The sequence below is a fragment of the Ascaphus truei genome, chromosome 2 (assembly GCF_040206685.1).
Source record: "Ascaphus truei isolate aAscTru1 chromosome 2, aAscTru1.hap1, whole genome shotgun sequence".
Classification (NCBI taxonomy): domain Eukaryota; kingdom Metazoa; phylum Chordata; class Amphibia; order Anura; family Ascaphidae; genus Ascaphus; species Ascaphus truei.
The window spans coordinates 183,877,615-184,021,793 of record NC_134484.1 but is presented as its reverse complement, the minus strand read 5'-3'; the positions used below and the strand labels follow the sequence as shown (position 1 = coordinate 184,021,793).

Genomic DNA, 144,179 nt, shown 5'->3' with positions numbered 1-144,179 from the left:
ATAGTAATTAAGGGGTTAACCCCCTCCCTGCTACCCACCTTGGTGGACTGACCACCCACCCCGGGGGCAACTACCCCCCGCTACCCATTAATTGGCACAGTGATAAACCATTTTTACCCATTTCTGTTGTTGGTAAAGGGGGTGGGTGAAGGTGGTAGTTACCCCAGGGTGGTGTTTAGGCCTTGCGGTAGGGTAGCGCGAGTGGTTAACCCCTTCATTATCTTAGCAGTTGTAACCGCTATGGTAATAAAGGGGTTAATTTCTACTGCCACCCTCCCACAAGGCCTAAACACCCACCCTGGGACAACTACAAGCTTCACCAACCGTCTGCACAAACAAAATCGGAGTGCCTGCTATTTAACCCTTTCATTACCTTAGTGGTTAGCTGCAAAGCTGCCAAGCAGTTTTAGTTGTATTGCATAGGATTGATACCGGAGGCCCATGGGGCCCCGCAGGGACCCCCAGAGATGAGGGAACCCCTGGGTCGCCAGTGTTCCCCGCGGTTCCCCACTGGCCTCCGGTATCAATCCTGTGTAGTAAAACTAAAACTGCTTGTAAGTTTCATTATCTTAGCAGCTAACCACTAAGGTAATGAAAAGGTTAAAAAAATTCTGGCAAAAGACGCGATTTCAGGCATTTTTTGGCTTATCGTACAGCTTTTTTTTTGCCAGAGTGAAATAATACTAGAAAAAGACGTTTCCGTGCGATATTGCACCGTTATTGGAGCTTTGTGAATAGCAACACAGGCTGACCACCCACCAGCATTTATAGTGCTATAAGCCACTTAGCGAGATTTAGTGAATAAACCCCATTGAGAGGTACAAATGTATATTTGTTATAGAAATCTTCATTCATGGATTTCCATGTTCAATATTCTCCATGTATCTGATACTATCTTTATTTAAATGGCAAAATTCAGACATTATTATGCCCATTGACTAAACATGGCAATGTATTGGTTGATAGACTTAGAAACACTTTATTCCGCATTCCCAACTCTCCTTGTAAGATGATTTATGTTCATGTTCTGTATGACGTATTCCTGCATGCAACACATTCCAGCCCGTTTCATACACATTTAGAATTGTGATTGATTCCATAGCATCGACTAATACATAGCATAATAATGTTTAATGTGGGCCCTCCCACACTCTTTGTACGTTCTCCCCACCAATTAGATTGTAAGCTCCTCGGAGCAGGGACTCCTCTTCCGAAATGTTACTTTAATGACTGAAGCACTTATTCCCATGATCTGTTATTTGTATTATTTGTTATTTATATGATTGTCACGTGTATTACTACTGTGAAGCACTATGTACACTAATGGCGCTATATAAATAAAGTGAACACAGGCGCAAACAAATAAAAAGTGGACACTGATAATAAGTGACTAATCTAAAACTGAAATAAGTGACAATGTGATAAAATTAAGTAAATACAGTTTCACCCCCTGCTCTGGAACCCACTGGAAGGGGTAGTCTTCACTCTTCCCCCACAGTAACAGCAAAACACACAAAATCCACGGGGAGCATGGGGAGGAAACAAAAATAAATTTAAGTGCAGCAAAAATGGCAACATGGAAAAAGCCTTCAATTGACTTGGCTCTAATGAATTGACTACTTACAAGATGTAAGAGTCAAATAGGCAGGGTTGACTCAAACGGTAAGAGGTAAGTGGATGATGCAGTTGTCATCAAAGTGGATCAGGTCCTCAGGATCACGTACCCCAATGTTGAGAGAAAAACTGGCATAGCACAGATCACTCGAGATAAAATAGCTTTATAACAATAAAATATTATACTCACATTCTAACAATAAAAAACGGGCATATCACACTGCATTAGTGTAGGAAGACTTTAGTCAGCTGGCTCACCGTCCCACGACGTTCCCCCACTCCTCCTCCAGTGGGAGTCTTATTCAGAGCGGAGCATACAGCAGAGGAGTTGCAGGAGGATCCAGCACTCACCGAGCGACGAAACCGGAAGTGACGTCAGACGCCAGTCGGAGCAGTGTAACAGCTGACCGGAGGCTGAGGCGGAGGAGTGGGGGAACGTTGCGAGACGGTGAGCCAGTTGGCTAAAGTCTTCCTACACTAATGCAGTGTGATATGCCCGTTTTTTAATGTTAGAATGTGAGTATAATATTTTATTGTTATAAAGCTATTTTATCTCGAGTGATCTGTGCTATGCCAGTTTTTCTCTCAACATTGGGGTACGTGATCCTGAGGACCTGATCCACTTTGATGACAACTGCATCATCCACTTACCTCTGACGTTTGAGTCAACCCTGCCTATTTGACTCTTACATCTTGTAAGTAGTCAATTCATTAGAGCCAAGTCAATTGAAGGCTTTTTCCATGTTGCCATTTTTGCTGCACTTAAATTTATTTTTGTTTCCTCCCCATGCTCCCCGTGGATTTTGTGTGTTTTGCTATATAAATAAAGACATACATACTGTTGCGGCACACTTTATTCTTACAAATCACCGGTTTGTCCCTGGCTGGTTCCTGGAATGCCACGCTGTTCACCCGGAGCATGTCGCGCTCCCAGCCAGGGTCATGCCGGCTGACGCGCGGTTGATGTGTTAATTGATAATGGTTCAGGATTTACTAGGCTGCAATGCTTCGCGTGTCCGCCAGATGGCATAAATTCATGAATTGTAATGCAGTATATATAAATATATATATATATATATATATATATATATATATATATATATATATATAATATATACAATGAAGGTCTGCGCTCGTGTATGAATAGCCAGAAATATAGGGTATCTATAATTAGACTATTAGTGGATTATAAATATATAAACACAATATTAATGAATTAATATAATGATAAAATAATACAATATATCCTTAAATAATGAGATTAATTAATATACCAATAGTGCATAATGAATGTCTAATCAAAGCAACTAAAAAATACAATTTAAACAAAAAAATATGTGGTGCTGTGAACTTTCCTTAATCTGCTCAATGAAGATAGTCCTCTAGAGTCCAACAAATAAGTCCAATAATTGGGGAGTAACAGTAGCACTATTAGGACCGACAGGCAGCTTCTTTACAAGGGCACAACGACTTCCCTCTCCACCTGCATAGAAAGGTATAAGAAAAAAAGCGCCAAATCCTAGTGCATTACTGTGCAAAAATCGATATATTTAATTCCCAAAAATCTCAATAAAAATGAACTCACAAACATAAAACATTTAAAAGCATTGTATGAGTAATACTCATGCTCCTAGGACCAGGAAACGCTGCTTTGCTGCTGTAGTCCCTCCGTGACTCCACTGGAACAGAATGCTGCCTCCGTTGTTCACTGCCTGCAGGAACTGACGTATCAGGCGCTCCACGATGGTCTCTCACCCGGTACACACCACCAGATGATCTTTAGTTCCCACCGGGGACGGTAGATGCCGCGGACCAGCGGATGACGTCACGGGAATCGTCCAAGATACCGGACCGGTACAGATTCTCAGCAGTTCAAATGGCAAGCGTTGGAAAGTCCACTGCACACCTTCCCTACGCGTTTCATCAGATTGACTGACTTCTTCAGGTCACATCAATGATACTATAGGCCGGCGGGGGCGAGATGTGTTTGCAGCAGAGAGAGAACCGCTGCTCTCTCTGCGCAAACATCGGCACATTAAAAATGATTTAAAATACATTTTTATTCAAAGAGTAGATGTGCAGGGGGTCTCCAGAGCTGAACCGCGTTGTTTCAGGTCGGGGGACCCCCTGCTTCCCGATACACAGGCCCCTTTATGAGGTGCCGGTATCCCTCTGCATTTAAAGGTCCCGATCACGTGACCGCGGCATGTAAGCCAAGCAGAGGGATACCGGCACCCCCTAAAGGGGCCTGTATATCGGGAAGCAGGGGGTCCCCGGACCTAAAACCAAAACGTTTCTGCTCCGGAGACCCTCTGCACATGTACAGTATAAATAAAACACATACAGTATATAAATAAACACTCGTTCCTTACTTTAGCCGCTATGTGCTATGGTAACGAAGCAGCATTTCTGTATTTTAATAATATTGTACAGTGAGCAGGGGGTTCCCTGAGCCAGAAATTAATGCTCAGGGGACCCCCTGCTCCTGCACAATATTATTAAAAATACAGAAATGCTGCTTCATTACCATAGCGGATAGCCGCTAAGGCAATGAAGGGGTTAACCCATCGTGCCCGCTTTATTGTGGGTAGCGGGGGTGGGTGAAGGGGGTATTTGGCCCTTGGTGTGAGTTTAGGACTTGCGGGGGGGTTGCGGGTGCACTTAACCCCTTCACGGCCGTAGCAATTAATACCGCTACGGTCATGAAGGGGTTAACCCCTCCCGGTACCCCCCCGCAAGCCCTAAACGACCATCATTGGGGCTAATACCCCCTTCATCCACCCCCGCTACCCACAATAAAAAAAACTCACACAAAGCAGCCGCCCAAAAAATAAATAAATAAATCTAAATAAATACATGAATAGAAATAAATACATTTAAAATACATTTTTATTCATAGTGTAGATGTGCAGGGGGTCTCCGGAGCTGAACCGCGTTGGTTTCAGGTCCGGGGAACCCCTGCTCCCCGAAATACAGCCCCCTTTATGAGGTGCCGGTATCCCTCTTCATTTAAAGGTCCCGATCACGTGACCGCGGCCTGTAAACCAAGCAGAGGGATACCGGCACCCCCTAAAGGGGCCTGTATCTCGGGGAGCAGGGGGTCCCCGGACCTAAAACCAAAACGTTTCTGCTCCGGAGACCCTCTGCACATCTACAGTATGAATAAAACACACACATCAATAAAGAACCGTTCTTTACCTTTGCGGCTATGTGCTATGGTAATGAAGCAGCATTTCTGTATTTTTAATAATATTGTACAGTGAGCAAGGGGTTCCCTGAGCCAGAAATTAATGCTCAGGGGACCCCCTGCTCCTGCACAATATCATTAAAAATACAGAAATGCTGCTTCATTACCATAGCTGATAGCCGCTAAGGCAATGAAGGGTTAAGGCAGAATAAACAATAAATACATTAAATACATATTTTTAATGTGTGTGTGTTAAACCACCCTGCCTTGACTGTAATCTGTGTAAGACCCCCTCCCCCTATTGTGTGTGTTAAACTTCCCTGCCTTGACTAATCTATGTAAAAAACCCTCCCCCTATTGTGTGTTAAACTTCCCTGCCTTGACTAATCTATGTAAAAAACCCTCCCCCTATTGTGTGTGTTAAACTTCCCTGCCTTGACTGTAATCTATGTAAAAAAAACCTCCCCCTATTGTGTCTGCTAAGCTTCCCTGCTTTGACTAATCTGTGTAAGCCCACCTCCCCCTATTGTGTCAGTTAAATCTCCCTGCCTGTGTTTCTGTGAGTGCAGTGTAATGTATGTAAATGTGGGGAGGGGGAGGGGGATCCTGTGTAAATAACCACACCCACACCCACTACCCACTACCCACTACCCACCTGCACATGGCCCCTCTGCTGCTGCAAAACAGAGACAAAAATTAAAACATACAAAGTAATGTCCCCTAACCCCTTAATCACCATAGCAGTTATTAACTGCTACAGTCATTAAGGGGTTAACCCACCCTCACCCACCACTCGGGATGCCTACATACCCTCCCACACTAACCCCCTCCACCCGTGAGGCCTAACCACCCTCACCCAGTACACACAAGGGAGGCCTACCCACATACCGTTGGGGAAACCCCCCCCCCACCCCCAGTACCCACAATAAAAACAACACAGTGACCCACAATAAACATCATTCTATTTATTAAATACATTACCCACCCCCTGTGCCCCCCATAAATACATGATTTATTCTTTTACATACAGGGTTCATAACGCAGCCCCACGTGAGTCCCCGGTGGGCTGGCGGGGCACCAGGACAGACCTACAGGGTACCAGCAGCCCTTTTTAAACAGGTTCTAGAGGCCTGCTGGTGGGTCCCGACAGCACCATGGCCCCCAGGTGGTCTCCTTGGGTCACCGTGTGCCACAATTGGGTCCCCACGGTAGGCCCAAGGATGTCTGGGAGCCCCGGGTCAGACCCACAGGTGTCTGCGGGGCCTCGGGTGGTTCCCACGGGGGTCTGGGGAACTCACGGGTGCTCACTACGGGTCCACGGTGCCCCCACAGAAGTGGGACCACACATCTTCGTCCCCGCATCTGCGGGTCGGTGGTGCCCCCACAGAAGTGGGACCACACAGCTTCATCCCCGCAGACTACGGGTCCGATGTGCCCCCACAGATGTGAGGCCACCGCTTCATCCCCGCATGTGTCACCCGTGGAACCACCAGCCTGGTACCCGTGAGATACCCGAGGAAACCACAGGTGGTCTCCAGAGGTCTCACGCGGAACCACGGAACAAACCCTGAATGTAAAAAAAATAAACCTGGCCTATACATTCAATACATTCACCCCCTCCCCACCCCCCAACACCTACAGTACAATAATGTGCAAAATAACTATTATCCAGATATGGATAATAGATTAATTGCCCATTATTAAAAACATTAAGTAGCATATTCAAATAAATAAAGTACTACTGACCTCATCAATACGAAGTGTCCGTCGCCAGCAACATCCTTGTCTTGCCCACAAAATACATAGCCAATACAAAGCCAATACATTGCAATTACATTCAGATATCAATTAACCCCTTAAACACCTTATCAGATAATAACCGCAAAGGTAATTAAGGAGTTAAGCCACACTGGCCTGATACCCAACCTTCACCCATGAATTTGTACAGTGGCTTCATCATGCAACTATATGTACAACTATATGTACAGTATACATACAGATATATATATATATATATATATATATATATATATATATATATATATATATATACAGTATATACACACACATGATGAACCAATATACAAATAAATGTAGAAGGGTTATCAAAACCATACTGTCCTACAAATAACACTTCTCCATACAGACACACTACATTATAATGAATTTCCTTTAATAATCCTAACTGATCTTACAATCTAAATCATCAAATGCCAAAAACACCTCACATTCCAATCAATACATTGCATTTACATTGTATAAATGATGCATAAAATCTATGCACCATATACATTCTGCAAATGAATGTTAACAATATCATTGTAAGCTAAATACAAATACTGTACTCCAAACAAGTCAACTATTTTAACCAATCAAGTAAACAAAAATCAATTAGCAATCATTATTTACATCCCTAAACAATTGACAGTCCATCCCGAACAATGGAACAATTAACTAATTCACGCCTGGAGCAGAACAATTTAGCATGTGAAAAAATATAAGTACCAACCAGAATACAAACTTTAAAACCAAGGCTAGCCCTGACCTCCCTCAAACACACAATACAATATCAACAATTACATCTATCTAATTTTAAAATACTTTAAACTCACAATAAAGCATAGCAGCATAGACAAATTAATTTAAAACACATCAAATCAAGCTTTTAAAACAACATCATTTCTTACCCTGTATGTATATATCTCTCTAGACATATATACATACATACATACAGTGGCAAGAAATGATATACCACAAAAAAAAAAAATACACATGTTAAAAAAGCTTTTAAAAAAATTAACAAGTTAAATAAAATACATTTCTTTAGTTCACTTACCATTACTTGGCCACACCGACTCCCGTTGCGCAGCTTACTCACGAACCAATCCACCAGGCACAGGAACCCATAAAATAATAATCCATACAAAAAAATAAACATTAAACTAAAAATCCAAATCAATCCACGGGTCTTCTATTTGTAATCCATCTTTATCTTCATCTGTATTCTTCTTTCTTCTATCTTCTTCCGGGCGGGGCGGCGTCTTCTTTCCATCTTCGGCCACGCCCTGGTCTTCTTTCTTCTCCGGAGGTCCTTCCTCCGCGGCGTCTGGCTTCAAAATGAGACGACATAGACTTTTAAAGGCCTATGACGTCACATTTTCGTCATATGGTTCCCACGGCCCTGATTGGGCCGTGAAAACCATGTGTTTTGGCCGATAAAAATAAAAATGATGACGTCACTCTGATTGGCTCTAGTATACCATGTGACAGAGGCTTGGGGTAAAAAGGATGTGACGTCATTGAAAGCTTGTCAAATGGTACTAGAGCCAATCAGAGCGTGGGAACTCCATCCCTACTCTGATTGGCTGTAGTACGTCACATCCTTTTCCCCCCCAAGCCTCTGTCACATGGTATACTAGAGCCAATCAGAGTAGGGATGGAGTTCCCACGCTCTGATTGGCTACCATACCATGTGAGGGCGGCCATGTGTCTTTTCATGACGTCATCTTAAAGGCAATTGATGCAAAGCCATTCTGATTGGCCTTAAGTGGCGGGGATGATGATGTGTGGTCCCACTTCTGTGGGGGCACCGCGGATCCGTAGTGAGCACCCGTGAGTTCCCCAGACCCCCGTGGGAACCACCCGAGGCCCCGCAGACACCTGTGGGTCTGACCAGGGGCTCCCAGACATCCTTGGGCCTACCATGGGGACCCAATTGTGGCCCACGGTGACCCAAGGAGACCACCTGGGGGCCATGGTGCTGACGGGACCCACCAGCAGGCCTCCAGAACCTGTTTAAAAAGGGCTGCTGGTACCCTGTAGGTCTGTCCAGGTGCCCCGCCAGCCCACCGGGGACTCGCGTGGGGCTGCGTTATGAACCCTGTATGTAAAAGAATAAATAATGTATTTATGGGGGGGCACAGGGGGTGGGTAATGTATTTAATAAATAGAATGATGTTTATTGTGGGTCACTGTGTTGTTTTAATTGTGGTTACTGGGGGTGGGGGGGGGTGTTTCCCCAATGGTATGTGGGTAGGCCTCCCTTGTGGGTACTGGGTGAGGGTGGTTAGGCCTCACGGGGGGGGGTTAGTGTGGGAGGGTATGTAGGCATCCCGAGTGGTGGGTGAGGGTGGGTTAACCCCTTAATGACTGTAGCGGTTAATAACCTCTATGGTGATTAAGGGGTTAGGGGACATTACTTTGTATGTTTTAATTTTTGTCTCTGTTTTGCAGCAGCGGAGGGGCCATGTGCAGGTGGGTAGTGGGTAGTGGGTGTGGGTGTGGTTATTTACACGGGATCCCCCTCCCCCTCCCCACATTTACATACAGTACACTGCACTCACAGAAACACAGGCAGGGAGATTTAACCGACACAATAGGGGGAGGTGCGCTTACACAGATTAGTCAAAGCAGGGAAGTTTAGCAGACACAATAGGGGGAGGGGTTTTTACATAGATTACAGTCAAGGCAGGGAAGTTTAACACACACAATAGGGGGAGGGGTTTTTACATAGATTAGTCAAGGCAGGGAAGTTTAACACACACAATAGGGGGAGGGGATCTTACACAGATTACAGTCAAGGCAGGGAGGTTTAACACACACATTAAAAATATGTATTTAATGTATTTATTGTTTATTCTGCCTTAACCCTTCATTGCTTTAGCGGCTATCAGCTATGGTAATGAAGCAGCATTTCTGTATTTTTAATAATATTGTGCAGGAGCAGGGGGTCCCCTTAGCATTAATTTCTGGCTCAGGGAACCCCCTGCTCACTGTACAATATTATTAAAAATACAGAAATGCTGCTTCATTACCATAGCACATAGCCGCAAAGGTAAAGAACGATTCTTTCTTGATGTGTGTGTTTTATTCATACTGTAGATGTGCAGGGGGTCTCCGGAGCAGAAACGTTTTGGTTTTAGGTCTGGGGACCCCCTGCTCCCCGAGATACAGGCCCCTTTAGGGGGTGCCAGTAGCCCTCTGCTTGGTTTACAGGCCGCGGTCAGGTGATCGGGACCTTTAAATGCAGAGGGATACCGGCACCTCATAAAGGGGGCTGTATCTCGGGGAGCAGGGGGTCCCCGGACCTGAAACCAATGCGGTTCAGCTCCGGAGACCCCCTGCACATCTACACTATGAATAAAAATGTATTTTAAATGTATTTATTTCTATTCATGTATTTATTTATTTATTTAGATTTATTTATTTATTTTTTGGGCGGCTGCTGTGTGTGAGTTTTTTTTATTGTGGGTAGCGGGGGTGGGTGAAGGGGGTATTAGCCCCAACGATGGTTGTTTAGGACTTGCGGAGGGTAGCGGTAGGGGTTAACCCCTTCATGACCATAGCGGATTTAACTGCTAAGGTCGTGAAGGGGTTAAGTGCACCCTCTGCATTTAAAGGTCCCGATCACGTGACCGCGGCATGTAAACCAAGCAGAGGGATACCGGCACCCCCTAAAGGGGCCTGTATCTCAGGAAGCAGGGGGTCCCCGGACCTGAAACCAACGCGGTTCAGCTCCGGAGAACCCCTGCACATCTACACTATGAATAAAAATGTATTTTAAATAATTTTTAATGTGCCGATGTTTGCGCAGAGAGAGCAGCGGTTCTCTCTCTGCTGCAAACACATCTCGCCAGGTGACAGCCTATAGTATCATTGATGTGCATATACAGTACTGTATGTGTATGTTAGGGGTTATAGTGGTTGTTGTTATACAGTATATACTGTATATATACAGTATATACTGCATTACAATTCATGAATTTCTCGGCTTCAAAGACAACAGCTCGCAAACGCCCCCATGCGTTTTTACACGGCATTGCAGTATTGCAGCCAGCGGGAATAAAATGCTTAAATCACGGGCGCAAAATAACGGAATACATCCCGGGCGAAAACGACACTAAACCGCACATCACCGGGATATTCCGAAATTCGCGGAGCTAGCCAAGTAAGAATAAAGTTGGTCGCCACTGTACATACATACCTACTGTACATAATCTGCCTGTGTTTTTATACACTTACTGTATATGTTTTTTTAATATTCTGAACATTCATGTCATGTTGACCTGCACCCAGGGGAGCCACTGTGGGTGTTCTTGCACGTCGTCACCCACTGAACCGGTTTCCGGTTCCGTCCCTGACGCGCCATCACACGCGCTGCATCACTTCCAGTGCGGATCTCTATTTAAACAGGCGAGACACAGAGGGGATACCCACTCCTTGATAAAGCGCTGAGAAGCGTGAAACAAGTCAGAGTTATTTTTCCTTACCTCATTCCATGAAGGCACGGGTCCAATAAATTAGTTTTTACCATATTTTGGTGCTTAGCCCCATGATTTTTCGTAGTGCACTGCTTATTCCATTTTCATGGATTTCTCTAAGATGCCAGAAAGGTGGGTATTGCTTACAGTATATGAAACATTAGAGTGTTTTCTAGCCTTCTACTTAGTACCATGCCATGACAATACGTCAACTTGGTAACTTTCCTCCTTTCTCCATAGGTGTTTTTGGTTTGGAAGGTCACCGTTCAAATGGGGTCGTTTGCAGGATACTTAACTACTTACCTATTAGTGGCAGAGTAGGTAGCACAGCTGTCCAATTTTAGCCACTGGAGGGCAAGAATGATATAAGTCTTGGGTTCTTTCTGATTAATAAAGTTACTTGAATAATGTGGAAATGTCATGAAAGTAAATAATTTATGTGACAAACCCAGATATGCTTTTAAAGTAAAATATATTTGTTTTGGAAGCAATTATTTGAGCCATTGGCACATCGAAATCAATTTTATATTGGACTCTAACCGCAATAGCTAAGATTAAGATAATGGATTCATGACCCATAATGGCAACATGTAACATTTGCTACTATAACTTCTTAAAGTCATTCAAATGAACTTTTTTGCTACTCATTGAATTCTTTCACTTTTTGGTGTGGTTGACGTTTAACATTTAACATTGAATTCTCTTCCTGCTCCACATTTTAGAGAAGGTGTGAGCAGTGTCAGACTTCCCATTAGGCCCGAGCTTAAGGTTGGCAAAATTTGGAGGCGGCAAAAATGTCCTCCCCATTTGCATTTCCCACGCTCTCGGCCTATCGGTCCGAATGGGAAGAGACTTACTTATCTGTGCCGACCACCTCCGTTCTGCCGTCCTGCTTCTCCTTCAAAATCGAGCATCAAATGACGCTGCGGACGTCACAAACGATGCCGCACGGCGTCTCGTGGCCGTGGCAACCGTGATGTCACAACATTGGTGGCGTCCACTGCGTCATTTGACGCTGGATTCTGAAGGGGAAGCAGGGCGGCAGACATTGGCAAGTTCCTTAGGGCGGCGGATTTGGAAATCCGCTACTGGGTGTGAACATAACAGTCTGAAACCTTTTCTCATCTCTGCTATATTTCCATTTCTGGCACCTGCTGAACATTTCTGGCACCTGCTGATTCATCCAGCTTTGACACCTACGGTAGCATACCTGCTAATTTATGCTAATCCTCTCTACACTCCACATCAACACTCCCTACAGAGTTTATCTGATTAAAGATGGGTGAATCTTTCTTAATCCGATACGAGTTTACACTGCCAAATCCAATCTGCGGAATAAAATCTGCCGTCAGATTGCTTCATTTTAAGGCCACCCGATTCTTCAAAATCCGTCGTTGGGTCTTGGTCACCAGGATGTAATAAAATAAATTGACGGATTCAATTTAATATTGACTTTGTCGTATGAAATGTGGTAAATGCAAATATTTTCTGATATCTGTTCAAATATTATTTGGAGCAGATTCAGTACTTCAAGCTCCCATTAAAACAAAGATTTTAGGTAAATACAATAAATATAAGATTGAATTATGTGGAAGACTGTACATGGCAATCATAATTGTTTGTGGATCAGTATATCACCCTTTCCATTTAAGATTAATAAGGCATGCGTGGATTGCATCACCTTGTATTTCTCACTTTGGTTGCATCACTCTTAGAAACTATTCCTCTGTGGAGACTAAATTGTAAGGTAACTGCTCTGTTGGGAAAAAGTGTACGTTATAGCAAATGCTTCGGGAAATAAACAACCCCATGCTACGAAGTCAGAAACTAAATAATGTACCTTTCAACAAAGACAACAATACAGTAATAGTTTTTTTTTGTTGTTTGTCAGTATATAAAACTGGGTGATTTTCCAGTTTCTCACATCTCTACATTGTTTGTGCTGCACTGAACAGAATAATAGACATATTAAAATAAGAACTTGCAAACGTAATGTTAGTAACTGTGGTTTGTGGTGATTGCCTGTAATTTCTGATGATCTGCCAGGACGTGGTTGCTGGGATCCTCAATCCCAGTGCTCCACTCTTCGTACTGTTAATCAAGTTGATTTTCCTTGAATATAATGTTTCCATTTGTAAACTATGTGGAGTATGTAATAGTGAATTCTGCTTGAAATGGATGAGCAATGTCTCTTATCATGCAAATCAATGCATTATTGAAGAAACTGTTGGTAATGCTTACCTAAAAAAAATCTAAAACCATATGTACATTCTGTAATTAAGTAATAATCCCAGAAGAACAGGGCATTACTGGCCGATAATGCCCTGGCTGGAAGAGTTGAAGGTCAGAGGCGATGCCTAGGTAACCCAGCCTGGGCATTAATGGTTAGTAATGCCCTGTTCTGAGGGGATTGTTACTATTAAAGGCTAAATGTAAGCTTTTTTTCTAACTTTTTCATTAAAAAAAGACACACTAGTACAGTCATATTGATACTTTACAAACATGATATTCTACATTTTTTGTGTGATTTTACTGTACTTATTTACTAAAATTAGATTGTAAATACACTAAAGTCCCATATATATATGGCAATACTGACTTGAAAAAAGAGAGTAGAACTCTTGAAAGCTTGTCCTATGACATAAATTGTTAGTCCAAATAAAAAATGTTTCACCAATACTGAAAACTGGACTAACACGGCTATTTTGGATATATATGTCAAATGGAAATATTACTCTGTGCTCATTTGCATCTTAGACAGGTCTGCAACCCCCCAAAAAAAGGGGGGGGGATCCTCCGGTGCGTGGTTCCACTTGTGATTCCAGGACACATGCAAAGTAAAATACAGAGAGGTACCACAATCAGGAGTGGTTAAGACACAATAATGAACATATGGAGTTCTATAAGGAACACACTTACATTTGGACAACAAATCTTCAAATGGGGATGGTGGGGGAACCTCTTGATGGTACCTCAAAATACGGTTGGCGCAATTATTATTTTTCCCCTATACTAGGTTTGCAACCCCGCCTTTCACCATTATTGCCCAGCATACAGTGCTTCCACTGAAGCAAGGGATTCTGGGAAATGACATTTAAATGAGCACACAGTGCCACATTCTGCTTCAAATCCATTTTGACAAGGACCCCTGTAAGCTTTTGCTTGCTTAAAGAGGGGTGATAGAAATCTCCCCAAGTACCCTATTCCCTGAACTCGGTGTGATAGCATATAATTGTGGGGCTCAATGGTCCCAATTATAACATCTCAGGTATTCATAGGCATCAATCACATATAGCAACTGTCCCATCATTGTGGAAGGACAGACACTACTAAAAGCCATATAATGGCTAGAAAATAATACATTGTTTAATGAGAAAATAATAGTGAGATGACAACGCAATATGTGTATTAATATACAGTGTACTGATAATAACAACAGCGTGTTAAAAACTATGATGGTAAGGTATCAATGAGTCATTAAACACTCAATATTGTAGGAAAACAGGTAATAAGACTCATAGTACTCAAACTCGCCCTATGCCCATCTCATATCTTGGATGTATATATGGTAGTAACTACCTCAAATTGGTCAAGCATACTGTATACAGTATATATAGTGTGTACATAAATACATCCAAACTCAATGATCTAAAAGCAAGGAATTAAAACCATAGCCCAAAATCCAAGCCAGTGCTTATGCACATACAGCTATATAAGTGATAGCATGTCTATGTGTTGGATCAGGAGAATCCTGCATACATAGTCAGAGAAGCTGCAGCAGAGTGATGCATACACAGTAATGTTAAGTACTCATAATGGCAGAATCATTATAATAACTATTAATGTCAGTACAATAACAAACAGCTACAGTGCACTGTAGCAGATATGAGTCAGGATATATAGCCCTCAGTGGTAAAATATCTGCTAACAATTGTATCATAATACGACGGTATACAACCAGATTCCACGAGGGTAGGGGCGGTTCTTCAAGTGCCTCCGCAGATGTCAACCCGACGACGTCATGACCAACGAACATTTCGCGCTAGTTATAGGCGCTTTGTCAAGGTAGGAGGTGCTGATGTGTGTCATCTAACGTCCTTTATACCACCAATGGGGGAGTGGCTAATAGATATCCACCAATGAACTAACCTAACAATTAATATTAAGTATAATGTGCACAGGAAATTCTACAGAAGAGCCTATGTTGTACTATATGATTGACTGGAAATTACTGAATTAATAAGGCCCAGAATTTAGACCACTCAGAGAGCAGGGATTTAAACAATGCCCGGAATTTAGACCAATCAGAGAGCAGGGATTTAAACAATGCCCGGAATTTAGACCAATCAGAGAGCAGGGATTTAAACAATGCCCGGAATTTGTAGCCATTTAGCCTAAAATACTGTCTATAAGTGAAAACAGAATAGGCAGCATAGGAACCAATGTAAAATATGTTAGAGATGTGGGACCAGTGGAAGGAATAATGAAGTTCTGATGATTTCAGTGGAGCATTGGAGATATAAAACATTACAAAATACTTGACATATTTCAGAAATATTTGGGATAATCTGTGCAGGACCCAAGGGAGGTAGTTCTATATAAGCCAAAGCGACGGATCAGGCTGTTTACGGCCAAAAACATCCTGAACAGCTGCTTTGGTGTATATAGAATACAGCTCTGAGTGATAGAAGAGAGAGCTTCATGTTCAGATCATGTGACACGATATTACAGTAAGTAGGAAGCATTACCAGGCTGTGTGAGACAAGTGATCCTTATCTGCTCATCTGCACCTACAGATGTAGCCAAGGTTATTACTCCCACTGGCACATTATGGGGAGATATTCTGTTATTACTGCCATTGAATCCCATTGAAACTTTGATATTCTATTTTATAATGCAAAATGTGGTGTTATTACGCGGGAGCAATGAAGTCTGCTACATCTGAACATATTTATATGTTACAATTGTTATACATCAACTAAACTGTTTAGCATTTACATCATTTTAACTCTGCTGTCAGTGTTATTTTAAGATCGGTAGAAAAACAGCCTATTATAAACTATTTGCTGTCAAGTACATTACATTTGTTTTATTTCAACACTCAAGGGCTTTTAAGTTAAAGGCAAATTAAAGCTAGTTCTCACAGTCTACCTTGCTAATACCTGCTGCAAACTGCAGAGTTTCTGAAGGATAAAACATTAGAATTAGGGCTATATTTGATTATATTTTTTATCTAGCATATGATTTTACAGTGTAAGCACACAATGTACAATTCAGTAGAAAACATTGATAGTACAAGTACACAAGACATACTAAATAAAGCCCCCTCTTAGTTGGCTACTATTTTTATATGTGTTAATTTCCTTAAAGGGTTAACTGGGTTGGATCACTCGGGGTTTGTCCCTCCCCTTTCTTTCCCCTTGACCAGTGATGTCACGATAGGAAGTACAGAGTATATATCGGCTCACGCTTTGTTCTAGAAACAGGTTCTTCAGAGTTCTGACTGGGGTCCTCAATGTAAGGCCAGTAAATAAGTTTGTGTGTTTATGAATCTGTGTTAAGATATGTTCTCTCATCCTTTATTGTTTTCCAGTTAGTAACATGCCCCTTGGTCCATGCGCCGTCCGGGGGTGTGTCGGGGGGGGGGGCTGTGACATCACGGAGCTGGTTCGCCCTCATTGGGCGAACCGCTCACGTGACCGGCCCTGCGCTCCCATGAGTGCCAAATCTAAAAAATTAATAAGACACATACAGCCACTCTCATTGCGGCTGCAGGGGCTCACTGCCGAGCAGCAACGCGCCTCAGCACGGGTCAGCGCCTAAGCGCTGACCATGCCCGAGGCCTAAGGCTGTGCGTATAGTGCCCGCGACGGGCGATGGCGACCAAAAACAATTACATTGCCATCGCTGCGTGCGTTTAGAGGTAAGCACGATGATAACAATACTACGGAGCATGGCTTAAGGATTGGCTTGTAAAAAAACACCAGCCTCTTTCCCGTTCTACTGTACCGAATCCCAGATTTTGAGGGAGGGTAGGATTGTTGTTGCTGACCTACTGTGGTTTTTTAGGGATCCACAGGCGGGCAGATGTTTCAAGGGGACTAGTCAGTGAATTGGTTTTCCATGCATCCAGTTGGGCAATTCAGTAGGCCCTATAATAGGGTTGTAGACAGGGAAATGCCAGGCCTCCACTCTTGGGTGGATCAGCATCCTGTGGTTAATTCTGGGGCACGTCACGTTCAATATAAAATGTAACATATTATTTTGGAGACCCACAAGATCAGTGGGGTTGACCGGGATGGGCAGTGCTCTAAATAGATACAGGATTTTTGGGAGAAGGGTCATTTTGAGGACGTAAATTCTTCACAGCCACAAGATAGTGTAGCACAGGGTTTCCCAAACTTTTTTTTTCCGTGACCCGGTTATTTTTGAACTTCTCCTTCGTGACCCACTAAAAATTTTATCGCCTATACTGGCCTATAGGGCCTGCACAGACACCCACACAGCCACTGATACACACACACACACACACACACACACACAGCCACTGATACACACACACACAGCCACTGACAGACACGCAGCCACTGACACACACTTTGATACATACACACAGCCTCTGATACACACACACGCAGCCACTGACACACACACGCAGCCACTGACACACACACGCAGCCACTGACACACACGCAGCCACTGACACACACGCAGCCACACAGATACACACACACACACTGATACAGATACACACACACACACACACACTCGCTCTCCCCTATACCCACACACACTCGCTCTCCCCTATACCCACACAGACACAAACAGTGAATTACAGGCAACGACGGATGTGAGTGACTGGAGAGGGGGCCAGGGGCACTTGGGTGGGTGGGAGGGAGGGGACCAGGGGCACTTGGGTGGGAGGGAGGGAAAGGGCCAGGGGCACTTTTAAGGGGCCAGGGGCACTTGGGTGGGAGGGAGGGAAGGGGCCAGGGGCACTTTAAGGGGCCAGGGGCACTTGGGTGGGTGGGAGGGAAGGGGCCAGGGGCACTTGGGTGGGAGGGAGGGAAGGGGCCAGGGGCACTTGGGTGGGAGGGAGCGAGGGGGCAGGGGCACTTGGGTGGGAGGGAGGGAGGGGGCCAGGGGCACTTGGGTGGGAGGGAGGGGGCCAGGGGCACTTGGGTGGGAGGGAAGGAGGGGGCCAGGGGCACTTGGGTGGGAGGGAGGGGGCCAGGGGCACTTGGGTGGGAGGGAGGGAGGGGGCCAGGGGCACTTGGGTGGGTGGGAGGGAGGGGGCCAGGGGCACTTGGGTGGGAGGGAGGGAGGGGGCCAGGGGCACTTGGGTGGGAGGGAGGGAGGGGGCCAGGGGCACTTGGGTGGGAGGGAGGGAGGGGGCCAGGGGCACTTGGGTGGGAGGGAGAGAGGGGGCCAGGGGCACTAGGGAGGGAGGGAAGGAAGGGGCCAGGGGCACTTGGGTGGGAGGGAGGGAAGGGGCCCAGGGCACTTGGGTGGGAGGGAGGGGGCCAGGGGCACTCAGGGGGCCAGGGGCACTTGGGTGGGAGGGAGGGGGCCAGGGGCACTAGGGTGAAAGGGAGGGAGGGGGCCAGGTGCACTTGGGTGAAAGGGAGGGAGGGAGGGGGCCAGGGGCACTTGGGTGGGAGGGAGGGGGCCAGGGGCACTTGGGTGGGAGGGAGGGGGCCAGGGGCACTTGGGTGGGAGGGAGGGGGCCAGGGGCACTTGGGTGGGAGGGAGGGGGCCAGGGGCACTTGGGTGGGAGGGAGGTGGCCAGGGGCACTTGGGTGGGAGGGAGGGAGGGGGCCAGGGGCACTTGGGTGGGAGGGAGGGGACCAGGGGCACTTGGGTGGGAGGGAGGGGACCAGGGGCACTTGGGTGGGAGGGAGGGGACCAGGGGCACTTGGGTGGGAGGGAGGGGACCAGGGGAACTTGGGTGGGAGGGAGGGGACCAGGGGCACTTGGGTGGGAGGGAGGGGACCAGGGGCACTTGGGTGGGAGGGAGGGGACCAGGGGCACTTGGGTGGGAGGGAGGGGACCAGGGGCACTTGGGTGGGAGGGAGGGGACCAGGGGCACTTGGGTGGGAGGGAGGGGACCAGGGGCACTTGGGTGGGAGGGAGGGGGCCAGGGGCACTTGGGTGGGAGGGAGGGGGCCAGGGGCACTTGGGTGGGAGGGAGGGAGGGAGGGGGCACTTGGGTGGGAGGGAGGGGGCACTTGGGTGGGAGGGAGGGAGGGGCACTTGGGTGGGAGGGGGCCAGGGGCACTTGGGTGGGAGGGGGCCAGGGGCACTTGGGTGGGAGGCAGTGACTGGGTGGGGTGACTTACCTTGCCGCCGGACGCTTTCCCCTGCTGCCCCCGATATCCCTGCTGCCCGGGACGGGAGGTGGGCTTGGGGGGACGGGAGGTGGGCTTGGGGGGACGGGAGGTGGGCTCGGGAGCGGGTGCAACGGGAGGTGAGCTCGGGAAGCTGGCTGCGGGGGGAAGCAGGCCGCAGTAGGAGCTTGAACTTCCCCCTCCGTCCTACGTAACGTGCGGGCCGCAGAGGAGCTGGTACTTCCTCCTCCGTCCCACGTTGGGAGCGGGGGGGAGGAAGGGAGCAGGCCCTGCTTGCCCTGCGCAAGCGCGCGGGACCGCAGGGGGAAATCGCCGCCATTTTTTTTAAATTGAGCAGGGGGGACGGGAGACACCGCGCGGCCAGCCTCGCTGCGACCCGGCAATTTTGGTGCCGTGGCCCGGTGCCGGGTCGCGACCCACCATTTGGGAAACGCTGGTGTAGCACAACCAGGTCTCAAGGATTTTTTTGAGACATTTGAAGATATATAGGTAGTTTGCCTTATTTAACGATGAGAATGAGTTGGTTACTTTAACACTAAGGTATGTTAGTGTGTCTTTTTGCCACTTAAAGTTGAAATTCAAGGAAGTTTGTTTTACAGTCATGGGAGGGAGATTTATATACAGGGCCCCTGATTTACTGGAGTTCACTTTAAAACCAATATTTTGAAATGTATGTAGGATGCTTTAGAGCTTGGGGAGAGCTGGTATAGTACTTTAATGTTGATGTAGTAGTCAGTTTTGCTTTAATTACATTGGTAAATTGTTTACAATGTTTTCTTTGAGTGCACTTTTTAGTTGTTTGGTCTCCTTGAGAACTCCATGTTTCTTTTTATTGTGGTCTCAAAAGTGACAATATCTTGACAATGTCACATCACACACAATAAATTAGCTATTGTGAATTAAACAAATCCCAACTTTCAAATTCATTTGGAGAATCTTACATTATTATTTAAAAAATATTACTGTTGCCAGGCTTAAATATAAATTCGTCATAAATATGAAACCCTTTAAAAATGTCACTGTCATTGGTTCACTTTGGTGATAGCAGGGAGTGTACTCCTTATCCATAATGCAGTTCAGCTGGTTACATAAACAGGCAAAATCTAGGTGGACTTGATGAATTGTAGCAATAAAAAGCTATAATTATGTAACAGTAACAACTAAGTGAAGCAAGACGCTCTTCTGTACTTGTTACTTTTTGCTTTGTCCCGTTCCCCCTTCACCCTCACCCAAAATGCTGTAAATTATGAGTCAGAACTTGGTTGTTTTCATTCTGGAGGTAACGACACACTCGTGGGCTGACAATTGGATACAGCATGTATTGCAGATGTGGCTACCAGTCCCCGTTCACTGTACTGGTCTGTCACAAGTGTCCTGTCTCAACTCGTATATCAGCGAAGAAAGACAATGAAACAGCCACAGTCACAGGTTATATTGCTTCTTTATTTTCCATTGCTTCACACTAACAATGCCATTGTAAGGAATGAGAGTACTTCCTAAATCTCTTGCAGATGGTTTACATTGAAAAGCCAAGATAGCAAAGCTCCCACTAGACATCATGCATGTTTTTTTTACATAATTTACTGCATTTCTCTTTTATTAGAGGAGATAATAGTGAAAACAAAATATATAAAATCAATATATGGATTTGCTTAGTTGATTTCTCAAATAGAATTTTGCCTTAAACTCAGGAAATAATTAGCAGATCAAATTTTGACACATTCAACCATCTCTAAATACAGTATATGTTGCATGAATGACTACACATGCAAGGTTCAGCCATCCTGCCTGAAGAAAGGTATTTTAGCCCTGAAACGTATTTGTGCTGCTGTTCTATTGAATTAAAATGAAGATATTTTTTTTTAATATGAGTACTGGGACATTGCTGTGATCCTTGTAAGGAGATGTACTGTAACTGGACCGGGAGTCTTTTGAGAGTGCTCTCTCTTCAAATGTTCTTATTACTGTATGTAAAGCCGAGTGGTCAGGCTGATTTAAGAGTCGAGAACCAAGTGATCTTTTTTTGTATACAGTTTTTACAATTGTTAAACCTACCTGTGACGGGAGCTTTGTGACAGGCTGTTAATAATACACCACCAAAGATATAACTGGGTTGAACTGGACGAGACTTAGATATGATAAAATATAATTTATTCCTTGAAAAAGGTGAACACACGAGATATACAAATAACAGACAAAATATGGACACTTACTTAAAGGTTAGGACAAGAAAGCCATCAGAATACAGGATGGGCCATTTCTTCCATAATTCAGTTGACATCACAGCAATACATGCAGATCATGAAGACACATGAAGGACACATGAAGACACATGAAGACAATGGAGTAAGGGTTGACTCTGACTTATATACCATTTCAACCCTTCTCTCACACTCAAGGCGCCGAGCTGTCTAGCAAAATCTCTTTGAAGCAGCTCTTGGCTTCCATTGTAAGTGTGAAGTATCACACTTTAAAAACACTCAGTTCCTTGGTTCCTGCCCCCAGTATAAACAATTAGGGCAATTACCTTTGATCACCGGGCTATGTTAATTCTTGCAGGATGCTCTTCCTGCCTATTAACATAGCAGATGGAGTCTGCAGTTTTCAGAGCAGACTCAAAACCCCATATACATTTTAATACCTACACATATTAAAATACCTGGTTCTGTTAGGTCCAGCGGATCCAAACTTTCCAGACCTTAATGCCGGAAGTGGTACACTATAGGGACCAAATTTCAGCCCACTAGGACCTTCGGAACCGGAGTTATACAAATATCACATAAACCGTTTCATATTTTATTATAAAAATCTCCGCTAAAAAGAAATCTCTGCGTTTCACTAAATCTCCATTGAAAAAAACGGGCTCTGCCGCCATGGGTTTCAATGGAGCAACTGCGCCGTTGTAGTCAATGGAGTTTCCCGCCATAGACTTTCAATGGAGGAACCGCCGCCATTGAAGTCTATGAGAAAATTCACAAATCTTTACCTGCGTCCACACTCCGTCTGGTTGGTCTGAGGGGGCTGGGAATGGGGATGCATTAAAGCCGGAACCTTGGCTATATGTCACCCAAATCCCATCCCTCTGGTCCTTCCAGAACCGAAGATATGGACTTACACATTTCAACATTTCAGTTAATCGTTTTTTCGCCATGCGGCTTTTCCCCATTGGAATCAATGGCCGGCGCCGCCATTGACAATGCATGGCGCCCGCCACCATTAGATTCAATGGTGCGACCCTCCTTCTCCGCTCGACCCCTTATGGGGGTCCCTCATTCCCAGACCCGGTGTGGATCGTGTGTGGGGGTTCCTAGGGGTTAGGGACAAAAATAACTTTATTCCCAGGGGCCCTAGAACCCAAGATTTCCACGCCAATTGTCGTTGAACTTGACCAAAGTGATTAAACTCTTTTAAAAGACATTGTATCCGCTTTTGCGGTCTGCGGTTTGGATGGCTGCCAACCTGTTCCTCGAGGCCGGCGTTGAGGAATCTTCATTGAAGTCAATGAGCCCATTGACTTACAATGGGACACCGCCGCTCCTCCTCTCGGACGCCACCTGCTGGTCGTCGTTGGAAAACAGGTCCAAAACCGCTACTTCTGCCATTAGAAAGCATGGAGGCTCAATGGCGACCTATGGACGGCTGCAAAATGGAGCCTGAAAAGGCGGGAAAATTACACAAAGGGCTATAATCACCATTTTAACATTAACCCCTTCCCTCCCGGATCAACCCTAGTGTATGTGTGAGTGCAAACACCAAGATAACACAATACATTTACACAGGGGAATAAACATTTGAATATTGAAGCAAGGCAAAACACATTACTGGACCTCAGTCCAGTTAACCCCTTGCTTCCCAGGTGAGAGTAGAGGGTGGCCAAATGGGGTGTAACCCCTTTAATCCCGGGCCAAATCCTCTCTATCATGACACTACCTTTAGAGAATTGTTCTATATTTTGTACAGTCCACCCTGCTCATTTATTTCCTCACAACACTACTGCACCGACACACTTTATCCGAGCAAATACCCGGTATGTACCTGGCAGATACCTGGAATGCGCCGCTCCTCACCTCTGACAAGCCCCGTTGCATTTGCCTTCCCAGCCTGGGTTCATGCCTGGCTGACGGGCGGCTGATCTGTTAAATGATAATGATTAGGATTTAATAGGCTGCAATGCTTCGCGTGTCTGCCAGATGGCATAAATTCATGAATTGTAATGCAGTGTATATATATATATACTGTGCAGTATTGCAGCCAGCGGGAATAAAATGCTTCAATCCCTGCCTGGAAAATAACTCAATGCACTCGGGCAGAAAACAGTCACAAACCTCAATACACCCGGGTATACCCGAATTCGTGGGACTAGCCGAGCTCGAATAAAGTGTGTCGCCAGTGTATGTATGATGTCGGCTTTTTCCCACTAAATAATTGTTTTACTTTGTGCTTCAGTAGCGTAACTTGGGTGGGGTGTAAGGGTGCATTTGCATCATGGTTACAGAAGCCCCACACTCTTCGCCACAGCAATGACACTGATTGCCACATCATCATGGCGACAAGTTGCCATGACAATATTCCGTCACATGATGCCGCAAGACAAGAATCAGCATTGCATCCCCCCCAATATGAATTTTTGGTTGCGCCCCTGGTGTGGTTTATTCCTAACAAAAATAGGCAAAGTCCATAATGTCCAATGCTACATCCAATATGGCAAAAATACACAGTGAAATAGGGTCATTTAGTAAAACCCTTTGGCCAAAGCGTTATAAGCCTGCAGTACAGGTCCACTGTGGCCATTCTCCCTCCAAATAGAGGTAAATGAGAATTTGCATAGGTAGTGCTAGGACCTGCTTTCTGGTCATGCCATGATGTGGCTGCAGACTTATAACGTTTTGGCCAAAGGGTTTAATTAAATGACCATTTTTCAAGAGACTATATAGGTATTTCACTGTGTATTTTTGTCATATTGGAAGTAGCTTTGGGCTTTTCTGTCTTTTGTTGTACACATTTGGCCACGCTCTGCAGCACTCCTTTAGACATTTATATACGTATACAGTATATATTATGTGGTGGGTTTTGTGATTTCTTGAGCTTGCTGGGATTTTGTGTGTTTAAGTCCATAATGTGCATGACTGCTAAACCCCTTCCAGTTTAATACACCACTGTACTTCCAAATGCTGTATCAGATCAGCCCAAGAAAATAAGGTTTCACTGATAAATGTCTTTGAGGTCTGCATGGTCAGCTCTGGGTTGCCTGACCGGGTTGAGCAAGTTTGAATAAACAATTGCATAGATGTATACTGTATGTGAATACTAGATGGGCACATTTATTTTAGCGACTTTGGATCCGCAGCGGATCGTCCGGTTTCTTTGGTGCGTGGATTTCAGCGGACCAATGTAAAAAAAAAAAGCGATTCACTTTTGCGTATTTTTTATTATTACCAATACAAGCCGCGAATTCCGCAACCTGTGGGTGGATTTGTAGAATTCTTAAGAATCCGCCAGCGGATTGCTGAATCCACGGATTGGATTCTACAAATCCGTCCACTTGTGGTATCCAATGGTGGATTTTGATGAATCCGCATAGATTGAAACCACCCAAATCAGTGTGCGGATTTTACACCGCGATACTGATTTTAGGGGGTAACATCAGTGAAAATTCGGGAACGGATTTGGCCACATTCACCCATCTTTAGTGAATACTCTACTTCCAAGTCGAGCCTTTTTTATTTAATTTTTTTGAAAGCTGGTGAAAAAAAAATAACTTTTGTAATCTGTTATCCGTTAAGCTCCCATTCATGATAAGTTATTTATGAGGGGACAACACCTTTCCATTGATGAATGCAGGTAGATCTGGCATCACTGACAGAGATCAGAACTCAGCAAGTATCAATCTTGAGCTGCCATCCTGGCCTCCTTACTTTCTTAACCTTCTATGTGCCTGCGGCAGTTCTATGTCACCTCTACCAATCGTTGTTGGGTTCTGCTTGTCTTCTGTTGTAGCAGCGTAAACAGTTTTCGGGAAAGCAGTTCAGCTTATTAACCCTTCCTGGTTTTTATTGATGCCTGCATTGCCAGTCACCATATATTGCCACTGATGTTTATATTCCCTAACAAAGTAATGTAAAACGAAGCCAAAATCAGCACTGACCTTACGTGGTCAAAATAGCAAGACAGAATTAGCTCACAGGATACCAGAGATATTTTGTCAGGTGGCAAGTTCACCAAAAGGGGTGTTTTATTTACATAACCTGTGATCTAAGTGCATGCCTTACTACTGTATATATTAATGCTCGGTTAATCATCTGAGCTAATTAGAGAACTATATACGTACATTAATTTTATTTATAAAAATGTTTTACCAGGAAGTAATACATTGAGAGTTACCTCTCAAATACTGTATGTCCCGGGCACAGAGTTATGATGACAAATATATGGTTAAAAAATAAACTGTTACATTAAGTGAACAGGGTTATACATTATATATAAAGACATTGCATGAACAGTTTAACATATTTTGTATGTACATACTGTAAATACATACATACATGCAGTAAACATTTTTGGAAAGGTCTCTCATTTTGTAAAACTCTGAAAATAGCCCTTTCTTTCTCTCAGGGTAAATGATCAGTGTGCAGTAGAATGAAAAGCAGCTGACAGAACTCCAAAAAGCTGGTACCGATGTTTGCAAAGAAACATAATTTACAATGCTGCAAAAACCTTTTATGGCGATTAGATTTTGTTATCAAAATGTCTATTATGAAAGCAAACAGACCATTACAGCCTGCTGTTTAAATGTTGGAAGTGTATTGAATAGTGACAAAGGATTGTTTGGAGAAAAGTAAAATAACACCTGATTTTTTTCCCCCTCAAACTAAACAGCCAAGAATATTGTTGTAGGATACATGGAACTGAATGATATAATTGGGTGTTCTTTTGTTTGTTTCAGAGATGAAGGTGAAAAACTCAAGAAGAGAACGTCAAACAAATTATTTTAGCAGGAGTTCAAGATAAGCACCACAGCATGATCCAAAAATTTGGACTCGATCATTTAATGTTGTAATTGAATGAATTCATGTTTATATGACATTAAGTTACCTTCATGATGAAGGTAGCTGCATCAGCTGGGTCATGAAATGGTTTTATTGAAAACCGTTTTCAGAAAACTTTGCAGCAAGGAAGAAATGAACTGAACAGATGTAAATATAACTCAAGCAACACCCAAGCCCCATGCTGAATTCAATATATCACGCACACTGACATAACTGATCCAATATCTTTTTTATTTATAGGTGTGAACTGTGGCCAAGCAACGTTTACCAAGAACATAGACAGGTTTGTTATCTCTGACAAGTTCTGTATCTCTGGTATGTTGATGCAGTAAAGTAGAGACGTGTGAATGTCATCAATATGCATTGCAAACTTTGCATATTGTTTTTCCTTAAATGCCATTTTTTTGCACCATTTGTATGCAAATTCACATTGCTCAGAATTTTGCTAATTTCTACAGAATGGCACCACTTTTTGCCACAATGTATCTCAAATTGCAGCATATAAAGAACAATGTGACCTTTCACATTGACTTTTAGTGCTTTCAATTCTTTTTTTTTTTTTTACACTTGGTGATAGTTGCAAAGCGTTCAAGAAAAATACAGTATAGGCAAATTTTGTGCTGTTCACGAACTGCAGAGAAAGATTTGCATATTTCTACTCGCAAGGTCTCAGCCTTCAGGATCCTATTACATGTACAGAAAAAGTAAAGATATGTGATGATTAGAAAAATATGTTTTATTGCATGCACTATATGGCCTCAGCTTAAGCTTATTTTATTTATGATCATAAAAAAATACAATAATATTTTTTTGTCTTCACTTGGTATACTTTGGGATCTCTCCAGAATTTTTTTCATGTTCCTTCAGTGCACTGCTCAGCTCTAGTTCTTCCTGGCTCCTTACAGATGCCCTACTGTTGAAGGTAATAAATACAATGTAGAGGAATTAATCTTGGTGCAGGTGGTATGGGACTTTGTAAGTATAATGTTTATTTATATCGCACCAACAATGTATGCAGCACTTTACAAAATGACAATACAAGGTAAATAAATGGCAAACAACGAGGATAAGTGCAACAGATTAATGACAACAAAGCAAAGCCTGCCCCAAAGAGCTTACAATCTATGTGGTATGTTGAGAGGCTTATAGACACGGGAGTAACAGTGCATTATTAAAAGTGGAGTTAGGGAAGGTGAAGAACATCTAGAGTTTGTAGTAGAGGTGTAGATAGTTTGATGAGATGCTTTTATTAAGAGGTTTATTTAAGTGGGTGTTAGAACCAGTAGGGAAGTGCTGTACTGTGCTGTGCTGTGTATACTAGCAGGGGTGGCTGAACTTTGGGTGTATACAGTGTGTTCATTTCTTTTTAATTGTGTGGGAATTTAAAGTCTGTAACTTAATTTTTTTTTCTCCTGCCTGATTGAGCCTGCAGTAGGTGTGGTTAGTTGGTTACTAACCTAACACACCTGGTTTGTGTGTCCTCCTCTTTAAATCTAGCTTGTAACGAATCCTGATCTGTGTGACTGAATTAGTTTGATTTCAAGTGCTGTTTGTATTAAATGTGGAGTTAGAGTAAGAAGGAGTTGGAACAAGGAAGGTGTGAAACAAGAAGTAGTATATTGACGTGCATTCAATTGTTAGCACTTATGACTTCATAGTTAGAACAATGAGCAGGATTGAGAATGCCACTAAATGCACATCTTGCCACATGTACAGATGCAGCATATTGTTCCTATCAGGCTCCTTGAATGCACTGTTAGTAGTTCGTTAGCACCCAAACGGAATTATTATTTGTGTGGATGCAGTTCAGTGCTTGTCGGGCAGATGACAAACTGAATGTCTTTGCCTATGGGGACTCTGAATGCTACTGTACTGAACAGTGCAGCTCAATGTCTGAAAGCAGGTGTCTAAAAGCCCAGATAAAATTAATGTATGTTTCTTTGTTAAATGACCTTGTACAGTCAATACTGTATCTAATGTCGGTGTTTCACATTTTATTTTTGAAAAGTATGTATTTAACATTAACTTCATTTTTGAGTGTGGTACTGGATAGCACATGATTGGCAACTCTGTGCGGCAAAAGACCAGCTTGCAGCTTTGCATATATGATATATTCCGCAATTGAAGTTGGGACAGATAAGAAGGCAACTGTATCTGAGATCTATGAGTATGTCATTGACAAGTAGGAATACTTCAAAAATTCACCAAACCAGCATGGGTGGAAGAATTCTGTAAGACACTACTTACGTTTGAATGATTGCTTTATTAGAACACATCCGCATCCCGGCAAGAAATGAGCTTGCTGGTCACTGCACCCATCTTGGACGGGTATGTTCGATCATGGCAACTTCTGAAGGAGAAAGATATCGATTTGGACCAAGAAACTGAATAATCGAACTTCCCGAGCTGGCGCCACCACCCGGTTATCAGCTCCAGTCTGAGTGTCTGCCTCAATACCAATATCATTTTCTGTACGGGCCAACCAACATTGAAACCCAGATTAACCTACTTCCCAGCTACTTGCTCTAACCTGAGTACCTGCCAAAACATGATTATATGTCCATTTGGCTACCTGTCCCAATATCAATATAATTATTTTTATCAGCACGGACCAAACAACTTTGCCAACAAGATAAACCTGCATCTCAACTACATGATTGACTTGAGTATCTATGCATATTAAAAAATTTAGTCTGGTGGCGACTGTGAGAGTTTCCGGTAGATTGTTCCAGTTCTGGGGTGCACGGTAAGAGAAGGAGGAGCGGCCGGATTCTTTGTTGAATATTGGGATCATGAGCAGTGTTTTGGAGTCAGATCTCAGATGATTAGTGCTGCATGTGGTAGGGGTGAGGAGCTTGTTCAGATAGATGGGTAGCTTGCCCAGAAAGTATTTGTAGGCAAGACGGGAAAGATTAACTTTGCGCCTTGACTCAAGTGATGACCAATCTAGTTGTTTGAGCATTTCACAGTGATGTGTGTAGTAGTTGCATTGGAGGACAAAAAAGCATATTGAATTGTAGAGTTTATCAAGTTTGCTAAGGTGGGTTTGGGGTGCTGTGCCATATACTATGTCCCCAAAGCCTATAATTGGCATTAGCATCTGCTGATGCCAATTATAGACTATGGGGACATAGTATGGGAAGCAGGGGGAAGAGGAAGAGGCAGGCCAATTCTAAGCTGATCTATCCCATTGAGTGAAGATATTGGAAGTGTCAGGGCAGGAATGACAAGACTAGGGGAGACTGATCCCTCTAGCAGCCAGGGGAATAGTACCTCCAACACAGAGGGGAATCAGGATACTCAAAGACCAAGAATGATTGTGGTGGTAGGAGACTCCATTATTAGGAAGGTAGATAGGGTAATTTGTTGCCATGACCACTTGAACTGAACAGTTTGGCTCCTGGAGGCTCAAGTTCAGCAAATTGTGCATCGAGTAGACATATTTTTGGAGGGGCTGGGACTGACCTTGCAGTCTTGGTACACGTTGGCACGAAAAACAAAGTTAGAGAAATATAGAGGGTCCTAAAAAAATGATTTCAGGGATCTAGTCCGCAAACTTAAGTAGGACCTCCAATGTACAGTAGTATTTTCTGAAATGCTACCAGTGCCATGTGCTATCCCAAGGAGACAGTCGGAGATTAGGCAGGTTAATGCATGGCTAAGAAAGTGGTGTTGGACTTTTTAGAGCACTGGGACTCCTTTTCTGAGAAGTAATATCTTTATGGTAGGCATAGATTGCACCTCAATGAAGAGGGATCTTCTGTGCTAGAGGGGAGAATGTTAAAAAGGTTGTAGGAGATTTTAAACTAGGACAGTGTGGGGAGGGGCAAGAAACAGATAGCGAACTAAATAGAATATATAGGGATTGTATTGTATTGTATTGTATGTCTTTATTTATATAGCGCCATTAATGTACATAGCGCTTCACAGCAGTAATACATGTGGTAATCCAATAAATAACAGATAATATAAATAACAGATCATGGGAATAAGTGCTTTAGACATTAAGGAAGAGCAGTCCCTGCTCCGAGGAGCTTACAGTCTAATTGGTAGGTAGGGAGAACGTACAGAGACAGTAGGAGGGAGTTCTGGTAAGTGCATCTGCAGGGGGCCAAGCTTTATGTGCCATGTGTTCAGAATATTCACAGTGCTATTCATATGCTTCTTTAAGCAAGTGTGTCTTAAGGTGGGTCTTAAAGGTGGATAGAGAGGGTGCTAGCCGGGTACTGAGGGGAAGGGCATTCCAGATGTGAGGGGCAGTCAATGAAAAAGGTTTAAGGCAGGAGAGGGCTTTAGATACAAAGGGGGTAGAAAGAAGACATCCTTGAGAAGAACGCAAGAGTCTGGATGGTGCATAATGAGAAATTAGGGCTGAGATGTAAGGAGGGGCAGAAGAGTGTAAAGCTTTAAAAGTGAGGAGAAGAATGGAGTGCGAGATGCGGGATTTGATCGGAAGCCAGGAGAGGGATTTCATGAGGGGAGATGCTGAGACAGATCTAGGAAAGAGTAGAGTGATTCTGGCGGCAGCGTTAAGGATAGATTGTAGGGGAGACAGGTGAGAGGCAGGAAGGCCGGACAGCAGGAGGTTACAGTAATCAAGACGGGAGAGAATGAGGGCCTGAGTCAGAGTTTTAGCAGTCGAGCAACAGAGGAAAGGGCGTATCTTTGTTATATTGCGGAGGAAAAAGCGACAGGTTTTAGAAATGTTTTGAATGTGAGGGGACAATGTGAGAGAGGAGTCGAGTGTGACCCCAAGGCTGCGTGCTTGGGCTACTGGGTGAATGATCGTAGTTCCAACAGTAATGTGGAAGGAGGTAGTAGGGCCAGGTTTGGGAGGAAGTATGAGGAGCTCTGTTTTAGCCATGTTGAGTTTAAGGCGGCGGAGGGCCATCCAGGATGATATAGCAGAGAGACATTCAGAAACTTTGGTTTGTACAGCAGGTGTAAGGTCGGGTGTTGAGAAATATATTTGTGTGTCGCATAGAGGTGATAATTAAACCCAAAAGATGTTATTAGGTCATGGGGTGGGGAAATAGCAAGGGGTCATGGAGGTAGAATGGGGGCAAGTGGGAGTTTGGCAAGCAGAGAGACACCCATGATAAAAACAATTGGAGTAGAAAGTTAGAAGCAGATAAAATAGCACAGACTGGAAAAACCTTAAATGCATGCTTGTTAATGCAAAAGCCTGACAGATAAAATGAGGGAGCTTGAATTAATAGGAGCAGTATGATGTCATGTTTATTACTGAACAAATGCATACTGTTATGAAGGGGTGTGCAAAGTAGGGGGCGTGAGATTTTTGGGGGGCGCGGCTGTTATAGAGGCCCGTGCTTCCCTGGGGATCGCGTGATGCATCTGTAACTGTACTTACCTGGCCTTCCAAAGATGCGTTTCCATGGCAACCCGGCATCAAACGATGCTGCGAGGTCACGTGATGTCACATGACCCCGCGACGTCATTTGACGCCGGAGCTGTGCAGGGAGGCGCGAGCCAGAGGGAAGAGTAGACAGGGGGCGCATGCAAGAAACTTTGCGCACCCCTGCTGTAATGCATTTATTTGTAGTCCAACCTGAAATCAGGACATTCCCCTTCGTAGGCAAAGTCTTTTCAGAAGCATGGATCCAGAATATAAAGTTTCTTTCCTACTTTAAAACAAATGTTTACAAGATTAGAGAAATAAGTATATATTTGCTTACAACCGAGTAAACAGGAGGTGAGAAGGAGAATTATGATCATCCTGTTTGGAATGAACAGACAAACAAAATAACGTGACGAACAATGATATACCCTCCCACCAGTCCTGTCGAAAATAGACAGTGTTGTGTGGTAAATCTATCAGCTAGAACAGAACAGTCATTTCAAGCCTTTATGCAGATAGCAAATTCTTAAAATAAGTCAATTATTTATATATCTTAACTTCCATTTGGACAGCTACCAAAAACATCTAGATTGGTTATTGCAGTAGCAGTCCATGCTAATTGCTGTTTTTTCATTACTTAACTCTCTTCTTGCCCTTTAGCATGCTGTTCTTATTTTTTAAATGTAATGCTTGATTCAGGAGATATATAGTACGTGTCCTTGAGGTCAACATGGAGCTCTTCCATGGACTCAGTGCAATCTAAAGGCGTGTGTGTGTCCACCATTAGGTTGATATGATGTCTATGGGGGATCCAAATGTTTGTTTTTAATATTGTTTTTCATGAATTATTATGTTTTATAATTAGTTTATTGACATTTGTAATTGTGTAACCCTCCTATCCCCTCCTAAGAGAGATCTGTAGGTCTAATGGTGTTATGGGTGCTGTGGTGCTTACCTGCTGGCTCTCAGGAGGACTGAGTCTCTGCGATGGTATGGGGAGGAGGACAACAGGACAGGTTTTCAGGATGGTGCAGTGCCTCCATCCCGCAGGGCTATGCCAGAGACAGGGATTATTCCCCGCAGGAACACTTACAGTAACTTTAGTCCAAGGCCAGGAACAGTATACAGCTCAACACCGTTATAGCACGATCCGCTCACCATGATGGACTGCACTGTGCAGTAGATGTTGTTTCTTTATAGTTAGATGGGTTCGATTCCTGCATTGGTATTATCTAAAATGTATTCACTGTTGGGCTGTCATTGATCAGAGAAGAGTCACGTGACCCTCCTCTGTGCTCGAAAGGTACGTAAGCGGCCGCACACGTGGACGCAGACTGATAAAGCAGGGAGAGAAAAGAGCTGCAGAGAGGAGAGAGCTGCAGATGCTGGGTAAGTTCTCATGCGGTGGCCATTTCGCAATCCTGGTTATAACGCGGTCTCATAATGTGGAACCCGAGCACCGCGTTACAGCGGGGTTCAGCTGTACCATCTTTATTGGCAGACCAGCAAATACTTCAGCCTTCTCATGCAAGAGAAGTGCAGTCTCATAGATCTTCAAAAAGCATACCACTCACAGCTTGCATCTCCTTCAATGGTCAGAGGTCTGGTCGCAAGACCATTTCCCTTGACTAGACCCTGGGCTCGTCTTTACCCCCCTACTCCCTTATGGGGTGAGATAGAACCATGCCTACTCCCTAAGGAGCAGGCTACACTGGGAACCAGAACAGAAATAAATTTTAAAGGGAGCCATCTTTTATTCCAGGGGAGGGTCCCACTCTTAATCTCGGTAACTGGGCAGCACTACTGAATTGAGCCCACCCCTCCTGGCACATGCTCCAATGGTTTCCAGACTTCCCAATGGGTAGAGGGGGAGAGTGGGTTAACCCTTAATTACTATAACGGTAACTAACCGCTAAGGTGATTAAGGGTTTAGGGGCCATTAGATTGTATTTTTTATTGTATTGTTGATGCCCATGGAGGAAAACGACGGTGATGAGGATGAGAACGACCTTCATTTCAGGGGTAAGTGCAAGTTTTATTTACTTTATGCTGCTGATTTATTTTCTATTTCAAATGGGCAAATGCACTATTATCCATATCGGGATAATTGTAATTTTGTCCATTACTGTACTCTTGTCAAGGATTAGACTTCGGCTGGAGTGGATCCCAGTGGCAAAAACAGCAGGGAGGGTGGTCAGGTAACAAGCAGAGGTCAGAGGCAGGCGGCAGGCGGCGTAGTCAGGTAACAAGCAGAGGTCAGCAACGAGGAGACTGGAACAGGACAATATATCAATAGCACAGCAGAAAACACAGGAACCAGCAAGAGCTGAAGAACCAGTATAAACAGGCAAGGGAGGAATAGGAAAGGGAGGTTTATTTAGACAGGCTGAGAGGTAGAGCACAGGTGCAGAGGTGTCACGGTCTGGAATGTTCCTTAGTTTAGCAGCAGCAATCCCGGTGGACAAGTATAGGCACTGCAGGCTAGAACAAGACATTGAGAAAGCAGCAGCAATCCCGGTGCCCAGCATGGGTACAGCAGGCTTAGAACATGACATTACTCCCCCCTCCCATGAGCGTTCTCCGGACGATCCTTACTAGGCTTATCTTGATATCTCCGGTGGAAAGCTCTGACTAGTCGTGGAGCATGTACAAAGTTTTTGGGTTCCCAGGACCTCTCCTCTGGGCCATAGCCCCCCCAGTGGACCAGGTACTGTAGTTTCCCTCGGTGTAACCTGGAGTCCAAAATTCTCTCCACAATGAATTCCTCTTCGTTATCCACGAGGACAGGGTCAGGAGGAGGAAGTCTCCGTCCAGGAAACGGATTCTCACGGAATGACTTCAGTAGAGAAGAATGAAAAACAGTGTGTATTTTGATGGTCTCTGGAAGCTCTAATCTAAAAGACACTGGATTTATTAGTCTTGAAATGCAAAATGGTCCGATGTATTTTTGTCCCAATTTAATGGTTGGAACCCTTAATCGTAGATTTCTTGTAGAAAGCCAGACTTATCCCCAGTGTGAAATTCTGGGGAGGGTCTGCGGTGTTGGTCTGCTGCTTTTTGATACCTTACTTGAGCCTCACGAAGTGTCTCTTTGAGGGTCTCCTGGATGTCTCGCAGAATCTCCAGTTTCTCTGTGACTGCCGGAATGGGGCCCGAAGATGGAAAACGAGGAATAAAGGTTGGATGAAATCCATAGTTTGAGAAGAAAGGACTCTTCTGAGTCGATGAGTGATGTGAGTTGTTGTATGAAAACTCAGCTAATGGTAAAAAAATCAATCCAGTCATCCTGGAGATGACAAACATAACATCGTAAGTATTGTTCCAAGGTCTGATTTGTCCTTTCAGTCTGACCATTGGATTGTGGATGATAGCCAGATGACAGATTTAAACAAATTCTAGAGCGGAACAGAAGGCCATCCAAAATTTCGAAGTGAATTGCACCCCTCTATCCGATATGATCTCATCTGGAGCCCCGTGAAGCCGAAACACCTCTTTTACAATCAACTTGGCTGTCTGGTCGGCTGAAGGAAGATTCTGTGCTGCAATGAAATGAGCCATTTTTGTAAGTCAATCCACTACTACCAGAATGGTTTTATGTCCACTTGATCGGGGCAGGTCAACAATAAAATCCATTGATATGGACCCCCAAGGACGAGTAGGAACCGGAAGAGGCGGCAGCAAACCCACAGGTGATGTTCGAGGAGTCTTGGTCCTAGCACAGATCTCACAAGAGAGGACATAGTTTTTAACATCTTGTGCTAATTTAGGCCACCAAAAAGAGCGGGACAATAGTTCCTGTGTCTTAAGGACACCTGGGTGACCAGCGGGCCGAGAGTCGTGCATTAATTGGAGCACCTCTAATCTTACTTCCTTAGGGACGAACAGACGGTCATTACAGTTCCACAGACCATCACATAGAAATAGTTCCGCTTCCAGAGGAGGGTTTTTAAGAAAAGAGTCATTTGAGAAGGCTCCCTTTATTCGTGTGAGGAGATCGGCGGAGAATGTGACACCCAAAAAAATTATTTTTGGAAGAATAGTTTCTTCTTGCTCTTTGTCTGAACTAGGATTAGGCAATGACTGTGACAAGGCATCAGCTTTCCCGTTCTTGGAGCCAGGGCGATATGAGATGTGGAACTGAAATCTTGCGAAGAAGAGAGCCCACCTGGCTTGTCGTGCAGACAGTCTCTTTGCGGATCGAATTAATTCTAAGTTCCTGTGTTCCATAAAAACCGTAACCGGGTGATTGCCCCCCTCAAGTAGATGTCTCCACTCAGAGAATGCAGTTTTTATAGCCTGGAGTTCTTTGTTTCCAATGTCATCATTTCTTTCAGCTGTTGACATTTGGTATGAATAAAAGGCACATGGATGAAGGAGCATCTTGGGTCCAATCTTTTGTGACAGAATGGCACCAACAGCGAAGTCGGATGCATCCACTTCCAAGATAAATGGTAGTTCTGGATTTAGATGGATCAGGATAGGGCAGATATGAAAAGTGACTTAAATTTTTCAAATGCCACATCCGCTTCAGGAGACCATTTGAAGGGGAATTCTTTCCGTGTGAGTCGGGTGATTGGGGCAATAATGCCAGAGAAATTTTTAATAAAACGTCTATAGAAATTGGCAAAGCCCACAAATCCCTGAATGTCCTTCTCACTTCGAGGGATTGGCCATTCCACCACGGCTTGAATCTTGCCTGGGTCCATACTCAAACCCTCTGGAGAGATGATGTAACCGAGAAATTGCATGCTGGTCCTTTCGAATTCACATTTTTCCAACTTGATGTATAATTTGTGCTTACGGAGACGCTCAAGGACAATTCGGACATGTATCTGGTGATCCATGGTGTTATCTGAGAAGACTAGGATGTCATCCAGGTATGCCACTATGAATTGGCCCAATAACTCTCAGAGGACATCATTGATTAAATGTTGGGAAGTAGCAGGGGCATTACAGAGTCCAAAAGGCATCACCAGATATTCATAGTGCCCATAACGGGTTCGGAAAGCTGTCTTCCATTCGTCACCAGATCGAATGCGGACCAAATTATATGCTCCTCTGAGATCTAATTTGGTAAAGATCTTGGCTGACCGAATTCTTTCCAATAATTCGGGAAACAGATGTAGCGGGTACCTGGTTTTTTTTATAGTAATCTTATTTAGTTCCCGATAGTCAATGCAGGGACGTAGAGAACTGTCTTTCTTTCCCACGAAGAAGAGCGCAGCGCCTGCTGGGGAAGTAGAGGGTCGGATAAAACCCTTCGACAGAAAGGGTTTAACTATGAAAGATAGTCATTGAGGACCTTCAATTCCGGCTCTGAGAGGGAATAGATTATTCCGAACCGAATGGCAGCACCCGGTAATAACTCAATGGGACAGTCATAAGAACGATGTGGGGGAAGCGTATCCGCGTTCTTCTTGTCACACACATCTAAAAACTCAGAGTATGGAGCCGGCAGTAGGTTTTCTTGGGACGAGGAAATCTTATGTATTCCAACACACTCTGGTATAGGAGTCTTAGGTAGGCAGGCTAGCTGGCAGTGCTCCGAGGGAAACGTGAGTGTCTTGGTCTTCCAGTCAATTAGTGGGTTATGGATCATGAGTCATGGAATTCCCGGAATCACTGGAAACAAAGGGGACGGAATGAGACTAAATGAAATCTTTTCTTGATGATTGGGCTCCATGATTAGTGTTCAGTTACTTGTTTCATGGGTAACAGGTGCAGAGCTCAAAGGAGAACCGTCAACGACTTCCATCCTTTCTGACGATTGCTTGGCTATATATGGTACCGAATTGTACTTGGCGAATTCTATGTCCATAAAATTCCCTGCCGCCCCTGAGTCGACCATTACTTTGGTTGAAAAATGATGTATTCCTTCCTCGATTTTAATAGGAACCAGGAGGTGTGAATGTAGAGAAGGAGGGTTGTCTTTACCTTGAGAAGCAGAGAAAACAGTCTTTGAATTAGCGTGCAGCTGATTTCTCCTAGGGCTCTGGAAAGAAGACCACCTGGACATGTTTGGGCAATCGGCAAAATAGTGCCCATCGTTTCCGCAATATAAACAGAGATCTTCTGTTCAGCGTCTATTCCTTTCCCCGGTTGAGATAGGTCCCCGCAATGTATTTACTTGCATCAGTTCCTCCTCAGTCTCCCTGGAACGTCTTGGGGTACTGACATCTCTAAACCCGGGGTTGCTTGGCATGAACCCTTTTCTCTCCAATCGTCTTTCCGTAAGCCTGCGATCGATTTGGATGCATAAACGGACAAATCTCTCGGGAGGCACCACCCGGGCTAGTTCGTCTTTAACTTGCTCTGAGAGACCATGCCGAAAATGATATCTCTGCGCGGCCTCATTCCACTCAATATTGTTAACCCATCTGCGGAATTCAGCGGCGTACTCAGATGTCGAGCGTTTTCCTTGAAGAAGGTTGTTCAGAGTTGCCTCAGCGGTTGCACCACGATTTGGGTCATCAAAAATCAGACTTATGGCTTCGATGAACTTCTCCAGATCCATTAGTAGTGGGCTATCCTGTTCTAACATAGGGGAGACCCAAGCAAGGGCCTCATCCTTGAGCACGGTTATGATCAGTCCAACCTTGGCTTCGTTGGTATTATAGATGGTAGGCTGAAACTTGAACACATGACTGCATTGATTAAGGAAATCCCGAAAAGATTGTTTTTTTCCTCCAAATTATTCTGGAAGGGTTACACAGGGCGCGGTTTGCACAGTCACAGTTTTTAGAACAGATTCGGTGATTAAGGCTGCACATAGTTCACGGTTTTCAGCTTCTGCAGCGTAGCTCGTTCCTCTGAGTGGAGGGCATATCCTTCCACGCGGACAACACATTCTTCCCAGCGGGCATCACATTCTTCCTGGCGGGCATCCCGTTCTTCCACGTGACCAAGACGTCTGATTAGGTGTCCTTGTTATTCTTGGAAACCAACCATGATACGTTGTAAGTCATGGAGTGCCTGAGCCTGGGCCAGGCCTGTTCCGGCGGAATCCAGGGTAGGGCCTGTTTATTCTGTCAAGGATTAGACTTTGGCTGGAGTGGATCCCAGTGGCAAGAACAGCAGGGAGCGTGGTCAGGAAACAAGCAGAGGTCAGAGGCAGGCGGCAGGCAGCTTAGTCAGGTAACAAGCAGAGGTCAGAGGCAGGCGGCAGGCAGCGTAGTCAGGTAACAAGCAGAGGTCAGCAACGAGGAGACTGGAACAGGACAATATATCAATAGCACAGCAGAAAGCACAGGAACCAGCAAGAGCTGAAGAACCAGTATAAACAGGCAAGGGAGGAATAGGAAAGGGAGGTTTATATAGACAGGCTGAGAGGTAGAGCACAGGTGCAGAGGTGTCAGGTTTCACGGTCTGGAATGTTCCTTAGTTTAGCAGCAGCAATCCCGGTGGACAAGTATAGGCACTGCATGCCAGAACAAGACATTGAGTGAGCAGGAGCAATCCCGGTGGCCAAGCATGGGTACAGCAGGCTTAGAACATGACAACTTTATGTATTGGGGGGGGGGGAGAAGGGGGGGGGGGAGGGGGGTGTATTTAGAGCAATGTATTGCACTTTTATTTTTTGGCACAGGATTGGTACCGCGGGCCACCTGGAGGCTCCCAGACACCCGTGTGGACAACCCGAGGACCCCCAGACTCACATGGGGCCCCAGACACCCATGGGGACCACCAAGAGCCCCCGCCAGCCTCAGGATTGATACCAATGCTGAAGAAAAAATACATGATTTTATGCATGTCTCAATATTTTTTGCGCCAGCCTTTAGCTGGTAAAATATATGGTGAGCTTTAATACTCTGATAAACTTATGTGTGAATAGCAGTTACTGGCAAAAAGAATTTTGTCTGACTATATAGGGGCATAAAAAAGCCATTACAGCATGATACTGCACTGTTATCACTGCTTTGTGAATAGCAGATCAGGTAGTATTGCGCTATAAGGGCATTTATCCCCCAATAAACCACTTATCACTGCTTTGTGAGTAGGCCCCACTGTGAGATCATTTGCTCATTTAATAATAATAGCATGTTCTTGTATAGCGCTGCTAGTTTTACGTAGTGCTTTACAGAGACATTTTGAAGGCACAGGTCCTTGGAGCTGACAATCTATGGGTTTTTTTGGTGCCTGAGGCTCAGGGAGATAAAATGACTTGCCCAAGGTCAAAAGGAGCTGACACTGGGAATTGAACCAGGCTCCCCTGCTTCAAACTCACAGTGCCAGTCAGTGCCTTTACTCACTGAGCCACTCCCTCTCCCATTTGCATGTAATTTCCCAGAAACCCTAGCTACAGTGGAAGCACTGTAAGATAAGAGATAACAGTGAAAAGCAGGGCTGCAGACCTGCCTGAGACACGTGAATGTGCTTACAAGTAATATTTAAAAATTCTATGTAACAGGGTATGTTATTTTTGCATGTCTTTCCCCTCCCTGTTATGTAAATACCTGCTAGCTGCAGGCAGTAACAGGTTAATTCTGTGGGCTAGTGACCCCCTTGTACTCTTCTCAGATGGACAGGAGTGGGGTGGGGACTCATGGCCTGTGTAAGCCTATGAGGGATATGTATAGACCATGAGCCCACCCCTTTTAATTCCTGATGAGAAGCAGAGCCAAAAACTAGGTAGTCCTGCTCTGAAGAAGAAAGAGCACAGTTGGGCTGTGAGTCTCTCCCATGGCAGGATGAGTGGGCCCACTCTCAGTCCTGGGACTGAGGGAACATCTGACCCAGGAAGATGACCCCATACTATCAGGGTCAAGCACCATCCAGAGGAGTGGAACCCTCTGAACTCTTGCATCACTGTATAAGATCATCATGCAGTGACCGCTCAAAAAAAGATCCCCTTGTTCTATTATACACCTGTCTGGACTGAGTGAGTGAGAAGGTGTGTGAAAGTGCTTCAGGAGGAGATTACCTCTGGTATTCCCAGAGCCCACTGAAGCTGGAGGCGCTGACAACGAACCAAGATGACATCAAAAGACTTTCCTGGTCTCCATATCACCGCAGACAGCTCAGATTTCCTGAACCTAACAGGTATGCCTCAGCACCACACGGTAGCAATAGAGTGGATCTCCCAGCGGGTTGGGGAAACACTGCTACATCTACAAAATAGGGGGGGGGGAGTTAAAGAGGTTGGGTAATTAGTAACTCCAATGCTGCACCAACAGCAGAAGCAGCACTGTTCAAATCATGTCAGAGGAAGAGGCCTTGGAGGAAGCAGCAGAAGCAACAAGGATTTGTAAATCCCCCTGGTAGACCTATTGTTTCAGGCATTGATTCAGTCACAGCAAACCTATCCGAATATGTATTTTTTTTTTCTACAACCATGTGTGAGTCAACTCAAATCGCATTTAAAAGACACTAAATATGTGTAAGGATTACCCCAGGATATTACATGGACAGGTGAGTTGATGTTTGTTACGTGTGATGTCGCCTCTGTATATACATGTATACAACATGAAAAAGATGTTGAAGCTACTTCTTTCTTTAAATGTGATCCACACATGGATTTTATTTTAAAGAGTATAAATTTAATTTAAAAACATAAGTATTTCTTACTCGAGGGAAATTTTTACTCACGGATTTGCAGGACTGTGATTGGTACGAACTCTACCCCCAGTTTCACAAACCTTTTTAGTACATTTTAGGAGCAACATCACATTTGTCAAAATAACCCTTTTCTATCCAAAATAATCAAGAAAATTATGCGGAAACATTGAGGTATTTTAATGAATGGTTCTTGACCTAATAAACCATGTGTAGTTTTCAAAAGGGCAAAATATGTAAAAAAAATATTCTTGCACCCAGGACACTATGTAAGGAGACTAGAGGAGAAGGAAAAAGTGACAAATGGTTACGCTACAAAATAAAAAAAACAGGGTGTCACGTATGGCAACACTAGCTGCATGATAGTCCCACATAGTCAATAAGAGCAAAGAATCTACCTCAAAAATAACGGGTGCAGTGTTTCCCATAAAATAATGTATTGCATGTAATACCTCATGTACCGTATGTGGTATATATACTGATCTATACATGTGGGTTCCAGTACATAGGCTGTACAAAAATACAACTACGAGCGATTTTTGAAACACACACATACACCTACACCCCCCCCCCCCCAAAAGCTTCACACACCCCTACACAGACACACACACCTACCTCTCTTCCGGGTGACTGTGGTCATGAGGGAAGCCACTCCATGAAACTCTCCAGAGTACTAGACACAGCTGACAATTTCTAGGGGGTCTGTAACAGGGAATTTATCCCTGTTCAGAATATGCAGTTAATCCAGCAGTGTGTTGGTTAATTGGATCCAGCAGTTAACCAGCTTCACCTGGCTGATTAGAGGTTTGTTAGAAAAACCTGCCTTTGAGACAGGAAGGGGGATTCTTCTTGAGCTCACACATGCGCTCAACCAGGAAACAGACAGAGCAGAGGTTCCTGAGTCTCATAAGTGAGACTGACCGAGGGAACACAGAGATGTCTGGAGCTTGCAAGATACAACCCAGCTGACAAATAAGACTTCTAAACCTGGATGCTGATATATCCGGAGAAAAGGCAGCAACCAAGCAAACAGATAAGACTTTCTTATTAGACTGTTAGCTATATCTGTATATATAAATATATCTATATGACTTGGGCTGATGAATAGCTTGGGTAGCCACCCAGTTAAAGAGGGCTGGAATAAAAGTATATATATATGCCAAAGTGGAGCAGGTTTTGTTTGGCTCACTATTTTTCATATGTTTTGCTGTGTTTAAAGCGGCAGGCACAATAAAGCCTTATTTTAATTTCACCTTAAAACGGTCTCCATTGCGTACCTCTGCACATGTCCACTTACAGGTCACATTCAGAGAGGTTTCAAGTTCCCTCAGAGGTAGAAGTTTCAGACTCCTCATGGACAGAATGCCCACAGTGATCAGAGTTCCAGGGGGAGATGAGAGAAAATGAGCAACCCTGTCTCAGTGAGAGTTTATTTTCTATATACCAGACAAATATATTTGTTTAAATTTCTGAGTACAATCTTTTATAATGTTTTTTAATTACAGTCTCTAAAGAATTTTATGCTATATTTTGCGCCCTTCTTTTTGTTCTTGGGATGGACAGGATAACGTCTGCCGCAAACAAGTGTTTGTAAGTTTCATTAGTACCGAATAAATCAGTACGTCAGTAATTGTTGGTACTTTTATACTTGGACTAACAATTAGTATTATAAAACCAGCTTTCAAGAGTTCTCGCTTTTCCTCAGGTCAGCAATATTGATTTACAAAAAATTCAATGAGTTAAACACATATATAAAATCCAAGAGAACAATCTAACGCAGGTGAGGTAGAGAGAGAATGGCAGAGGGAATAGTAAATGAACACACAGGGCAATAAATTTATGAAAGGGATAGTCAGAAATAGGACCAAGCATCCATCAGCAGTGTGAAGGGGCTGTGGCGCAGGGGATGGGGGAAGGAGGAGGGGAAATATTGTAAAATTAATAGACAGGGATAGACATTTAACATAATACTAATAGCAAGTATGAAACCTCACATCAGTATTAAGTCCTCTTTTCTTTTTAGTGTTTACAACGCCTGCCACGTCGTTTTAAGAACCATACAGTACCTGCTTTCTTTTCCTTGCACTTTTACTAACCTGCTTGCGACAAAGCTCTATTGCTTTTAGAATGGCATCTTTTTGTTTTCCCCACTGCTTCTGCACTCCGCCCTGCCAAACAATCCCTTAAACATTTCCCCATCTCTGGCAAATCAGTCCCCCTCAAATCTAAAACCTTAGTTTTTGTGTGGTATGACTCATCTAATAATAATAATAATAGCATGTTTTGTATAGCGCTGCCAGTTTTACATAGCGCTTTACAGAGACATTTTGCAGGCACTGGTCCCCGCCCCGTGGAGCTTACAATCTATGTTTTTGGTGCCTGAGGCACAGGGAGATAAAGTGACTTGCCCAAGGTCACAAGGAGCCAGCACTGGGAATTGAACCAATCTCCCTGCTTCAAACTCTCAATGCCAGTCAGTGTCTTTTTACTCACTGAGCCGCTCCCTCTCACCATCTTCTGTCTTTATAGTAAACTTCAATGATTGATCTCTTGAACGTTAGTTAAACCCTTAAAAATTTGAAAAAATATACTGGGCAAAAATTTACCACGCCAAACCAGGGACCTCAGAGATACCAGAAAACACACAAAAAGCCACAGAGCACGTGAGCTAACCATCAGCAAGGCAAAATAACCATTAGACAAATAAGTTTAATAGGGAAAAGGCATGGTACACAAGAAGGTTTAACATATAGATAAGCAACAGTAAAATAAAGATCCCAAAACCTACTGGCAGGTTGGCCTCCTGAAAGCTAATGCCTCCTAGGGTTCAAGGCCCAGAGTGCTTGCCGCAGAAGCGTAAAGTTCTAGTTTGGAGTAAGTAGTCCTTGTGCAGAATTGGTGAATATAGCACCTACAGTAGCTTGCTTTCCCTCCATGAAGTCTAATGTTCTATGGCTGCAAACCCTCTACTTATATCTCTGTTCTATTCATATTTTAACAAAGAGGATTCGAGTCTGACAACCAGTCATGGATGTGCAGGTAAACCTCAACAGTGACATACTTTAGTCCCAGACGAAGTGTCAGCAGCCTCTTCACAGCAGAGATGCTGAGACAGGAAATTAACTGTCACCAAGTGACAGCGATGAACTGTCAGAAAGGAAAGCAGTAGCAACCTGTCAAAAAAGACCCTTAGATGTTACAAATGGCATTTTAAAAGTGACAGTGATCCCGGACAATTAAGTCAGGGCAAAACTAAGATAGTACATCAGGGAACACAGTAATGAAGGGCCATACAGAAGAACACAGTACAGAATGCACAAAATGAGCTATACACTTCCACACAGGAAAATTCAAATGTCCAAAATGTGCTACACAATGGTATGTAGATAAAAATTCAAAAGGAGGCCTCTCAATACACAGGGCACATAGAATTCCATAAGCACCTCACAATATAATGAAATAAATGGAAAGCACGGCTCGAACCATTTTAAGCGCAAAAAAATTATGCAAATGAAAAGGGATAAAGGTCCTAGGCTGACAGATAAGGGGAGCATCAGATTGGATAGTTTGGCCTTTATTAAGAAGCCCTGCTGGCCTCTTCTTTGACAACCGTTTTAGTGATATACTCTATTAACACAGTACACTGTCCAATTACTCCTCTTGTCCTGGAGGTCTCTATATCACCCCAGTATATATGACAAACCTTGTCACCAATTTCTAGGATTACCCATTGCCTTAGTCTTTCTCCAATATCTTGTATTAAAGTCGCTTTTATATTGTTCTACACATACTGTAAAGTGAATTTTGCCTCCCTTCTTTCGCGAAGCTTTCTAATCTAAATACTGTATAGTGTAAGTAGAAAGGGTAGAAAAGAGCCCAGTGTAGCACTCAAGTTCACCCTCTGGTGATAAGTGTGTGATTTAAAACATAAACTTTATTTAATACAACACATATATAAAATTATGGGTGTTACAATGCCGTACTGGAGGTCATAGGATCATAATACTGACAGCCATGGGACTCGGGATCAATATAATAGATGTCTCCTGTCGTGTATCAAATATCACACAGGAAACTAAATAATAATCCTGATATAAACCTCTGTGAGGGTGAATAGGTAGGGTATACTCGATGGGGTACTGTATCAACAGGTCACACTAGGCAGTATATGCGACTACCATAATTGGTAGTGTTGTGACTTGTAGTGACTGGTGTACTCTGAAACAAATATAATGTGCACCAGTAGGTCTCACTGTGCAGTCAGGGAAAATTCTCCTCAATAGTAATGAATGTGCGCACAGTACTGTGTGAAGCTGACCACAGGTAACCTCCTGAGGTTCACAGTATAGGGATATAGTACCCTACAGTGACCTCAGCGACACTGTCACAGATGGTGATAGTAAACACTGTGCTTCAAGTGTGATGGTGGGCACCCTTGTCTGGTAAGCTTTGCACATAGATTAACACTGCATATGAGGAGGCGGAGGCTGTGTGTAATAGATAGTTAATTATGGTAGCTCAATAGCAATATACCACAGCGCATATCCAACAAGACAACACTTAGTACTGAGTAAGGAGCATTGACCCTAACAGTATTCAGTAGAGAGAGGCTCTAAATGTCTATCGTGGCACTAGTAGCCTGTGTAACAGCGCGGGCAGGACACCGCATCAACTCGCGGTCAGAAACATGAATGCGGAAGTGATTTCAGCCCTGCGCATGCACGTGTGGGAACAGAGCCACTGAAACAACAGCTGCTAGTTCTTGGGGATTTCAACTTCTATTGGCTTGACCCTAAAAACCACAAAATCCAGATACAACTCAAGTCACTTAACCTATCGCAACTCATTTCCCAACCCACACGGATAAACCTGAAATCGCATAACCATTCCTTGCTAGACTGGATTCTCTCCTCAAACCCCAGCAGAATCCAATCCTCTGGCATCCTTCCTGATATTTTCAGTGACCATGCAATAGTGTACTGTGTAAGGAAAATTAAACCGCCCCATTCAAGCCCTAAAGTTCTCCTCACTAGAACATTTAAAAACTTTAACCCATAACAGTTTCTGGATGACCTTACCAACTGCCCATGGCACAGAATCGATTTAATTCCCGACCCTGATTCTGCGCTCGACTATTTCCAATCCGAGTTCTTAAAACTCTGCGATACCCATGCTCCACTACGCAAAATAAGGTTACGGGGGGCCCACCTTCCATGGGTTACACCTGACCTTATAGCACTCTACCAGTTCAGAGATGCCTTGTGGAAAAGCTACAAAGTAACTGGCACTACCAAGGATCTCAATCACTACAGATGCATGCGGAACATGTGCACAAGGCAAACAAGGCATGCAAAAGCACAATATTACTCTGACAATCTCCACCAGAATACATCAAACCCAGCTAACTTCTGGAAGGTTATCAACCATATATTCCAGCCTCCTAACCATCAACAACCAAGTAATATCACTGAGGGGGATATTACTCTGACAAACCCCACTGACATCGCAAATGCATTCAATGATTATTTTGTGGGGTGTGCCACTAACTTATTAGTGAAATGCAGCACAAACCCCAAACATGAATCTCATCCTGGGAGTATCCCTACAGTCCCACCCCCTCCCAACACTGCCCACAATTTTCAATTTGGCCCAGTATCTGAAGAGGAGATTATACAAGCACTCCTGAAACTAAAACTAAGCAGCCAATGTGGACCCGACTTACTACAATCTAGGTTCCTACGATTTGGTGCCCCAGCCATTGCCAAACCAATTGCGTCCATAGTCAACTCTATCCTGTCTGCAGGCCATATCCCTAAGACCTGGAAAACTGCCAGAGTTGTCCCAATCTTCAAAAGTGGGGACAAAAACACTGTCTCAAACTACAGGCCAATCTCACTTCTCCCAATTCTATCCAAAGTCATGGAAAAATGTGTCCACTTCCAATTAAGCGATTTCTACACCAAGACAAATTTCCCTAGCCAATTCCAATCTGGATTTCGCCCCAAACACTCCACCGTAACTACCCTGCTAAAAGTTTGCAACGAAATCCAGTGTGGAATGGACCGGGGACAACTCACTGGTGCAGTATTCCTAGATTTTGCAAAGGCTTTTGACACAGTCGATCATGCTATCCTGCTTAACAAACTCCAGAGCTCTGGAATAGGGAAACATGCTTTAAACTGGTTTCAGTCCTACCTATCAGGAAGATCCCAACACGTGTCCATCTCAGGCTCTAACTCCAACCCCCTGGATATCACCTGTGGTGTCCCGCAAGGCTCTGTTCTGGGGCCCCTACTCTTCTCAGTGTTCATTAATGATCTTCCCACAGCTTGTAAGGAAGCCTCAATACACATGTATGCAGATGACACAATCCTGTATGCACACAGTCATAGCCTCTCTGACCTTCAACACATTCTTCAGTCTGACTTTTTGAGACTCGAAAACTGGATTTCCCAAAACAAACTGGTTTTAAACCCTGACAAGACTGTAACAATGGTATTCGGGACCAAGACTAAATTTGTAAAGCTTCCAGTGACTGAGCTCCTGATTAGAACCAATGCTAACACCACCCTAACACCTGTCACTAGTTTTAAATACCTGGGTTTATGGTTTGACTCCCACTTAACATTCGGGATGCACATTGATACCCTGACAACCAAGACCTATGCCAAACTAGGGGTACTTTACAGAAACAAATCCTCCCTAAATCTCCTGGTCAGAAAGCGTATCGCACAGCAGATGCTAATGCCAATTATTGACTATGGAGACATAGTATATGGCTCGGCTCCTCAAACCCACCTTAGCAAACTTGACACCCTCTACAATTCAATTTGTCGTTTTGTTCTCCAATGCAACTACAACACACATCACTGTGAAATGCTCAAAGAACTAGATTTGTCAACACTAGAGACTAGGCGCAAAGTTCACCTTTCCTGTCTCACCCTCAAATACTTTCTGGGCAAGCTACCCAGCTACCTGAACAAGCTCCTCACCCCTACCACATGCAGCACTTATCACCTGAGATCAGACTCCAAAAGACTATTCATGGTCCCAAGGCTCAACAAAGTATCCGGACGTTCCTCCTTCTCCTACCGTGCACCCCAAAACTGGAACAACCTACCAGAGACTCTCATATCCACCACCAGTTTAGGTTCTTTCAAATCTAAGGCTGTCTCACATTTTAACCTGGTCTGTAACTGTTTCATACGCTCATAATATATATTTTCTTTAACTGTGCATGCAATGTCTTGTATATAATGTATACCCTGTTCATTTATGTAACTGTATTTGTAACCAAGTATTATTTGTTTTACTCAGTGCCCAGGACATAACTGAAAACGAGAGGTAACTCTCAATGTATTATTTCCTGGTAAAGTATTTTTTAAATAAATAGAATAGAGCTGCCGGGTGGCCATGGGAAGTAGCTATAATATTGTAGAACCTTAGTAATGAATATACCAGCCCCTGTACTGAATCCTTAACCGAACACATTGTTGCCACTAAGTATAGATATATAACCATAGATTAGTTGCTATATTGTTACTGCTGCTGTAAGGATTAGGCTATGTTCTGCTATATACGGGTAGAGATATGCTGTATAGAGGGAAAGGTCTCAGCTGACTTTGGTGTAGATTTGTCAGCAATCATGCAGTTCTCTGCATGTCCTTGTGCACACTTTGTAGTTTGCATACCTTTGCACAATGCAGGACAAAATATATATAATATATATATATACTGTACTGTATAATATATAATGTATTTATAATGAGCCAAAATGTTCTGGGGCATAATACAAGGGGGGTAGAGACAATAACACGCATGTATTTTCTTATGCCTTAAAGTTTTGTTTGTTTTTAGGCATACAATTTGATTTAAATTTTTATTTGATTTTTATTCTAGTGTAAAGTCTTAAAGAAATTGTAAATATTATATGTATTATGTTTTTGTATTGAATGGGAATGGTATAATCCCAGGACTCAAATAATGACAGAGAGAAGTAATGTTTTGAATCAGTGACCCTATAATTTAGTCAGACAAAGAGACATATGTATAGGGAACATGATCCCAGGTACACAGCAAATTATATATAATACACCTTGAGACTTGTGTCACAATCATTAAAAAAAAATTGAAAAAAAACAGTTGTCAACAAAGGTATTAATCCCATAGGACTCTCACGGGTATATGTAACACCTGTCTAGACCAGTCACGTGTATATACTAAGAAATACTCCAGTCAGTGTAAGATAGCACTGAATATGTTTTCTTCGTGATGTGGGCAGCACAGATTCAAACCGGAAATGTAAAAGATATTAAAAAAGATATAAAAAAAATATGCAATATGTCTAAAATTCAGATTAGATGAAGGGCAGCAAAAATAATTCCCAAAGATGGAAGAAAGACATGAAATAGTACGGATGGTTTTCCAAATGTATGCATATAAGAAAAGGGTTTAAAAATGCACACACGTATTTAAAACCTTTGAAAGCATGTAAATGAGGTGGATAATGGACTCTGATAACATCCCACAGTGGATCAGATGATATTCTCACTGCTGCTGCATCCACATCTGGCGCCGGCTCTCACTCTGCGTCACTTCCGGTTTCGCAGTCTCGGTATCTCAAAGCTTCCTGGGTACTCGTCAGTTGTCCTCTCCTCCTCACAATGAACTGGCACCCCTACGCATTTCACAAATACTTCCCCAGAAACCGCCTACATACTAGCTAAAGTGGATGTTTATTAAACCTAATGTAGCCGAGCTCCCTTCTTACCTCTGGTACGGGGGGGAGGGAGGGAGCTGCCGGAGTACCGGGATGCCTGACGGAGCTCCGAGGTGTGCCAGGAGTGTGGGAGTGGCCATCTTGGTTGTCGCGCATGCGCTGTGTAGAGAGTTGCGCATGTGCAGTGCTTGCTGAGTGCGACAGTCATTTTGTATAGCTTTGCACATGCGGCCGTGGAATTACAAGTCCCAGGATCCTCTGGGCAGAGGGAATCATGTAGGGCCAGCCAGCCAATAGGGTTCGAGGAGCAGGGTGAAGCAGGATATCCTCCACTGCAGAGAGTGAGCAAAGGGAGTCAGACAGAGGGCAGCAAGAGGTTGGGTAGTATCCAGGAAGCACTGCTTCCCTGAACTAGGCCTAGTCTTGCCCCTTAGGCCCTGAGTCATAATAGTGAAGTGTTGTAGGGAAGGCCCCATATGATAGTGCTGTTGCACCAGTTACCGGATGGACACGCGGTGCTCTGTGATCTGGGACCAGGCCACAGGCCACATAGACATTACGGTGAGACACTCCAGCTGGAGCTCACCCAACTAGGAGGATCAGGACCCTTAAGGTGTGAGGGGATTGTTGTCGGAGGCCCCGCGACACAAGACCTGACTGATCTTAATCCGCCTGCTGCACCTGGGTACAGGAGTGCTCAGGAAGGTATAAGTGCACCAACGGTTCACAGGGGTAGTGCTACCTCACACTTGGGTGGGACAGACTGGGATGAACACCAGGGTTATTGGTACCACCACACCCTCAGAACTTTGGGGGAATCCCCACGTGTTGGGGTATTGAGTGTACCTTCAAAGGTACTGTTATTATTTTTATTGATGTGTGTTCAGTAAACGTTAGTTATATACCCTGTGTGTGTATTATTGGATACTGTATTGGTTTCTGTGAGGGGTTATCCCGCCCACGCTGGGATCCTTCATAGGTGTAGGCGCTGCACTACAAGGAGAAAGGGCTCACCCCAGGCTCCCAGTGGCGGAGGCTTAGGCCTCCTGTGAGCAACAGGTACAGCAGCACACATAGTCACCCGCGTAGTTCCCGTAGGTGTAGGGAAAGGGGGCTACATTTGGAGGTGCTGCTGAGATTCAGACCTGGGGTGTCTGATCTAAATTTAAGAACATCAGAGTAAGAGCGGAGCATGTTCCTACCATCCTGTGAGAGGGTCCGCAAGTGGGCCTTGGAATTTCAAGTACCTTCCCACCACGTGGCTGCCGTCGGCCAGCATCCTATGTCCCCCTCCTTAGACGACGTGTGTTAACAGTGGGGCAGGTTCTGGGGTTCGCGGAAGCCCACATCACTCCATGTCTGGGACCCACCTTCCAATGGAGCCTAGTCCTATTTAGCTGAGGCGGTGACGTGCAGGAGGAAGATTGTCCACAAGCTTTGCCGCTCCCTGGAGCAACGACCGGTGGATGTCCCCTCATATACCCAGACCTTCCGATAAAGATGGAGGTTGTTAGCCCCGGACCAGCACCCAAGGTGCCTTTGGGGCTAAACCCACCCATCTGTTAGTCACAGTGAGAATGCAACGGGCCCAGGGTCAGTTCTCAGCCGGTCTGACTGTACCTGTTGCGCTCGTCCAGAGAATCGAACTTTGGGGAGGCCATACAGCAACTGGATGACAAGCAGGCACCGGCATCCTAAGCCCACCACTATCGCAAGCTAAAGGCTTTCTCTGGAACACAGCCTACACCATTAGGAGAAGAGGAGATTGAGGAGTGGAGAGATGACGCGATACAAGTGCTTTCTGAATGCTCCTGCTCTGACGCAGTAAAGAGGCAACGGATCGTGGAGTACCTGCGGGCCCCCAGCCGTTAAGATGGTACGATTATACCGTGAGTGTCATGTGGAGGCCGACTCCCAAGCCATAATCAGGGCCTTATCCAAAGCTTATGGTGTTAAGGACAATGCCATCACCCTAATGCAACAGTTCCATGCCTTACACAAGATGAGGGGGAGGAACCGTCAGAGTTCCTCTGACGGCTTCAATTGGCCCTAGGGACCCTGGTCAACAAAAGATTATTCGAGTGTCAGAGCTAGATGACTTGCGAAGAAAACAACTCCTGCAGGGATCGTTGCCTATGCACCCGGTCGCCATACAGGTCAGCTGCACCCTTCCTACGGAGCATCCTCTTCATTTTGAAGATCTAATGGATCAAGTACAAGATCAAGAGGCCATCTTGCGAGTCCATACTTCCAAGACGTCTTGGGAGTCTTCCAAAGGAGAGAGTAAAGGAATCCCCACCAAGAAGTCATGTGAAGGTGAACCATGAGGAGGATATTCCCCCGGAACCCCCTCGCCAAACACCCCAGATGCCTCGAAGCTCAATCTCTAATACTGGCTCCAGTGCGACCAAAACCAACTGTTGCTTTAACTATCGCAAAGAAGGCCACTTCGCATGGGATTGTCCGGAGTCTGACACTTCCACCCCTGGAGCCATGGCCTTCATCGTGCAGTTGGCAGGACAGCCGTCCACATCCTCGGATAGTGCCCTTACACCTAGTTTCAAAGATGAGGCTCCATCGGATGCCAGAACTCGAGTAGGACCTGCGGCCATAATACGAGTCCTAGTGGAAGGAATCTATGCCTCCGCATTGCTGGACACTGGGCCTCAAGTGACCATCATCTACCAGCCATTCTATGATCTGCACCTCAAGCATCTGCCTATGCAGTCGGCACAGAAAATGAAGTTGTGGGGTCTTAGTAGCGAAGACTACCCCATTGATGGCGTGATTCAAGTGCGGTTGGATATACCGTAGCTCAATGCCAACAAAACCCACCCCATGGAGGTGGAAGCCTTGATATGTCCTCAGCCCCGGGAGCATCCAAGCTCTCCCATCGTATTGGCGACCAACACGGATGTGGTGAGAGACTTGATCCAAGCCTATTTGCAAGAAGCAGATGAACTACCCCTATCCTATCTGAAGATTCACCCCGTATTCAAGGAGGAATGCCATAGAATCTCTGCCCAAGAAGGATTTTGACAATTTTTCAACCTGGAGAAAGGATTGACAGAGATTCCACCATGGGGAATGAGGCACATGGCCACTGTACCTAACTAAAGTACCAGTAAAGGTACTGTACAGTAAAGGCTGAGATGAGGCCAACTGGTACTTTTCTTAGAGACCACACCCGAGGAGGACGCCAAGAGAGGGTTCAAGGTGGTGCCAGAGATGAAGGAGTGCAAGTCTCCACTTCCTCTGCGATTCAAGGTGACCATCCAGAACATATCACCCCATCCTATACGATTTGACGTCAGGCAAGCACTGGGTCAGATATACCCAGTTACTCCGGTAGAATCCTTGGCTCATGTAAACGCGGCTATAGTGCGAGAAGCCCCTACAGGATTGCAGTTTGACTTCAGGGAATCAACCTTGCCTGCAGAGTGGAAGAAACACAAGCTAGGACAAGCTAGTAGAACACCAAGAGGTGTTTTCCACCAGTGAGATGGATGTGGGCTGCAGCAAGAGTGCTCAACACACAATCTCGTTGAATGATGCCATGCCCTTCCGGGTGTAACGTTGCTGACTGCAAAACAGGATACGGACCCGCAGGGCAGAGTTAGGGAGTAATACACTGACCTTGGCCTGGGATCAGAGGCCTAGGATGCAGGGGTAATCAGGTACGTTCCGGGTTCGAGGCAGGCGGCAGGCAAGGGTAGTCAGGTCCGGTACCGTGGTCAAGGCAGGCAGCAGGCAAAGGGTAGTCAGGTCTGTTCTGAGATCGAGGCAGGCAGCAGGCAAAGGGTAATCAGGTCCGGTTCTGAGATCGAGGCAGGCAGCAGGCATGGGGTGGTCAGATTCAGTTCCAAGGTCAAGACAGGCAGCAGGCAAAACAAAGGCAAGGGAGAGCTCAAAAAGGACAAGGTATCCAGTACTTTGCATGAGCAAAGACTAGTAGCAACTGTCTGCTATTTAATGCCAGAGGCAGCTGCTGGCAATGAGAACCATTGAGAGGCTGATTTCCGGTCAGATAAGGGCAGGATTTGCCAGGAAGCAGATGGCAGTAGCCTTAAACCAGATGATGTCACTTCCTGGATGTTCAGACGGATACCTTATAGTATCCCCCCCTTCAGGGTCCAACTCCGGGGCAACCAGGTCCTGGTTTTTCTGGCTGACAACGATGGAACGCCTTGAGTAGAGCTGGAGCATGAAGATCCTGAGACTTCACCCAGCTCCTTTCCTCAGGACCATACCCTTTCCAATTAACCAGATGTTGAATCGATCCTCTGTAGTTACGAGAGTCAAGTATCTGCCGCAATTCATATTCAATTTGACCCTCAACATTTACCGGACTATGGGGGGGATTATTCCCTGTGGAATCCCAAACTATTGGAAGCTTGGCGACGTGGGACAGAGGTCATGCAGGCAGCTGAAACCCAGGGCCCAGCAGCAACCGGTAGCTGGGCCTGGCCACAGGTCAAAGGAAATGTGCAGTGCCGGCCGCCCCACACCCTTTCCCCCCAAGGCAGCAGACCCCCACCCTGACCCAAGGCTTAGGGGAATTGTTATATGTATTGGGGGGCTTGGGGGAATTTGTATATGTATTGGGAGGCTTGGGCGAATTTTTATATGTATTGGGGGCTTGGGGTATTTTTATATGTATTGGGGAGAGTTGTTTTTTATATGATGTGTGTGTATATATAAATATATATATATATATATATATATATATATATATATATATATATATATATATATATATATATATATATATATATAGTGACATAGTCCAAAGATGTTAGGCAGCTTTCTGCCCCGTTTTAGGTCAGAAAGTGCAGGAATAGTTAAAAATGATCCATTCCACAGCTTCACATTAACTCAGGCTGCTGGATGGAAAATCCAGACCACAGATTACAATGGGTCTAGTTCTCCCTCACCTGCTAATGGGTCTAGTTCTCCATCATCTGCTCTCCTAATCACTAGAACAGGTATTTAGAGCAGAGAGGTTTGCATTTCAGTCTCTCTCCTTAGAGCCTGGGGGCTGGGGGTGTCGCTGCTCCCCTGCATCCAGTTTCGGGGTGGACGGCCCCTCCAAGTATCACAGTACCAGAGGATTTGCCTGGACACTTGGGGCTGAGTTCCCACCACGAACAGATAAGACAAACAAATGTTTATTGCTGTTTCTAAAAGACTATGCTGTATCTAGTGACCCTAAATGAGAGGGCATTGTTTTAAGCTGGGGAACCAGGTTAGTTGGCCCAGCAGCAGTTAGAGGCTGATTCTGATGTGTAGTTAGATCCCTGAAAGGGATAGGATTTCTTTATATGATTTGGTTTTTATTTCTTAAAAGTGACACTTTGTGAAATGCTATGACACTGATATAAGTGAACCGCTGAATGAAAATGTCTGAGTGCCTCTAACCTACACATGTTAAAGCTGCAGTACCTTACTTGGATGAAAATAAAGCAGGCAGAAGCCTGAGTTAAGCAACGTAATACTTTGCATGTTCCTGTTTGTTGTATAATTAACCCTAGAAGACTGTGTCGGGAAGAACCCAGACAGACGTCAGCGCTACAAAAAAGGGGCGTTTGTCACAATATATATATATATATATATACAACAAAAAGAACTATGAAGTAACGCATAGTGAGTCCCTGTATGAATAGCTGTTGCTGAATAACAAAGAATGTATTCAAAGTCTATCTAGGATAGCTTAGTAAATGAATATTGATATACCTAACTCATATATAGCAGCATATAATCCAGGTCTCTGTGTGTAGTATAACTACTCTAACAAGTAGTCTTACATAACATAATATAATAAGTCATTAAAAAAATTAAAACATTTAATATTAAAAATGGAAAACAAACGAATAAAAAATATATAAAAAAACAATAGATGAGTGTCCAGTTCAGTCCCAAATTGTAATGCACCAGATGGTTGGCGATTGAGTTATTCTCATACATGCTATCAATAATGCTATTTTTGTGAGTGGGCATTTGTCTAAGTTTTTATGTCCCATAAATATATATTTTTTTCGGTAATACACTAGGTGTGCGCCTGTTTGTTCTCTCTCTCTGTCTGTCTGTCTGTCTGTATTCATATATGTATGGTGGAGAGTTATATGTATTGTTTTTTATATGTATTGGGTAGGTGGGTTTTTTGTATGCATTGGGGGGGTGGGGGAGGTTGTATATATTTGGAGGGTGGGGATTTTTTTGTATGTATTTGGGGGTGGGAAGTTTTTTGGCATATATCTTGTGGGGGGAATTGTGTGAGCGGGGAGGGAATGAGTGAGCGTGGTGTAATTGACGGAGGGAGAGGAGAGAGGGGGTGAGTGAGGAGAAGAGGAGTAAGAGTGAGACACAGGGGAGATAAATACATGCGAGGCAGGAGAGTGAGAGGGCATGAGACGGAAGGGAGAGAAATACATGAGTTGAGGGGGGAAAGAGAGGGGACTTGTGAGGTGTGGAATGGTGGGGGCGGCTAGCAATACCGCTAACACGGGGGGGGGAGCTGCTTAAAATGTTTGTCCTTTGTCCTTGGCCCCACGATTTTTGTTGGCGGCCCTGCCTACAGAGGGGTCATACAGTGATGTGGTTGTAGGCCTAAAATACTTTGGCTAAAGAATTGAACTAAATAACCATTGCTTATGAGAAGATTTACAGATAAGTATTTAACTATACAATATGTAGGGTGCATGTAAGTTAGAGGTAACACTAGGTCTTTTTTATCTTTTTGTCTATACATGAGGTCACAATCCTAGTAGCACACTTTTTGACACCATATATATGATTTATTGGATTTGGGTTCTGAGCTTACAGGGGCTGTGTGTCTTTATAGCAAACCCACAGACAGAAATGTAACCTTGCATGCAGATAGTTTTCATCCAAAACCACTGATCCACGCACTTCCATTTTAAAGAAAGGTCAGTCACTAGAATAATTGACAGACCTGACAAATTAAAAGATACAATAGAAGACATCAAAGAAAACCCCTTCACACCAAAGGACACAAAGAAAAAGAAATTCTAAAAAATCTAGAGAGAAAGATGAAGACTAAAAACCAAAAGGCAGATGGTGACAGAATCATTTTCACAGATTAATATACTATGGTGAGCAAATACTTGAAGAAATGTATTCATGCACACTGGCACATACTATAAAAAGATGATGTACTAGCTACCCAATGTACAAAACCCCCCATCATTGCCCATCAGAGAGGCAATAATGTGGCAGACACACTAATAAGGTCGGGCAATAAAAAAATATTACTCCCCAAGTTATCTTTTGAGCAAGGACTAACTAAGGTTGCTATAGATGCATGAGCTGTTCAGTCTGCAATAACCTTATTTCGGGAGGTACAGTGTCACATCCACACAGTGGCAACAACTATAGTATTAAATCATGGATCACATGCATTTCCACGCATATATAGTGTATCAAATTGAAATGCCCCATGTGGGCTGCTTTATTTGAGAAAACCACCCAAATGCTCAAAACGAGGTTCATGGAACATTAAAGTAAGGGTTCAAAGGTGGAGGACAAAACAGTCCTCATAGAACCCAGCAGGACACATACAGTAGGCACAAGATAGCTTCCTTGAAATTTATAGGGATCGAACATATCAAATGGGCAGTGGCAGGCATGGACAAAGATACAATACCGTAGGTCTTAATGATAATATTCATTTGGCATGTTATCTAGGGAACAGATAATTTAGATACAGAATTTTTTTAATATTTGTTATGCTTTTAGTTCTGAGCTTAATTTGGACCTTAAAGCTGTTGCTGCTCTTCAATGAGGAAAAGGGTAACCGACTGAGGGCCTCATAAGTGCAGAATTTTTTTTTCTTTTTATCCTCTAGTACCTGAAAAGTCTTTCCTCCTGCATCTCACTATGCCCTCCCTATTGCTTTTTCCATTTACTGTTTCCTCACTCCTTTGTGAATGTCTCTGTTCTCTCCAACTTCCCCACTCTCCACTGCACCATTATTTATACACCTTTCTTCCATCAACTTCTTTACCCCTCAATAAAAAACACCCCCACAAATCCTCTATTCACACCCTCTATCTACTCCTTCCTAAGCCTAAACCCAGACATACACATCTGATTTCACCCATGCCTCCCTGCCATCTCTTTCCCTGTAAATTGTGTTAACACTCTCATTTTAATACTGACAAAACATAAATCTCGCCCCACAAATCAAGCATCCCAATAGCCTGCACTCATGGTTATTATCCAACACTCGATCACTCCTACCACCCATTGTGACCAAGCACTGCCACCCAAATGCTCAAAACGAGGTTCATGGAACATTAAAGTAAGGGTTCAAAGGTGGAGGACAAAACAGTCCTCATAGAACCCAGCAGGACACATACAGTAGGCACAAGATAGCTTCCTTGAAATTTATTGGGATCGAACATATCAAATGGGCAGTGGCAGGCATGGACAAAGATACAATACCGTAGGTCTTAATGATAATATTCAGTTGGCATGTTATCTAGGGAACAGATAATTTAGATACAGAATTTTTTTAATATTTGTTATGCTTTTAGTTCTGAGCTTAATTTGGACCTTAAAGCTGTTGCTGCTCTTCAATGAGGAAAAGGGTAACCGACTGAGGGCCTCATAAGTGCAGAATTTTTTTTTCTTTTTATCCTCTAGTACCTGAAAAGTCTTTCCTCCTGCATCTCACTATGCCCTCCCTATTGCTTTTTCCGTTTACTGTTTCCTCACTCCTTTGTGAATGTCTCTGTTCTCTCCAACTTCCCCACTCTCCACTGCACCATTATTTATACACCTTTCTTCCATCAACTTCTTTACCCCTCAATAAAAAACACCCCCACAAATCCTCTATTCACACCCTCTATCTACTCCTTCCTAAGCCTAAACCCAGACATACACATCTGATTTCACCCATGCCTCCCTGCCATCTCTTTCCCTGTAAATTGTGTTAACACTCTCATTTTAATACTGACAAAACATAAATCTCGCCCCACAAATCAAGCATCCCAATAGCCTGCACTCATGGTTATTATCCAACACTCGATCACTCCTACCACCCATTGTGACCAAGCACTGCCATTCCCCATCAAACCTCTTAGATTGTAAGATCTTCGGGCAGGGATTTCATTTCCTATTGTCTGATTTTGCTGCACTTATTGTATTATTATAATTCCCTGTACTGTATTCTTTGTGAAGCACTGAGTACACTTTTGGCGCTATATAAATAAAGACATACAATACAATAAAATACAATAAAACCATAATAAAAAATTTACATATTCATTACCGTAGCAGCTATCTGCTATGGTAATGAAGCTCCTTGAATGTAATTTTTTTTTTTTTTTTTAGCATGTTCTTGTATAGAGCTGCTAGTTTTTACGTAGCGCTTTACAGAGACATTTTGCAGGCACAGGTCCCTGCCCAGTGCAGCTTACAATCTATGTTTTTGGTGCCTGAGGCACAGGGAGATAAAGTGACTTGCCCAAGGTCACAAGGAGCCGACACCAGGAATTGAACCAGACTCCCCTGCTTCAAACACTCAATGCTAGTCAGTGTCTTTACTGAGCCACTCCTTCTCCCTCTCCCTATTTAGTAATAGTGTGCAGGAGCAGGGGGTCTCCTGAGATGAAACGCTTTGATTTCAGCATCAGTGACCCACTGCTTCCCGAGTTACAGGCCCTGGTATGGGGCATTGGGTGCCAGTATCACCGCCATTTTTAAATCATCTACGTCACGCGGGACATTTAAATAACGAAGACGATACCAGCACCCCACATCTGGGCCTGTAACTCAGGAAGCAGGGGTCTCCGAGCCTGAAATCAATCTGGTTCAGCTCATGAGATCCCCCTGCTCCCACACAGTATGAATAAAAATTACCTTGAAGCAGCTTCCTTACCTTAGCGGTTAGCCGATAAGGCAATGAAGGGGTTAAGGCACAATAGCTGCTTTATTGAGGGCAGAGATATTGATTGAAGCGGGTACTTGGCCCTTCATTCACCCCCTCTGCCCCCAATAAACATTACAATATGTATTAGTACCAAGACATAACCCAACCCCTGTACCAAACATACACTACCGACACACTTTATTAGAGTGTGGCCGGTACCGCAAGCCGGGAGATTTCCCGGCTTGCTAGTGGCCGCCCCTCGGCGTGCTGCGCGTCATAGACGCGCGGTCACGCGTCTTCGGGAGCGTGCGCCCCCTGCACGCGCGTCCAGGGGCTCCCCGAGGGAGCCCTGGTGTCCCGCGATCGCGGGACAGCGGCAGGGGGTTCCGGGGGACCCGGCGGACCCGGCAGCGGTAGGGAGAGCGCCCCGATCGGAGGGCGCTCTTACGCTGCTTTGGCGCGCGCCCGTCACTCTCGGGCGCGCGCCAGGCTACTGCTGCGGCCAAGAACGGGCAAATGCTCGAATAAACTTGGCCGCAGCAGTAAAACCATTTTTATTTAATTTCACATAAGGGGTAACTGGGAGGTCCCCGCAGGTATTTGGGGGTCCCTGGGTCGGCCCCACGGGTGTCTGGGGGCCCTCAAGTGGTTTCCACAGTGTCTGGGACCCCTCAGGTGGTTCCCACAGGTGTACAGGGGCCCCAAAGGGGTCTCCGGGTTGTCCCCGTGGATGTCCAGGGCTCCTCGGGTTGTTCCCATGGGCATCCGGGGATCCTCAGGTGGTCAAGGTGGGTCCCCACTGGCCTGCAGTACCAACCCTGTTGTAAAATAAATAAATATGGCATACATTGCAATAAATACACCCACCCCTGTGATAGGTTACAATAGTTCACAAGGATGTGACGTCACTTTAAGAGATAAGGTAACCTATCACATGGTTCAGCAACCAATGGGATTGTCTGCAACCCCATTGGCTGTAATACCATGTGATACAGCCATGTGGGTTGAAGGATGTAACGTATCTACCTTGGAGATGACTGTCAGGAATCGGCGTTCTCCTCGCTTCCCACACAAAGCACTCCCTCTCCGCAAGGAGTCCCTGGACACACAAAATAATCCTGCCTTACCGGTCTCCACGGCTCCTCGCCCCTGCCGCCGTCGCGGGATCACTCCCCTCGGCGATTCCTCTGCTCAGCGCCGGGCGCGCCCACGCCCTCCTACACGCACGCCAGCCCCAGACGTTATGTGCATGCATTCTCAGTTTACAAAGCTCACGCCTAACAGAGCACTTTTAACCACTGCTTCTGCAGCGGGGCGTCGCCCCCAAGCATCACACAGTTCAAGGCAAATCAATGATTACACTCAGCTGGGCTGTAACAACTCTCTCCTATCAGGGAGGACTCCTTGCAGTCCTCCAGGCCTGCCTCCTTTTCCCATTGGCCTGCCCAGCTTTATTATGCCTGTGCTTCCCATCACTCGTCGCTCGACATAGTTCTGTATGGAAGCATTTGACTATTCTCTCAGTGACTCCTCGGGTATTGACGCGGATTGGACGACTACCCCCTCTGGCTCTCGACTTTGGCTCTACTTGGACTTCGTGACTTCTGGCATCCCTGACCTTGGCAACGGCAATAACTACTCCTTCTCTACTACCGGTACCGGCAAGTATTGTCTTCACTACTATACCTGGCCTGGCAACAATAACACCACACTCCGGACACGCTCCCTTTGCTGCGGGTGCGTGTATCCCTACGTCCCACCTCAGCACAGGGGACGGGTCTGGTCTGCGGGCAGCACCGGCGTAACAATGACGTCAGATCCTTAAAAAAAAAAAAAAAAGAGGCGGCACATGATACAGCGTCCAATCAGATTGGAGCTGTACCATCTGACCAAAAATGTGACGTCATAGGCCATATTTAAGGCCTTGACGCCTCATTTGAGCTCAAGAAGCCGACATGACTAGATTGTGTGGTGGATCTACCATGAGGATTTTGGATTAACAGATGAAGTAAAGCAAGAAGTAATTATAGATGAAGAAAGAAGAAGGTGTTAGAAGATCAAAGAAAGAAGAATTTAGTTACCTGGCCAAAATCTTCAAGGTGGATGGCATCGGGTTGAGTTGGATGATGTCACGGTACGAGAGCTTCCTGATACCCCTGGATTCGGAGGGCCAACGCTTCTAAAGGTAAGTTAAATATTGAATGTATGTAAATGTATTTTTTTTCAGGTTTTTCGACTGAATATGTTTTTGTTTATGTTTTACATTGCACATTGACTCATAATGTATTAATCTGTACCCATTTAGGGTGCAGATAAATACATTATCAGCCAATGCATTTTTGGGGGCAAATGCTTGCTTTGTATTGAGTGTTTTTTTTTCTATTTGTGATTATTCTGTGGATGTGTTACTATGTCATTTTGCTTGCTTGTGTTGTATTTTGTTTTAGATTGATTAGTGTTTTTAATGAATGATTTCTTGTGTTGGCTCCTTGCTTTTAAGTGATGTGTTGGATAGTGGATTTAATAATGAATTGATTAGTTGGTTACTGCTTCTTTTTATTTAATTGGTTGGCTACTGTTTTTAATTATTGAATAGTGTTTTTTTAGGTGCTTGTGTTGTTGAATTTTGTCCTTAATGTTTTGGATTAGGTTTACCATTGAGTGCTACAGTGGCTTATCATGCCCATATTATATGGGTATGATGTACCACTATACCAATCAATGGGTACAGGGTGGTATAGTGGGTCCGGGGTGGGTGGTTAGGCCTCCAGGGTGGGTAGCGGTGGACATGGGTTTACCCCTTAATTACTATAGTGGTTATTAAACTCTATGGTGATTAAGGACTTGGGGGCCATTAGATTGTATTTTTTATGTATTGTTGCTGGCATTGGAGGACTTGGCCCTGCAGTATGCTGACGAGGACGTCCCTCATGATGGCAAGGGTAAGTAGAACGGTTTTATTTACTTTATTTATGCTGTTTGGCTAATGATTGATTTAATAATGGGCAAATGAGCTATTATCCGTATCTGGATAATAGTTTTTTTGCACATTACTGTATGTGTTTGGTGGGGGGGGGGGGGAGGTGTATTTATTGCCATGTATGCCATAATTATGTATTTTACAACAGGGTTGGTACTGCAGGCCAGCGGGGACCCACGGGGACCACCTGCGGACCCCCAGACACCCATGGAAACCACCTGAAGGCCCCAGACACCCGTGGGGCCAACCCGGGGACCCCCAGATACCCAAGGGGACCACCCGGGGACCCCTTGTGGGGCCCCCGGACACCCGTGGGGACCACCCAGGGACACCGCCGGCCTATGTTATCAATCCTGTGGGAACTTAGATAAAAATGGTTTTATGTTTGGGTACAAGGGGTGGGTTATGTATTGGTGCTTAATGTTTTGGTGCGTAATGTTTATTGGGGGCAGAGGGGGTGAGTGAAAGGCCAAGTACTCCCTTCACTCACCCCCTCCAAAATTCTCCTGTCCGCACACAGACTTTCAACCACAAACTGGTAACAGTTTCATCATTTCCATTTTTAGCAAATGGCAATAAATGGCACGTTGTTTACTTTCAGGGGTTAACCCCTTCGTCAGTTGTTGGTATGTTTAGTGAACAAACAAGCTTTAAATAGTCTGCACAAATAAGCTCTGCCCCCCCCCCCCCGAATATTAATGTCTTTTTGATGCTCTAATGACACGTATATCCTCATTAGCATAAGTCTATGGCCCCAGTGCTTGCGCTGCAAGCATGTCTGCGAGGCTGGCGGCGCGTGCAACTGAGTTCCCCGGTCTGCAGTGAGCTGCAGTCGGGAAGGTGGGTGGGGGTGTGATGGGGGAGTTACGGGGGCGCGGCCATGATGTCACCTGGCAGGTTTGACCTCATTGGCTGAATCGCTGGGGGCGTGGCCTAGCGCTCCGTCGCTACTTCTACTCACAATGTTCCTTCGGTTTCACTGCCGAGTCTCGAGGCGGAGTGAGGTGAACCGGGAAGTGGGAGCAGAGAGATGTGGAACTGGGGGGGACCAGGGAGGGGGGGGGTTGAGATGTAGAGCGGGGGGACATTTGTCTGTGTGTGTGTATGTGTGTGTGTATGTGTACCGCTGCTGATCTATAGTCACTGCTGGCACATGTCCCCCCACCCCCGCTGGCACAAACACGCCCCCTCCCTTAGCAGCCACGCCCCCCGCTCCTGCTGTAACTTTTTGCCGGACAGCCAATGGAAACTTAGAATAGAATGTCCATAACTTGGGAGGTGAGTCACATAGGAAGCTCAAAAAAGTTGCGTTGACCTACAAATCCGGAGCAGAATGTCCAGTGAAAGTTTCGTTGTGTTACGTGGTTGTTTGTGAAATATCGATGCTTTTGACATACAAACAAATGGAATCCAACTTAGAATTATAGTATAGGTGAGTGGGTATATTTGAGCTACTTGCCTGTTTATACTTTCTATATTCTTAGTAATAACTTAAGTGTGACAAAGATATAATGGGCTAGTATAATGGAGCACGTAATAAATATTTAACCTACTATCTAGCATCTTTAGATATTACATGAGGTTTAGAATGAGATATCAGTATATTAATCATATTAAGCTCATAGCTAAGTAATCAGGTCTTTAGTCTACACATGCATAGTTAAAAAATACAATAGCCCGATTATTTATTCAGGTGAGGTTTCCAGCACAATGTCAATTAAGTTGGTCTAATGCAGGCCTGCACAACATACGGCCCGCGGGCCGCATGTGTGGTCCGCGACGGACCCCCTTCAACCCCCCCTCCGTGGTAAAGACAGAAGGAGCGCGCTCCAGCACTAAGTAGGAGCGCGCTCCAGCAGTGTCTGTGTGACTGCGCGCTCTCACCTGCTAACCCTCCTGCCCCCACCTAACCCTCCTCCCCCCTCCCCCAGCAGGGTTACGCGCTCTAGAGGTGTAGCGCAACCCGGAACTTCTGGGTCTGCTGCTAGAGCGCGCTTCCCTCGCGCTTCCCCCTGCCGCCATCTCTGGTGCCGCCGCCATCACCTCTGCTGACGCCGCCACCATCATCATCATCATCATCAGGTAAGCAAGGGGGGTGCTGACATATGGGGGGGGCTGCTGACATATGGGGGGGTTGCTGACATATGGGGGGGGCTGCTGACATATGGGGGGGGGCTGCTGACATATGGGGAGTGGCTGCTGACATATGGGGGGTGTGCTGCTGACATATGGGGGGCTGCTGACATATGGGGAGGGGCTGCTGACATATGGGGGGTGCGCTGCTGACATATGGGGGCTGCTGACATATGGGGGGTGCTGCTGACATATGGGGGCTGCTGAAATGGAATGGGGGGGCTGCTGACATATGGGGGGGTTGCTGAAATGGGCTGGGGGCTGCTGATATGGGCTGGGGTGCTGCTGATATTGGCTGTGGGGTGCTGCTGTGGGGGGCTGATGATATGGGCTGTGGGGGGCTGCTGATATGGGCTGCTGATATGGGCTGTGGAGGGCTGCTGATATGGGCTGCTGAAATGGGCTGCGGGGTGCTGCTGTGGGGGGCTGCTGATATGGGCTGTGTTGAGCTGCTGATATGGGCTGTGGGGGGCTGCTAAAATGGGCTTGTGGGGGTTGCTGAAATGGGCTTGTGGGGGCTGCTGAAATGGGCTGCTGATATGGGGTGGGGGGGCTGCTGATATGGGGTGGGGGGCTGCTGAAATGGGCTGAGGGGGGCTGCTGATATGGGCTGTGGGGGGCTGCTGATATGGGCTGTGGGGCCTGACTCTGTTTTCCTTGTGAGGGGGGAGAGTGGTGTTAGGTGCAGGGGGGGGAGAGTGGTGTGAGGTGCAGGGGGGGGGGAAGTGGTGTGAGTTGCAGGGGGGAGAGGGATGTGACGTGCAGGGGGGGAGAGTGATGTGAGCTGCAGGGGGGGAGAGTGATGTGAGGTGCAGGGGGGAGAGTGGTGTGAGGTGCAGTGGGGGAGAGTGATGTGAGGTGCAGGGGGGAGAGTGGTGTGAGGTGCAGGAGGGGAGAGTAGTGTGAGGTGCAGGGGGGAGAGTAATGTGGTGATATTAGGTGCAGGGGGGAGAGTGATGTGAGGTGCAGGGGGGGAGAGTGATGTGAGGTGCAGGGGGGGAGAGTGATGTGAGGTGCAGGGGGGAGAGTGATGTGGTGATGTTAGGTGCAGGAGGGGGAGAGTGATGTGAGGTGCAGGAGGGGGAGAGTGATGTGGTGATGTTAGGTGCAGGGGGGGGAGAGTGATCTGAGGTGCAGGGGGGGAGAGTGATGTGAGGTGCAGGGGGGGAGAGTGATGTGAGGTGCAGGGGGTGGGATGTGTGTGGTGTGCAGGTGGTATTGTGTGTTTGATGTGGAGGGGGAGTATTATGTGTGTAGCCCTTTTTCTGAACCCTCCCAAAGGAACTGTACAACACCTGCAGCTCCAGGAGATCTGAGCCTCCGCTAGCTGGGAGCCTGGGGTAACACTCATACACTTAGCGCAGCGCCTCCACTTACCCAGGATCCCCGTGATGTGAGATTCCCCTGGGCAAGAAACATACAACAACATATGATTGTAACTGGTTTTACTAATAATAATGCACGGTAGCAATAACACAACATGTACACTTATACTCTAACGGTATAACCTTAACGTGTAACCTTAGTGGCTCGGCCACTCCCTTCAGGAGCAACGTCTCTGTCCCCTCACCGCGTGCCCCACACACCGTGTCCATATATATATTAATGTGATGGTATAGGCTCAGTTCTTTAACCACTCGCTCAGAGTTCCTAAAGAGTTTAGCCTAGGGCGGGATCAGCGCATGTTGACCGGTGTTGGTGCACTTGTTGTTATAGTACCTGCTGGTCACGGTGGTGACCATTACCTCTTCGCAAAGGGTCAGATGAATCAGCGGTCTGTCTCCTGGGTCTCAATGTCCAGCTGTCTGGTCCCAGACAACTCGCCAGCAGACCTGCTCCGCACACTTGTCCCTTTGTCCCTAGCTATCTACACAGTAAGGGGTGATGGTCGCTACTACTATAGGCCGTCCCTGCAGCACAGCAACCTTTGGTGTCTTCAGGGAACACTCCTAGTGGTCTACGGGGTAGCCTGTCCTATGCAGGTGGGTCACTGACCCCCTGCACCCACACAACCTCTCCCTTCACCTCCCGGATCCCCTCTGACTACTTCTCCCTAACCTCTGCAGCAAACGCACTGCACTCACACTGAACCTGCAGCAACCCACTGCACTCAACCGGTACCTGCAGCTACACTGCAATGCACACACACACTGTGCCTACTTGTCAGCGCTCACAGCACTACCAGCCGTGACACTGACAAGACTGCACACTCACACCTAAGGGCAGGGTCCCTAACCTAGGGGCCGTCCCTCAGTACTTGCCACCTACCTTGGAGGGGATTGGGGCCTGCCTGGGATCTGGGTACTACCTTACCTGGTGTAGGAGCCACTTGCTTCCCCTTCCTGCTCCCAGCTCCAACTGCCAAACATGGTCCCCGCAACATTATAGCCTTCCTCCACAGGAGAAACTGCAAAACCCTATTTGCTGGCTGGCTGCACGTGATGTGGGTGAAAAGGCAATCCCCAGAGGCTGCTGGGAATTGTAGTCCACTCAGGACCTCTTTAGCATTGGGACCGAGTGCGCTACCTTTACTGCGCCTGCGCGATCAATGCGCACGCTCGCGCAACCTGTCATGGCGGTCCCCGCTAGCCGGGTACGCCGCAGAGACTCCGGGGACTCGGAGCGCTCCCTGCTCCGGCCCCCACCTTTACGTTGTGCCGGCGGGTCCGTCGCTGCCTCCGGCAGCACCCGAGATCGCTCGGCACGCTACAGAGGGGGTTTCTGGAGGCAAAATAAGACCGGGGCTACATGTGTACTGCTGCGGCCGAGTTTATTCGAGCATTTGCCCGTTCTCGGCCGCAGCAGTAACCTGGCGCGCGCCGGAGGGTGCCGGGCGCGCGCCGAAGCAGCGGAGGAGCGCCCTCCGATCGGGGCGCTCTCCCTCCCGCTGCCGGGTCCGCCGGGTCCCCCGGAACCCCCTGCCGCCGTCCCCCACATCGCGGGACACCAGGGCTCCCTCGGGGAGCCCTGGACGCGCGTGCAGGGGGCGCAGGCACCCGATGACGCGTGACCGCGCATTGGTGATGCGCGGCACGCTGAGGGAGTTCGGCTAGCACGCCGGGGCATCCCCCGGCTTGCGGTGCTAGCCGTGCTGCAATAAAGTGTGTCGGTAGTGTATGGGTGAGGGGGAGAGATGGGGATATGAGAGATTGATGGGGAGTCTCGCAAAGGTTGATGATGGGTTTTGGGGGAGATATGAGGATGATGATGATGATGATGATGATGATGATGATGATGATGATGATGATGATGATGATGATGATGATGATGATGATGATGATGATGATGATGAAACGTGCTGGGGGAGATATATGAGGATGATGATGAGAGGTGCTGGAGGGGAGATGATGATGATGATGATGATGATGATGATGATGATGATGATGATGATTTTACTCGTGCAGCCCAAATCTTTTTCCTTGGAGCAGTTCGGCCCTTCTCACTTTACGAGTTGTGCAGGCCTGCTCTAATGTATTAAACAGTTTGTATAGCATACTGTATATTGAAGACTCATAAGGCACAGAGAGAGAAGAACAAATTGTAAGGCAAATATGTATAATGCATATTCTAATTAGACAAAACGGAATCTAACCCCAATGAATAGCAGTGAATAAACGTGTAAATAAACACACAGGGAGACATTGAATTCATGGGGAAACTGTTCATAGTGTACTTGGAAAATTTATAAGGATTGTTATATGCAGATAGAGTGAACTGCATGCATTCAGGATAGACAGTATTGAATATACTGAAATAGCTAAGAGCAGCGAGTAATTGCTAACAGTAGCTAAGAAGTGGGAACCTGGTTGGTGAACCCCTTCTTCTCCTCTTACCCTAGGGGCTATGCTATTGTACATGATGATTGATGTATTTTGGATTCCACACTTTACCTGGACTAACTTTTTGAGAAATCACCTTATGCTCAGTTTCAGGACTTTTTTCATTGGGACACTCTATTAACTACTGTTAGCAATTACTCGCTGCTCTTAGCAAGTTCAGTTTATTCAATACTGTCTATCCTGAATGCATGCAGTTCACTGCATCGCATACAGTATGTATGCGTTGTTCCTCTTTTCTCATTAGCATGCATGTAGGACTGACTTTGATTATTTCTTTAGTCTATGTGTATTTTGTCATTTGGACGCTTATTTTTTATGGTACTTACCAGTCTATGATATTATTGATCACTTTCTGCCACTATTGGGAGTTTCTCAATAGCAGATAATTATTCTCCCTGTATACAGTATCATCATTAGTGGAGTACCTTAACAGTTTGCAATCATATCACTCTGTTATTCCCAGTGTTTATATTGTGGATTTTGTCCCTCGAGGAGTTAGGTTGGAGTCCTCCTCCATTTTACTCTTTCTCCCCTGTTTTTAATTGTTTATATTCAGTAAAATTTGTATTATACTTTTTTCGGTAAACTCATGCGCTCCCTTTGGGAATCTTTTTTGTTGTTGTCATAAATATATTTGCATATGAGGGGGCCATATGGGCCCCCATTGCCATACCTTGTGTCTGCAAGAAATAGTCTTTCCTGAATCTAAAGTAATTTTTTACAAGTACAATTTCAAGTAAGCTTAATAAGGAGACCACATTTATCCTCTGAACTCAAAGTGGTTCTGAGTGCATCTTGTACAGCTGCTTTTCCCTCTCTGAAGGGAATTGCTGCATACAGGCATCATGTAATGAAATGTCTCTAGTAATATTGAGGAAGTGTGTAGTGTCTTTAATGATAGTACAAACCTTACAGACTTTTGGGGCCTATGCTATAAGCCAGTGATTCTCAACCAGGGTTCCGCGGAACCCTGGGGTTCCATGGAGCGGTCCCAAGGGTTCCGCCTAGCCGCCCGCACTCACTGTGCTGCCCGTGATGACTCCCCCGGCTCTCAACGGCTCTCCCAGGCTGTCCACCTCACCCCCGTAGCCGGTCATAGGACTGCGGGAGCGTGGTCTAGCAGTGCCGCACTTCCGGTGCCTGCTGCTAGCTAGAGCGAGCGTGCACTCCTGCCTGCTCTAGCACACCACCACATCCTGCTCCCTGCCGCCTCCTGCTCACCACCTCCCGCTGTCGCCTCCTGCTCACACCTCCCGCCATCGCCTTCTGCTCGCCGCCTCCTGCCTTCGCCTCATGAGGTAGGCATATGGGGGGGGAGGGAGAAGTGAGATACAGGGGGGTGGGGGAGGGAGAAGTGAGATACAGATGGGGGAGGGAGATGTCAGATGCAAGGGGGGGAGTGATGTGAGATGCAGGGGGGTGATGTGAGATGCAGAGGGGTGGGTATATGAGGATGATGATGATGAGGGGTGTTTGGGGAGATATGAGGAAGATGATTTTACCCGTGCTCCCAGAGTGGGGTAATTGACGGAAGGTATGGGCGAGTGAGAGGAGAGTGGGTGGGAGGGAGTGAGTGAGGAAAAGAGGGAGTAAGAGTGAGACGCAGGGGAGAATTACACGTGAGGCGGGAGGGGGGTGAGTGAGTGAGATGGAGAGGAGAGAAATACATGGGTAGAGGGTGGGAAATAGAGGGGGCTCGTGAGGTGTGAAATGTACCTAATAGGTATCAGCCAGATAGGGCTTCCCCGAGATTTTTCTAAACACTTCAAGGGTTCCTCCAAACAAAAAAGGTTGGGAATCACTGCTATAAGCGTTCATAAAAAAATCGCCGGCCATTTAAATTGCCTATTTTTTGAGCGTTGCATTCACGGTATTCAGAAAGCCTCCTTTACCTGTGATTGCAAAATTCCCAAAAAGTGATGTTAAGATCGCTCTCTGAAAAGAGCTTACCCGGCGATTTCTTTTAGCTGCAGAGAGAGCTGCTCAGAGAGAGCCGCCTCTCCCTGCGTAAATCTGGTACGAAATTAATGTTTTTTAATATAAATTTTATTATTAGTGTAGATGAGCAGAGGTCTCCGGAGCTGAACCGCGTTAATTTCAGGGGTGCCGGTATCTCTCTGTGGGTGTGTGGGGGTCCTCGGGTGGTCCCTTAAAGTGATCTCACATCCTTTTGAACTAATGTAACATATCACATGGTACAGCAACCAATGGGATTGTCTTCAATCCCATTGGCTGTAATACCATGTGGTTTTAAGGATGTGATATACCTCCCTTGGAAATGATGTCACGTCCTTAAAAATAAAAAGAGAGGTGGGCACATGATGTAGCGTCCAATCGGATTGGAGCTGTACCATCTGACCTTAAAATGTGATGACACAGGCCCTATATAAGCCGACGAGAGAACATCCTGTTCTGGATTTACCATTGCGTTTTGGATTGACAGATGAAGATTGAAGATTAAAGAAAAGATAAAAATAATGACAGATGAAGAAAGAAGACGGTGATAGAAGATAGAAGAAAGATTTTTTTTTTTTTACCTGATGCTGGTCTTCAAGGTGGATTGCATTGGATTGTGGGTGATGACGTCACAGTACGAGAGATTGCAGATATAACAGGATTCAGAGGGTGAAGACTTCTAAAAGTAAGTAAAATATTGAATGTATGTAAATGTCATTTTTTTTCCAGTTTTTTTCATTGTATTTATTTATCTTTCTGTTTGTGATTGCCCATCGACAGATAATGTATTAATCTATGCCCCTTTAGGGTACAGAGAAATACAGTGACAGCCAATGCATTTTTTGGCAAACGCTTGTTTTGAATTGATTGTAATTTTTTTCTATTTGTTTTTTTTATTTGAATTCAATTGTTTGGAATTTGGATGGCTTATTTTTAGTACATTTTAGGATTGGTTAGCGTTTTAAATTAATTGTTTGTTTTGTTGGCTACTGGTTTAAATTAATTAATTGTTTTGTTGGCTATTGTTTAAAATGAATTAATTGTTTTGTTGGTTAATGCTTTTATTTATTTAATTGGTTGGCTAGTGCTTTTATTTATTTATTTGGTTGGCTAGTGCTTTTATTAATTTAATTGGTTGGCTAGTGAATTTATTTATGTAGCACCCTTTCCCCCTGTGTCAGGGCGACTACGTGTGCTGCTATACCTGTGTGGCAAACAGGAGGCCTGATCCTCCGCCACTGGGGAGCCTGGGGTGTATGTATATATACGAAACAGCATCTCCACCTGAGAAGGATCCTCATATAGTAGGATAACCTCTCCCAAGACAATATGGTCAGTAATACACACAACAGAGTATGGGGAACAGTATTTACTGGGCGGTAATAAACAATGACAACATTAGGAACAGCAATAGACATATATGTATACCAACCTGCGGAATATCCCCACAGTACTTGGGTGCAGGGGCACCAGTGTCCCCGTATCCAGACCCCAATGGCCTTTCCCATCCCAAGTGTGAGACAGCGCTGTCCACGTTAATGTTGGTGCACTTATGCGGAAACCTTCCCGGGCGCTCCAGCCCCCGGGTGTAGCTGAACAACAGTCAACGGGCAGTCTGCTCCAACGACGCCTTCCTCCTCCATGTGGGGTGGTCTCCAGCAGGAGTGTCCCACCATAGATAGTCTCTGAGTGTAGGTGATCTGATCCGAGACCACAAGTTACGCGTCACCTCGTGGCATAGACACTGTGTCCCTGATACTGCACATCACAGGAAAAAGGGTCCCTAACTATGGGCTTCCCTATACAGATGCAGGTGCCTACTGTGATTCGGGGACGAACTGGGGCCTGCAGGGCAAAGCTGGCCTAGTTCCAGGGCTACTGGCACCTGGGACCCTACCTTCCTCTTCTGTACCCTGCTCCCAACTGACCAACTGCCCTAGCTGTCCTAACTGTTAACCATGTTCTAACTGTTTAAATGCTGCAGCCCTATTGGCTGCCTGACAACATGTGGTCTGCAGCCCCTGAGGCTGCTAGGACTTGAAGTTCCCAGCAGATCTATGGGTGTAATGGCTGCCGCAGGCATTATACTGCGCATGCGCCAGGTGTACAAAGATGGCCACCACAACTCTAGATACTATCTGCGCATGCGCGTGCACAAATAAAATGGCAACGCCCTCTGCGGAGCACCGGCGACCAACTCCCCAGCTCACAATCTCCCTGCAGCAACCACACAGCCGTCCCCCTCATGCCGTCCGGAGGTTAGAGGGGGACCTGGCTACAACTATTTAATTGGTTGGCTAGTGCTTTTATTTATTTATTTAATTGGTTGGCTAGTGCTTTTATTTCTTGAATTGGAGTGTTTAGGTGCTTGTGTATATCTTTTATTATTGTGTATTTTAGGCCTTCATGCTTTTTTATTAGGGTCACCATTGACTGCTATAGTGGCTTATCATGCCTATATTATATGGGTATGATGTACCACTATGCCAATCAATGGATACAGGGTGGGTATAGTGGGTCCAGGGTGGGTGGTTATGCCTCCCAGGTGGGTAGTGGGGGAGGTGGGTTAACCCCTTAAGTACTATAGCGGTTATTAACCGCTAAGGTGATTAAGGGGTTAGGGGCCATTAGACTGTTTTATTTCATGTATTCTTGCTGGCATCGGAGGACATGGCCCTGCAGTATGCTGACGAGGATGCCCTTCATGATGGCAGGGGTAAGAAGAAAGGTTTATTTACTTTATTTATGCTGCCTGGCTAATGTTGTATTTAATAATGGGCAAATTAGCTATTATCCATAACTGGATAATAGTTATTTTGCCCATTACTGTACTGTATGTGTTGTGGGGGGGGGGGGGGGAGGTATTGCAATGTCTTTCACAACATTTGTTCTTTTTCCACCAGGATTGTTACCGCAGGCCAGCGGGAACCTGCGAGGCTCACAGGGACCACCTAAGAACTCCGGACACCCACGGGGAACACCCGTGGGAACTACCCAAGGGCTCCCATACACCTGTGGGAACCATCCGAGGGCCCCCAGACACCCATGGGAACCAACCGAGGGCCCCTAGACACCCGTGGGGACCACCTGAAGGTCCATGCACACCTCTGGGGACCCCGGCCGGCCTTTGGTATCAATCGTGTGTTTAAAAAATTAATGATGGTTTTATGTGGGTTGTGTATTGGTGGTTAGTTATAATTTTGTAATTGTAATGTTTATGGGGGGTGGAGGGGGTGCATGAAGGGCCAAGTACCGGTTAGCCGCTAAGGTAATTATGTGGACTGTAAATGCATTTTTAATGCATTATATTCATGGATATCAGCTCCAGAGACTCCCGGCATCAATCCGAAGCAGGAAAAATGCATTTTTTTTTCTAAGTCCCGTGTCGCCGCTTCTCGGCAGCTTCTCACCACCTTCTTGAAAACTTTTCCTGGCGGGCCGATTTTGAGAAGAAATCTCAATGCTAGAGCCGCGATTAGCCTCGATAAAGCTAATCGGGGCTAGTAGAATTGCACGAGTTTGAAAACCTGACGATAAGTAGCTTATCGCCGCTCGCTTGACGATTTTTTTTTCTCGGCAATTTTTTTTCCGAAAAAGTCTCTTATCGATGACTTATCGGGGCTTACTGAATTGCTGTAGGCCTTTTTGGTGATAAGGTGGCGATAAGTGGTTTATCTCTGCTTAGTGCATAGGCCCCTTGGTGTTCTTAGCAGGATTGAACAGCAGGCCTTTGCATGTTTGTAAGCAGCTATACAATCTGTTTTGTACCATTTTGATATTTACCAACCCCTGGAGCCATTAGTGCAAATGCATCATGACTGCATGCCCAAAAGACCTCTAGCCAGTCCAACATGGATTCTGTTTAAGGTGAAATTAGTTATAGTCCTACCATAATCATACACCTCACATACAATCATGGGTAAACATATTATTGCAATGTTACTATAAATATGTACACCGCTACGAAGGATTATCAATATATACAAGCACCGAAATCCCCCAGATAAAAAGAGGAATATATCTTATTAGGGGTGCACTCAAATTCATATACGGCTGATCTTTTACAGTGCAGTAGGCATCAAGTGACCCAGAACTAAATATAAATACAAATTGTGTATGTAGCCATGCCACCTTAATAACCTGCCCTATTCCAGGTAGTAAGCCCTGCTAGAATCAGTCTGCCAGTAGTCAACATGAGGTTTTCCCCCTTCTTGGTGCTGCACTTGAGTTACAGTGGTGTCGGTGACATCAGGACTGAGCATGTCCAATCATGGGACTGACCTGGTGTCCTCCTCCAAGCTGTACTTAAGGGCAGTGCCGCCCCAAATTTAGTAGTGTCTCTTCCCCCTGAGAGAGGCAGGGATCACACAGGATTGCCTGGAGCTTGGCCTAACCTGTTCCTCTTCCCATTGGGGGGGGGGGGGAGTCAGTGATACCCTATACCTCTATACCTAGAGGGCCAGGGAAGAGCCTGTAGTGGTAGTCCAGGGACCATCCTCAAGTTGACCATCCCAGAGACTGCATTGAGCAGAGATCTGCCTTGTTCCTGTACTGTCAGACCAAGAGGATAAACCGTTCCTGTTGTTATACTCCCGCCTAGTGTGTGATATTACTGGGGGGAGAGGTGATAGTTCTACTGTAGGAGATCATCTTCAGCTATCTGGAGCCTACAGAAGATGAAGGCGCTGCACTGCTAGAGAACCATGTGGGTAATGTACCCCAGAAGCCTGATCCTGTTTCCCCACTACTACCGGCGGACAGCTCAGCCCTCCTGTTACCAGCAGGTATCATGCACCACACGACACGTAATAGCAGAATCTCCCAGAGGGTGGGGGAAACACCGTTACATGTAAATATACTCAAGTAAATCAAATAAAATAATGAAAATACAATTCTCCATTCAACCCCTTCAGAATCATAATGTCAAGTATAAAAATTCTACGCATTGAAGCAATCGGTTTTCACAATCTCCCATTCTAGTTCCTAGGTGAACTCAATCTATGCCAAAGGCCTTCAAAAAGAAACGTTTTACCCCCCTCCCCTTGATGTGTAAGTATTTTCGCATTATTAAGGTCTGATTTATCCTAGTTGATGTTACATGCATGTTCATGGACCCTTTTCCTAATTGGTGGTATGGTGATTCCCAATTACTGTACATCAAAATACATGGGAGCATTAAGCAATAGATAACATTATCAGCACCACAGCTGCTATACGTATTAATATAAAACTGATGACACTGTTTTAAAGTTGTAAAATGATTTTGTTATAGCTATATATATATGTATATACTGTACACTTGCATAGACACATCCTGCTGCCTACCGTGAAGACCCATCTGACACGTTCCCTTAACCTGACAGCCACCTCTGATCCGCCTTCTGACTTTGGGCTTGAACATGTTGGCACAATCTTATTTTTAAATGCTGACAACCTGCTGTGGGTAAAACTATTGAATATACTGACTAGAGTGACTGCATATATTTATGATGTATTTTGAACATTGCCATATTGTGGGAATTGTCAATAGAACTGTTCTCAAGATTGTTATCTCTCCTATTGTCTGACTTGGTTGCACTTATTGTATTGTAATTCCCAGCACTGTATCTTTGTAAAGCATTGGGTACACTGTGGGCACTCAAATAAATATATATATATATATATATATATATATATATATATATATATATATAAAAGAGAGAGGAGAGAGCGCACGCCCCATAGTGTAAAACCGTAAATTTATTGAGGGGAGGGGGAATGGGGGGGTAAAAAATGCACTCACAATGGTACAAGTTTTAAAAGCATATTGTGATTATAATCACCACCATCCGGTAACTTCAACTGGTGCTGTGGAAGACCCTCGGTCCCGAGATTGCATAAACCACGCTGTTGGCAAGATTTCCTGGGCAGTTGGATATTGAAGAAACGATTTCCAAAGATCCCAGAGGAAAGCAGCCTTGCTTGCAAGTCTCTGTGGTGTCCGGCGCTCGAGTCAGTTCCTGCTGCGCTCCGTGATGACGTAATGTCCGTGCGTCGACGTGATGACGCTCCCTGACGCGTTTCGTCACACACGGGTGACTTTTTCAAAACAACCCTTTGAAAAAGTCACCCGTGTGTGACGAAACGCGTCAGGGAGCGTCATCACGTCGACGCACGGACATTACGTCATCACGGAGCGCAGCAGGAATTGACTCGAGCGCCGGACACCACAGAGACTTGCAAGCAAGGCTGCTTTCCTCTGCGATCTTTGGAAATAGTTTCTTCAATATCCAACTGCCCAGGAAATCTTGCCAACAGCGTGGTTTATGCAATCTCGGGACCGAGGGTCTTCCACAGCTCCAGTTGAAGTTACCGGATGGGGGTGATTATAATCACAATATGCTTTTAAAACTTGTACCCTTGTGAGTGCATTTTTTACCCCCCCCCTTCCCCCTCCCCTCAATAAATTTACGGTTTTACACTATGGGGCGTGCGCTCTCTCCTCTCTCTTTTCTGCAGATTCCATTCGGATGTGGTTAATCCTCTGAGAGCAGCCGGAGACCCCCAACACATATTTTTATTCATTCATCATTGGACATTCATTTTGAGGACTGGTTTTTACCCTCTTTTTAATCTTATTTTCAATTATCTTTTTATTATTCATTCTTTTTTATTGCATTTATTGTATTATATTGTTTTGTGTCACATTTCACTATATACACAATATATATATTTTTTACACTATACATAGGATATACACTTGCCTTATATCAGGATATGCACTTAGTATACATACATTTCTTTAACACACAATATTAATTATATATAACACATTCACGTAGTCACACCCCCACTAGGCGCTGCTTTTTTGTTCTGTTTGTCCCTATATATATATATATATATATATAGGCATATTAGGCATATTATAGCTGTATGTATATATATGTATATATATATATTATATATATATATATATATATACATACAGCTATAATATGCCTATTTTTCATGCTAACTTTTTTTCTTCACAATTTTTTTAAGATTTCTGTATATCTTAGCTTTTTTGCTGATTTATGCTCGTATGGTTACATATTGAGAATATCAAGGTCTTGTTTACTAGACTAATCATAACACTAACAACTCGGTTAACCTTCATTGGCAATGCAGCAACAATACTCACCATTATTCACAGTACATACTGATATATACATGCTGTGAAGAAGCACTCATAGGGTTTGTTTTATGTGTTTTTCTTCCACGCAGCGCTCTTTATTGATGTGCATTTTTAAAAAAACTTATTAATAAAGCTTGTTATTTTTGTGTGCACGTCTATTAGGATTTATTCCTCCCTTCCTCTGAGGGATTTTGGTACTTGGAAATGAATTATAGGTCAGATGTTGTCGGAAAAAAAGTCAACTTGGGGTTTCGTGAGGAGAGGGGTGGAGCACACAGGGGTTATGAGATGTCAGGAAGGGAAAAATGTAAGTGTTCCTAGATCTGAGCAGAGAGTTACACAAGAAATCAGGCTGTAAAAAATGTATGGTTACAGTACAGTATGTCTACCTTTAGCTCAGTCACAGGAGAACATGTAGGGACAAACATAACTTAATCAGTGCTTTGCTTTAGCATTTGTTATATACACTTTCAGGTGAGGGATATATACTGTATATCTCCAGGTCCCCTATGGGTTCCCATTGGCTTCCTTACCTCCGCTGCGGCCGGGGAGAACTGCGGTAGTGCGGGTGCCGAGGGAGGCAGAGGTGGATCCGACGTCAGTCAGGGATATATAATATATATTATCACTTATATTACTGTTGTATAGCGTTTCTTGGATATTTTCACTCAATCCATTACATTTCACTATTTTTTCACTAATTTTCTATAGTTTGTTTTTTCACATTACACATACACTTAGGACGATCACGTAGTGTGCAACTTTTTTCTTTTAAAAACAAAATAAGATTCGATGCATTTGAAAATATATTTCAATATGTTATTATACGCAGGTGCAATCAAATTATTTTCACATTATGCATTGATGTAATGTACATTTTCTATTCCTATTTAATAATTTATATTATAGGATGATTCGTTTTTACAAGCAAAGGAGCGCCATTTACAAGTGTCATGCGACCTCTGAGATATACTAGCCTGTCTCTAGACCTTAGCTTTTCTAATATTTTATTCAAGAAATTTGCAAACCAGCAAAACATTCATGCAAAGGCTAATTGTCACTTTACACGGTCACAAATGCATTTTGTTTAATTTTTTTACGTGAATATTTTTTGATGAGGGCTTCCATCCATTTTTGACTGCCCGCCTCTTCTTTCCTGCACCCCTTACAAAGCAAAGTATGCCCTCCATTTCAATAGAAATCCCTGACCCTCCCAGTGCTTCCTCACCATGCTTCCATGATTAGAAGGAGTGGTTTTAATCTATAACCCTGTTCTTGATAGGCTTTGTCGTTTAATCACAAACTGGGCTCTGTAATCTCCACGTTCCAAATCTATGAATGCCTTAAAATATTGGATGATGTCACATTCAATGTTTTGTAAGCCGGAGAGCCACAAGTCTGCATATCCTAACGTCCAATTCATCTGTAGCAAACACACAGTGATCCACTGGAGATTGTTTTATTAATACCCTATGCTTTTTCATGCTATCTCACTGTTTCATATATCAAGTAGCCTTTTATTATATCCATTAAAACACTTCAAAATATTATCTTAACTATTTTACACAGTTCTAGGCAGAAACATTTGTACAGTTAGAATGGTGCCAAATTTTTCAAGTGTTATACATGTATTTTTTATATGAATATAAATCATTAAAAATAATATTGAGGCAGCCTGCCAGCTTAGTGAAAACCTCTACTTGGTATGAGCAAAGCACCATGAAAACTGTAAAAGCTACAAAATGTGCAGTTAAAAAAGGCACCACATCTGTTTATACTCTTGTTTATAACCATGTGAAATGTTCTGCGATTTCCAAAATGGAAATGCAAGAAAGTCTTATGCTAAAAACTTTTGTGTTCCAACTAAGCATGCAAACAAAATGTATTTTTTTAAGGTAGGGAAATTGGGGTTTACTAGAGAAAGAACTAGTTAAAATAATACCATTTAGATACTGTGTATCAATGTCTACAATTGTATAAATGGGCAGGCTCCAAGTGTCTGAACCAAGACATTTATTTGTTTCAGACCCTGTTTCAACATCCAGTATTGTTCTCTTTGTTTAACACACAAACACCAAGTGAACATACCACTTACAATGAAGGCCCTTATTAAAATGCTGTGAAACCGGCTTCCCTATGCTACTGCAGAGTTTGGTTCCATTGGAATAAAAGAGACTAAAATCTCCTCCAACACATGAAAGAAGCTTCACATCATATTGAGTAGGGGTCAAATATGTTGATTATTAAGAAAAGTGAAACTTAATAGAGACGTTTTTACTTAAAACTCCAGTAACCATTTAAAACGAAGAGACCTACCTGGATCAAGATGATGTCTGCAATTTTAATTCTATGAACACCTTGCTTGTCCCTATTAATTGTATTAATGGTTATATATTATAATTAAGGATGAGCAGGTTTGCAGGATTCGAATCGCTGTCCACCATACTCCATAGATCGGTGCTCTTCAACAAGTTTTCCAAATGGGCCAGATCAGAAAAAAATTACAAGGAGAAGGACAAAGACAATATCGTAATAGAATTTGAAATATATCTGAAAACTATTATATGTAAACATTTTGCAAGTATTTATAACATATTTTGTATATATTTACATTACACTTGCTTAAAAGTGAGAGTGTGTGAGAAATTGTACTTAGCTGTCTAAACAACTTCATAGATACTGTCAGGAGCAGACAGTCCAAGAGCAACTTTAAGACCCGTTGCGGGCCGGAATTGACCCATCGACCGGAAGTTGAAGAGCCTTGTCATAGTTCCAAGTCAAGGAGGTGGTTGGTGTAGATAGAGCACAGCTTCAGGCGCCCTGCAATGTGAAGCAGGGAAAACAAAACCAGGCCACTCCGCAGTAGTATCAAAAAAATGTATTAAGCCAGAAAACACATACAGGGAACAAAAATAGGACAGATAGAACGCACCTACGCGTTTCGTACAATAGTACTTTATCAACCTTGATAAAGTACTATTGTACGAAACGCGTAGGTGCGTTCTATCTGTCCTATTTTTGTTCCCTGTATGTGTTTTCTGGCTTAATACATTTTTTTGATACTACTGCGGAGTGGCCTGGTTTTGTTTTCCCTGCTTCACATTGCAGGGCGTCTGAAGCTGTGCTCTATCTACACCAACCACCCTCTTGGACTCCTCATTTGATGGACTGCACGCTACTGATCCTGAGAGTGCCCCCTGGATGAGCAGGTAAAGTGCCAATGTGCCTTATCTAAATCCTGCTACTCAATGGACATAGTTCCTTTCTTATTATACTGTCAGGGTGATTATTGTGTACATCACGGTGGCTGTCCCAACTGACTCCACTTGTCACTTCCCCTACAGTCATCACGCATTTATTGCATTATTGAGGGGCACTCCGTCATCGTCAGACCACCAAGCTTATGGTCTTATTAATAATATGTACTTGAAGTTACCGGTTCGATTCTGAGCACCACGTATACCACATCTCTTTGCATAGTTCCAAGTCAAACTGAATGGAGCTTAGATCTACAGTATGGGCCCAAATCGGAGGCAGAACAAACAAAGCCCAATTTCTGCCTCCTCCTTCTCCACATTGCTCAAACAAATTTCCTAATTTCATCTTCCCATCTTACTTTTGGTCATTGCCTTTGGTCTTTTGATACCCCTTGGAATTCAGTCAAGTTATAACTTTGTACAATGATGGTCATTTGTTCTTGCAATATAATTAGCCCACTGACATTTTAATTTCTTCACCCTTGTGATGATGTTGCTGACTTTTGTTTGCTTACAACCATATTCATTAGTTTTCTTCTCTCTTTAGATAATACCCAGCATACATCTCTCCATACTTATTTAAGTTGTCTGAAGCTTCTGAGTTATTGCATTTAGTGTCCAAATTTCACATCCATACATGAGTACAGGCCGAATACACAATTCAAACTCTTTCTTCTTATTACACAGTGGACGGTTCCCTTTGTCTTGTTACTTCCAAAGGCGTTCCATCCCATCTTAATTCTCCTATTGATTCCATTCAGAAGTTTCCCAAGCATTTGATACCTGCTAGCCAAGGTAGACATAGTTTTTAACTTCTAGTTCCATTCCATCAAGTTTGATCTTTGTAGAGTTGATTTCAAGGTAAAAGTGATCGAAGATAGAAGCACAAATCTAAACAACGTCACTGTCAAGCCAGACGGGTGCATCACCAACAGAGTTCCCCAATCTATGCCCAGAACTTTGGGTACCACTGCCACCAGAAACAGCATGGAAGGCCCTGAAATACACCTATGGGTTTTCTCCGAGACTAAGGTATGACTAGCTAGACCAAGGCTGGTTTAAGAATTTTGCCGTCCATAGACACTTACATTTTGGAACTCTGGCATCCTCCTCTTACAGCATCCTGACATCACATGGCAATGCATTCCCATGAAAACGGGACGCCAAGTGATGTCACATTGTCATGACAATGCTTCGCCATGTCATATGATGCCACGACACTGCAGAAAGAGGAGGGCGACACTGCAGGAGAAGGTAACAGACCTTTACAGAGGCCCCACGCTCTGGCCCGACAATTAGTTTTATTGTTGCAGGGAAGAGAGAGGGACCTCTGTAATCACAGCACCGGCCCCCTCGAAATTTGCCGCCTTTCTGATTTTGCAGCCCTAAATATGGGCCTGAGCAAGACACAGTGGGCTAATAAACATTGGGTTTATTATTTGGGGACAACAGGAATTCCAACACCCAGGAACAGATACAGTAAAGAAGGGGCAAATACTCAGAAAAAGAGTTAGTCACTGTCCTCCAGGATGCTGACAATGCTTAGCAATCCTGGATTCTTTTAGCCCATGTGAGCACCTCACGCTGATTCCAAGAACCAGAACAAAGAAACGGGCTCTGGCCACTTTCCAGGCGTTCAGGGAACAAAGGTCCAAAAAGTGTTAAGTTGAATCCTGGCAACCTAACCCACCATGGTTGGAAGCCTCCTGGCTACTTAGCTGGTGTGGCGGGGAGCATAATCCACCAACTGTAAATGCCCCAAACAAAGCGGGTACCTTGCAGGGACAAAAACAAAGAAGCAGCTAGTAGCCTCCTGGCTACCTAGCCCTGTGTGGTGGGGATTGCCACCTGCCAAAGCTGAATGCCCCAAAATGAGGCAAAATCCTTCCCTGAAAGCAGGGGAATAAGTGGCTAGTAGCCTCCTGGCTACATAGTCCTGTGTTGTGGGCACTGCCACCTGCCAAAGCTAAATGCCCCAAACGTACCTCTGGAGGCCACCTAAGCTTGGCTACGCAGGTAGCTCACTCGTCCAGGTAGAGAATGAAGTCAGCAGAGAAATAAAAGTCCTTCGTAAGTAGTCCCTAGTTTCTGAGACCAGCTGCAACACTACCGTGGGTTTAGATGTAAGGGTGCACTTCAACTGGGCCTGCACACACACAGACCACAGGCTCCCTGCACTGAGATACTATTTGGGGTTCTCACTCCATTGAGACTCACCCTTTAGCCACTCCAAATCCTTCGATGTGGCTCCCTTGATGGTAGCTCTGCTAAGCAACTCAGACCCCTGCACTGGGTCCTTTGCCTGATTTGCAGCCGAACTCTGAATCTCACTATGTATCTGTAAGTAATCTGGTGCCTCAGCGCCGTCAGCGCAATTCCCACATACCTCTGTTGTCAACCACTGGCACTCTGGCTCCTCGCCATCACAGGACTGCACCTACTGAAGAGGTGCCTGTTGAACCACAGCCTCTGCGTGTGTCTCCGGCTCCACGCTCTATGCGCACACTAGCGTCTGTCACTGACCCCATGCGCATACGCACGTCAGTCACCAAATCCACGCGCTCATACGCACCAGCCCCAGACGTTATGTGCACGCATTCCCAGCTTAGGCCTCGTCCATGGTTGTTGCTTGCTGGCTGAGGCGCACTTCCGCTCAGCACTGAGTCCCTACAGTCGCAATTAGAGCGGCTTTAGTAGGGGCTCACGGAAGCGTAGGTCTTAGGGAAATTTTAAATTTCCCCGGTTGTTGGAGCACAGGGCCGGTCACGTGAGCGGTTCGCCCAATGAGGGCGAACCAGCTCCGTGACGTCACTGGCCCTCCCCCGGCCCACCCCCTGACGGCACACAGGGAAAGCACCCGAAAGGCCAGGGAAAGCACCCACTTTCCCTGAGCCTCAGCGCACCTCAGCGCGCCTCAGCACGCCAGCGGGAAGCTTGGCCGAGGCCTTACAGAGCACACGCCTAACAGAGGCCTTTTACCCACTGCCCCCGCAGTGAGGCGTCGCCCCCACGCACCACATGATTCCATGCAAATCAATTACTACACTCAGCTGGGCTTTAACACCTCCCCCCTATCAGGGAGGACTCCTTGCAGTCAACCAGGCCTGCCCCCTCTTCCCATTAACCTGCCCAGCTTTATTATGCCTGTGCTTCCCATCACTCGTCGCTCGACATAGTTCTCCATGGAAGCATTTAACTACTCTCTCAGTGACTCCTAAGGTATCGACGCGGCTTGGACGACTAAACCCTCTAGCTCTCGACTTTGGCTCTACCTGGACTTCGTGACTTCTCCAATCCCTGACCCTGGCAACGGCAATAACTATCCTTCCTCTACTACCGGTACCGGCAAATATTGTCTTCTTTACTATACCTGGCCTGGCAACACTAACACCACATTCCGGACGCGCTCCCTTTGCTGCGGGTGCGTGTATCCCTACGTCCCACCTCAGCACAGGGGACGGGTCTGGTCTGTGGGCAGCACCGGCGTAACAGTATCTAGGGTAACTTTGGAATGGGTAAGCAGTTATGGCCGCCGTGCAGGACCAGTATAACCATTAGGCCAATTAGGTGGACAGCTAGGGTGGTAGAATTTGGGGGGCTGCACATTTTCTCTTAGTTTGCCTTGTACAGTATAAATCGGACGGAGCCCAGCAGGGAGATAGCAGGGAGGTTGCTAGGGGGCTGGGAAGTTTCTTCCATCCTTTTTAATTGCTGCTGGGTAATGCAGCCAATCAGGAGGAGGAGTCAGGATCCTGTGGGTGGGGCAAGCAGACAAGGCAGCAGCATGAGCAGGAGAGAAGTGAGGCTCTGTGTCTGTCCTGTTGTGTGTGTGTGTATTTGTTCTATCCTGTGTGTATTTGTTCTGTCCTGCCGTATGTGTGTGTCGTGTATTTTTTGTGGCTGTCCTGTGGGGGTGAGGGAGGGAGAGTGAGAGAATGAGAGAGAATGACAGTGAGGGAAAGAGAGACAGGGAGGGGGGAGAATGACAGGGAGGGGGGAGACAATGACAAGGGGGCGTGAATGACAGGGAGGGGAGGGGGAGAGAGAATGGATGAGAGGGACGGTAGGAATGAGAGGGGGGGAAAGAATGAGAGGGGGGGAGAGAATGAGAGGTAGGGGGAGAGAGAATGAGAATGAGAGGGAGGGGGAGAGAATGAGAGGGAGGGGAGAACAAGAGGGAGGAGGAAGAGAATGAGAGGGAGGGGGAGACAATGAGAGAAGAGGGGAGAGAATGAGAGTGGGAGAGGAGAGAGATAAAATGGGGGGTATGAGGGAAAGGGGGGGGGGAATGTGTGAATGTTATAAAGAAAACTATTAGGTATAACTAAAAGTTTGCCTAAGGTGCCATATACCCTTGCTCCAGCCCTGCCTCCCTAGTCCCATCTCAAATCATAGAGGAAGGCGATCTTATCCAATCAGGGCATCCATTCCGGAGCAAGGTGGGCAGCTGAAGCGGGCCAATCAGAAGATTGGTATGGCTGCAACCAAAAAATCGACCAGGGGGAGTATCAGAGAACAAGCGGGAGACTCAAGTAAGGCCAATCCAAGTAAGGCCTATAAAGCCCCTTTTCCACTGCATCCAGCCTGTTGAGGACTCCAGGCGCTCCATGGACATTGGTGCCATGCTTTCGGAGAGGAACAAAGCTCCAGTTTCAGTCCATTGCTGCTCCAAGCAGGCGGCTGACCTCCCCCACGTTCCCCACAATGGGCACATAATAAACATGGTGAAAAATACAACATAACACAGGTGAAACATGAGGCTTACAATAGGCCCACCTCATCCAGGCATATAATGTCTGATACAGCCTCAGTGATTATAGCTCTTTGGCAGAGCAAGTCCTGCTTAACCCCTGCATACCCATAACCTCTTGGACAGAGCTGCACCGCTGCTTTCACATCTTGTCTGTAACAAGCTGTACGAATAGATGGACAAAACCTCTGGTTACTAACATTAACCCCCTTTTTTCGGAGTAAACACTGATAAAATGAGCAGCAGGACAGGCTTCACCTCTATTTTGGAAGCCCTCCTGCCCTTTTCCTCACAGTCCCATAGAACCATTTATTGGGTATTCATACGACAAGATGAGCATGTTTTCAGGATAACAAGAATCTCCTTCTTCAGGTTAAAACACAGCAGATACACACAAATATATATAGGCATCTTCCTATCTTAGTTCTTTTGATTTTTGTGCGACATGCAAATTAGATGAAGTCATTGTCCAGTCCATCATAATGACATCACTACCATAATATATACACCCATATTCATTTTATAGGTGTAAAAAAAAAACCCCTAGTTGGAGTCGAGTACAGTACAGCATGTTATAATATACATCAATCATAAATAACAATAGTGTAATAACAGTAGTAAAATAAACAAACATAAGAAAAATAAAGTAAAACATATGGATCATAGGAGCAGACTAGGTATAGCCTACAGACAAGAAACTCAACTGGAACAATGTAATCACATTTCAAAAGCCAATGTTACATACTGTAATATTTTATTTTCCCAAGGGGATAGTAAATCTATTTTACAAGGAATAAAAGGAGAAAAAAACAAGGGCTATTCTCCTAATTGGACAAATACCTAAAAAGTGTTAAGAGGACTATAATTTAATAACTTCAGCAAGCAATATATTATTATCATTTATAAAGCGCCAACATATTCCGTAGCGCAGTACAACAGGGTTGGAGGACAAAACAATAAAATAATAAATAGTAACATATATTGTTACATTAGGCGAAGGAGGTCCCTGCCCCAAGGATCTTACATTCTATAAGGAAGGGTAAGTGGAAACATAGATGCAAACAAAATGTGGCAAAAACATAGTAGAATCAATACCATCATCTCTGTCCTCCATGCCAGGCTATAGCGATTTCACAAAAGAGCAGCCACATTTTCAAAAGAATAATAAAGGGCATAAAAAATTGTATAAACAGATGAAAATATTTTGTATCAATCATAGGCTTATTATACAGTAGGTCTAGTCTCTGCCTCCCTACGAAGTTGTCTAATCTTACTTAACATAGTCAGGATATTCTAGATCTCTTAATTAACATTATCTCATAGTGTTACAAGTTACCCAGATACACAAATTGCAGTTAGAACTTTCCCATTCTACAACTCAAATTCCCTTCGAAGGTGCCTTATTCTTTGTGTATATATGATAGTGACCACTGACAGATTGGACAATGACATCATCTAAATTGTATATAGCATGAAAATCAATGGAACTAAAGTAGGAAAACGCCTATATATATTTTTGTATATATACTATTTGTACCTCGAAACGTGCTCACCTCGCCTTATGTATACCCAATAAATGGTCCTATGGGACCTCTTGATTAGATGTGAGCATCTATCTTCATCCCCTCTTACCTGGAGATTGACCCAGTGGCAGTTTATGTTGGGATCCTGTCACACAGAGCAGACAGCACCATCCAGTTATCTATATTAACACTCAATCTATAAAGGAAGCGCAGGACAAGTATAAAGAATGCAGGCCCATTTTCTTATTTGCTTTGGTGAGTGCTCTAATGTTTTGCTGGTTGTACAAATTATCATGTTGTATTGAATGTCTTTATTTATATAGCGCCAAAAGTGTACTCAGCGCTTCCCAAAGAATACAGTACAGGGAATTATAATAATACAATAAGCGCAGCTGAGGCCTAGACGGAATCAAATGCTTTTTCCTAATCTCCGAATGTCAGACAATATTCATTACTTATAGAATTAAAATCTTGGACAAATAGATGTGATCCATTGTGTTGTTGCCACTGCAAAATTAATCTTGTTCTCTAGGCAGGGCTATATCCAAGATATCTTGCAGCTTGATTACCGAGTGCCTTCTTAAAAACATTGTAAGTGATTGGAAGTAAACTGATTGGTCTGTAGTTCTTGAGGTCTTCTTTATCTCCTTTCTGATGGATAAAGATATCCATGGCATTGCTCTACTGTTCTGGAATTTTCCTATTTCTCAAGCAACACGAGAAAAGACATGCAAGGATTTTCTCTACTTCTTCTCTAGCTTCCTTCAACATTTCAGTAGCTATTCTATTCTTTTATCTTGTTTTTTGTTAGTGATTCCTCCAGTTTTTTCTGCGCTTTCAGCTATAATTTCAATATGTTTTTCATAATTATTTGTCAATGTTTCCCATTGCATTTTGAGCAAGCTAAAGCAGTTTTCAGGTCTTCCAGTTGCCATAACCACCTCTTTCTGCTGGCCACCAATCTTTCCACTAAGATTTTCTATAACAATTTTCTTTGTTGTTAAGTTCATTGATTTCATGGTAGAAGTCTTCCACTTCATCATTGTCTGTGTGGTATATATATATATATATATATATATATATATATATATATATATATATATATATATATATACATATATATATATATATACATATATATATATATATACATATATATATATATATATACACATATATATATATATACATATATATATATATATATATACACACATATATATATATATACATATATATATATATATATATATATATATATATATATATATAAATAAAACACACAAAAAGGTGTGTTGCTCAACACAAATATATGTGGTTAACTCAGGCCCTAAATAATACTGACTAATTAATTTGGTAAAAATAAATTGATCCAAAAACAAGTCAGTTTAAATATAAGATAAAGAGCCTAATGGTGCTAGGGGATAGATATAAATATCTAACACACAAAAAAGACAAAGACAATCCCCTTAATAGCACTCTAAATTACACCAACAAAAAATAAAAAGGAAAAATATAGCTCAAAAGAATCAAATGCTTTGCCGAGATTGAAAATGAACAGATTTTTATTTGTAAATACAGCAAGACACACTAACTTAAAAACATAGACATACTGAAGACAGCCAAAATAATATCTGTGAAAAGTGACTATATATCAAGGAATACTGTGTACCAAACAAAAAACTAAAGTGTATCTGAATAATAATAAATATGTATCTGTATATATACTAATTAATGATACTAAAGAAGTTTAATAAGACAAAGATTAAAGAAAATACATATATATATATATTACCCACTGGTATAGATGCCTGATTCTATGATGTAAAATACAAATCACAGCATTGGAATAAATATATAATCAAAAAACAACCAAGGGAAAAGAAAAAAAAAAAGGGGGGAGGGAGGCATACAGGAGAGATAAAAAAAATAAGTCTCACACCCTGAACAGTATTACCCAAAAAAAGGGGATTGAAACACTGACTACTGATGCAGCAAAGAATTAACACATAATAACTATGATAAACATATGAGCAAACAGAAGCAGAACATATAAGGCACACAATAGTGTGAATCACTGCAAGGACAAGTGATGCCAAAACAGCGGGGAGAGATAATACTCAGCTGTAGCTCAATAGCAGGAGGCATCAGTCCATGATAAGAAAGTCAGCAGTGTTGCATCGGTTGCTCAGAATAGAGTAGGGAAATCCATTTTGCTGCAGTAGTTCAGTGGTAAAGTCACAACAGGAAAAAATCACATGAAGGCTGTCTTCAGTTAACACTCAACTAGTTTCACCCGTCGGTGGGCTTCTTCCCGGGAACCATGTTAAAAATGGTTATTGAGGCAAAAAGTGACACTGTGTGCTCATTTGCATGTCATTTCCCAGAATCCCTTGCTGCAGTGGAAGTGCTGTATGCTGGGTGATAATGGGGAAAGGCGGGGTTGCAGACCTGCCTAAGACATGCAGATGAGCATACAGCTATATTTGTATGTATATATATATATATATATATATATATATATATATATATATATATATATATATATATATATATATATATATATATAATGTAGCCAGGTCCCCTCTGGCTCCCCGGTTCATTGCCTCCCTCTCCCTTACCTCGGCTGCTGCTGGGGCGAGTGTGTCACCGGGAGACAGGGTGCCTCCATCTTTATTGTGCTTGCGCAGAAGCAACACGGCGACCATCTTGAGGTTGGCGATGGGCTCGCGCATGCGCAGTCGCGATGCGGCGGCCATTACAGGGAATGAGAAGTGGCAAAAGAGGCTATCCATAGTCAGGGACATCCTCCAGTTCGCTCATACGCAGTTAGCAGCAGCATCGGCGGCCATTACAGATCGCGCACGCGGCCCCACTGTTAAAGAAGGCCATGGAGGACTACAGCCCCCAGAGTACTTAGGAGCAGACATGCCACCTGACGCAAGGGAGCCAATAGAGCTTGCAGCTTCTCCTGCTGGAGAGATACATTGTTGCACACAGACCATGCGAGTCAGTAGGAGCTGGGACACAGAGAGGGGAGGGTGTGTTTGTGCAGGGAGGAAAGTAACCCCCTGTACTAGGCAAGAAATCTTCCCCTTAGGCCCCAGCTAGGCCCTACTCACCCTCAGTTTGTGGCTGCTACAGGACACCCCCTAGGATAGGGACAGGGTCCTGTAGAGCAGCTTCAGTGAGGGTCACAGCCAGGAAGCGTGGAATTCCTGGCCTCTGCTGTGTTGGTGAATTATCCTCTGCAGTGTCAGAGGCAGAGACATTTCAAGGTGGATCACTCCAAGTGGGAGCCACCACACGCAGAGGCGGATCGCAACGTGGGATCATCCTTATGAAGCAAGGGATCTCAAGTCCAGAGCAACTGCGTGCCCAGGTGTGGACGCACCTGGCAGGTAACAGTCAAGTCACCAAGTGCACCAACCTCATCTCATCTTAGTGGGCAGCGCTGTCTCACACTGGGTGGGAGCGGGACTCTGGGGAGACTTGGGACTTTTGATATATGGTGTGTGTTACGGGCCCGTGAGGCCAGTGTTACAGGGTGACACTAAGGTTGCTGTTGATGTCATATTGTGATGTGATATGTTTGTGTTCTGTTGCATATACAGTAAACTGTTTATATACATGCTCCGGTGTATGTGCTTACTGTGTATGAGCTCCTGTGTCAGGGGGTCATTCTACCCTTAGAATCCTACACAGATGGAGGCGCTGTTTATGTAAGATCGTTCCAGAGGACACACCCCAGGCTCTCACTGGCAGAGGTTCAGGCCTCCTGTGAACCTGACAGGTAAAAGCACCACACACCTGGTAACATACAGTTATGTGAAAAAGAAAGTACACCCTCTTTGAATTCCATGGTTTTACATATCAGGACATAATAACAATCATTTGTTCCTTAGCAGGTCTTAAAATTAGGTAAATACAACCTCAGATGAACAACAACACGTGTCATGATTTATTTAACAAAAATATAGCCAAAATGGAGAAGCCATGTGTGAAAAACTAAATACACCTTAAGATTCAATAGCTTGTAGAACCATCTTTAGCAGTAATAACTTGAAGTAATCGTTTTCTGTATGAATTTATCAGTCTCTCACATCGTTGTGGAAGAATTTTGGCCCACTTTTCTTTACAACGTTGCTTCAGTTCATTGATGTTTGTGGGCATTTGTTTATGCACAGCTCTCCTAAGGTCCAGCATTTCAATCGGGTTGAGGTCTGGATTTTGATTGGGCCATTGCAACACCTTGATTCTTTTCTTTATAAGCCATTCTGTTGTAGATTTGCTGGTGTGCTTGGGATCATTGCATGATCCAATTTCGGCCAAGCTTTAGCTGTCGGACAGATGGCCTCACATTTGACGCTAGAATACTTTGGTATACAGAGTAGTTCATGGTCGACTCAGTAACTGCAAGGTTCCCAGGTCCTGTGGCTGCAAAACAAGCCCCAATCATCACCCCTCCACCACCGTGCGTGACAGTTGGTATGAGGTGTTTCTGCTGATATGCTGTGTTTGGTTTTCGCCAAACGTGATGCTGTGCATTATGGCCAAACATCTCCACTTTGGTCTCGTCTGTCCAAAGGACATTGTTCCAGAAGTCTTGTGGTTTGTTCAGATGCAACTTTGCAAACCTAAGCCGTGCTGCCATGTTCTTTTTAGAGAGAAGGGGCTTTCTCCTGGCAACCCTTCCAAACAAACCATACTTGTTCAGTCTTTTTCTAATTGTACTGTCATGAACTTTAACATTTAACATGCTAACTGAGGCCTATAGAGTCTGAGATGTAACTCTTGTGTTTTTTGCAATTTCTCTGAGCATTGCACGGTCTGACCTTGGGGTAAATTTGCTGGGACCTCCACTCCTGGGAAGATTGGCAATTGTCTTGAATGTTTTCCACTTTTGAATAATCTTTCTCACTGTAGAACGATGGACTTTAAATTGTTTGGAAATGGCCTTATAACCCTTCCCAGATTGATGGGCAGCAACAATTGCTTCTCTAAGATCATTGCTGATGTCTTTCCTCCTTGGCATTGTGTTAACACACACCTGAATGCTCCAGACCAGCAAACTGCTAAAACTTTGGCTTTTATAAAGGTGTGAAGGAAATGTATATATCTCTGGCGCCCAATACATATAAATATATGCAAAAGTAAAGGATATATACAACTAGGACTAGCAGGTAGTGCGAATCCAAAGATGTGCTCCAATCGGTGAGGAAATCGTTACATTAAATAAAAACAAACAGAATACATAGCGTAATAATGTAGGGTTAAAACAAAACAAACTTGGACATATAATGGTAGACAAAACTCAAAAGAGTAAAGATGCTGAGGTGAACAACAGGTCAGGTATTAGTGATGAGGTATTAGGTCAGCAGCGGAGTCAGCGGAACCACCTTTTTTTTTATAAAGGTGGTCACACTTGCTGATGATCAATTAATCAAGGGCATTTCATTAGCAGCACCTGTCTGCTACTTAGCATCTTAATTCCTATGGAAGCAGTAAGGGAGTACTTAGTTTTTCACACATAGCTTCTCCATTTTGGCTTTATTTCGGTTAAATAAATCATGACACGGTGTAATATGTCATGTGTTGTTGTTCATCTGAGGTTGTATTTACCTAATTTTAAGACCTGCTAAGGAACAGATGATTGTTATTATGTCATGATATGTAAAACCATAGAATTCAAGGAGGGTGTACTTTCTTTTTCACACAACTGTACATATACTGTAGATTCCCCTCACATGCACTCTATCTGCGATTGGGGGTGGGGAAACTGTGTTACATATATAAAAGAAAAAAGGAAGTGTATCTAATAAACTGCGGAGGACAGCCCAGTCTATATGCCCTGCTAATCTTCAAACACCATGTGAGTTTTGAGCAATATTCCGAGTGGTCCAATCAAGTTAACTATTACTATCAATTTGAAGAAAGCTTTTATAGAGGAAAGGAAGAAGCAGTTTAAACTCCCTGCACTTTTATGGAATCAGAGGACTGTGGGCTAAAGAGTGAAGAAGACACATTTATGAACTGAATAAATGCATTTTTTTTAAAGTTTTTAATCTAAGAAATACAGTTTTACAGACTTTTTTTTAAATTAAGTATTTTAGTGTAGTCATTGTTTAATTCTTGTATTTCACTCCTGTTTAGCAGGTTTGGCGGGCTGATGAGCATCAACATGCAGGAAACACATACAGTGATACTGTCAGGTAATGTACTTTAATTCATGCAACTACAGCAGGCCTGCACAACATACGGCCCCCTGGCCTCTCTGTGTGGTACGCGGACTCCGGCCGGGCGACAGTTAATTAATTAATTCATTAAATAAATAAATAATAATAATTTAAAAAAATGGCGGCGATTCCCCGCGGTCCCGGCGCGCATGCGCAGGGCCCGCTCGCCCCCCCCTGCTCCCTCCCCTCCCTGCTCCCAAAGTGGGACGGAGGGGGAAGTAACAGCCAGCTCCTCCTGCGGCCTGCTTCCCACCGTTTCCCTCCGCGGTCAGCTTCCCGCGTCCCCCCGAGCTCACCTCCCGTGGCCCCCCCACACGAGCTGACCTCCTGTGCCCCCCCCCCCCCTGACCTCCCCTCAAGCCCACCTCCCGTTCCGGGCAACTGCCGCAGGGATATCGGGGGCAGGAGGGGAAAGCGTCCGGCGGCAAGCTGCACCGAATCACTGTCACCCACCCAGTCACTGTCACCCACCCAGTCACTGTCACCCACCCAGTCACTGTCACCCACCCATTCACTGTCACCCACCCGAATCACTGTCACCCACCCAGTCACTGTCACCCACCCAGTCACTGTCTCCCAGTCACTGTCTCCCACCCACGCACTGCCATTCACCCACGCACCGCCATTCACCCACGCACCCACGCACCGCCATTCACCCACACACCGCCATTCACCCATGCACCGCCATTCACCCATGCACCGCCATTCACCCAACTGTCATTCACCCACCCACTCACCCACTCACCCACTCACTATCATTCACCCACTCACCCACCCAGGCAGGCAGTCACATGTCTTTTGTTGAAAATATAAAAAATAAACAGGTTGCATTGTAATTTTTTTTTCTGTATCACAATAAGAAAACAGTTAGGTAAAAGTTGCGCGCTAAAAGATATTTTTTTGTGGTAGGTGCGCTATGGGTTCGGGGGGGGGGGGCTGCTCCTTTCATTTGTCCCGGGCCCCATGATTTCTGTTGGTGGCCCTGTGTGTGATGTGAGGTGCAGGGGGGGGAGAGGGTAATGGGTGATGGGAGGCGCAGGGGGGTGATTTGAGGTGCAATGGGGGTGATTTGAGGTGCAAGGGGGGTGATTTATGGTGCAAGGGGGTGAGTGATTTGAGGTGCAAGGGGGAGAGTGATTTGAGGTGCAAGGGGGAGATTGATTTGAGGTGCAAGGGGGAGAGTGATTTGAGGGGCAAGGGTGAGAGTGATTTGAGGTGCAAGGGGGATAGTGATTTGAGGTGCAAGGGGGGTGAGTGATTTGAGGTGCAAGGGAGAGAGTGATTTGAGGTGCAAGGGAGAGAGGGATTTGAGGGGCAAGGGGGAGAGTGATTTGAGGTGCAAGGGGGAGAGTGATTTCAGGTGCAAGGGGGTTGAGTGATTTGAGGTGCAAGGGGGGAGAGTGATTTGAGGTGCAAGGGGGAGAATGATTTGAGGTGCAAGGGGGAGAGTGATTTGAGGTGCAAGGGGGAGAGTGATTTGAGGTGCAAGGGGGGTGAGTGATTTGAGGTGCAAGGGGGAGAGTGATTTGAGGTGCAAGGGGGAGAGTGATTTGAGGTGCAAGGGGGAGAGTGATTTGAGGTGCAAGGGGGAGAGTGATTTGAGGTGCAAGGGGGAGAGTGATTTGAGGTGCAAGGGGGAGAGTGATTTGAGGTGCAAGGGGGAGAGTGATTTGAGGTGCAAGGGGGAGAGTGATTTGAGGTGCAAGGGGGAGAGTTATTTGAGGTGCAAGGGGGGAGAGTGATTTGAGGTGCATGGGGGGAGTGTGATTTGAGGTGCAAGGGGAGAGTGATTTGAGGTGCAAGGGGGGAGAGTGATGTGAGGTGCAAGGGGGGAGAGTGATGTGAGGTGCAAGGGGGAGAGCGATGTGAGGTGCAAGGGGGAGAGGGATGTGAAGTGCAGGGGGTGTGTGATGTGTGTGCTGTGCACGGGGGTATTGTGTGTTTGATGTGGAGGGGGAGTATTTTGTGTGTGGATGAGGGGGAGAGATGGGGGTATGAGAGATAGATGGGGAGTACCGCAAAGGTTGATAGTGAGGAGTTCTGGGGGAGATATGAGGAGGATGATGATGAAGGGTGCTGGGGGAGATATGAGGATGATGATGAGGTGCTGGAGTAGAGATGATGATGGTGATGATGATGATTTTACCAGTGCGGCTCAAATTTTTTTTCCTTGGAGCAGTTCGGCCCTTCTCACTCTACGAGTTGTGCAGGCCTGAACTACAGTATGTTTCTTGATAATGTGGTGTATACAGCACAGGTAAAAATCCTATGTTGACGCACAACTCAGTTGGTATATGAATGAATTAAAATGTAACCTTTTGATAGTACTAATAAAATAAAGAGACTGTTCGTGATGTTTGCTTGTGCTATATTATATAAGTGATAGCCAGACAGCCAAAAACAGTGTGTAGCAAACATACATGCAAAAATATAGAAAGTTAAAAACCTAGGAGAGACTGGGTGGGTATATGTATATATTCCATTGCAGTAGAGAAAAAAGGAGGAATAGCCATCTTAATAAACAAATCTTTACCATAAGAAGTGATCTCCACTGGGGGGACACGGAGGGGAGGGTAGTACATTGCCTCGTCAGAATATCTAATGAGGAATTAAAATATATAATGTCAGGGGCCTAAATGAATATGACCAAAATTTTGTCCAAACTCTGACTGATACTATACTCGCTGTAAAAGACAGTAATTTGATAGTAGGAGGGTATTTTAATTGGGTAATGGCTCCATTTATGGATAAATTGCTTCAGATTCAAGAGAAATCAAGGTTAAGACAGGTGCAAAAAGGCGCACGGGTTTAAGGATATTTTGGGTCTGGAAGACTGCTGGAGAATGTTTAACCCTTTGGAAAGAGAATACACTTTTCCTCATACCCACATAATTAATTCTCCAGAATAGATTATATCTTTGCCAATAGTCAGGTAATGGGGAAGGTCACAGATACTAAAAAAGAAGATATAATTATCTCGGATCATGCCCCGGTATGGGTGGGGGTTAATATGGGACAACGAGCGCATGGAGATGGAATATGGAGATTTCCTTCTTACTTGTACAATAACGAAGAATTTAAAGCATTTCTTCTATATAATTGGCTTAATTTTAAGGAAACTAATGCGGCTCATTGCAATGAGGGAACATTATTCTGGGAGACTGGGAAGGCAGTTTTAAGAGGGAAAATAATTGTATATATAAAAAAGAGAAGGAAGGAGATTGATTTGGAGTTCTTTAAGGCGAGCAAAGAGTTAAATAACAGATTCCCTGTTTTTAAGTTAATTCCCACAACAGATAACAGAGAAAGTATATGGAAACATTTTATTATGCTTAGCATCAAAAGCTTCTCAAAAGCATTGAATGTTTGTAGATTTACTGCAAGGTTCTTTAAACGTTTCCTTTTCGTAGACAGCTTAAATATTTGTCATCATGTGCAGGGACAAGATCCTTATGCAGCATTAATTATAAATGTCGTCATATACAGCTCAACCCCGTTATAGCGCGATCCGCTATAACGCGGATCCGCATATAACGTGGTTTGAGCACACACTGCACACACTCACTGCACACTGCATACATTCACAGCACACTGCATACACTCACAGCACACTGCACACTGCACACACTCACAGCACACTGCATACATTCACAGCACACTACACACACTCACAGCACACTGCACACACTCACAGCACACTGCACACACTCACAGCACACTGCACACACTCACAGCACACTGCACACACTCACAGCACACTGCACACACTCACAGCACACTGCATACATTCACAGCACACTGCATACATTCACAGCACACTGCACACACTCACAGCACACTGCACACACTCACAGCACACTGCATACTTTCACAGCACACTGCACACACTCACAGCACACTGCACACACTCACAGCACACTGCACACACTCACAGCACACTGCACATACTCACAGCACACTGCACACTCACAGCACACTGCATACATTCACAGCACACTGCACACACTCACAGCACATTGCACACACTCACAGCACACTGCACACACTCACAGCACACTGCACACACTCACAGCACACTGCACACACTCACAGCACACTGCATACACACACACACTCACAGCACACTGCATACACTCACAGCACACTGCATACACTCACAGCACACTGCACACACACAGCACACTGCACACACACACACACAGTCTCACACAGTCAAATACACACACACACACACACAGAGGCACACTGTCTCTTTAAGGGAGCTTGCTCTCGCAAGACGGAAGCAGAAGCAGGAAGCAGAGACAGGGAGAAGAGCTGCCAGATGCCGGGTAAGTGCTGTGTGATGTTGCCGCTGCCCCACCGGGTCTGGGAACGCTGGGAGAGTTCTCAGCTTTCCCCCTCCGGTGGACACGGTACCACCACAAAAAAAAAATTGTAAAAAAAAATAAATACATTTCAGCGGTTATTTTTTTTCCGCGACCCCGTTTATAACGCGGTGGTCGCGGGTGGCCCCCGAGGACCGTGCTATAATGGGGTTAAGCTGTATTTAGATTGTATGTGATGTAATATGTATATTAACAGAGCAGGGTCTAAAAAATCAGCCTGTCATGTCCCAACATACACTGGCGACACACTTTATTCGAGCTCGGCTAGTCCCACGAATTTGGGTATACCCGGGTGTATTGAGGTTTGTGACTGTTTTCTGCCCGAGTATATTGGGTTATTTTCCAGGCAGGGATTGAAGCATTTTATTCCCGCTGGCTGCAATACTGCACAGTATATATATATATACTGCATTACAATTCATGAATTTATGACATCTGGTATACACGCGAAGCATTGCAGCCTATTAAATCCTAATCATTATCATTTAACAGATCAGCCGCCCGTCAGCCAGGCATGAACCCAGGCTGGGAAGGCAAACACAACGGGGCTTGTCAGAGGTGAGGAGCGGCGCATTCCAGGTATCTGCCAGGTACAAACTGGGCATTTGCTCGAATAAAGTGTGTCGGTGCAGTATTTACAGTGATTCTAGTTCCTAGGCTGAAAACATCCTTTGTTGAATTGAGGGACTCTGGGTGCCATCGTCAGTCACCAGGAGCCAGAATATGAGTATAGACAAAAGAACAAGGCACACAACACACACACAAACACCCTCATTGCTCAATTTTCATACCCTCTTGTTGCTGAGAACACTTCTAGTGTGTGTTCTCCTGATTTTTGTGACAGCCCTTGCTGCTCTTTGTATCCTGTGTGTATCCTGTGCTGCTGCGTGTATCCTGCATTGCCCCGTACATTGTGTGCTTTAGCAGACGCCTCCCAGAAGTGTATGAGTGGTCCGTGACGTCATCATCGGGCGCTCCACGAGGAGAAGCGGTGTGCGAGTGGCGTTTGGTTGTGCGGGCATTAACGGAGGCTGCTACACGCCAGTTTGAGCTTTGTGCTCCGGGACTTTCAACTAAGGACAGACCTGCTTACTACCCTGAGACGGAGTGTCTTGGATTCTACACGTGTAGAGGGACCATCTGTCGGGATAGATGACTGCTGGCCCATTGCTCCCCGAGATCGAGTAAAGAGTGCCGTTTCCAGCCGTCTACTGATGTGGTAAACCCACTAAACCACTGCTCATTTGTATTTACTTTGATGTACGCAGAACTAATTACCCTTTAGTAAAATTCACTTTTAAATTATACTTCACTATGTGCGTTGTGCACCTTGTTCTTTTGTCTTTTCTCTAGTTCCAGGGGTGTTGAGCCACCCCCAAGAAAGGCTGCAGACCCTTCATTAGTGATACCTTCATATTTAAGGTCCACAATATTGTTTTGATTCACTGTGCACTGTTCACTGTGTGTGTTTCACTAGTTAATAGCTGCGCACTATCACCTATTCCAGAATATGAGTATGCCTGACCTGCAAAGCGAACAACATAGTATCAGTAAGAAAAAAAGAAGTGCCAGCTCCATAGCATACTACTGTATGATACAATCCAAATTTAAGAACAAGAGAAGCCGCTAGGACATAGTTTCAGTGTACTGTACACTTAACTGCAAATTGCAATGCTAAAAAAAAAAAGTCAAGATAAGTATTTCTGGACTGTATGGAGTTAACATAGCTGTCAGGCTTTATTGTTATATAGACAAATAATGAGCCTACTATTTTTAGGAAAAGGTTAACATGACATCAATGAATTATTTATTTTCAAGAATGTTATGGGCAATGCATCATGCCTGACTGTCGAAAGCTTAGAGAGACATTTTGATAATTTGCCTCAGACACAACAATATTAAGCTATTTTGTAGAGCTCTTAAAAAGTGCATATACCCAGCGCAACAAGAAGGCAGGAGTAGCCATTTTTTTAAAGTCAAGCACGCCTTTCAAATTGATGTAGCCAGGCTCCCTCTGTGTGTGTTCCTCCTCCCTCTTCCCCACACTCACCTCCGGGGACAGTAGGGTAGCGCGACCGGTGGCGGGGGGCCGCGTTCAGGATGGCAAGCGGATCGCGGAGGCTCCGGTGGCCCGGCAAGCACAGGGCGCCGCCATGTTTGTTAGTGGCGCATGTGCAGTGCAATTGCGCGACGGGAGGCCTTGGAGATCGCACATGCGCAGTTCAAGCGCGCAAAACCCCACCAATCAGGAGTATGCTCTTGGCAGGGACTTCAAGTCCCATGAGCCTTAGGACACACCACCTGATGCCAGGGAACCAATAGGGTGTAAGGATTTCCCTAGGAAGGGGAAGGAGTAGGTTGCAGCGGAGCACGTTTGCTGAGTCAGGACCAGGAAGGGCTAGGGGTAGGAGGTGAGTGCAGGGGTCTGTGACCCACTGCATTAGGCCAGCAGCCCCCTAGGCCCCAGATAGGCCCTGAGACACCCTGTAGTTTGTTGTGCTTCAGGGACAGGCCCTAGGTTAGGCACTCTGCCACCCTTACTGTTATATACAGTGATAGTTAGGGACACAGCGGACGCTGCACTCCCAGAGAGACTATCTTCAGGGTGGGATCGCCCCTGACGGATGATCGCGCTGGTGAAGCCAGGACATCGCACAGGAGGTTGGCGGATCCTTTTTGAAGATATATAAGGGCCCAGGTGCCGTCGCACTGGGCAGGTATCGCTACACATGTGCACCAACTGAGTACTCACACATAGTGGCAGCGCTGACCATGGGACACGGGTTATACTGTGGACACGGTGTGGGGGTACACGGTGGTGGGAAGGGGATATGCACTCTCGGGTGGGAGTGACTGATGTTAGGAAATTAGAGAGTAATAAGTATATGTATATGTATATGTATATGTAGCCTGGAGCTCCCGCAGCTCCTTGAGACACCCCTCCCTTGGAGCAGTGCGGTCGCGGGTGCCGTCGGAGCCAGCGCCGGGCCCGTCGGCTACTTCCAAGGGTGGAGGCCGGAGCGGGGAGTCGCGCGCTGTTCCCTGATGCGGCCGGTTGCCGGGGCCCCGGCGGCTCAGGGTACAGGGCGCCGCCATTGCGCAACAGCTCGCGCATGCGCAGGGATAGCCAGGCGGCAGGAGAGCTCCAGAGAGGTCGCGCATGCGCAGGACAGAGCCTAGAGAGGTTGCGACGGCCATTAGGGGTTAGCGCAGGCGCAGGAAAGGTGCGCACGCGGCCCCAATGTATTTGCAGCCTCCATGGGACTACAACTCCCATGAGGCTTAGGGGCAAGCACATCAGGTGCCTCCGTGTGGCCAATAAGGGCCAAGGATTTCCAGAGGGAGCAATAAGATACATTTCGCGCGCTGAGAACGGCAGTTGGAGCTGGGGAGCGGTGAGGGAAGGAAGGGTGCAGAGAGCATGTGCAGCTCCTGCATCGAGTAAGGTCCCCCACATCCCAAGTAAGGCCCCAACTCCCCACCAGGTTAGTGGGTAAGTGCTGAGGGACGGCCCCAGATAGGGACGCTGCCCTTAGTGCGTGTGTGAGTGCTGTCTTGTCAGAATCACGGCTGGCAGGGCTGTGAGGCCTGACAAGAAGGCATAGTGCTAGTGTGCAGCAAGTTGCTGTACGCGTTCCGAAGTTTGCAGTGCGTAGCTGCTAGTGTTAGTGTTCAGTGAGAGTCAGGACTGGGACGAGTTAGGGGAGTGGGGCAGGTTATTACCCCGCAGGCCCTAGGAGTTTCCCCCAAGTCACCTCAGGTTGCGGTACATCAGGGACAAGCCCTAGGCTAGGGTTCCTGTCACGCTACTGCCCGTTAGCGAGATAGGGATATAGCGGCGGTTGCTGTTGCCGTGATTGGTTGCTGTTCCCGTGAAGCGGTTGGACCCACATTGGGGTCCTGGAGAATATTACCTGGAAAGGATCAGACGGATGCATCGCACGTCTGACCCTTTGAGAAGATTGTTGCGGACCCGAGCATCGGAGTGCTCGGAAGGTATTCAATATATATGTGCACCAACAGGCCTAACACATTAATTAGTGACTGCGCAGTCACCCACGTTCTCTACTAGAGTGCGGGACACTGGGTGGGATCACCTAGTGTTGGGGAAGCATCCTGCGCGACGCAGTAACTGTCTCCTCTAGAGAGGGACACAGGTTATGATGATATTGAGTAATCTGTTTTCTTGCATGTTAAGTAAAGTCCCTAGTTAATATATATATCTGTGTGAGTATCGATTATTGTGATTGTCCTGCGAGGAACCACTCCCCCTCTGGTGGGAGCTATCGCAGGTGGAGGCGCTGCATCGTTGGAAGTAAGTACCCCTAGTATAAATGCCCCAGGTTCCCCGTGGCGGAAGCTCTGCCCTCCTGTGAGCCAACAGGTATAGCACCACACTGAGAAGTAGTCAGATACACCTACCCACCCCAATATCACTTAGGGAGGGGGGAAGAGGGCTACATATATGTGTGTTCAGTAAAGACTGTCCTGTTTATGCCAGTGAGTATTATTGGGTTGTGTCATGTGAGGGACTTCTCCCGCTCCATCGGGATCCCTCTCAGGGGGAGGCGTTGCACCACGAGTACTGAGATTATATATGTACCCCAGGCTCCCCGTGCGGAGGCTCCTGAGGGCCACACAAGTAAAATACAGCATTAGTAGCTTCTGTGTTCATGAGGAAACAGTGTTACATTAGATTACATGAAAACTGACAAAGCAGGCAGAATGCTTATTGTAGTAGGCAAAATAAGCACAGAGGAGATCACACTAATGATTCTACAAATCCGTCCACAGGTTGTATCCAATGGCGCTTTTTGATGAATCCGCATGGATTGAAACGTATTTTACACAGCGAAACGGATTTTGGGGATAACATCAGCGAAAATTCAGGAAACGGATTTGGGTCGATTCACCCATTTCTACCCACAGCCACAGTGCACACATCTAGATACCATTAAACTCACAACTGGAACATGCCAGCACTGCATTATGTCCCCTTTCTTGTTTGCACTATGTATCAAAGCTTTGGCTTCCAGAATACGATTGAATACCAATGATGGAGGTTAACATATGGGATAGAGCATAAAAGATCTCTCTGTTTTCACACAATATTTTACTCTCACTAACCGACCTGTAGATTTCACTGCAAGGGCTTTTCAAATCTTTAGAAGAATTCAGTAGACTGGCGAAATGTAAGGTTAACCGTATTAAATCCAAAACCATGAGCTTACATATCCCCATGGTGCGGATAAGTTATTCGTACAATCCAGGGGAGCATATAGGGAAAAAAGATAGTGACACAAACAATATAAGTGCAGACATATTTAAGTGCTGAAAAAATGCTGCTGCAGGCTTGGCTCTATACACAGCCCACTCACAAGATGCTGGATGTAAAAAGGCAGGGGTTTTAAATGTAGCTGTGGCTGAAGACTCTCTGAAGGTGTAATCCAGCGTGTGAGGGTAAAGGGAAACTAACATAGCACAGATCAATCGTACAGTATAAAAAAGTTTTATGTCAAAAATAGATAGAAAACGCACATACAATAGTGCCATTAAAACAGGGCATTTAACACATAAATGTGTAAGCAGGGTCAATACACCGCAGTATCTTTCACCACATTCTCTTCGTTAGATGTCTCTTGTAATCGACCGGGACTTGGCGTGGGCTGTGTTTCGTCGCATCCGTCAGAACTGTGACGTCACACGCGCCCCGCTTCTCGCGATAGGATGCCAGGTGGGAGCTGCTCGGTGTTGATCTCCTGTGTGTCTGAGCGCGACAGAGGACTCTCTGGAGAAGGTAATGAAGGGGTTAAATACCAGTGCCCGGTTTATTGTGGGTAGAGGGGGTGGGTGGTATTTGGCACATGGTGGGTGTTTATGCCTACCGCGAGTGTTGTGGGAGGTGTTAACCCCTTCATTACCATAGTGGTTAACACCGCTATAGTAGTGAAGGGGTTAACTATTCCTGCAACCTTCCCGGTAGGCCTAATCACCTAGGGCACCTACACCGTTCATCCACCCCCTCTACCCCCAAGAAACTAGGTACTTGGGTTTAACCCCTTCATTGCCTTGGCGGCTATGAGGTAATTAAGCTGTTTTTATTTTATTTTAATATCAGTATTGAAGCAAGGGTCTCTGAGCAGAACTGCACTAATTTAAGCCTCCCTGCATTGTTTAAATGTCCCAGTTACATGAAGCGGAACATTTAAATGCACAGGAGATACCAGCACCCCATATCGGGAGCCTGTAACTCGGGAAGCAGGGGGTCCCCGAGGCTGACATGAATTTGGTTCAGCTCCTGAGACACCCTTCTACAATACTCTGTTATTAAAACTTAAATTAAAACAGTGCAATCACCTGTAAGAGCTGTGCAGGGAGATGCCGCTCTCTCCGTGCAGTTCTTACAGACTTGTTAGGTATTTCTATACAGTATGTAGCACCCTGCTATTTTCCCATAGCCTGGGATATAAGTCCTGGTGATAACAGGTAGTGCTAGGGTTAATGGTACTTTAGCAACGTGGTGAAGTCACAACCCCTCATGTTGCAGAATTGTAGCAACTTACAGGCCCATGTTTGGGCTTGTGAGCTGCTGGGACCACATGACAGGATGAGGGCCTAGATAAAGTTTATTCTGCCAATCAATGATGCAGAATAGCTGGCACCTCCTACTGTATAAAGATGTGGGTTCCTCCAAATTTGGTCTCACTGGTCCAGTGTTCCTTAGGGAGAAAGTGGCTGTTCTACCCTACCCTTAGTGGGGAAGGGTATCTGTTCTGTTCCAGTTCGACTCCTTAGGGAGTGGGAGTCCTGCCTTACCCCTTCGGACACCGCTTGTGTCTTGTCATGCTCAGGGGATGGATGATGCCCACTGGGAAAGGATATTACAACTGTCTACCCAGGACATGTGAGGCTAGTCTGTCACGAGAGAACAGCACATATATACAAAAACTGGGCCAGATTGAACAAGACTAGGATATAGTAAACTGAATGAGTTTATTTCCTATGAGCAGAACAGACAATACATCAAGCAAATAACATTACAGAAATATTTACACTTACTGGAGATATTCAGCCGAATAGCAGCTCCTTAGTTGTTATAGGTCACAACAAGCATGACAAGCACAACAAGCAACAAACAACCCAGGAATAAGGGGTGCAGGCAACTATATAGATGCAGGCCTCCTATTCCTAACATGGCAGTTCAGTTATTGGTGAACAATTACCTTGTCCCAATCACAGGTTGCCAGGTAACGCAAGAAACTGGGTTTACCCAGCCCCTCATTAATACAACCCTCCCTTGTAGCTACTTGGCCAGCCCATTTATAAAAAAATATGACATGATGCCTTCGTTGCCATCCTGTCTAGCAAAATGCTTATTGGTCAGGGGTCTTTCATGTAGGGTGTTACGTTTGACAGGTGAAATGGTAATCAACTAGTTGGGAGACCTGGTCTGCATAGGCAATGAGGCGAGTCACCTCCAGTTTTTTGTCACCTCTGAGGAACTTCTCCACAACAAAGCCTTTCAAGTAGCCTCCTTTGATTGTACAATTACATATCAAAGTGGCCATTTGGCAAGCTTCCAAACTTATATCCAAAGTTATAGTAAAAACAGCGATAACTCATAACTATATTTCCCATATATTAAATCAGATTAACAATATGTATGCAACCTGTGTTCGTTGCATAGGAAAGCATATCCAAATTTCAGCCTTGTCGCACAAACACATACAGAGATATGGTTCTATGGGGTTTACATTATGACAAATACACAGTTAACCCCCCTCTCCATGTTAATACATAACATAGCAATTAATTCTGCTGAAGCAGGGAAATGCAGATCAACATACACAATATGGTTAACCCTTTCCCTCCTGACATGATTTATACACACATAGTATGGGAGAGGGAGTGGCTCAGTGAGTAAAAGACACTGACTGGCACTGAGAGTTTGAAGCAGGGGAGCCTGGTTCAATTCCCGGTGTCGGCTCCTTGTGACCTTGGGCAAGTCACTTTATCTCCCTGTGCCTCAGACACCAAAAAAACCCCATATATTGTAAGCTCCTCGGGGCAGGGACCTGTGCCTGCAAAATGTCTCTGTAAAGCGCTATGTATAACTAGCAGCGCTATACAAAAACATGCTATTATTATTATAGTAATATAACACAGACTGCTAGGGAAATACATCTCAGACCTGGAGCAATTCTGCTGAAGCAGGGGGATGCAGATCAACATATACACAGATCCCATTAACCCCTCATACCCCGATCATGACACTGATCACATGTCTACCCAGGAAAGGGGTGGATGTGCTGGGATCCAAGGACACTGTGTACTGTATCATGCATGAAAGAACTAATTGCTGGGTATACCTATGCTCCAAATAAATCTCTGTTGCACTGTTATTGGTACGCCAGAGAGGGTCCTTTTCTACAAGAGCTACTGTGGGGGGTGAACACCTGCCTATGGCAGCGTCCCTACAGGTGGAGACGCTGCACCATACATAGGTATTCTTTCTCCAACTTCCCTATATGCAGAGGCCCAGGCTCCTGGAATACCATCAGGTGAGCACACCAACACCATAAAACCATCAATCTCCCGTCGGGGGGATAGGGGTGTTACATATACATTTGATGCCATTCTTGCATTTATGTCCTAGAAATCTGTATCAATCAGCACTGGCAATGCAATTGTGGACCGTTAGGAAATATCACACTTTTTTAGGCTTATGTTATAGGATTTCCTACAAAATCTTACCACAGAAACCGATTCAACTCCCTTGATGTCTGAGACTACTAATGCAATACAAATGAACCAAAGGAGATAACATACAACATAAACAACTGTGGGAAAACAGGACATGATACCAGACCGGGAATTAGCAGGAGTATTTGCGTACAGTAATAGTATTCGGCATAGCCCATCGTGGTCTGAATACAGTGGGAGAGCTAGAAAGTGGCTGTAGCAAAGTAGACACTGGCAGCAGAATCAGATACAGGGAGGGGAAACAAAACATATAAATATAAACAAACAAAAGGGAAAATAATAATGATGAATAACAAGTGCTTTAAAGGCAAAGTGGCGGCAAGTGCTTTAAGCAGCCAGATAACTTCATTTGCACAAGGACATTGGTGCAACGCTGTCAACAATGCACTTTAAGGGATATAAATGTAATAAGCATAACAAAACAGAAATACAAACTATTATATAAAGAAAGAGGGAGGGGGGAATGCGACAACAATCACCAATGTGTATACTAACAGTATATGTTGCTAGGGAAGATTTACATGTGAATAAAATAAAATCTCACCGTCTCAGATACAACATGGCTTCAATCCAAGTCTCTTGTGATAAACTCAGTAATCTGTTAAAAAATAAAATGTAAAGGAGTCATTCGTGCTAAAAAAAGGTCTTCTTAATATGGTATATAATACATATGGATAGATTCTATATATCACCTTATTGAGAGCAGGGTGTTGGATTTATTAGCTATACTGTGTTTATTGGATCTATAAACCTGGTCTAATGCATATTATTACCACTACCATTTCATTATGTTTTTAACGATACAGCATTTTAAAGGTTTTTTTTTTTTACTCATTTTCATTTATTCATTTTCATTGTTCTGTACATAATGAAGCTGAACACTTTTTTAAACAGTATTAATTGCAATCATATTATTAAGCAATTAGGCTATTATGGGAGATTTACACATGTATCTATGACAACGAGAGACTTCTTATACTGCTATGGGCTAGCCGTTCGTTCGCCCCTGATGAAACATCACGAGGTCAGTCGGCTACCTTTAGTGATTGGTAAACTAAGAGGATCAACTCGATCAGCCGTTATGGCAGTTTCAGTGCACTAAAGTAAGGTACAGTAATTGTGAAGAGGTTGATTGGCCTTGTGATGTTTAGCATATGACCTCCCCATTCCCCCCCTACCGTTTCCCCCCTTTTTTCCTTCCCTCTTCCCTTCTTTTTAACCCTTTCAGATTCAACATTCATTATCCTATTCCATGCACTTTTACATGATCGATATTATTATCACAGCACCTTATTACTTAGTCACGTTTATATCACAATTTTGTGTCATACATACTTGATAGCACTATTTGGGTTTAGTTGGAGAGCCAACCTATTTTTCTTTTTTACATTTGTATATATATATATATATATATATATATATATATGCAAATATAAATTTGCATATTTGCTTTCCTGTGGAGGGTTTTTGTCACTTTTTTTACTCACCATAACTTAACTCAGTATTATGGTTTATATATATATATATATATATATATATATATATATATATATATATATACCAAAACGTTGGATTTTTGTGCAATACATTTTTTTTGGAGGGGTTGAGGGTAGAGGAACTCACAGGGGCTGAATGATGGCATCTTTTATCTGACATCAACACGAAACTCTGTACATTATAATTAGGAAATTATTTAAAAAAATATTTCCAGTTTGAATATTCATTTTAGTTTTTACATGGATTAATTTGTCTGCATTTGGGGTTCCATTAACCTACAAAAATATCACTATTATATATACACACGTGTGAGATTATATATATATATATATATATATATATATATATATATATATATATATATATATATATATATATATATATATATTACATAATACTAATTAGCATCAAGAGATTCTGTGATTATCATTTCAGACATGAAACATTATTTTCCTCTACATTCAGACATTCTTTTTCCATGACCAGCATTATGAAGTGAATAGTTGTAAACAGCTACAGTTAAGTAGACAGAATCCCAGGAGAGCCACTTCAGTTAGGAGCAAAACATGTGCGTGCTACATTGTTAAAACAAAAACAAACATTATGCCAATGACAATATAACTAAGAGTAATACAAAAAGAAAATACTATTTAATAAACAAATGGCAATTACAGACATTAGTCAACTGTTTCCATAATTTTGTATACGACACTTCTGTAATCTCCTTTGTATTTTTGTAGGTTATTGAAGTATAAAGACAAAATTTCACAGCGCATACATTTTAATCTAAGTAGAGAATTTGAACACTAACATTACTATCGGTTCCTATCAGTTATTATGGCTACTAATTATTTAAAACTCTTCACAAAATACAGAGGGACCGACCAACCCAAAAAAGAAAAATACAATATAGTGCACACTGGTATAACAGGTTGGCTTGTGGCTGAAATCTTAACTCTTATGGGTGCTCTACTCACAGTGTGCAAGCCTCAATAAAGCCCATCTCCGAGCTGTGGTTGTGATTGTTCTTCATTTAGTGATGTTAGGAGTTTTCCCTCAGGGTTTAAGGATAAGTGGAAACATAGTGCAGGCCAAACATATCACATTTATAGTAAAAAGCATGTACACAATGTAGTCACATGTTGTGCATGTATAAATGGATGAGGAAGACTGAAAGTAACACTGGAGAAATTCCTTGGTGCCTGTGTATCTATATTGTCCCATCGGATTCGAGCTGATCGCGGCGTCTCTCCACTGGTACCTCCCCAAGGCTGCCTTAGCGGGCTTTTTGGAGTCTGACGTCACTTCCACGTGATATTGTTCGCGTCACTTCCGGTAAGTCTCGATTGCATCACTTCCGGGTTTTGCTCTGCTTGTCTCAGGGAGAGTATACATAACTTGTGAGAAACCGCTCACCATAATATACATATAATCATAAAGCATATTATAGTTCCTGCTGGTGCAAAGAGGATGATGCTGACAGACATAAACACATAAGGAGACAAAGAGTCCTCCTGAAAAGATCCTCATTAGCTGCACAATAAAGCTAGGAATATTTAGCAGGGTTTAAATACCCACTGTAAGAGTAATTTAATTAGCTGTAAGGTACAGGTAAGCAATCGCTCCCAGCACTGTGGGAGGGCAATTGCCACTAAAAGCCAGATGGCAAAAATAATAAATATTTTATTGATCAACCAAAGTGACACATAATATATAACACATACTCTAAACTATCATAAAAACAATTCAAACATATATGTAACGGGTGACAACCAGTCCAGGGATAACCATGGATAAATCCAAATTATTCTCAGAATAGATCCCTAAACAGGTGAGTGGATCGTAGTGAGTGAGACAAAATCAGTGAATTGATGTCAGAATGCAAATATCTATCACGTCTCTTTAACTCAGGATGAAGGGTAATACAGTATAAGCTGTGCTACGCCGTTAGGCAAACCATAAGGTCAAAATACTCCAAGGTATACTCAAGGTGAATAGCAGGGCAGATACAGACAGCATATAATACCCCATATAACTAGTACAATAAGCAACCAGCAACTACCACCACATTCAGAACGATCTCACCCGTTACTTCCTCCTCCACGACGTCAACGCGATGACGTCATCTCACTCACTACGATCCACTCACCTGTTTAGGGATCTATTCTGAGAATAATTTGGATTTATCCATGGTTATCCCTGGACTGGTTGTCACCCGTTACATATATGTTTTAATTGTTTTTATGATAGTTTAGAGTATGTGTTATATATTATGTGTCAATTTGGTTGATCAATAAAATATTTATTATTTTTGCCATCTGGCTTTTAGTGGCAATTGCCCTCCCACAGTGCTGGGAGCGATTGCTTACCTGTACCTTACAGCTCATTAAATTACTCTTACAGTAGGTATTTAAATCCTGCTAAATATTCCTAGCTTTGTTGTGCAGCTAATGAGGATCGTTTCAGGATGACTCTTTGTCTCCTTATGTGTTTATGTCTGTCTCGGGGAGAGACCTGATGAAGCAGTGCTAACTGTGAAACGCGTTGAGATTCCAGTCAGTGAGAGGGAAAGAGGCCATATCGCTGTGTGCAGAAACACTATCTGAGTCGAGCAGAGCGAAACCCCAGTGAACTGACCCAGAAGTCAGGAGAGGAGGGAGGGAAGAGGGAAGAGTTTCTGCTATGTTAGGAAACCGCAACGTAAATGGGGATGCTATTAGATAAATACAATTATAATATTAATTTTTTAAGTGATGTCATTTGTTTTTAAATAATTTTTTCATGTGTCCCGTTTTTTACTTTTGAAAATCTGGTCACCCTACATATATACATATAGGGAGAGCTAAAATTGTGTGAAATCACATATATATATATGTAGGGCATCCCTCTACAGTTCTGACAATCTGTTACATTCACCAGATAACAGGCACCTTCACCATTACTCACAAAGAAAGGCAGGAGGTAGACTCACCACTACTTTTTTACAATTATTTATTTGCATTCATGTCAATTTTTACGTCTCTTTGTGTAACTCCTGTTTCTAACGGACTTTTCAACTGGGCCCTCAGCATCCTCACCTTTTAACGGCAACATTCTGAGTTTGCCAGGACAATCCTGACTGGACCAGCATCTCACACACATATGCAACCTCCTACTTCGGGTCATTTCTACTATGATACAGGGAACTTTCACTGTACCATAATGACATCAATCAAAGTAACTACATGATAGCCGCCTGCGGTCTACGACATTTGGTCGTGGCCAAGAGCACGTGCACAGGTAGCAGACTTATGGGATCAACTGCATGGTTGGGCTGGGGCAACTGCAAGGCACCAGGCAAACTCAAAGTGCCACTGGGGTGGACACGGCAAGATGGTGACCGCTGTGCAGTTTCCCCCCAGTTAACGTCTGCATTTTTCAATTGGTTCTTGTTTTTTTGGATAAGCTGTGACCTTATTCTTACCCAAAATAACTTATTTGTGATAATTTGGGGGCTTTGATAGAGGGGGGCAAGGCAAGTTGGGCCCATACGTTCGTTTTTTTATTCCCTCACAATGCTGACTCTGTGCAACCTCCTTACTTGAGAAGCCAGGTGACAGCACTGACACAAGACTGCTGGACAGATTCACCCCGTCAGACACGAGTTATATATAACCTCTGTGTCTGGCGAGTTGGATATATATATATTTATACATATATATATATATATATATATATATATATATATATATATATATATAATGCATCTGCTGGGAATTTATTTTAGTTGAAACACCGATTCCTTTATTGCTCGGCTGGTTCTGTAGGTAGCACCTGCCTTCACTCAACTACAATATGGAATGTGCACTCTGTCAATATGAACTACAGGACTGATGGGGAGAAATACATGGGTGCTGGCTAGTGTTAGTCTAACTAATTTGTAAGTATTTTAAAATCTCTCTTTTTTATTTTTTTTTAGAGTTGGCATTCTCTAAAAAGAAAAAAACTTTCCCTTCTTTCGGTGTCATTGTTAAGACAGCGGGCTGCTTATCCCAGCAGATGCCAAGCCACTTACAAAAACACGGGCAGCAGCACCGCATTGAAAGCCTAAGAAATAACTTTCTTTGTCATTTACCCATATAGGGAGGGTAAAAGCTTTGAGTGAGGAAAAAGGGGGTTCCATGTTGCCTTCCAAGTTTGTGAACTGGGTTCCAGCAAGTACGACCTCTTTTCTGTGCACATGAAGCAAAATAAATGGCCTTTAGCTGTACAGTAATGAGTACTGTTGGTAGACTAAGGGCTCAATAAACTTTAAAGACCCGGTACTTCACTTTAATGGCCAAGAGAATAATGGGTTATTAAAACAAATAATTCGAAATACTTTTTTTTCTGCAAAGGCTTTTTTCCTTCCAGCGTAATGAAACTAATTAGCCTGTTTAACAGTTTATGACCATTCTTTGAATGTACTCAGCCCAGTTAGCTAAGTGGAAGACTCCTCCCTATAGAAGTTTGCTGCTGGTAAAAAGATAGGCCTTATATATAGAAGAACGATTCCTGCGCTCCTACCAATTAGGCTAAAATAAAATAGTGATTTCATAAATAAGGGTTATTTAGTTCAACCCTTTGGCCAAAGCGTTATAATCCTGCAGCCCCGTCAAGGCATAGCCGAATTATAGGTACCTACACTGAATATATGTAATTATTGTCCCATAGACTTTCTATATATGTTTTTCTATATGTAAGGCCTATCTTTTACCAGCAGCAAACTTCTATAGGGAGGAGCTCAGTAATATGTACAGTCTTCCACAAATATTAGGTCAATCATTTTCCTTGTGTGTAGAATAACCTCTTATGGCGCTGAGGAAAAATGGATGGAACAGAGTCTTGTGCAGAAATTTCTTCTTGTATAGATACCTCAGAGAGGGAGACAAGAGATATACAAGAAACACCACAATAGTGTATTACCCTTTAGACAATATAAGACATGGTTATTAAAGTATAAAGAGCATTTAATGGTTAAAACAATTGTGTCTACAATTGGTATAAAACATATACTGGGTTAATAAACAGTAGATGAACTCCTGTTGAATAAATGAAATGAAGGCTTCCAAGCGCTTGTGCTAAGAGAAGCCGTGCTGCTCCGCCGATGGTAAAACTGAAATCCTACTCACCGTCCTTGAGTAGGACATGTGCAGTGGTACGGGGTCTTTTGCCAGGGATTGCCGCCTGCTGTGGGGTGCCGGACGTCCGTTCGTTAGGTGCGGGGAGATTTACTGATATGCTCGTGGTCTCAATACCAGCCAAGTGAATTGCAAGCGTCTCCTCCGCTGACTTCACCGCCTGGTTGGTACAGCTACGGTGTCCCTGGATGACCACAAACCTTCCTACGCGTTTCGAAACTCCTATTCACGGGTTTCTTCCCTGACGAAGAAAAAAGACCCCGTACCACTGCACATGTCCTACTCAAGGACGGTGAGTAGGATTTCAGTTTTACCATCGGCGGAGCAGCACGGCTTCATTTAGCACAAGCGCTTGGAAGCCTTCATTTTCATTTATTCAACAGAAGTTCATCTACTGTTTATTAACCCAGTATATGTTTTATACCAATTGTAGACACAATTGTTTTAACCATTAAATGCTCTTTATACTTTAATAACCATGTCTTATATTGTCTAAAGGGTAATACACTATTGTGGTGTTTCTTGTATATCTCTTGTCTCCCTCTCTGAGGTATCTATACAAGAAGAAATTTCTGCACAAGACTCTGTTCCATCCATTTTTCCTCAGCGCCATAAGAGGTTATTCTACACACATCTTCTAAATCTGGGTGGAAGATCCCAGATCAACCCCTAAGGCAGCTCAAGGACTATCTTCATCACAGACTGTATCACAGGTTTTCTTTCTTTTGTCTGCATCATTATTATTGCATAACATTGATTACACTAGCGCTTATTTACACTTATCATTTTACCCCTTTGAGTTCAATCATTTTCCTTGCTGCATACTCCCTAAGGACATTTTAAATATTGTATCTCTGAAACATCATAGGGGTAGGTTTATTGTCTCATCTGCTTTACATAGCCTTTCCTTGGAGGTGTATGTCTTCTCCCTTCAGGAAAGAGTCCCTACCAATTTTCCAATTAGTACAGGTATATTACACTTCAGTTTCAGTCTGCACATCACCCTCCAAGAGTAGGTGAATGTATAAGGCTGGCAGAAATAAATATATGTAAGTTTTATTATATTCACACCAGGGAATTTGTGCACCCACAGTTTACCTCTACAGTAAGGTAACTATGATACTGGCTTTAGCCAGCTTTTAATTGCACTACTCACAAATGCATATGCTTTATTTAACCCCTTCAGGGCTTTGTCACATTTTCACTAGTCCATGGGACAATAATGACATATATTCAGTGTAGGTACCTACAATTCGGTTATGCGTTGACGTTGGCTGCAGGCTTATAACGCTTTGGCCAAAGGGTTGAACTAAATAACCCTTATTCATGAGATCATTATTTTATTTTAGCCTAATTGGTAGGAGCGCAGGAATCGTTCTTTCAGTTAGCTAAGTGACCTGTGCATTACCCTTAGAATCTAATAATATAACAGAAAATCTTGACTGTGTGGGGCTTATAATTCCAAACTAGTAATCAGCAGCTCGTTAGAGCAGTGTTTCCCAACTCCTGTCCTCAGGGAACCCAACAGGTCAGGTCTTAAGGATATCCCTGCTCCAGCACAGGTGGGTCAAGCAGCGGCTCTGACATTGTGACTGAGCCACCTGTGCTGGAGCAGGGATATCCTTAAGACCTGACCTGTTAGGGTTCACTGAGGACTGGAGTTGGGAAACACTGCTTTAGAGAATGCCCATGTTATCAATACCAACCTAAAGTCAGGCAGTCAGAAAGGGTATGTGACGATGAGTGTCCACAGGCCACCAATTAAGGCATTATGCCCAGCTGGAGGGGCCCCTGAGTCATAAAAGGTGACTGTGGAGTGTCAGTTCTGCGGGCCACGGCTGACTGCAATCTTTAAATAAATGTATTTGGATGTTTAAAGTGTCAGCTCTGCGGTCTAGGGCTGACTGCAGTGTTACAAATGTATGTTTCCCTGTGTTCAGATGTTCCTGGGGGAAATAAAGGCTGCTAACCTGTTGTTTTTTTTTTAACTTTATTTATTAAGAGGCTTTGTAACAATACAGTGAAATACATTTTCATATATACACAAATAACAGAGTAGTGCAAAATAGCTACACAGAAACATAAATTGCATATTATATGTACATATCAGGTATATATATTATTGTGTGCATACATCAGGTAAACTATAAAGCCCTTTTTTTCTCTCTCTAGTTATTTCAACGGGTAATTAATATTGTAAATAAGAAGAGAAGAAATTAAACTTTAGCCGCTGGGATGAAAATATTGTGTGAGAGATTTCTACTAAAATACCAGCAAGCCGGAGCTTCATAGTAATAATCCAAGTACAGACTGGATCCCATCGTTAGGGAGACTGGATCCCATCGTTAGGAGACCGGAGGCAGGAAATGATAACTGTAAGCTGAGTTTGTAGAGATTTTGGGAGACAATGCACAAGCTAACAGATTTAAAGGTCACCATATATTGAATTACCTGATGTGTCAGGATAATAAAAACTAATATTAAATCCTCAGCATTTATAACCAAAAATATTCTTTACAGTTAAATAGTCTGCAGAGCAGTGAGATGTAATGAGGATTAATAACACATTTAACAGAACAATAAACAGATAAAGTGAACGTCTCCCAGAGTCTTATGTGTCACTAAGGGGAGCAGTCATGTGGAGGCATTAAGAAAACATATTATAACAGAATCAATATAACATTATAAAACAGCATAGAACAGGAACACAACAAAAACAACTGTGTCTAGGACCCTGCGATAAGGAAACCTGCTATATTCACATAGACACTGCAGCTCACCCAGAGTTAAACTTTAACCCTTTTGCAGTGATGAATTAAATGATTGTCTATACTATGGGAGATTATTCCCAAAGGAAAGAGGAGCGTCCATAGCGAGCGGATCCACCATGAAGAGCTGCCCCCGTGTATATAGGAATCAGGCGGTCATGTGCCGGCATTTCCACGCTGCCGGCGGTAATCGGGGGTACAGCGCGTCTTCTCTCGGGGGGCAATTCTGGGGCATTTTGAAAAGTAAAAGTTTCTGGTCGAGAAGGAAGAGAGAAACCTTTCTCTTGTAGGATTTTGAAGTGGTCATTTTCAGGCTCAGTGACCTATACATGACCGGACCAGGGCTAAGCTGGGGGGTGAGGAGATACGGTGGCGATACGTGGTGGCTCAAGATGGAAGTCGTAGTCTGAGCCTGCAGCTTGTAAGGTGAACTTACTGAGCAGATGTGCCCAGTAACGGAGTGCTTCCGCTAGACCTATAACCACTGGGGGACTGACCGTTAGATCAGGTAAGCCCGAGATGCTCATGTGGCTAGGTCCTGTAACTAAGACTTTGTCCATAGGCTGTACATTGATGCACCATTTCTGCAACATTACCACCCTGGGGTATTCAGGGGTAAATTGAGCTGCAGGCAGTGGCTGTTCTTGGACAGGTTTTGCAGGCATTGCCACCCTGGGGTAATCAGCGGTGAGTTGGGCTGCAGGCAGTGGCTGTTCTTGGCCATGATTTGAAGGCATTGCTACCCTGGGGTAATCAGGGGTGAGTTGGACTGCAGGCAGTGGCTGTTCTTGGCCATGTTTTGCAGGCACGGTCTCTTGCTGAAATAGTGGACACCTCCATTCAGCAATTTCTCTTTTCAGAATATCAACATATTCCCTCATATTTTGTCTAAATTCTTGCATTAACTGTGTGGTTAACAGTTCTATATAATGAACATCAATTGTAATACCTTCTTGTTGCACCCTCCCAGTCTGCGTGCGTGTATCCTCCATTTTAGCAGTTAAGACAGGTATTGTAGCAAGAATCTGTAATCTCTGAGGCAAGATGCTTCTGCTGGCAGGCAAATTCTTTCCACAGCGACACTACTCCGGTCTCACCAAAAACTCTGTCCACAGGTAGCAGGTCCCACAGCACGGGCAGCAGCACCCAGAGTAGATGTGATAGAGGGGATAAGGATCCCCTCACTCACAGAGAGACAGTTTATGTAACAAGCTCTGAGCATGTGCTTCCCTGAAACTGCTACTGAGGCACAGGGTTAGGCCTCAGATTTTCTTTTAAGTATTGACTTTTGGGGAGATGACCGATCAGATCAATAATGGTCTCAGTAAAGCAGGCTGGTGGTACACTCCCTAGCGATGCCTTTCAATCTGCACTTTTGCTGTAGAAAACCAGCGATGTCTGCGGATTGTTATTAGGCTGAACAGGAGCTCCTGAGAAATGCAGCCATCTTAGAGCTCTACCTCCCGGAAGAGAAAGATTTCCATGGAGGAGTGAAGTGGAGCACAGCAAAGGAGTAAGTAAGTATTTATGTACACCAGTAAGTATGTAGTTAAAAGTCCTTTAATCCATGGTTGACATCATGGTACAGGGTAAGCAAACAATCTCTAACGCGTTTCGGGCCCCCGTCTCCTTTGCTGTGCTCCGCTTCACTCCTCTGTGGAAATCTTTCTCTGTCTCATACAATATGCGTGATGCACGCTGGCGGACCAACCTCTCCTCAACCGTGAGTACTCCTACTCCTTCATTTACGGATTGGATTTTCATTACATCTATATGTGTGTTACTCTCCTGGGAGATTATTATACATAGTGGTGTTCTTCATGGTGTCATGCACAAACAGCTGACCTGAAGATTTGACATTATACACTACAGGTCCCCCATACATTAGGAGATTTATATAGACACACTGGATTTTGATACACTCAAGAGGGTGGATTTAAGTGGTCCTTCTAATATAATTTTAACCATTGTATCACTCAAATATATTATCATATTGCAATGATTATCAACAGCTGAGCATCGATTGTTGGAACTCTTTCCTATTTTTGTCTACCTCCCGGAAGTCGGCTGCTAACCTGTGTTTCAGGGGTTAATTGGAGAAGTACTCCTGGGATTGTGAAGAATACAGAATTGTAACACTGCCTTAACCCCAGACTCAAGTGGATACTTGATTTGTGGTTAAATAAAGCCCACATATCAAAAGTTTATCCAATTAAAGATATAATTTTAGTTAGGAAGGGACTAGCTTTCTGAAATTTTATATGCAGAGGGTTAGAAGGGAATCATGTAGATTGAGATTGTTTTAAAAATTTGTAGCATGTGTGTTTAGCATTCCAGGGGAAGGCATGCATATCTGAATGGCCAGGCTTCTGAGACAGCTTGTGGAGATAACTCCAGGATGTATACAAAAGGCAAGAACTTCAAAGAGGTGCGATCGTTGGGGTTAGCAGGAAAGACCAAATAATTTGTTAGCCCTTCCGTGCTAATTGAAGCCCCAATATCCTTAGATCAAAAGGCTCCCTTTGGCCTGACTAGATTGAGCGGCATTCAGTAAGAAAACAGGATGGCATATGCTAAGTGGCAAGTGGCCAGTGGGGGGAAGATGACATTTTTGTTGCACATGCTCTGTCACTGTTCTGAGGCCAGAGAGGCCAGGAGTTATCTACCTGGCAAAAGTATGTGAGTGGCCAGGGAGGAAATTCCCAAGCAGTGATTCACTGCAGACTGACAAGGTGGACTTTTGTGAGTTTTTAAAAGGTCATGCAGTCTGTCAGAAAATCAGTTCCATCTAAGAGTTCCATCTAAGAGTTCTATGTAAGAGTTCCATCATGAAAAGAAGATTCATCTGAGCTACAGTGTGCAGTGCAAGGACAGAACAAAATTATTTTATCTGGCAGAGTTACAGAGGCGGCACATTTTATTTGAGTGCGGCTAGCTCCGCAAGCCTGGGGATGCCCCGGCATGCTAGCCGCACTCCCTCGGCTGCCTGCGCCCCCTGCACGCGCGTCCAGGGCTCCCCGAGGGAGCCCTGGTGTCCCGCGATGTGGGGGACGGCGGCAGGGGGTTCCGGGGGACCCGGCGGACCCGGCGAGCGGAGGGAGAAAGCCCCGATCAGAGGGCGCTTCTCCGCGGCTTCGGCGCGCGCCAGGCACATCCCGGCGCGCGCCTGGTTACTGCTGCAGCCGAGACCGGGCAAATGCTCAAATAAACTCGGCCGCAGCAGTATAGGGCTGGCAAAAGGACTCCGTTTGTGTATCAACCCCGCTTTTGGAATTGATCCCTGGAACCTGCATTTTAAGAACTTTCGTTCAAGGACTATTCAAGGACTATTTTATTTTGTTTCAGTAAGTTTTATTCGTGATGATTTTGTAATTCAAGCTGTGTGTGATCTTTATGTGAATAAACCCAATTTATTTTATGCTTTTATTCAATCAAAGGATCCAGATGGCAAAAGGTGTTAAAAAGCTTGGTCTCCCGTGACAGGGTAATATTACAGTTCCCTGTTATCGCATGGTAAGCTGTATACATGCACATAAGGAACGTCTGCTATTATGGTATAATTATACCATTTTAAATAAATGAATGTTCCTTTACCTTATTTTTTTAATCTAATCTGAGCCTGGGGGTCACCCAGAACTGATCTATAGTCCCCCGGCAGATATACAGGCACGCACCGCTTCCCAGGCGACTAGATGTTTTGTCTGGTCGATACAAAATAGCTGCAGGGTTGGTCTTGTTTCCATCAGCTAATAGAAAGCCGTAACATCATTGGGAGAGATCAGCCATGTTTGTATTTTTTTTTTTTTTTCGTTTTCTCAAACTGAACAAAATATAAACTGTTCCCGCACGAGAAGCTGGGCGTGCCCAGAGATTAGGGGACTACAGACCAGTTTCGAAGGTAAACTACACAAAAAAAAATCATTTTGGGATGGATTGTTGCTTCAATTAATGTACTTCACCGAAAGTGTGGTGGTTTCATGGAATTTCCTCCCAACTGAGAGACATAAGTTTATCATAAATATGAGATAAAGTCAATGATCAAATGGGGTCTGAGATTGTGCGAAGGGAAAATGGGCAGACATAGGGGGGCAAAGTGCTTTTTTTCTACCATCAATTTCTATGTTTCTATCCAAGGTAAAATAATGTGTTTGATATCCTTATTAGTTAAAATGAAAAGTTCATGCCTTACAGATCTGTCACTATTGAAATATATCTGTGCTCCACCCTTTAAGACGGTGGAATATATTTAAGAGTTTTTCTGGGTCATTTTCAGCAAACGTTTTTTTAAAGATTTGAACCTTTAAAATGACAATCATATTAAGTATCGATAACAGTGACATTTAGATGTATTACATATCTATTTACTTCAGTTTTTGTGAAGGGATTTTTTTTTCTTACTAGGAACCTGTGTCTGCAAAACTCAAAGGACAACTATATCAGTAAAGGTTCGGTCAGACATCATTCGTAGAAACAGAGATCCTGTTTTGATAGGAAGTTAAATAACTTTGTACATTAATGGCAAGAGATGTTGCCCCAGGGAAGTTATAGAAACTCTTGAACTGTAAAAAGACACAGATGCTGGTAGACATTCCCAAGTGAGCAAAAAATGAAAACCTTTCAGTCAGATCACAATAATAAAAACCCAGAGACAGAATGATTTCCACTGCTGATTCGAAGATGTATGAACATCGCTTAGTAATGATGTTCTACAGAAGGAACTCTTTTGGACTTGTGTATTTATAAAATCTAACATCAAAATAAACCTTTTCAATACAAATACGATTCAGTTTACCTTATTTTCATAAGGAAGGTTGTATCAAGTGGGATTTATTTGTGTTAAAAGAGCTCAGCAAAAATACATCTGATACAATACGATGTATATACTGAAATTATTTTGGATTGGTCATAAGTTATAAATCATTGTAGTTTTCTTCTCTTCTCAAGTAGAATTGATGGTGCATATAACATCAAGAAAGAAAAGCACTGGCAATTTGGAAATAAGGAAAGTAAAACAAAGTAAGAGATAGGAGGGGTGGCTCAGTGTTTGAAGCAGGGGAACCTGGTTCAATTCCCTGTGTCAGCTCCTCGTGACCTTGGGCAAGTCACCTTATCTCCCTGTGCCTATGACACCAAAAACATAGATTGTAAGCTCCACGGGGCAGAGACCTGTGTCTGCAAAATGTCTCTGTAAAGCACTCCGTAAAACGAGCAGCGCTATACAAGAACATGCTAAAAAAAAAATTCAAAAAAAGATAACAATGGTGCTTTGATGCCTATTTGATGTCCAGAAATTCCAACTTCTACTCTGCACTTCCCACTGGCTGGTATTTAAGTAAGAATAGTTTGATAATTCAATAATTCAATGATAGAAAGCATTTTTCACATATTTAGTGCTATTGACTTTATCACTACTTAAATAATAAAGTTCTTCTAGCCAAACCCTCACCAACCTCTTCAGTCTCATTTGCCTTTACATTTTTTTGCCTTCCAGGAAATTCTTATAACTTGCATACAATTTATTCACCCTACTTCTCTCAACTATCACCTTGACTTATGATTCCTATTTGCTTTCAATCCCACTGAATTTCTTGTAATCTTCTGCACAATTAACCTTTTTAATTTTTACTCTCTTCTTGACTGTCTTCAGTCAGTCTTTTAATCTATACGTTTTACTGAAAGAGAACTAATATAAGTTGCCAATGATCTTATTGTAGCTAAATCATAAGGTCATTATCCCTCTATATACTCTTGGACGTTTCTGCAACCTACGGTATGACACGATTGATCCTTCCTTACTTTTCTTGGCAAGACACTATCCTGTTGCTACTCCCATTGTATAACTGCTCCTCCTGCTTCTGTTGGAGAAGCTATTTTTTTCATTCTTTCGTCCGTGATTTGTATTTTCACAAAGTCATTTACTGTAATCTAATTTTTTTTTAATTGTATTTAAATACTTTGTAGTCAACTGAAGTTTTTAGGGGAATAAGTGGTGGGTTACATTTAAATCTATGGGATATCATACCGTATCGTACGAAATGAACGGGAAAGAGGACGGCTTAAATTGCGTTTAGATTTGAAGACACACTAGCACACAAGCACCACCTATAATTTCTGCGGAGTATTGCAACCAATGCTAAAACGCAAGTTTTTGCTGACGCAAAGCACTTCCGAATCATCGGGAGATCAGACGCAATTAGCAAGACTCGTGTGAAAGTAAATAATGCTATTTTTGTACATGTAGCCAGGTACCCCTTGGGCTACTAAACTTATCTGCCTAACACATGTCTTGTTACCAGAGCAGGCAGTCTTAGGGTTAATCCTTGCCCTTGCTGCAGTTAACAACTCTCCAGTAGTGACAGGGAGGATGGGCTCAAGGTCATGGTACTGCCCATGACCGGGGCTATGACCTAGGACCCTCCCCTGGTAACAAAAAGGGGTTGCAGCCCAAATTTAGTGGTTCCGTCTCTTTCCTCTCCCCTTAGGAGGAAGAGGTTGTTATTTCTCTGCCAGTGAGCCAGGGACCTGCTTCCAGTTCTATCCCTTCCCTCAGGGGAGTGGGAGTGATACCCCTCATCCCATCAGGGGGTGAGGGAGCTGAGAAGAGACTCTTGGGGCCTGAAGCTCCAGAGGTTGGCTCCAGGGATAGCAGATGTGCTGTATATCAGTGTGCTGTTTGATGTATGCTGTGAGACCAGAATAAAGACCACGGTTGTTTTTACTCCTGCCAGAGAATGCAGTCATTCATGGGGAGGGAAGAGAGCATTCTTGCAGGGGCTGTACCTATCCATGAGAGGCCCTGGAGGATGGAGGCACTGCACCAAGGAGTACGAAGATCCAAAAGCCTGTCCTGTTATTCCCAATTACCATCGGCGGAAGTTCAGAATCCTGAGAGCCTACAGATGAGCTGCACTACACCTGGTAACCAGAACCAAATCTCCCTTCGGGTGGGGGAAAAGGGCTTACATATATGTTGATGTTTTGTAGGAATCACGGATTCCCATTTGTCACGTAAAACATACTTTGTGTGTGTAACTTACTATGGACCGAGGTGAAACAAGATGATGGGAATAGTCTTTCGTCTGGGCGTTACTAAGGGTTAGGCCTGAAAGAGGGCCCAACCTAGAGTGGAGATTTTTATTTATGGAAATATGGAGGAGCGGAAGCTGGCGGACACTGAAGCTGCAAACGTAAGGAGAAGGGTATTTATAAATAATAATAAAAAAAATTCATATAGCACTTTTCTCCCAATGGGGCCCTGTCACGCTGTGCTCACCACGGACAAGGAGGGACCCCGAAACTGAGGTGAGAAGAGTAACACCTGCACCCACAGCTACGGGGACACACCTGGAAAGTGGAAAATAGGCGTCTGGAACCGTACGGGAGTATAAGATAAAGTAAGATACTCGCCGGACGAGAAGGGAGGTTCCAGAAGGATAGTTGGTACCGAGAGCCTGGGGTCCAGAGCCGGGAGGAAGATCGGAATCCGTAAGCCGAGGTAAGAGGTCGGAGAGTTCAGGAGGTCAGGATACAAGCCAAAGGTCGAAGTACAGAGCGGATCCACAGCCAAGCCGGTTCGGTACACAAAAGATCACTAGGGAAGACAAAGAGACAGGAGCTAAGGCAGGCACGACCGTGGTTAACACAGGTCATACAAAACTATGCTCAGCCAACGAAGGAATGGCTGAGCAGGGTATATGTAAGGAGAGAGACCAATGGGAAGAGGGGGAGGAACAGAGGCGCGGTCCCATGGGAAACAGGGATAGGAGGAAATAATACCCCAGCTGATTTGCTTGACGCGCGGCTTGTGAGTGGTGCACGCGCATCAGGCGCGTGCCCCATATGGGGGAGGTGCGCGCGGCCTGAGCTGGGGCCGGGAGTCCCTCTCGCGGGAGGAGATAAAGGTGCGCGAACGTGCGCGCGCATGCGCGCTTCTAGTGGCAGCCGCGGGGGCAAGGGAAGAGGAAGGAGAGGCCCGCTCGCGGCAGAGATCCTGTGGAGCAGGAGCCGGAGGGCGCCGGGTGAGTTGTGGCCTGGGGGGAACCCTCTTGGGGAGAGGTGTTCCTCGGGGTCTTACAGGCCCAAAGTGCTTCACAATTACAGTATAATGCGCGGTACGCTGCACATACAGTAGGCTTGTTACAGCACAGTCCCTGCCCAGATGAGTTTACAATCTATATTTTTAGTGCTTTTTTAAGGTGATTTGGGGAAGGTGCGGTTCTAAGCTGCCAAATCTTTATGAAAAGTGGACACCCTTTTATGAGCTTCTTCAATTTTTCCTACAAGGCACACCCCCTTTTTTTCATCGAGACCCTTCTTATGACTAGAGGGCTTTTAGCATCCAGAGAATTGATCTGCTTGTCCCAGGCTGCCAGCATATTGTTCTGTAGTGGTTTCAAATGTTTTCTTGCCTATGGCACCTCTATTGGTGCTGACATGAAATCTAGTAATTTCATACATCATCTGATTTTTCCTTTTCAGAGACCTTAGGGAAGTTAAGCATATGGGTATAAGCAAATATGTGTCTTTTAGATATAGAGAAGCCATATGATCTCCTGAATGTTGAAAATTGATCACTGATGTTACAGTCTCCATTTTGAATATTTAAGAACTTGACACTTTTAAAAATTCCTTTAGATCCCAAACTGTTCCAAATTCGCCTGATTCCTGTAATTCTTTCTTGAAAAGTGTAACAGGAGCTCACCACAAACAGGACAGAACCACAGCTGCAAGACTGCATCCGGTGTGCAGATCCGTAGTTGTGTAGTTGGGTCTAGATAGGAGAAGTAGGATTAGGAATGATACTCGCCGTGATCAAGGGTAGGAGATGTAGAATAGTCGATGTGCGTAGCCGAGGTCAAGTTAGGAAAAAACTGGGACTCCAGGTATGAAGCCGAGGTCGTGGATAAGACAATGTGGAAGTCCAGGTACAAAGCCAAGGTTGGGGATACTAAGAGACAAGACAAGCATAATTGCACAAGGCAAAGCAGGACACGGCAAGCGTCGTGCTTGTGGGTAGCACTTCATCGCAGGGTAAGGACTACCATGCGTAGCCGATTTGGAGAAGGGATCGGTAAGTATAAAAGGGCTGTTAGCCAATTAGATGAAAGGCACAAGGCTGAACGTAATGACTGACTGCCTCTTTATTGAAGAGTCAATCCACGCTGAGTCTCACGGCTATAAATGGTGATTGCCATCAGTGACAACTCGTGGTTATGTCCATCACCTGAAAACAGTTGGACGGTGCCTGCCCACGATCCTGTCAGCGTGAGGTGTGTCACCAGGGGTGTTACGAGACACGTCACGGAGGCGGGGCCTAAGCTCGATCCTCACAAAAAGGTAATGACGTCTGAAGCTAGAACGTAATCTTCTTCCTGCATGGCATGATTTTTATAGCACAAAACTTTCAGGTGGAAATACAAGGAATTCTATTGAATATACATTGAATTCTATTGAATATCCTCTTGACAGTTTTAGGAGGAGAACCGTAGGTCTGAAGTCGTCAACCTCCATATTTCAATGAAATGTTTGAGCTTTCCTCCCATGATATGTGCTCGCTGTTCTCTTCATTGTTTTAATCAGAACCTCCTGTTTTTGGAGTAGGCTGATACCATAGCTCTATATTTATTCTGTCTTCCCAGTTGTCTTCCACTAACGGATCTCTGAAAAGACATCTCCGTCCTTGGAGATTTAATTGGTGCTGATTCCATGGTTGTACTGTATTTCTTGAGAATATAAAGATGAATCTACTCCCACAGGCTAATCTTCAATCTTGTATCATCGTTTCTATAATTTGTTGTAGGTGAGAGGCAGTGATGATGGGGGCTGGAGAAGCTCAAGAAAGAGAGATAGACAAAGAGAGGCTTTCAACTTTAGTATGTCTCCAGTTGTACCTATATATATATATCCCCTCATACGTCCTTCCAAATAAATTAGAGAGACATGCCTGAACTGAAAGAGGGGCTGACAGATGTTATAATGGCTACAGTATGCAAAGTATATTTAAATGAGTCCCCCAACCCACCAGCAGCTGGTTAGCTCACACTGCTAGAGCTACAGCCTAGTAAAAGCCGTGATTGTGGGTTCTATTCCTGTTAGGTCTGAAACCATTCCAGTAATTTCAGTTGGTGCTTTAGGCTTGTCAACTGTTATTGCTCTCTCTCCCTTCTCCCTCCCCCCAGATTAATCCGAGTGCAGATTTTTAACAATCCAGAAATGAATTTTGGAGTAAACCGGAAATCCGAGTTTATATTCTTAAAAATCCATCCGGATGAATTTAATGACAGATTTTAATAAATCTGCTTGTCTTTTTTTTAGTACCCAATCCGCAGATGGATTTTGTTGGGGGGGGGGGGGAGACACAAGGTGGATTTGGTCTAAACAATCCGCAGGAAACAGATTAGGACTAGTTCGCCCATCCCTACGCCACACATTTTCAAAGTTGCAGTATGTTTCAGATTAGGCTGGTAAGGTGTGTAACATTCTTGCTGAAGTTTGTGAATCAGCAAAATGTTCTGGGTCTTTTGTTCACAAAAATGTCTTCAAAAACAGAAATCTAAAAAAAAATGTTTTTTTTGATTGCAGAGTTAAAAATCAATGTGCACGGTCACATGGCCTTTTGTGTACTGTCATTTTGCCCCAAATTTTGAAATGTAAGAAAAAACTTATAAATGAATAGAAACACAGCCGCCGGAAATAGTTATTGACTCTGATGCAAGTACAGTACGTCAAAGTATAATAAAAAAATTAAAAAAAGTTTTCTAGGGGATGACCGAAGCAGTCAGTAGAAACAGAAGTGGAGCATTGTCCACTTCCGTGTCTGTTCAGTGGCAGTTGGATACCACCAGACTTCTGGCAGGTTAAAGTTTTACAAGCTGAGACACCTTTTAAAAAAAAAAAAAGTTGAAAATGTATTGTAATAATTTAATTCATTTCACTTCATTGCTCCTAAGTGGGACTGCACTCATTCACTTGTGGTTCAGAGCTGGGCTATTTTTCAATCTAGTTGTGTCCTTAGAGACAATTTTTTTAAAATAAGTTTACGCTTATTGCTTTTTGAAAAAAAAACTTTATTTATTCCGATCACACAAATAAATAGAATAACAACTTTTACAGTACAGCATTGATCATATCTTATATTGGTCATTCGCTGCTCATACAGCTTTTGGTTATACAATACACATAGTATGATTTATACCCCTGACTGTGGCCCCCAATTCCCTGTCTATGTTTTGCTTTCGATCTTTAAAAGGCTTCAAACCTGTTTTGTTTTTTTATTATTCCCTTTTTCTTTTGCCCTATCTCCTCCTTCAGAGGATATAACTGACTCCTGTCCTTAACATTTTTGCTATATAGGAGATAGGCCCAACTCCACATAAAACATACATAGAAACTACAAAGAAAAAAAAAGAAAATCCTATTCTAAATCTTTATTTTATGTAAAAAAAAAACCATTCTAACTGAATCAACGTATCTCTCTAGTTCCTTTCATTTACACACATTATCCTGGCGAATCCTTGGGTGCCTTATATATTAGTTTCTAGTATTTCCTCCCAGATTTTCCTATTGATAAAGTGGGTGTTTGTCAGGATCCTATTTTTTGATGATGACCCTTCTAACCATGCATCCAACCTGTCCAATGTGAACAGGTCCAGCATTTTGCGCTCTACTAGATCCAAAGTTGGCGGTTCTTTGTCTATCCACTTTACATCTCCTTGCTATCAACAAAATTGTTTGAATAAGCCTAGGATATCTGGTTTTGTCAGCTACCTCCCCCTGTTCTGCTCCTAATAGCAGGCTTATAGGATCTCAACTATATTTTATTTGGTATAGTCTATAAAATCATCTATTTTATTCCAAAAATCTTGTATTTGGGGTAATGTCCAAAACATATGGAAAAAACAGGCGTCTTTCTCATAACACTTTGGGCAGTTTCCCTCACACTTATCCGAAAACGTAGCTTGTATTCCAGGTGTAATATATATGTCCGGTGTAGAATTTTGATTTGTGTCTCTCTCCAATATAGAGATTGGGTGCTTTTAAAGATATTTTTTTAATCCCTTAATTATTATTTCATGATTTCCTATTCCTGGAACATCTTTTTTTCCACTGGGCCCACGTCCCACTGCCATGATAGGATCCTCGCTTGGGATTTGTCAATCTGTAACTCTTACTAATATTAATTTTTTTGTTTTTTTGTCAATTTTAATATTGAGTCCAGGACATTATCCTCCAAACCCCGTGGATTCTGTGGAATTAGTCCATTTACATAATGCCTAACTTGAAGATAAGCAAAGAACCCTCTATTATCTATGCTGAATTCGTTCCATAGCTCCTGGAAGGATTAACATTGTTTTCCTTTTTTTATTCAATTAGTTGTTTTATTTCCGTTAATCCCTGCTCCCTCCAATGAAAAAAAGGTTGGCTCGTGGAGCCTTCCGGGAATTCTGGATTCCCCTGTATTGGGATATTTCACTATCTAGCGCTAGCTGCTTCCTTATTGTTCTCCATGCTTTTTTGTGTGATGTATTAGTAAGGAATTGTTTATATAGGTTGGGAGTTTTGATTCTTTTACATGTAGTATTGCTATTGGGTTGTAACCCTCCATATATACTTTTTCCATTTCTGGGATGACAAACCTGTATGTATGGTTAGCCCAATCTCTTATATATCTAAATTGGCAGACCTGCCCATAATTTTTCACATCAGGCATGGATATTCCTCCCTCCAACTTATCCATTTGTAGTTTTCTGCCACTTATTCTCTTTTTATTGCCTCCCCATATAAAACACACATATAAACTCCCCATATAAACCCAGTGAACATACTGTGTACTTTCGTAACATCTTTGTTGCTTAGTGTGATAGGGAGCATCATCATTGGGTAGAGTGACTTGGGGAATATTGACATTTTAATCAGATTTCCTTTCCCAAGAAAAAGAAAACACAGGTGCGCACCAAGGTAAGAGTGGTATAGTGCATACAAAAAATAGATAAGTAAACACTTACATATAATAAAACTTGAATTCATCCAGATCTAGGCGATATCCTCTTCTGTTAGGCACCACTTAAGAGGGTATACAGGGGCGATGTCAGATTCCCTCCAGAAGGCAGTCCTGCGTGCTGGGGCTGGCTCTGTAGCACTGGCTGTAATCTAGCCTCCACGAGTGTGAGCATGGTAAGAGGCGAAGTGCGCATGCGTGGGAAAGAAGCCCTCTATAGCCGTCTGTGGATTCCTGTCCGTTTAGGTAATCGTGACCGGAATGGATACACTTGTGTGTATGCCAGCTACCAAAATGAGTGGAAGCTGGTTACACAATTCGCAACGCGTTTCGTATACCAATTATATATCAGATTTCCTTTTCCCCAGAAGGACAGGGGTAATTTATTCCACAATGTAAATTTTCCCCTAATTTTTCCAATTATAGGGGTGAAATTAAGCGGATATAGTTCTTTCATATTATTTGGTATTGTTATACCTAGATATTTAATAGATCCCATCTGAAAGGGAAGGTGTTTCCGACATTAGGTTTAGACAGTTCATGGCAGACTGAAAGTGCCTCTGATTTACTGAAATTTATAGTGTATCCTGAGAAATTCTCTATAGCTTTTATTATAGTTGGTACTGACTGAAGCTTATATGTATATGGAAGAGGGAAACAGAACAAAGAGAAGGTGGTGTAAGGGAGAGTGGGGGAGTACAGATAAAAGGGTACAGATAAAATGACTTCAGTAATACAGACGATGGGCATAGTATGCAGTGTTAAGCAAAGCATATACATTGCAGTATGAGAGACTCTCAATGATATCTACTGACAGATCAAATGTACTTTCTCTGAGATAACCAGGGATTCCAAATTCTCAAGAATTTAGTATGTTTGTCTTTTATCAAGCGTGTAAGTTTCTCCATAATCAAAAACATAATTTATCTTCTTTTTTACTGGCGTTAACAGATGGTGGTATCTTTTGTTTCCAGTTGGTTGCTATTGCACTTTTAGCCACTCAAAGCATGTGTTTAATCAGGGTACCTAGATTCCTATCTATGTCCTCTATGGGTCTGTTGATCAGAGCTGACCCCATATTCTACAAACCTGTAACCTGAGTTCTTAACCCTTTAATTGTTCTCCAGAACACAGTGAACCTTGAGCACGACCACCAGATGTGCTTATACTTCCCCCGGTGTCCACAATTTTGCCAACATAGAGGAAAGGTAGTTGGAAAGAAGGCACAGGGCCGTCAACATAAATCTTGGGGCCTAGGATAACTTAAAGGAGCAGCCCCCCCAATTAAACCATTGACGCACTGGTGGGGAAGATGGAGTAGAGAGATGGGATGGTCCTGAGGGCGGGGAGAAGAGGGTATTGGCTGGGGGGGAGATGGAGGTATGGGCCTGGGGGGGGAGAAGAAGGTTATTGGGGGTCATGGCGGTTACTGGGGGTTATAGGCGGTATTGTGGGAGCTGAGAGACGAAAGAATGAGTGGGGGGAAAAAGTAGTTATGAGGGAAGAAGGTAGATGGAGGTATGGGGGGAGGAGGAGGTATAGGGGGAGAAGGTGCTACGGGCCTTGGGGAGGAAGTGTGGCCTGAGTGGGAAGCATTGGCCTATGGAAAAGAGAAAGATAGAGCCCAAGAGCTGAAGGGAAAGGCGGGCATTCAGGAACTTGAAGACAAAGTGGGCCATGGGCCGGACTGAGACATTATTGTGCCTGTGCAGACAAACAAATTGGCACCCAGGTCACCTAGCCACCTTCTGCTGTTGCCGCGAGTTGCCACACTGCCCTTTTCCATCTTTGGGTGTCCTCTCCATTGGATCGCTCTAGTCATGGGGTGCCTCATGTAGCCGCCACTCGAGCACTGTTTGTGGGCGCACGGGGTGCTCAGGTTGGCCACCAGAAGCCAGGACACATTTTTAGATTGCCTGCGGTGCGTGGGCAGTTTGGTGGTGTGTCCTGGCTCCTGGCAGCTGTGCTGGGTATCCTGTGCGCATGCACTCGTGGGTGGCGTCGGGTCGGCGGCTGTGTGGGGTGCCCTCTTACTGCGGCTTGGGTTATCTGAGCGGCGAGGTCATTTGGGGATGGTGGAGGTGGCGAGGTGGCCCACGGCTATGACGGAGGGTGTCCCTTTAGTTTGGCACCCCGGTCAAGTGCTTGGCCAGACTGCCCATGAATCTGGCACTAGGTGGGTCCACTCAGGAGCTGGAGGGGACATTTACGGAAGTTAGGCCTGACCTGCTCAAGCCCAACTTCCTATCCTGGCCAACTGGTCTCCCCAGAGCCAAAAGGCCTAGGTCACATATCCCAGCTCTCCCCCGCCCCTCCCCCTCTCCCCCCCCCCCCGTCAACGGCCCTGAGAAGGCATAAAGATGAATGTGCCTCAGATGTGCTAATTAAGCTTTCAGAACCACACTGTCAGGTGACTTTTTAGGCCTATATAACCCCAAAATAGAACAGCCTTATGCTGCCTGCAGCCCATATTCAAAGTGGCCCGTTATAAGTGGCAGGACTACTGAACAACTCAAGTTTAAAAGGAAGTTCAAAAGGAGTGAGGAAGTGGACACCTCCAACTGGCCCTGATTCCTGCATTTGAACTACGCTGGAAAGGAGGATATCATCTATACCAGACTGCATCATTACTGCTGTGATGCTGCCTTTACCATTTATATTTGCTGTGACTTCACTTCTTCTCAAATTATGCACTTCTTTTTACCAGCCTCAGTATGTCTCTAACTCTATTCATATATCTCCAACTCTCCTTCCTTCCCCACTTCTCAGTTCACATGAACTCCTTTCTTACCTGCGTCCTCTGACACCACACAGCTATATCCCCTGCACTAAAAAACACCCCTACAAATCATCCTCACACATTCTCTTTATATCCATGCTTCTCCTCCTTGCTTCTGGGGATATCTCTCCCAATCCTGATCCTTGCCTTATTTCTACATGCGCTCGTCCTCGCCTGCCAATTGCAACCTCTACTTCTTCTGGTGTCAACTCCTCCAACCTCATACCCATCCCCTGTCACCCTCCCTCCTCTCTCCATTTCTCCTTTGCTCTTTGGAATGCTCGCTCCCTTTCTAACAAGTTCCTCTCTGTACATGACTTTTTTCTCTCTCACTCGCTGCTCCTATTTGCTATAACTGAGACCTGGCTCACTCAGTCTGACTCTGCTATGGAAGCTGCCCTCTCCTATGGTGGCCTTTCCTTCTCCCACACTCCACGCACTGATGGCAGGGGTGGAGGCGTGGGGCTCCTGCTCTCCTCTCTCTGTCGTTACCGAACCATTCCTAATTCCTCCATCTCTTGCTTTTCCCTCCTTTGAGGCTCACACTGTCCAGATCTTCTCTCCTCTCCCTGTCCATGTGGCGGTCATCTATCGCCCACCTACCTATACTCAACCCCCTTCTGCCTTTCTCTCTCACTTTGAATCCTGGCTCTCTTTCTTTCTCTCCTCAGACTCCCCTGTTCTTCTCCTTGGGGACTTCAATTGCCACATTGATGACCCTCTCTCCCTTGGGCTTCCCGCTTTCTTTCTCTAACCTCTTCTTTTGGCCTTCAACAGTGGACTGCAGCTAGCACCCACAAGGATGGCCACTACCTAGACCTGGTTTTCACTAAAAACTTCTCTCTCTCCGATTTCTCCATTTCCCCTTTTCCTTTCTCTGACCATCATCTCATCTCATTCTCTCTATCTCGCTTCTCCCCTTCTCCACCTCCATCTATCCCCCGGTTCTGCAGAAACCTGCGCTCTATTCACTTACCTGACTTTAAGTCCACGTTACGCTCCTCCCTCTCCTCTCTCAGCTCTGCTACAGACCCTGACAACCTGGTCAGGAACTACAACTCTGTCTTGTCCTCCTCGCTTTATCTACATGCCCCGCTTTCTCTCTGCCGCCCTCGCCCTTCTAACCCTAGACCCTGGCTAAATTCCCACACGCGCATGCTGCGTTCCTCCACTCGTTCCTGTGAACGCCTCTGGAGGAAGTCTCATACTCTCGCAGACTTCCTTCACTACAAATGTATGCTATCCTGTTTCAACTCTGCCCTCTCGCAAGCTAAACAAGCCTACTTTTCTTCACTAATCAACATGCACAAGTCTAACCCACGCCGACTGTTCTCTGTCTTTGATAGTCTACTTAAACCACCCTCAGCTGCCTCTCCTTCCTCCATCTTCCTTTTTCACTGACTGCCCCACACCTCTGGAATGCCCTTCCCCTCAGTACCCGTCTAGCCCCCTCTCTATCAACCTTTAAGACCCACCTTAAGACACACTTGCTTAAAGAAGCATATGAATAGCACTGTGGATATTCTGAACACATGATACATCAAGCTTGGCCCCCTGCAGACGCACTTACCAAAACTCCCTCCTACTGTCTCTGTACGTTCTCCCTACCTACCAATTAGACTGTAAGCTCCTCGGGGCAGGGACTCCTCTTCCTTAATGTTGCTTTTATGTCTAAACCACTTATTCCCATGCTCTGTTATTTATATTATCTATTATTTATTTGGTTACCACATATATTAGTACTGTGAAGCACTATGTACATTAATGGCGCTATATAAATAAAGACATACAATACAATACAAAGACGTACTTGAATTTAGTACCATCTATAAGACTGTAAGATTAGCAATCCTGTCAAATACTGTATGTCTCCCCAATGTGTCAATGTATGGATTTAAAACCAGACAAAGCTCAGTTTTAGCACATCCAGTGAAACTCATACATGGTACAGTGCCTAAATATATATGTATAAATATCTATTAAGTAAAATGGTCTTTTAGTTTGACATTTTTGGCCAAAATTGTTGTAAGCCCCTGAGCCAACTTCACGGCAGACCACAATTCAGGGGTCCCTAACGCTAATATAAATTCTTAATAACCTGTGTAATAACAGGAAGAATGATTTATAGTAAATCTGTCAATATTAGTTGCAAAGTTCTAAGTCTGGTTGAAGCCTTTATTAACCTGTACATTACCAGGAAAAGCACTCTGTATTAGAGTTGTCACAACCATCCTGCAAGCAAACAAGTTCCCCTGTGTGGAAGATGCTATGGAGTGAGCCCTTAACCATTTAAATGTGGGAGGGGGTGAGCTTCAATTAAGTAGGAGGTTGCCACCCTCCAATCAGCCAAGACTAGCTGAAACACAATTGTAAAATATACTGGACACCTAACAAGCTCCTATTGAACCCCCAAAATAACCACAACATATATATAAGCATATGAGTGTCACAGAGGAGTGCTACTGAGCATGGCAATATATATTTAAAACCATAAATCATTCTTCCTGTTATTACACAGGTTATTAAGAATTTATATTAGCGTTAGTAACCCCTGAATTGTTGTCTGCCGTGAAGTTGGCTCAGGGGCTTACAACAATTTTGGCCAAAAATGTCAAACTAAAAGACCATTTTACTTAATAGATATTTATACATATATATTTAGGCACTGTACCATGTATAAGTTTCACTGGATGTGCTAAAACTGAGCTTTGTTTGTGTTTTATGTTCTGTCTCTGGTTTTAAATATATATTGCCATGCTCAGTAGCACTCCTCTGTGACACTCATATGCTTATATATATGTTGTGGTTATTTTGGGGGTTCAATAGGAGCTTGTTAGGTGTCCAGTATATTTGTCAATGTATGGAGTTTGGTAACTTTAGTCACCTGCAGCAAAAAAAAATCTGCAAAGTCAGAAATAGTGTAAACATTCTTGGGAAGCAGCTCTGCGTCATATGAAAGAAACATGATTAGTAAGTTTGTTACATTCGATGGTGCCACTTTCCAACACTTGATACATATACTCCTTGATGCTCGCATTACTAACAAAGCTCAGAGTCCAGGTCCTTAGAATGAAAATAAATATGTGTAAATTACTTTGATATTGAATAGTTCTCTATGGCGCAGGTCCTCTGGTGATTGCGTTCATACTGCAATATGAAATAAAAAATAAAGAAAGAACAGTGTATAATGCAAAGTGGTTGCAAGATAACAGTGTAAGTGACTAGGGAATTACACATGAGGACACACACACTGATAAATGTAGTACAGTCCCGTCGATACTTATGCGCAACAGCAGGGGTTAACCGGAATATTTTTAAACCCAGGATTGGTAAAAGATGGATATGGCCCATCATGCAGGGAAGAAGTGTAACAGAGTACTCGCCACAAACTGGACGGGACCCCAGGGCCGAGGTGGGGATGTAGAAGCACTGACCTGAAGCCATGAGGCCGCGTTCGGAATGCAGGTCTCGTCGTCATGGGTAGCCGGATCAGGGTTGGAGAGTTGCGGGTCGTAGGGGTCATTAGCTATGGTCAAGGAGTGGAGAGATAAGGATAGTAGGGGTCACAAGCCGAGGTTGAGTATTAGGATAACGTAGAGTCCAAACAGGATAGGCAAGACAAGGAGCAGCAAGGCTGGGTGCTTGTGGCAAGCACAGGTACATAGGAATTATGCTTCGCCAACTTCCTGGTGGAAGGGCTGAGTCTAAATAGGAGGACTGGCGAATCAGGTGCCGGCAAATCGGGTGCCGGCTTGTTGCTACAGACAGGGAAGAACCGAGAGCCAATCAGGCAACTGGAGCTTGGCAGAAGCGGAGACTGCACTGGATCCTTACAAGAAGAAAGGTATACATAGCACGATACTGTTACCAAAAATGTAATAAAACATTAAAACAGACAATTGGAATCGCACTCACAAATTCTCTGATCTTTTAAGCTTGCATTGAGATAACCGCAGGTCCCGCAGTCACCAGGGCTGAGTCAGCTGGAGATCCGACATGGAGGTGCTGGCATCTCTCGTGCTCCTGGAACCCGGTAATGAGATAGCTTCCTCTGTCACATCCTGGATATACCTCCTAACGTGATGACTTCACAGAAACCAGTTTACCTTCAAGCCAACGTCCCTGTGAACTCATGTGTACTCTGGTATTCCAAATCTGATGCTACAACGTCCCTACGTGTTTCACGCCAGCACACCACGTCGGTTCTCCAGCTGACACAGCCCTGGGACCTACGGTTATCACAATCCAAGCTTAATAGGCCATGGAATTCGTGAGTGTGATTCCAATTGTCTATTTTAATGTTTTATTACATTTTTGATAACAGTATCACGCTATGTATACCTTTCTTCTTCCCTGCATGCTGGGCCATTTCCATCTTTATCGATCCTGAGTTTAAGAATATCCTGGTTAACCCCTGCTATAGCGCATGAGTATCAACTGGACTGCACAGCATTTATCAATGTGAGTGTCCTTGTGTGTAATTAACTATTCACTTTCACTGTTCTCCTGCATTCACTTTGCATTATACACTGTTCCTTCTTTATTCTTTATTTCCTAGTACACTACGAATGCAATCAGCTGAGGACCCGCGCCATAAAAAACCTATTCTTGCATCATCAATTTGAAGGATTTGGACAATCCGTGAGTTCTGGACTATCTATTGATAGAAAGTAATAGACATCTCATGTCACTTGTATATCTGCATATGTATTATTTGCACATGTTATATTAATCACACAGTATTGGTATATTTATCCAACTAATATTGGTTTAGGTAAGCACTGAAATTCTGTATTATCCTCTTACTTTGATATTGAGTTGATCCCAGCCTCATGATGAAATATTCTGGTTCTAATCTATTTTGATGTGAAAAGAAAAAAATCATAATAAAAGGTTTCCTTTTGCATTTCTTTTAAATAGAACTTTCTCAATACTGCTTTCTAACTGCTCTCTTATCTCTGCATCACAGGAATCAGTGCATTATTGTTCCCTCAGACCACACGCAGAATAGATTGTAAACCAAAGCCCATATGAGATTTGCCTTTGTGCCGAGGTAGGATTGCAGCAAATACTACATTTGGAAAACTATCATAGCTTCAATGATTAGAAATGGCTGCGAAGAAGTTACATGTGAGTGCTTTCACTTTATACAACAATCTTTAATAGAAAGAAAATAGTTTAAAGTGGATAACCACTTAATTGTAGTGGGCAGTGAGCCCTGTTCAGGTGAAGAAACAAATCCAATAACCAGTCACACTGACAAAGATATAAAGCTGTACACTAAGCACACACTGAAACTGATTAGTTTTCCATTGCAATGGAAAGCACACAAAGAACATGCTGTCAAGGAATGTCCCTTGGTCAGTGTAACACATGCAAGCACACTTAATGATGTACTGTTATGGAAAACAGCTCATGTTCAAATTCTATTTTCAGATTCAGGTTTGGTTTTAATCCAAATAAATTAAATAAAAGACCCCTGAAAGAGTATGACCCTTTTTAGAAGAACCCCGCGCCTAGCTGCAGGATGCCCGATTGAGCTGCTGAATGCATCAATAGTATTCATCCAATGGTGACAGGTTTAAAACAAATACACCTGCCACTGTGGCCAGCTGTCACACCATTTACCAGCAGTATTTTTTGTACCTAAAGAAGCCCTGCTGCTTGCAACACAAAAAGTCCATCTAAAAGCATTCAAAATTACAAGCAACCAATACAGTAAGTCCAAAGACACCTCTATGACTTCTAATCCTTCACTAATGAGGCAAAACAGAATAAATTATGGTAGAAACAGCCGATAACCCAGAACATTTCTCACCGAGTACAATGCTACTAGAAGAAATATGGAAAAATACTTTATAAGCTTTAAACAATTTCACAAATGCAATGAAGGGGAAAAAACAACTTTTATGATCATTTTTTTAAAACTAAGCCTTGAAAACTTCTTCATGGTTTACTCAATTAACCATGCCTCTGAGAGACTCTTTCCTTGCATTACCTTCTGCTTCTTCTTCCCGATGCTATGTGTAAATTTATTGTCACATGTTGCAGCTGGAATGGAGATACTAAGGGGGTAATTCTATGTCATTCAAAGCAGCTGCTCAGGGCGTTTTACGCTGAAATCCCCATTGACTTACATTTTTGTCCACAAATGGCCTGAATGGACCCGTCAGAAAATATAGAATAGAGCTCTAAAAAGAGGGTTGGAATAATGGAAGAAAGGACAGAATCATGAAGTAGCCTTCTGAAATGTGTATAGTAAAATCCTATCAATCTTGTCACTCTACTATTAGCTCAGAATAATAACTCACTGCCCTCTCCAGAATCACTTACATACCCTATTGGCATTATGCATTAATAACCACTTCCCTTACACTTACTGCTACTCTAAGGGCTGTCAAACATCCTGAAAGTTGCAGGAATTTGCAAGGAGTAGCTTAATATAAGCTAATTGAGGATGTTGCTCAGTGATGAGCCAGCTACTCGGTACCTTTTTATTTTAGACCTAGAAGCATTTTCACAATAGACATCATCAACAATAACACACATCTTTACTTTCCTTGTTTGAACATCGTTAACCCTACTGTTTCTGTACGTCTTCCAATATACACTTATAGGGTACGCTTTTGGGGACGGAGAATACTTTTCTCCCAATGTTTAACTTTGGTGCATTCACCCTGTATTGCATTATAATAAATTCAATGGGTTCTAATGTATACATTGAATATACAATCTTAGGAATAGAGGATCAGATGCAAATTGTACCTCAACGGGCTAATTTTCAAGGCCTAAATATATTTTGAGTACATTACATTTTAAAACTGGATATAATATTTATTTAAACCAGTTTAATGGTCGATTCTGTGTGTAATGGCAAAAATAATTTACTATTAAAAGGCTCATTTAATACATAGCGCTAAACAATGTTCTAGCACTATGTCTTACTATAAAGCCTCCATAGCACATATTAGATACACATACACTCAATCAGGGCTAAACTTTTGGGCAGTTATAGAATCAGGTGTTAAATAGTATAATATAAAAAGCTGGTTAAAAATTAATAAACATTGATCTAAACAGAAAGGGCACTGTCAGTAAAAATTTAGGGCACAATAATTCTAGCACAGTAAGTTTAATACAAATCACACAGTAGTGCTAAAATAAATTATACAGTCCAGATATAAATATAAAGTGCACAGTGACAGAAATATCCCTTTAAACTTGCAGCCTGGCTTTAGACCTACCAGAAGGTGTTTTATTGTGCAAATATAGAAGAAAAAGTCCTTAGGCCAGTGGCCTGGGCTTTTCTCCTGTACTGTTTCTAGGTGTATTATATGAATGATATAGCACTATATTAATGATTAATAATAATTCATAATATTATAATAATTAATAAGAACAATACTGTGTCAATTTGTTTCAAGCAGGGTTAAACTTATACACATTTAGTTTCTCTCATTCTCTGCACCTAGTGCAGCGGTGCGCAAACTAGGGGGCGAGACTGACTGCGGGGGCACGGGGTTTACAGAGGGCCGCATGCTTCCCGAAGGCACTTAAATTAAGTGCCGGGGAAGCGGCAAAGGCCTCTGTAAACCTCACTTACCTTGGCTCCGGCGGCTTCTTACATGCATCGCCAAGGCAACGCGGCGTCAAATGATGCCGCGAGGTCATTTGATGTCATGTTGCCATGGCAGCGTGACGTCATGACGTCACCGCCGGAACAAAGGTAAGGGGGAGCGGAGAGAGAGGAGCTGCCGGCAGGGGGGCGCAGGGAAAAAAGTTTGCGCTCCCCTGACCTAGTGTACCAGTGCGCAGCCCAGACCACTGAGGCAGCAGCCACTGCCATTCCACTACACAGAGAATCCACACAGTATTTCTCACACAAAGAATCCACACAAACTGTAGCAACTGCAGATTTTTAAGTTACATTACTTCACACAGCTCACACAGTATGTACCTCACATAGAGTGTACCTCACACAGATTGTATCAATTGATTCCCACACAGATTATATCAATTGATTTTTACAATAACCTACTCATTATAGAAATTCCGTCACCCAGACAAGACTTTAGAAACATCACGTCCTTCTGAATCACCCAACTCCTTAAACGAAAGGCATTAACAGATGCCTTACCTTGTGAGTTGTGTGTTCCAGTGAGAGCCATCCGTCTCCTTTGGTCCAAATGTCCGAGATTTTGGAATTCTCATCCTCGTCGCCAAACTGTCAATGTTCCAAACTGACGAACGGGATTCATTTTCTAATAAGTAGTTTATTGCAAAGTATGATCATACTCATTCAAAAGTCTATAAAAATCTCTCCCAGGGAGTGTCCAAGCAGACTCTTGTATACATTTTTGGTTCCTTTGTCTAAAATGTGTTACTAGGCAGATTATACTAACCACTCCTTAATTCTTAAACCAAACATCTTATAGTTCATTAAACCTGGTTAGAACTGGCCTATGAATAGATACTGGTTACACACTATCACTAGAAATGTGGGCGTTACTTTAGTCACAGTCGTAAATCTACTTAGAAGCGAAACCACACCACACACATCTTACACACAAAATGGATACTAAAGACATAACTGACTTTACAAAGTGGAAACCGAACATCGCTTTCAATCCTTCTCCAGAGACCCCCAGTCCCTTTCAGTAATATATCAACAGTATCTTCATTTCCGCAATATTATTTCGTCACAGGTATATCTCATCTAGGTGGATAATATACATTATTTGTGTGATTTTGGTATACCGTAGTTTATTCCAGACATGTCCTTAATTTGATAAAGTGTATAAAATTACAGAGCATTTTTGAAAGAGTGGATTAAGGACATTGTAAATCCTTTGCAGATATAGAGCAGAGACATGTTCAAGCTAAATGAAATCAACCTGCTATAACATTGTCTATCTTTCTCTCTCTTTTCAAATAAATGGTATCATATAGCCTTGCGTATAATCTCTGCATAACATTTATGTGAGAGCATAAAATACAACACAGCTGTAAGTAAAACAATATGCGAGTTTCTGAATAGCAGAGAAACATCTTGCCAAAAGGATACATTGTGACCAAAGAAAGATGACCTGAAATTGACATAGTGGGACAGGAGCTGCCTAGAAAAAGGGGGTGGGAGAGCCAAAAATGAAAAAAGGCTATTGCAACAGAAGCAAGTATTTGATGGATTTACTTTGAGGCGTTCTTCTTTTGATAGCTAAAAATATTCTGGAGAATTCAAATGTGGTATTGGATCCCTCAGAGGCTTCTTTATCATTAGAGCATACTGATTTTTCCACATTAAAAGAAAATGTGGATTGCTCCTTCATCACACAGAGCAACACAAAAAAATATTTGGACAACTAATGCTTGTGAGACATTTATCTGTGTAATGTTGCTGTATTATAACATAGCATTCACGAATGGTTACCTGCAGATCTCAATTGCTGGTCTGCTTTGCAGAAAGAGGCTTAGGGGCCTTTTCACTAAACTTCGACGAGTTCATTGCAACATCGAACGTGTATGAAATTTGTGTAAAAACGGTATTCACTAAAGTAAATCGCATTTTTTTATTTTTTACTGTGTTCCAAAATTGACATACCGCAGTAATTTGTAGTGGCTTTACAAGTCAAATGAACTTAACATTCGATTTCGCTCCAGCATTCTGGAAGAGCTGCACAGAGTGAAGCTGCATCTCCCTGCACAGCTCTTACAGGCGATCACGCTATTGAATTTTTTTAATAGTATTGAATCAGAGGGTCTCCGGAGCTGAACCGCATTCATTTCAGGTCCGGGGAACCCCTGCTTCCCGAAGTATAGACCTCCGTATCGGGTGCCGGTATCTCCTGGAAGTTTACGTGTCCTGTGTCACAGCCCATGTGACCGGGACATTTTTTACTTGCAGGAAATACCGGCACCCCATACTGGGGCCTGTACCATGGGAATCAGGGGTTCCCTGACCTGAAATGAATGGGGTTTAGCTCCGGAGACTCCCGGCTTCAATCCTGTGTAGTAAAAATAAAAGAAACGCTGATGAAAAGCATAATTCCAATGCTATCTGTGAATAACAGTTCCTGCCAAAAATGCGAGTTCCTGCATTTTTTAAGCTACTGCATGGCTTGTCATAATTGATGATCATTAACAAGCCTTTTACAAGCGATTTTGCCATGTTATCAAAGCTTTGTGAATAGCTACACATGTAAAATCGCTTGTAAAGAGCACTTAACAAGCATTAAAGGGGCTATGCACTAAGCTCAATGGGTTTGCGTTCTGATGTTCAAAAAAAGCACGTCCGTTAAAAAGTGAGGCCGGGAACGCGATTCACTAAGGCCTTGAGACCATTTTTTAACGTACGTGCTCAAAACACCCACAGCGTACGTGTTGCTTTTTTTCCCCCTGCTAGCGTTCTTAAACTTCACATACGCATGCTGATAGAAAAAAAAGCTGCATGTAACATTTGCAGGAAGATTTGCCATCTCCATGCAAGGCTGTTACAGGCGATCATTTAAAAATAATTTTAATAATAGTGTACATGAGCAGGGGGTCTCAGGAGCTGAACCGCATTGGTTTCAGGTCCGGGGACCCCCTACTTCAGGAGATACAGGCCCCGTTATGGGGTGCTGGTATCCCCTGCAGAATTTAAATGTCCCGGTCACGTGACGCGGAAGCTTGAAACTGCAGGAGATACCGGCACCCCATAAAGGTGCCTGTATCTCGGGAAGCACGGGGTCCCCGGACATAAAACCAATGCGGGTCAGCTCCGGAGACCCCCTGCACATCTACACTATGAAACACATGTATATTAAAAAAAGATTTAACAAACATCAATACACGACCACCCCCCCCCCCCCCCACCCCCCGCCCAAACCCATACAGTACAGTAATGTGCAAAATAACTATTATCCAAATATGGATAATAGATTATTTGCCCATTATTAAACACTGCATTAGTATACCTAAATAAAGTAAATAAAAACAGTAGCTATCTAATCCAATGAATACAAGCAATAACAACATCAACAATGAATTAATTAAACCATTAACCCATGAAACCAATTAATTCCTAAACCAACTCAAAATGAATAGTAACACTAACCAATCAAACCAATGAATTACTACAACATTAATGAATGTAAACATTAAAAGACAAAGAAATAAATTCAAACAATATCTGAAATAACCATAAAACGCATTAGCTAACATAATACAACATTAACTACAAACGAACACCAATCGCAAACATTTTATTACCATTAAGCAGGAAAAAAACAAACAATCACATCCACATAAGAAATTGAAATTAAAACAACCAACAGCAATACCAAGCCACAAATGCCCCCTAAATATTGTCATAATAATGTATTCATCTGTACCCTAAAGTAGTACAGATTAATATATTATCAGTCAATGTGTCTCCCCCAAAAAATCAACAAACACATCCAATGAAAAAACCTTTAAAAAGAGACATTTACAAACATTCAATATATTACTTACCATTAGAAGTGGTGGCCCTCCGACTCCCGGGGTAACAGGTAGCTCACGTACCTTGAAGGCCTCCAACAGCATCCGATGCCATCCGCCATGAAGATCCGGATCAGGTACCCAAATCTTCTTTTTTCTTTCTTTAATCACCTTCTTCTATCTTCATCTGTCACTATTTCTTGATCTTCTTTATCTTCTATCTTCATCTGTCAATCCAAAAAACCCCATGGTAAATCCCAACCGTTGTTGTCTCGTCGTCTTCTTGGGCTCAAATGAGGCGTCACGGCCTTAAATAGGGCTTGTGACGTCACATTTAGCCTCAAAATGGTTAACAGCCACCTGATTGGCTGTTAAAACCATGTTCCGACTTTAATTTTATTTTTTTTACATGATGTCACGTAAAGGGAATGATGCCATCCAATCAGAATGGCTGTGCTTCATTTGCCTTTAAGATGACGTGACGAAGCCGGCGTCACATGGTATTTCAGACAATCAGATCGTGGGAACCAATTCCACACTTTGGCTGAAATACCATGTGACGCCAACCAT

The 144,179-nt window shown here is 44.0% G+C and overlaps 1 long non-coding RNA gene across 4 annotated transcripts; it reads right to left on the bottom strand.

Annotated features, from left to right (window-relative positions):
- Positions 1 to 27,170: 27,170 nt before the first annotated feature.
- Positions 27,171 to 100,429, bottom strand: LOC142487020 (uncharacterized). 4 transcript variants are annotated; one of them, XR_012799113.1, is made up of 6 exons: positions 100,240 to 100,429; positions 71,467 to 71,564; positions 62,059 to 62,156; positions 61,664 to 61,797; positions 28,703 to 28,805; positions 27,171 to 27,368 (listed from the first exon to the last, which is right to left on the bottom strand). It is a non-coding gene; the product is annotated as an uncharacterized LOC142487020 (long non-coding RNA). The 4 variants fall into 4 exon arrangements; XR_012799112.1 differs by lacking the exon at positions 61,664 to 61,797 and having other exon boundaries at positions 100,240 to 100,413; XR_012799115.1 differs by lacking the exons at positions 61,664 to 61,797; positions 62,059 to 62,156 and having other exon boundaries at positions 100,240 to 100,410.
- Positions 100,430 to 144,179: the final 43,750 nt, after the last annotated feature.